The sequence below is a fragment of the Lampetra fluviatilis genome, chromosome 29 (genome assembly GCF_964198595.1).
Source record: "Lampetra fluviatilis chromosome 29, kcLamFluv1.1, whole genome shotgun sequence".
Lineage (NCBI taxonomy): Eukaryota > Metazoa > Chordata > Hyperoartia > Petromyzontiformes > Petromyzontidae > Lampetra > Lampetra fluviatilis.
This window is the reverse complement of record NC_136303.1, coordinates 12,767,503-12,911,681: the sequence shown is the minus strand read 5'-3', so window position 1 is coordinate 12,911,681 and position 144,179 is coordinate 12,767,503. Positions and strand designations below refer to the sequence as shown.

Here is a 144,179-nt window from a genome sequence, read left to right as displayed (position 1 = left end):
TAGAAAGCCTCGCTTGCAGTCATGGGACAGACCCAGGTGTTATAAGTTGACTGACTGGGATGACGAGCAGATTCACCACCATTCGTGCTGCCTACTTTAACAACTTACTTCGTTTTAGCTGCCCGTGCTCTCTGCTCATTGCAAGCATCCCCACTCCATCCTTTGTTGTCGTTGGAGGGTGCCTGCCTCCCACTGCCCGGTCGCTTCCTTCAAGAGCCTCCTCCACAGATGCCGATATTGACATCGTTGGTACCAGTCATCAGCAAATCCAATCAGCTCCACAGCGTTCTGTACCGCATCGGTCATGCATGCGGGCAACAACCCAGCCAGCGAAGCCTCGCCTGACAGAGGAGCTCACTGATGGGACAGTATCCAGATCTTTAAAGGATCGGTGAGCTCATAAACCAGTCTGGTTAAATGCAGGATGGGTCATAGGCAGGCCAGTCAGAATGTTTCAAATTGGCACAGACGTTCGTTTAAAGGGCTCGACATTTCACAAGCAAAGAAATGGACACAACTCTGGCTAAGAAGACCTGGAGCTTCGCGTGGAGCAACAGGCCAGGTAGTTTTCACACGGCGTTGCGCAGCTGATGAAAAGATAATACCACTTGACTGATAAGGCGTGAGATCTCCACTGCCAAACCCCAGAGCTGGTCATAAGCACACTGCCCATGTATGGAAACTTCTCCACTCTCTCCGCAAATGCTCCATCACTCATGGGGAGTTGAGGGGGTGGAGTGTTTTATGGAATAAAATTCCCAGGCAAATGCTTTGGTTTTGTAAGGCTGATAGTAAGCCCCCATATCTGAATAGCACCATTCCAGGTTCAGCAGTAGTCTCCATCTTCTGAACAGCAATTACCAGATCATCAGCATACATAACATTACCTACTATAATCACCTAGAAATGTCTGTCCGTCCCGCGCGTGACATCATTCCAAATAAGGCCCACCCCCCGCGTGACGTCACTCCACATGAGGCCCACCCCCCTCATTAATATTCATGAGTGGGTGGATTTTTACACGAACGCAGAGGAAGGTCGAGCTGAATTAAATCATTTATCATGCAAAGTCGCTTCAAATATAACGTTTCTTTACAGAAAGTGAAGGTAAAAAATAAATCTGCGCAGCACAGTGCTACATCCATGCGTGCAAAAGAGCCCCCCCCTTCATTAATCTGCTCGCGTGGAAATTTACACTAACACACAAGAAGGTCGTGCACTCCACATGCCGCACCCCTCCCCAATAACCATTAGCGGGTGACGTCACTCCACATGGGGCAAACACCCCCCCCCCCCCCCCCGATTAATAATCATGAGCTGGACAATTTTTCTATTGAATATTTCAGATTTACTGCAATATACACCCGTCCTTGGATGGGCAAATAAGCTAGTGGTTGAATAGGGAGCCATCTCTTGACCACACCCAGACATTGATCAGCCTCACATTGTATTGGTACCAGATGGAGATTTCTCCAGTACAGTCATGGAAAGCGTCTTGAATTACGTAGGAGCCAGAGGACATCCATGTCGCATCCCAAAGTGAACGGGAAATGGCTCTGACTAACGGCCACGCAGCTTTACCCAGGCCTGCCCATCATGTAGGTCCTGAATGATTGTGTAGTGACATCGCTGGATGTCACTATATTTCGATTTAAAGCTTTCGTGACTGCAGGGATTCATCTTCTTGGTTCTTTCGGTAAAGTCACGTAGAAGGGAAATAATAAAATAATAGAAATAAAACATAATAAAATCATTCTCACGACGTTTCGGCCACAACGCAAGCAGCCGTCCTCAGGTGAAGAACAGGTCTGTCGGGAAGACAGCGTCTGAATGAAACACCCCAGGCTTGGAGCGTATATTTAAGCTGGGTTGGAGGGGGAAGAGCGCCTTGACAAAATAATTTGCATATGAAGGGGAATTTAGCATATTTATGGGAAATGCAGATATGGGATTAGTACTACTTGTGAAATGCGTAAGAGGTGAGCGGGGGGTTTCAAAGTCATATTATGCCCGTGCATTATGCAGGATTAGCAGCATCAAAGAGAGGGGATAGGGGTAGCATTAATAAAGGGAAAGAATGTTAATAGTTTGTAGCTGCAGTAACTAAACCACCACGTAAAAAACTAAAGTATAAACTACATAGTATCATCAGTATACTAAATATACTCTCCAATAAGCTGAGCTACTTACAGTACAGACGCTGAGGCGGACTGGACTGCTCTCAAGACCGTGGTGCATTCTACAGCCCTTGAATCCCTTGGTGTTCCATTACGTACACATCAAGATTGGTTTGATGAGAACGATGCAGAAATCCGAGCACTCCTTGACGAAAAACACCGCCTGCATAAAGCATATCTGAATGACAGCAGCTCAAGTTTAAAGAAAACTGCCTTCCTCAACATTCGCAGGATTGTCCAGCAGAGACTCAGAGTCATGCAAGACGCCTGGCTGTGCGCAAAAGCTGAGGAGATTCAATCCTACGCTGACAGTAACAACACCAAGTGCCTCTATTATGCACTCAAGCAGGTCTATGGTCCGCAACACTCATGAACTTCACCTCTCCTGAATTCAGATGGAACAACACTCCTCACGGAGAAGGACAAAATACTTGCAAGGTGGGTCGAACACTACAGCGTGGTCCTCAACCGGCATGCATAAATGAGGAGGCATAAATGAGGAGGCAATTGCGAGACTGCCTCAAGTTGAAATAAACCAGTCCCTGGCGGTTCTACCATCCATTGAGGAAAACAGCAAAGCCATAACACTCCTCTCATCAGGCAAAGCTCCAGGGTCCAATGCCATTCCAGCAGAAATCTACAAGGCTGGAGGGCCTCGCTTAGTCGAGAAACTGACCGACCTCTTCCAGTCTCTGTGGAAATTAGAAGCCGTTCCCAAGGAGTTCAAGGATACTACTATAATCAATCTATATAAAAGGAAAGGCAATCGGCAGGACTGTGACAACCATAGAGGCATCTCCGTACTATCAGTCGCTGGCAAAATCTTGGCAAGAATCCTTCTGAACCGCCTAATTGTCCACCTAGACCAGGGTCTGCTACATGAGAGTCAGTGTGGTTTCAGAAAAGATCGCGGAACCACTGACATGGTATTTACTGCCCGGCAGTTACAGGAAAAATGCCAAGAACAAAATGTTGATCTATATATGGCTTTCGTTGATCTAACAAAAGCATTCGACACAGTCAGCCGGGAGGGCCTATGGAAAATAATGGCCAAGTATGGGTGTCCAGACAAGTTCATTGGCATCGTGCGCAATCTCCATGATGGCATGATGGCCAGCGTCAGAGACCAGCAAGAACTCTCTGATCCGTTCCCAGTCACATACGGGGTTAAGCAAGGCTGCGTTTTAGCGCCAACGCTCTTCAGCATGGTGTTTTCTGCCATGCTGCAAGACTCATTCCAGAATCACAACACTGGGATTAACTTCATCTACCGTTTTGACGGTGGGCTATTCAATCTGCGGAGGATGCAAGCCAAAACTAGAGTGGAGGAAGTCACTGTTCGAGAACTTTTGTTTGCTGATGACTGTGCTCTGGCTGCTGGCTCAAATAAAGATCTACAGGACAGTATGGACCACCTCTCCTCAGCTTGCAACAACTTCGGCCTAACAATCAGCACAAAGAAGACTGAAGTCCTATACCAACCTGCTCCTGGGAAAACCTACACTGAGCCAACCATCTTTGTGAATGGGCAAAAGCTTTCAGCCGTTGACAAGTTTATTTACCTTGGTAGTACACTGTCTCGCGCTGTGCACATAGATGATGAAGTTAACATCAGGATTATCAAGGCCAGTGCAGCCTTTGGACGTCTACGTGACTCGGTATGGGAAAGGACTGGCATCAAGCAGGAGACAAAACTGAAGGTCTACCGGGCTGTTGTCTTACCAACTCTTCTATATGGGTGCGAAGCCTGGACAGTTTACCAGCGCCATGCCAAGAAATTGAATCATCTCCACTTGAGCTGTCTGAGGAAACTGCTGAGGATCAAGTGGCAAGACAGAATCCCTGACACGGAAGTCCTCAGCAAGGCAAATATCCCCAGCATCTACACCTTGCTTGCGAAGGAACAGCTTAGATGGACTGGCCACGTGACCAGAATGCCCTACGCGAGACTTCCAAAACAAGTCTTCTTTGGCGAGCTGAAGAATGGCAAGCGAGCACAAGGTGGCCCCAAAAAGCGCTACAAGGACACCCTTAAAGCTTCCTAGAAGAGCTTTGGATTCGACCTGAAAAGCTGGGAATCCCTAGCACAGGACCGACCTGCCTGGAGAAGAAAAGTACAGGACGGTGCAGTCCTCTATGAGAGTAGGAGAAGCTCCTGTACTATCTTGAAGAGGCAGCAGCGCAAATCTACCAAGGAAGGACGTGTGGCTGCACCTCAGAGCTCTACATCCTCCCTGACCTGTCCAGTGTGCCACAGAGAATTCCGGGCTCGGATTGGCCTCTTCAGCCATCTGCGCACTCATCAAAACCCAACAAAATGACAAACGTGCAATGGTCATCATCAACTTTGATGGACGAACAAGAATACATTACAATTCTACGTCGCAAAAAATATAATATTCTTCCAGCTAAACTTTTTTCTCTTACATCACACGGGTCTACCCCGTACCATATACTGCCATAGACAAACCCAACATTAAATTATATACTGTATTACTATACACCTTCGACTATACATTATAATATTACACTATGTATTATTCTACCCACCCTACTGTATATCACACTGCTGTATATTCACTATACAATAACGATACTATATATTACCTTATACATTGTATTAAACATTACAATTTTATACTATTTATTATTATACAATCTGCTATACACTATACCATTGACCGTCGCGTGAAAGATACTAAGAGGAAGCAACGAAATATGTCAATGGGAGAGTGGTGGTAGGAGACTTGCAGCGGAGAAAAGAATCCGTTCCCTGCGGAGAATACAAGATATATAGTCAATGCCAGTGAGTTGACTGCGGTCTGAAAGTCACCGTAAACGTGAACACAATCAGTTAAGATCCGAAATGGTTTATTACGTCCTTCCAATGATTGCTGAGTCAAAATCCATCTTCTCGGTTGAAATTGTCTCTGTGTTTGTATGTGTGGATCGCCTCATGAACGAATCTCTCATGGTAGCCAGATGGCTTGCAGAAAACCTCTGTCTTGGAGAAGTCAATGTCATGTGAGCCCACTGAATTGTAACAGTGATCTGCCACGGCTGAAGTGTTTGTCCTACCGTGTTCCAGGTCTGCTTTATGTTCACGGATGCGGTCCGAGACATGTCGTTTGATTTCTCCAATGTAACTGCTACCACAGAGGCAACTTAGTTTGTAGTCGCCAGGGTACTGTATGTCTGGAACCACATCTTTCACAGACGGGACAAGATCACGGATTTTATGTACTGTGTTGAATCGGACCTGGATCTTGTGTTTAATCAGGATTTTGGAGATCTGTTTTTGTGACCCCAGCAAGGTGATGGTTTTGAAAGGCTCCTCAACAGGATCCTTCTTGATGGTTGGAGTGATGGCTTTGCGGATTGTGTAGTCGGAGTAACCATTAGCCTTAAGAGTTTGGCGTACGTGTTTGAGTTCACTGGCAATGTGTTCCTGGTCGAAGATGCATTGGGCTCTATGGTATAGAGTCTTGATGAGGGAATGCTTCTGGGATGGATGGTGGTGGGAATCCGGTTTTAAGTAAGCATCCGTATGGGTGGCTTTCCTGTAGACAGAGTGGCTCATTGAACCACCAGGTCTCCTTTTAATTAGGACATTCACAAAGGGTAGCTTGCCATCTTTTTCGACTTCCATGGTAAATCTGATGGCTGGGTGTATGGAATTGATGTGGTCAAGAAATTGGTCTAGAGCAGGCCGGCCATGTGGCCAGATGACAAAAGTGTCATCTACGTACCTTTTCCATAAGGTCGGGCGTAGAGTGGCAGTCTGGATGGCGTCAGTCTCAAATTTCTCCATGAAAACGTTGGCTACAACCGGAGATAGAGGGGAGCCCATTGGGGTGCCCTCAGTTTGTTTGTAGAAAGTTCCATTCCAGGTGAAGTATGTATTGGTTAGGCAGTGTCTCACCAGGGGGGGTACCCCAGTATTCAGTCATTGATGAACCAAGTCTTCAATGATTGCGATGGTATCAGGTACAGGAACTTTGGTGAATAAGGAAACCACATCAAAACTGACAAGCAGGTCGTCTGGGGACAGGGACATTCCCTTGATTGTCGATACCAGGTCAGTAGAGTTTAGTACCGCAGAGGTGGTTTTTCCAGTGAAAGGCCGCAGGATTTCAGACAAGAAACGAGCCAGTTTGTAGGTGGGGGAGTTGATAGTAGAGACAATGGGACAAAGAGGTGTATCTTCTTTATGTATCTTTGGCAAGCCATATAATCTTGGTGGCCTGGCTGCAGAAGGTTTCAACGAGAACTGTTTGGTTTGATCAATTAATGCGGTTGAATCAAATGATTTTGTTGGTTTTAATGACGAGGCTGTTGGAAGGGTCTTTTTTTATTTTTGTATAGCTGCCATCGTTGAGTAGTTCTTGAATTTTGTTGTTGTATTCTATTTTGTTCATGATGACAGTGGCATTGCCTTTGTCGGCTGAGAGGATGACAATGTCATCCCTCTTTTTTAATTGAGCTAATTCAAAACGCTCATTTTTGCTGATGTTGCTAGCTGACATCTTAGCGTTTTTGAGGGTTGCAGCGATTTCAGATCTTGCTACGTCTGCAGCGATGTGACCCAGGCCCTTGAGAGCCACATCTACTCGGGCAATGATATCATTAACTGGTATGTGTCTAGGTGTGACTGCAAAGTTTAGTCCTTTAGCTAAAACGGATTTCAGACCAACGGATTTCAGACCATCAGAAATAGAACTGTTACTGCGATTAATTACGACTTTGTTATCGTCTAGCTTTTCAGTGTGTGGGTCCGGTCTCTTGTTTGAGAGGCGGTTGAATTTGGAAATTAAGTTTTCCTTACATTTGGTCGACATAGCGGCAGCTGAAGAGGCAGTCATATTGTTTACATGTTCCCAATCCGATGTGGACATTGTTGCAGTCAAAGATAAGTGTGATTTGTAGAGTGTCTTGTCTAACTGATCTAGTTCAGTGCGCGTAAGTCTGATTTTCTCTGAGATAAGAGCTAAGCTAGTTCTAGACAGACTTCGTTTAGCATTAGAAGAAGTTACAGCAGCAGAGGTTAGTATAAATGCGATTGGTATTACCTTAGAGCCGCGGCATCTCTTCAGAAAGGTGAGAGACTCGATTAGCTGAGCCTTCTTATCCCGGAGTTTGTTGAAGGATCTTAAAGTTTTGTGGAATCCCACCCCTTAGTGGCGGTTAAATTTCAATTTAAAGCTTTCGTGACTGCAGGGATTCATCTTCTTGGTTCTTTGTCAAGGCGCTCTTCCCCCTCCAACCCAGCTTAAATATACGCTCCAAGCCTGGGGTGTTTCATTCAGACCTGTTCTTCACCTGAGGACGGCTGCCTGCGTTGTGGCCGAAACGTCGTGAGAATTCATTTATTGTTTCATTTATTTTATTTTATTATTTCCCTTCTACGTGACTTTACCGAAAGAACCAAGAAGATGTATGTCACTATGTTGTGGGTGCAGTACCGGCCCTAGAGGGGCACGGTGTGCATGGAGTGACATCGCTGGATGGCACCATGCTGTAAGTGCAGTGCCGGCCCTAGAGGGCATGGCGTGTTTGTGCCGACCTAAGGGGAAGGTCCGGTAAGGCCATGACATTGGTTGACCCGGGAGGACACGTGACCAGTTTTAATGACAGGGGGGGGCCCAAGAGGGGACTAGGAGGGTCACGTGATTCGAACCCAGGTTCTTCCTGACGGTTCTGGAAGGGGGGCGTGGCCAAGGATGGAGCCGGCCATGCCAGAGAGAATATAAGCCGAGTCCCGAGAGGGATCTTCATTGTCCGTCCCGGGGAAGAAACCCTTCGTCAACGATCTCCATTCTGCGAGTCTTCCAGCACGTGGACCCGGGCAGTCTGTTGTTGGTCCCGGGTCCGAAGTTAATAGTTACTCAGTAACCAGTGTAGTTAGCCAGGGTGGTCACCACCCTAGGTCGTTGTCTTGTTTAAGGGTGAAGTGACCCCGTTGTGTTGGAACTAAATAAATGCGCTGCCTCCAAGTCTAAGAGTGCGACTCAGTTGAACCCACTACAATTGTGAGCAGAAGGTCCGGGACCCGGAAGCACAAAGAATAACCCAGAGCCCTCTATTGATGGCATCATAGGCCTTGACCAGGTCAATAAAACAGAGATTTAGGTCCTGTTGAAAATCCCTACACCTCTGCTGTAGCAGACAGATAGAGAGTAAGGCGTCTGTACAGGCCTGTCCCAGTCTGAAACCAAATTTGGATTCCACAAGCCACTTTACAACGTCCCTGGCAAGGAGATGTTGCTTAATGCTTGCCAGAACCTTTTCTGGCACATTAAGGAACAAAGATGCCCCGTTAGTTATTACAATCAGTGTGGACCCCCTTTTTATATATTCATATGCATGTTTTTTGATTTTCAAGAGCCAAGGATGCAGTAGGAATATCAGAGGGAGAGCGAGGTCGCACATAACAAAACGTGCAATTGATATAGCGAGGCGCTACCCCCTCGTGATTAGGGAACAGACGAGAGCACCTGGGATCTACATCCTGGGCACTACATCCTTATGATTGAGGGAATGGACGAGAACACCTGGGCTTGCCTCCCTTCCATGGCAGGGGCAATGATTGGGGACAAATAATTTCAAAGGAACAACGATCGTGGAGCAACGGTCATGATGTTAAGGTGAAGGTGGTGGATCCCCTTCTTAAACATTGGGAATACCGGGGCACCCTTCCAATACTGCAGAATCTGTCCTGTGGACCAGTCTGTTGCAATTGTGTCATATAGGGCATCCTGCACACAATTGTCACTATTCTACAGAACTTTTCTTGAGAGATCATCTCTGTCCAGCACTCTACCTGATATCAAGCTTTGGATCACCTTTCACATTAACTCAACAGATATCACATTTCGATTTAAAGCTTTAGTGACTGCAGGGATTCATCTTCTTGGTTCTTTCGGTAAAGTCACGTAGAAGGGAAGTAATAAAATAATAAAAATGAAACATAATAAAACAATTCTCACGACGTTTCGGCCACAACGCAAGCAGCCGTCCTCAGGTGAAAACCAGGTCTGTCGAGGCGACAGCGTCTGAATGAAACAGCACACGTGCTTGGAGCATATATATAAGCTGGGTTGGAAGGGGGGAAAAGAGCGCCTTGACAAAAGAATATGCATATCAAGAGGCATTTAGCATATTTATGGGAAATGCAGGTATGTGATTAGTACTACTTATGCCCCTTAGGTCGGCACAAACACGCCATGCCCTCTAGGGCCGGCACTGCACTTACAGCATGGTGCCATCCAGCGATGTCACTCCATGCACACCGTGCCCCTCTAGGGCCGGTACTGCACCCACAACATAGTGACATACATCTTCTTGGTTCTTTTGGTAAAGTCACGTAGAAGGGAAATAATAAAATAAAACATAATAAAATAATTTTCACGACGTTTCGGCCACAACGCAAGCAGCCGTCCTCAGGTGAAGAACAGGTCTGTCGGGAAGACATCGTCTGAATGAAACACCCCAGGCTTGGAGCGTATATTTAATCTGGGTTGGAGGGGGAAGAGCGCCTTGACAAAGAACCAAGAAGATGAATCCCTGCAGTCACGAAAGCTTTAAATCGAAATTTAACCGCCACTAAGGGGTGGGATTCCACACAACTTTAAGATCACTATGGGAACCTCATTTGCCAGTAAAAATATGATAATTGGTTCTTTACCCTTCTATCTGGCAACAAAATTGACACCTTTTTTTACAAGGAGTCATGTTTGCATAGACCGCAATACCTGCAGTCATAATACAAACAAAAGAACATAACTCTGATAATGTGCACTGTCCTTAAAGTTGATTGATCCACACCCGAGACAGCTTTCCTTAGAGCCTAGTCTCATATGGGTTGGACCAGATGACGCCAAAAGGCGCACAACTCAAAGACAATGCACCATCAGAGTATGAGAGCTCGGGGCAAGCATCTACACTATGGGAACCTCATTTGCCAGTAAAAATATGATAATTGGTTCTTTACCCTTCTATCTGGCAACAAAATTGACACCTTTTTTACAAGGAGTCATGTTTGCATAGACCGCAATACCTGCAGTCATAATACAAACAAAAGAACATAACTCTGATAATGTGCACTGTCCTTAAAGTTGATTGATCCACACCCGAGACAGCTTTCCTTAGAGCCTAGTCTCATATGGGTTGGACCAGATGACGCCAAAAGGCGCACAACTCAAAGACAATGCACCATCAGAGTATGAGAGCTCGGGGCAAGCATCTACACTATGGGAACCTCATTTGCCAGTAAAAATATGATAATTGGTTCTTTACCCTTCTATCTGGCAACAAAATTGACACCTTTTTTACAAGGAGTCATGTTTGCATAGACCGCAATACCTGCAGTCATAATACAAACAAAAGAACATAACTCTGATAATGTGCACTGTCCTTAAAGTTGATTGATCCACACCCGAGACAGCTTTCCTTAGAGCCTAGTCTCATATGGGTTGGACCAGATGACGCCAAAAGGCGCACAACTCAAAGACAATGCACCATCAGAGTATGAGAGCTCGGGGCAAGCATCTACACTATGGGAACCTCATTTGCCAGTAAAAATATGATAATTGGTTCTTTACCCTTCTATCTGGCAACAAAATTGACACCTTTTTTACAAGGAGTCATGTTTGCATAGACCGCAATACCTGCAGTCATAATACAAACAAAAGAACATAACTCTGATAATGTGCACTGTCCTTAAAGTTGATTGATCCACACCCGAGACAGCTTTCCTTAGAGCCTAGTCTCATATGGGTTGGACCAGATGACGCCAAAAGGCGCACAACTCAAAGACAATGCACCATCAGAGTATGAGAGCTCGGGGCAAGCATCTACACTATGGGAACCTCATTTGCCAGTAAAAATATGATAATTGGTTCTTTACCCTTCTATCTGGCAACAAAATTGACACCTTTTTTACAAGGAGTCATGTTTGCATAGACCGCAATACCTGCAGTCATAATACAAACAAAAGAACATAACTCTGATAATGTGCACTGTCCTTAAAGTTGATTGATCCACACCCGAGACAGCTTTCCTTAGAGCCTAGTCTCATATGGGTTGGACCAGATGACGCCAAAAGGCGCACAACTCAAAGACAATGCACCATCAGAGTATGAGAGCTCGGGGCAAGCATCTACACTATGGGAACCTCATTTGCCAGTAAAAATATGATAATTGGTTCTTTACCCTTCTATCTGGCAACAAAATTGACACCTTTTTTACAAGGAGTCATGTTTGCATAGACCGCAATACCTGCAGTCATAATACAAACAAAAGAACATAACTCTGATAATGTGCACTGTCCTTAAAGTTGATTGATCCACACCCGAGACAGCTTTCCTTAGAGCCTAGTCTCATATGGGTTGGACCAGATGACGCCAAAAGGCGCACAACTCAAAGACAATGCACCATCAGAGTATGAGAGCTCGGGGCAAGCATCTACACTATGGGAACCTCATTTGCCAGTAAAAATATGATAATTGGTTCTTTACCCTTCTATCTGGCAACAAAATTGACACCTTTTTTACAAGGAGTCATGTTTGCATAGACCGCAATACCTGCAGTCATAATACAAACAAAAGAACATAACTCTGATAATGTGCACTGTCCTTAAAGTTGATTGATCCACACCCGAGACAGCTTTCCTTAGAGCCTAGTCTCATATGGGTTGGACCAGATGACGCCAAAAGGCGCACAACTCAAAGACAATGCACCATCAGAGTATGAGAGCTCGGGGCAAGCATCTACACTATGGGAACCTCATTTGCCAGTAAAAATATGATAATTGGTTCTTTACCCTTCTATCTGGCAACAAAATTGACACCTTTTTTTACAAGGAGTCATGTTTGCATAGACCGCAATACCTGCAGTCATAATACAAACAAAAGAACATAACTCTGATAATGTGCACTGTCCTTAAAGTTGATTGATCCACACCCGAGACAGCTTTCCTTAGAGCCTAGTCTCATATGGGTTGGACCAGATGACGCCAAAAGGCGTACAACTCAAAGACAATGCACCATCAGAGTATGAGAGCTCGGGGCAAGCATCTACACTATGGGAACCTCATTTGCCAGTAAAAATATGATAATTGGTTCTTTACCCTTCTATCTGGCAACAAAATTGACACCTTTTTTACAAGGAGTCATGTTTGCATAGACCGCAATACCTGCAGTCATAATACAAACAAAAGAACATAACTCTGATAATGTGCACTGTCCTTAAAGTTGATTGATCCACACCCGAGACAGCTTTCCTTAGAGCCTAGTCTCATATGGGTTGGACCAGATGACGCCAAAAGGCGCACAACTCAAAGACAATGCACCATCAGAGTATGAGAGCTCGGGGCAAGCATCTACACTATGGGAACCTCATTTGCCAGTAAAAATATGATAATTGGTTCTTTACCCTTCTATCTGGCAACAAAATTGACACCTTTTTTACAAGGAGTCATGTTTGCATAGACCGCAATACCTGCAGTCATAATACAAACAAAAGAACATAACTCTGATAATGTGCACTGTCCTTAAAGTTATGACTGCAGGTATTGCGGTCTATGCAAACATGACTCCTTGTAAAAAAGGTGTCAATTTTGTTGCCAGATAGAAGGGTAAAGAACCAATTATCATATTTTTACTGGCAAATGAGGTTCCCATAGTGTAGATGCTTGCCCCGAGCTCTCATACTCTGATGGTGCATTGTCTTTGAGTTGTGCGCCTTTTGGCGTCATCTGGTCCAACCCATATGAGACTAGGCTCTAAGGAAAGCTGTCTCGGGTGTGGATCAATCAACTTTAAGGACAGTGCACATTATCAGAGTTATGTTCTTTTGTTTGTATTATGACTGCAGGTATTGCGGTCTATGCAAACATGACTCCTTGTAAAAAAGGTGTCAATTTTGTTGCCAGATAGAAGGGTAAAGAACCAATTATCATATTTTTACTGGCAAATGAGGTTCCCATAGTGTAGATGCTTGCCCCGAGCTCTCATACTCTGATGGTGCATTGTCTTTGAGTTGTGCGCCTTTTGGCGTCATCTGGTCCAACCCATATGAGACTAGGTTCTAAGGAAAGCTGTCTCGGGTGTGGATCAATCAACTTTAAGGACAGTGCACATTATCAGAGTTATGTTCTTTTGTTTGTATTATGACTGCAGGTATTGCGGTCTATGCAAACATGACTCCTTGTAAAAAAGGTGTCAATTTTGTTGCCAGATAGAAGGGTAAAGAACCAATTATCATATTTTTACTGGCAAATGAGGTTCCCATAGTGTAGATGCTTGCCCCGAGCTCTCATACTCTGATGGTGCATTGTCTTTGAGTTGTGCGCCTTTTGGCGTCATCTGGTCCAACCCATATGAGACTAGGCTCTAAGGAAAGCTGTCTCGGGTGTGGATCAATCAACTTTAAGGACAGTGCACATTATCAGAGTTATGTTCTTTTGTTTGTATTATGACTGCAGGTATTGCGGTCTATGCAAACATGACTCCTTGTAAAAAAGGTGTCAATTTTGTTGCCAGATAGAAGGGTAAAGAACCAATTATCATATTTTTACTGGCAAATGAGGTTCCCATAGTGTAGATGCTTGCCCCGAGCTCTCATACTCTGATGGTGCATTGTCTTTGAGTTGTGCGCCTTTTGGCGTCATCTGGTCCAACCCATATGAGACTAGGCTCTAAGGAAAGCTGTCTCGGGTGTGGATCAATCAACTTTAAGGACAGTGCACATTATCAGAGTTATGTTCTTTTGTTTGTATTATGACTGCAGGTATTGCGGTCTATGCAAACATGACTCCTTGTAAAAAAGGTGTCAATTTTGTTGCCAGATAGAAGGGTAAAGAACCAATTATCATATTTTTACTGGCAAATGAGGTTCCCATAGTGTAGATGCTTGCCCCGAGCTCTCATACTCTGATGGTGCATTGTCTTTGAGTTGTGCGCCTTTTGGCGTCATCTGGTCCAACCCATATGAGACTAGGCTCTAAGGAAAGCTGTCTCGGGTGTGGATCAATCAACTTTAAGGACAGTGCACATTATCAGAGTTATGTTCTTTTGTTTGTATTATGACTGCAGGTATTGCGGTCTATGCAAACATGACTCCTTGTAAAAAAGGTGTCAATTTTGTTGCCAGATAGAAGGGTAAAGAACCAATTATCATATTTTTACTGGCAAATGAGGTTCCCATAGTGTAGATGCTTGCCCCGAGCTCTCATACTCTGATGGTGCATTGTCTTTGAGTTGTGCGCCTTTTGGCGTCATCTGGTCCAACCCATATGAGACTAGGCTCTAAGGAAAGCTGTCTCGGGTGTGGATCAATCAACTTTAAGGACAGTGCACATTATCAGAGTTATGTTCTTTTGTTTGTATTATGACTGCAGGTATTGCGGTCTATGCAAACATGACTCCTTGTAAAAAAAGGTGTCAATTTTGTTGCCAGATAGAAGGGTAAAGAACCAATTATCATATTTTTACTGGCAAATGAGGTTCCCATAGTGTAGATGCTTGCCCCGAGCTCTCATACTCTGATGGTGCATTGTCTTTGAGTTGTGCGCCTTTTGGCGTCATCTGGTCCAACCCATATGAGACTAGGCTCTAAGGAAAGCTGTCTCGGGTGTGGATCAATCAACTTTAAGGACAGTGCACATTATCAGAGTTATGTTCTTTTGTTTGTATTATGACTGCAGGTATTGCGGTCTATGCAAACATGACTCCTTGTAAAAAAAGGTGTCAATTTTGTTGCCAGATAGAAGGGTAAAGAACCAATTATCATATTTTTACTGGCAAATGAGGTTCCCATAGTGTAGATGCTTGCCCCGAGCTCTCATACTCTGATGGTGCATTGTCTTTGAGTTGTGCGCCTTTTGGCGTCATCTGGTCCAACCCATATGAGACTAGGCTCTAAGGAAAGCTGTCTCGGGTGTGGATCAATCAACTTTAAGGACAGTGCACATTATCAGAGTTATGTTCTTTTGTTTGTATTATGACTGCAGGTATTGCGGTCTATGCAAACATGACTCCTTGTAAAAAAAAAAAGGTGTCAATTTTGTTGCCAGATAGAAGGGTAAAGAACCAATTATCATATTTTTACTGGCAAATGAGGTTCCCATAGTGTAGATGCTTGCCCCGAGCTCTCATACTCTGATGGTGCATTGTCTTTGAGTTGTGCGCCTTTTGGCGTCATCTGGTCCAACCCATATGAGACTAGGCTCTAAGGAAAGCTGTCTCGGGTGTGGATCAATCAACTTTAAGGACAGTGCACATTATCAGAGTTATGTTCTTTTGTTTGTATTATGACTGCAGGTATTGCGGTCTATGCAAACATGACTCCTTGTAAAAAAGGTGTCAATTTTGTTGCCAGATAGAAGGGTAAAGAACCAATTATCATATTTTTACTGGCAAATGAGGTTCCCATAGTGTAGATGCTTGCCCCGAGCTCTCATACTCTGATGGTGCATTGTCTTTGAGTTGTGCGCCTTTTGGCGTCATCTGGTCCAACCCATATGAGACTAGGCTCTAAGGAAAGCTGTCTCGGGTGTGGATCAATCAACTTTAAGGACAGTGCACATTATCAGAGTTATGTTCTTTTGTTTGTATTATGACTGCAGGTATTGCGGTCTATGCAAACATGACTCCTTGTAAAAAAGGTGTCAATTTTGTTGCCAGATAGAAGGGTAAAGAACCAATTATCATATTTTTACTGGCAAATGAGGTTCCCATAGTGTAGATGCTTGCCCCGAGCTCTCATACTCTGATGGTGCATTGTCTTTGAGTTGTGCGCCTTTTGGCGTCATCTGGTCCAACCCATATGAGACTAGGCTCTAAGGAAAGCTGTCTCGGGTGTGGATCAATCAACTTTAAGGACAGTGCACATTATCAGAGTTATGTTCTTTTGTTTGTATTATGACTGCAGGTATTGCGGTCTATGCAAACATGACTCCTTGTAAAAAAGGTGTCAATTTTGTTGCCAGATAGAAGGGTAAAGAACCAATTATCATATTTTTACTGGCAAATGAGGTTCCCATAGTGTAGATGCTTGCCCCGAGCTCTCATACTCTGATGGTGCATTGTCTTTGAGTTGTGCGCCTTTTGGCGTCATCTGGTCCAACCCATATGAGACTAGGCTCTAAGGAAAGCTGTCTCGGGTGTGGATCAATCAACTTTAAGGACAGTGCACATTATCAGAGTTATGTTCTTTTGTTTGTATTATGACTGCAGGTATTGCGGTCTATGCAAACATGACTCCTTGTAAAAAAGGTGTCAATTTTGTTGCCAGATAGAAGGGTAAAGAACCAATTATCAACTTTAAGATCCTTCAACAAACTCCGGGATAAGAAGGCTCAGCTAATCGAGTCTCTCACCTTTCTGAAGAGATGCCGCGGCTCTAAGGTAATACCAATCGCATTTACACTAACCTCTGCTGCTGTAACTTCTTCTAATGCTAGACGAATTCTGTCTAGAACTAGCTTAGGTCTTATCTCAGAGAAAATCAGACTTACGCGCACTGAACTAGATCAGTTAGACAAGACACTCTACAAATCACACTAATCTTTGACTGCAACAATGTCCACATCGGATTGGGAACATGTAGACAATATGACTGCCTCTTCAGCTGCCGCTATGTCGACCAAATGTAAGGACAACTTAATTTCCAAATGCAACCGCCTCTCAAACAAGAGACCGGACCCACACACTGAAAAGCTAGACGTTAACAAAGTCGTAATTAATCGCAGTAACAGTTCTATTTTTGATGGTCTGAAATCCGTTTTAGCTAAAGGACTAAACTTTGCAGTCACACCTAGACACATACCAGTTAATGATATCATTGCCCGAGTACATGTGGCTCTCAAGGGCCTGGGTCACATCGCTGCAGACGTAGCAAGATCTGAAATCGCTGCAACCCTCAAAAACTCTAAGATGTCAGCTAGCAACATCAGCAAAAATGAGCGTTTTGAATTAACTCAATTAAAAAAGAGGGATGACATTGTCATCCTCTCAGCCGACAAAGGCAATGCCACTGTCATCATGGACAAAATAGAATACAACAACAAAATTCAAGAACTACTCAACGATGGCAGCTATACAAAAATAAAAAAAGACCCAACCAACAGCCTCGTCATTAAAACCAACAAAATCATTTCTGATTCAACCGCATTAATTGATCAAAACAAACAGTTCTCGTTGAAACCTTCTGCAGCCAGGCCACCAAGATTATATGGCTTGCCAAAGATACATAAAGAAGATACACCTCTTCGTCCCATTGTCTCTACTATCAACTCCCCCACCTACAAACTGGCTCGTTTCTTGTCTGAAATCCTGCGGCCTTTCACTGGAAAAACCACCTCTGTGGTACTAAACTCTACTGACCTAGCATCGACAATCAAGGGGATTTCTCTGTCCCCAGACGACCTGCTTGTCAGTTTTGATGTGGTTTCCTTATTCACCAAAGTTCCTGTACCTGACACCATCGCAATCATTGAAGACTTGGTTCAGCAAGGACTGAACGCTGGGGTACCCCCCCTGGTGAGACACTGCTTGACCAATACATACTTCACCTGAAATGGAACTTTCTACAAGCAAACTGAGGGCACCCCAATGGGCTCCCCCCTATCTCCGGTTGTAGCCAAAGTGTTCATGGAGAAATTTGAGACTGACGCCATCCAGACTGCCACTCTACGCCCGACCTTATGGAAGAGGTACGTAGATGACACTTTTGTCATCTGGCCACATGGCCGGCCTGCTCTAGACCAATTTCTTGACCACATCAATTCCATACACCCAGCCATCAGATTCACCATGGAAGTCGAAAAAGATGGCAAGCTACCCTTTTTGGATGTCCTAATTAAAAGGAGACCTGATGGTTCAATGAGCCACTCTGTCTACAGGAAAGCCACCCATACGGATGCTTACCTAAAACCGGATTCGCACCACCATCAAATCCCAGAAAAATTCCCTCATCAAGACTCTATACCATAGAGCCCAATGCATATCTGACCAGGAACACATTGCCAGTGAACTCAAACACGTACGCCAAGTTCTTAAGGCGAATGGTTACTCCGACGACACAATCCGCAAAGCCATCACTCCAACCATCAAGAAGCATCCTGTTGAGGAGCCTTTCAAGACCATCACCTTACCCTACATTGCTGGGGTCACAAAAAAGATCTCCAAAATCCTGATAAAACACAAGATCCAGGTCCGATTCAACACAGTACATAAAATCCGTGATCTGGTCCCGTCTGTAAAAGATGTGGTTCCAGACATACAGTACCATGGCGTCTACAAACTAAGTTGCCTCTGTGATAGCAGTTACATTGGAGAAACCAAACGACATGTCTCGGACCGCATCCGTGAACATAAAGCAGACTTGAAACACGGTAGGACAAACACCTCAGCCGTGGCAGATCACTGTTACAATTCAGTGGGCTCACATGACATTGACTTCTCCAAGACAGATGTTCTCTGCAAGCCATCTGGCTACCATGAGAGATTCGTTCATGAGGCGATCCACATATACAAACACATAGACAATTTCAACCGAGAAGATGGATTCTGGCTTAGCAATCATTGGAAGGACGTAATAAACCATTTCGGATCTTAACTGATTGTGTTCACGTTTACGGTGACTTTCAGACTGCGTTCCACTCACTGGCATTGTATTCTCTGCAGGGAATGGATTCTTTGCTCCGCTGCAAGTTTCCCCACACTACTCACCCATTGACATATTTCGTTGCTTCCTCTTTCACACGACGGTCAATGGTACAGTGTATAATAACAAATAGTATAACATTTATATGCTTAAGAAAATGTACAAAGTAATATATAGTATCGTAATTGTATAGTCAATATACAGCAGTGTGATATACATTAGGGTGGGTAGAATAATACATAGTGCAATATTACAATGTATAAGGTGGTTTATAGCAATACAGTATATAATTTAATGTTGGGTTTGTCTATGGCAGTATATAGTACGGTGTAGACTCGTGTTATGTAAGAGAATAAAGTTTAGATCAAAGCATATTATATATTTTTTACGACGTAGAATTGTAATGTATTACTTACTGTTAGTAACTCAGCTTATTGTAGAGTATATTTAGTATACTGATGATACTATGTAGTTTATACTTTAGTTGTTTACGTGGTGGTTTTAGTTACTGCAGCTACATACTATTAACACTCCTTCCCTTTATTAATGCTACCCCTATCCCCTTCATTTGATGCTGCTAATCCTGCATAATGCACGGGCATAAGTAGTACTATTCACATACCTGCATTTCCCATATCCCCTCTCTTTGATGTTGCTAATCCTGCATAATGCACGGCCATAAGTAGTACTAATCACATACCTGCATTTCCCATATCTCTTCCCTTTGATGCTGCTAATCCTGCATAATGCATCAATATGCTAAATGCCTCTTGATATGCATATTCTTTTGTCAAGGCGCTCTTTCCCCCCCTTCCAACCCAGCTTATATATATGCTCCAAGCACGTGTTCTGTTTCATTCAGACGCTGTCACCTCGACAGACCTGGTTTTCACCTGAGGACGGCTGCTTGCGTTGTGGCCGAAACGTCGTGAGAATTGTTTTATTATGTTTTATTTTAATTTGTTATTACTTCCCTTCTACGTGACTTTACCGAAAGAACCAAAAAGAAGATATCACATTGGCCAGCCACTACTTTCTCCAAAATTTTAGGCACCACAGCCCCAACAGGGTCAACCAGATATTGCCCCATGATGTTATCAGAGCTGAGGGGGTTTTCCCTCCCCAAGATCAAACAGAAATGCTTAGCAAACCTGTTCCTGGTGGTCAGAGATCGGATCACCATTCTTTCCCTTAAGGATGGTAATAGGTGTGGCAATAAAAGTAACTTTTTGATGGAATTATAAAATGACTTGTGATCGGATGTCATTGAGGCAGTTTCCGTCTCCTCAGCAACCCACAACCACCACTCATCCTTGCAGCACTACACGGCTCTCTGAACCTTCGAACGAATGCTGCGATAAACCTCTACATTCTCGGACATGGCATGTTGTAGACTGTGGGAATGAACCTGTCACGTTCTTTCGACTAGCCAGAATTCCTCCTCCATTAGCCAGGGTCTCCAGAGAGGTCTGGACCCAAAGCAACCATTGCAGCCGCATGATCCACATTGCTGAACCTCACCCATTTTCCTTCGGAATAAGTAGGAGTGGGGGGAGGACGATGCCAACCCCAGCTGTAAGCAATGATACAATTCTTGATTGCAACTTTCATCAGCTAGCAGAGACCAGACCACTGTGGGTTTGAATGGAGTTCTAGATGGACACCCACCATGACAAAGGAAGGATGGCAGACGCATCTCGCAGATGACAAATCGATAGTCAGTGGGGAGATCAACTCCACGGTAGGCTCTGCTGTCAAAGACATGGGCCTACATTTGCTGTTTCATCACTTTATCAGGCATATGTTCTCGCATACATCGATGATATTGTGTGGATGTGCCGATGCCGGAAGAACGTGTTGGCATGCAGGCTACATGACCCAGTCAACGCAGCCTTGCCTGCAGGAGGAGCTCACCGATGGGACTTTGTTCAGATCTTTCAAGAATTTGTGAGCTCCTCACACAATCCAGCTTGGTTAAACCCAGGAACGATCGTAGGCAGGCCAGCCTAAATGTTTCTAACTGGCGCGGATGTTCCATTAGGGGTGTCTACGTTTCGCAAGTGTAGAGAAGAGAGGGAATGACTGTGGCCGAGAAAACCTGAAGCTCCGTGCAGAGCAACAGACCAGGTAGCTTCCACACAGCGTTACGCAACCGATGAAAAGATCATTCTGGTCGACTGATTCGGAGTGAGACCTCTGCTGTCAAACCGGAGCCGGTCATAAGCACACTGCCCAGATATGGGAAACTCTCCACTCTCTCCACAACAGCCTCATCCCCAATTGGGAGCTGTGGGAGTGGAGTGTCCGATGGTACAAAATACCCAGGTAGGTGCTTAGTTTTGGTGGGGCTGATGGTAAGGCCCCACCTCTTAGTGGCAAGCTCCAGGTTCAGCAGCACCTCCAACTCCTCCTCTGAGTGAGCAGCAATTGCCAGATCATCGGCATACGTAACATGGTTGAGCAATAAGGAGATATCCCTTGACCGTACCCGGGCATCGATCAGCCTCCCGTTGTATCTGTACCAGGTGAAAATTCCTCTGGTACAGCTATTGTAGGCTTCACGAACTACGTGGTCGAAATAGATGTTAAATAATGTGGGTGCCAGAGGACATCCCTGTCGCATCCCAAGATGTACAGGGATTGGCTCCGACTCCTGGCCACGTAGTTTGACCCAGGCCCGCTCACCATCATGAAGGTCCTTAATGATCGTGAGCAGAGGGTCAGGGACTCCGAAAGCATGAAGTACAACCCAGAGCCCAGGCCTACTGATGGTATCATAGGCCTTGACCAGGTCAATAATCCAGAGATGTAGATCTTGTTGGAAATCCCTACACCTCTGCTGTAGCAGACGGACAGAAAATATGGCATCTGTGCAGGACTGCCCTTTCCTGGAACCACATTGGGGCTCTGAAAGCCTCTCCTCAGCGTGCCTAGCAAGGCAATTGTGATATAATCCTTAAAGAGGGGGACCACCAGGGCATCCTTCCAATCCTGCGAAACCCGTCCAGTGGTCCAGACTGTTGTTATGATGTCCTGTAGGGCAGTCTATACACAAACGCCACTCTCCCTCAGCATTTCGCTTGGGAGATAATCTCTGCCCGGTGCCTTTCCTGGTCTCAGACTCCGGATCGCCTTCAGTACTTCCTCAACAGATGGCACCTCAGCCAGCCACTCACAGGGGGTGACTTCTTCTTCCAATATTTGAGGCACTGCAGCCTCAGCAGGGTCATCCCCACTTTGTCCCACTGTTTTCCAGGCTGAGAGATTTCCCCTCCCCCAGGACCTCACAGAAATGCTCAGCAAATCTGCAAACCAGTTCTTGTTGGGTCGGAGATTGGATCACCGTTCTTTCCCCTAATGATGGTAATAGGTATGGCGCTGCAGGTTACTTTTTTGACGGAGTTACAGAGTGATTTGTGATCGCAGGCCATTGAGGCAGACTCCATCTCCTCAACAACCCGCGACCACCACCCATCCTTGCAGAACCTCATGGCTCTCCCAACGTCCGAGCGAAGGCTGCGGTAAGCCTCCTCATTCTCCGATGTGGGATGCTGTAGCCGATGAGAGTGGGCCTGTCGCTTTTTCTCAGCCAGCCTGCACACCTACTCTGTCAGCCAGGGTCTCTGAGGAGGTCTGGACCATGTACCCTCAGCAGCCATTGCAGCTGCATGAGCCACAGTCCTAAATCTCGCCCATTTCCCCTCGACATCAGGAGGAGTGGGGGACGATGCCAACCCCAGTCGCAAGCGATGATGAAATTCTCGCTTGCAACTTTCATCAGCTAGCTGAGACCATACCACTATGGGTTTGAATGGGGTCCTGGGTGTACACCCACCACCGGAGTGGAAGAATGGCAGGCGCATCTTACAGATGACAAGTCGATGGTCAGTGGGCAGATCAGGTCCACGGTAGATCCTGGTTTCAAAGACATGGGCCCGCATCCGCTGTTCTGTCACTATGTAGTCCAGCAGATGTTGTTGCTTAGACCCGGCATACATCCATGATGTTGTGTGGATGCGCCGATGCCGGAACAGCGTGTTGGTAATTACAAGCCCATGGGCTGCACAATAATATAGCAGCCTCCTGCCGTTGTTATTGAGCTGATCCGGCCCATGCCTCTCAATCCGTCCAGACCAGGTGCCAGCATCATGACCAACTTTGGGCATTGAAGTCACCCAACAAGATAACTCTATCCTGAGGGGCCACTTTAGCTAGCACCTGTGACAGGAGGTCATAGAAGGCATCTGACTCATCGGCCTTGCCTGCATCCCTCCACGGATGTTTGTCTTCAGTGGGGGCATAAGTAACCACGACCACCACTCCTCGCCTCTCGTTGATGGGAAAGCGAGCCCAAAGTAGCCTGGGGCTTACAGAAGAAGAGCTACTCCCTGTTGTTTGGCAGTTTCCTGCCCCGAGTAGAGGACTATCCACCCCTCATGGTGGCAGGAGCCCGAGCTGGTCCACCAGACCTCCTGAATACTACAGAGATCCAGGTGGTACCGGTCCAGCTCCCGACAGAGGAGTGGCAGCCTCTCCTCCGCAGTGAGCATTCGAACATTCCACGTGGCCACCCATAGTGGTATTTTGTTGTTTCTGGAGGAACCCCGAGGGTAAGGATTCAGTCTCCTGGCTCCGCCAAATGGGGTTTGGTCAGAAAACGTCATAGACGCCTGTCCCCCCAGGGTCTCCGGTACAAGCTTATTAATTAAAATTTTCAGTCGTGGTTTTGTGGTCATTAATTGAAGGTGGAGGGGTTACCAGCCCCTCACACCCATCCAGAACCCCAATTTGGCCGCTGTGGTGGTTGCAAACGCCATGAGAGGAATGGCCAGTCTAAAAAGGCCCTCCTCCCACGGCACTGCTCACCACAGCGCTGCCGTCCGGTACCAATGAGGAAGTAGGGGGTTGTTTTTGCCACACACACCTCACTCCACGTACACCACACACCACACGTACACCAAACACGCCCCTATGAATCTTCATAAGAGACCAAATAGCTGCCCCCCTCATCCTTCACCCCCTCGTAGAGAATTCTGCTGAACACGACTCACGTTATTTCGGACAGACATCGGTGGGATCTCTGCGGGCTCTCTGCGGGAGCTTTGTGGGATCTCTGCGGGATATGTGCGGGATCTGTGTGGGATCTCTGTGGGATCTGAGTGGCATCTGTCCGGGCTTCCTGCGGGATCTGTGTGGGTACCCTCCGGGATCTATGTGGGATCTGTGTGGGATCTGTGCGGGATCTCTGCGGGATCTATGTGGGATCTGTGTAAGATATCTGCGGGCTCTCTGTGGGAGCTCTGTGGGATCTCTACGGGATCTGTGCGGGATCTCTGCGGGATCTCTGCGGGATCTATGTGGGATCTGTGTGGCATCTGACCGACTGACAATTGGTCCTCTAGGGCCTGTGGTGCCAATTCCAACATCCATATTTGTTTTTACCTCTCCTCATTCAGCAACTCGTTTAACGTTCGTAATGCAATTTGCACATGAATGGGGGAAAAAGCATAGCAAGATGGATTGCATTTAGAGTTTTTGAAGTCTGGTTTTTGCCACCCTTAGGTGACCCAGGATGTGTACTGTGACTCATTATAGTGTGTGTACAGGTATTGTTTTTTCAGATATTGAGAATGAAGAATTTTTTTTATCATGTGTGGGTATTGAGCCTTTGTATGCGGGGTGTCAGACATGGTATTGTCACATTGTGCCAACTGTGCCAACTTTTGGCACAATGTGATAATACCATGTCTGACACATAACCCCGCACACACAGGCTCACTACCCGCACAAAAAAAAGTTGGCACAGTAGGGGGCACAGGTAGTGTATCAACCAGTCATCTCAGTCAGTCGACCCATGGCAGCTGCGTCTGTCCCGTGACCTCCTGTCAGCGGACGATGGACACTTCACGTGGCCTTAACGTTCACATAGCCTGGCACAAGCGCCGTGGTGACGTCAGCGCCACTTAGTAGCGAATGGCGGTTGTCATTATCACATTCCACCCTTCCTATTGCATCTAAGAATTGCCAATGATATAGTCTAGGTGAAATACAAATTGACTTTATAACATTAAAGACCATTACGTAAGGTTTCACGTACACAGTACATCGCTCAAATTATTTTAAGAGGCCCTTGTAATTAGATATCACGATTCATTTGACAATCAGCTTTCACATCATGATGACGTTTGGTGACCAAATGTTCCCAATATCAATCATTTTAATCTTAATTTTGGGGCCACTTTAGCTAGCACCTGTGACAGGAGGTCATAGAAGGCATCTGACTCATCGGCCTTGCCTGCATCCCTCCACGGATGTTTGTCTTCAGTGGGGGCATAAGTAACCACGACCACCACTCCTCGCCTCTCGTTGATGGGAAGGCGAGCCCAAAGTAGCCTGGGGCTTACAGAAGAAGAGCTACTCCCTGTTGTTTGGCAGTTTCCTGCCCCGAGTAGAGGACTATCCACCCCTCATGGTGGCAGGAGCCCGAGCTGGTCCACCAGACCTCCTGAATACTACAGAGATCCAGGCGGTACCGGTCCAGCTCCCGACAGAGGAGTGGCAGCCTCTCCTCCGCAGTGAGCATTCGAACATTCCACGTGGCCACCCATAGTGGTATTTTGTTGTTTCTGGAGGAACCCCGAGGGTAAGGGTTCAGTCTCCTGGCTCCGCCAAATGGGGTTTGGTCAGAAAACGTCATAGACGCCTGTCCCCCCAGGGTCTCCGGTACAAGCTTATTAATTAAAATTTTCAGTCGTGGTTTTGTGGTCATTAATTGAAGGTGGAGGGGTTACCAGCCCCTCACACCCATCCAGAACCCCAATTTGGCCGCTGTGGTGGTTGCAAACGCCATGAGAGGAATGGCCAGTCTAAAAAGGCCCTCCTCCCACGGCACTGCTCACCACAGCGCTGCCGTCCGGTACCAATGAGGAAGTAGGGGGTTGTTTTTGCCACACACACCTCACTCCACGTACACCACACACCACACGTACACCAAACACGCCCCTATGAATCTTCATAAGAGACCAAATAGCTGCCCCCCTCATCCTTCACCCCCTCGTAGAGAATTCTGCTGAACACGACTCACGTTATTTCGGACAGACATCGGTGGGATCTCTGCGGGCTCTCTGCGGGAGCTTTGTGGGATCTCTGCGGGATATGTGCGGGATCTGTGTGGGATCTCTGTGGGATCTGAGTGGCATCTGTCCGGGCTTCCTGCGGGATCTGTGTGGGTACCCTCCGGGATCTATGTGGGATCTGTGTGGGATCTGTGCGGGATCTCTGCGGGTTTCTATGTGGGATCTGTGTAAGATATCTGCGGGCTCTCTGTGAGAGCTCTGTGGGATCTCTACGGGATCTGTGCGGGATCTCTGCGGGATCTATGTGGGATCTGTGTGGCATCTGTCCGGGGGCTCTACGGGATCTGTGTGAGATCTATGTGGGATCTCCGTGGGATCTGTGCAGGCTCTCTGTTGGATTTCTGTGGGATCTGTGTGGGATCCCTGCATGAACTCTGTGGGATCTCTGTGGGATATGTGCGGGTTCTCTGTCAGATGTCTGTGGGATCTGTTCAGGCTCTTGGTGGGATCTGTGTGGGATCTCTGCGGGAACTCTGTGGGATCTGTGTGGGATCTATCTGGAGTCTCTGCGGGATCTGTGTAGGATCTACGTGGGATCTCTGTGGGATCTGTGTGCCATCTGTCCGGGGGCTCTACGAGATCTGTGTCGGGTATGTGGGATCTGTGTGGAATCTCTGCGGGATCTCTGTGGGATCTGTGCGATCTCTGTGGGATTTCTGTGGGATATGTGTGGGATCCCTGCGGGAACTTTGTGGGGTCTGTATGGGATCTGTCCGGGGTCTCTGCGGGTTCTGTGTGAGATCTCTGTGGGATCTGTATGGGATCATGTGGGATCTCTGTGGGATCTGTGTGGGATCATGTGGGATCTCTGTGGGATCTATGCAGGCTCTCTGGAATTTGTGCGGGCTCTCTGCTCGGCACCTCCACTGCTGATGCGACTCTCCTCGCTTCCTCTGCCGGGGACCCGAGTCGGTGTCGCGGACACGACGCGTGACAACCACGGGGGCCAAGCCATTGCTAGGGTGCGGGGATAACTCGCGGTCGTCGCGCCAGCAGCAGATCGAGCGTGTCCCTTAAATTAGCCCGGTCTTAATTAGCCCGCGCCGTTAATTGGGGCATGGGGTGCCCAATGTGCGACCGTGTCCACAGCGCAGCGCGGACTCGTTGCCCCCGGCTCCCGAGACTCAGTCCTCCTCCCCCTTCTGACATCATCCGCCCCCCAGCCCCCCGCCTCATACTCCTCCTCCCCCGCTCCTCCTCTCGCCTCGACTCTTCTGCCGCGCGAGGAAGAGGCACAGTGCCCCCCCTCCCACACCGTACGGTCGTGTCTCTTGCGCTAACTCCCCTCTCGCTATCGCCCCGCGCTCTCTAACACAAACACCGCGCGTCTTCCTCTCTCCACGCCTCGTCTCGGCTGCACGGCGATGCAAGACTGAGCCGCCCTCCCTGCTCTCTCCAAAGGTACTCACGCGGACAGCGATTTAAGGCGATCACCCCCCACCACTACCTCCCCCCCCCGTGCCATTGTTATTTACGCGTCTCTTGTCCACCCGCTTCACCTGATGTCGCCGCGAATGATGGCGTCCTCTGTTTGCGGTGATGATGAGGAGGTGGGAGAGGAGGAGGAGGTGGGAGAGGTGAACACGGGAACATCTCGCTGTGAATGAGAGGAGGGATGGTTGCGGTGCGAGGAGGAGGATCTTGCCATTGTCGGATTCATCTTCACCACCGCCACTGTCGCCGCCTCGATTGCGACTCGAGATAGTGCGCTGCATGAACGCGGATCGAGCGTGAATCACCAGCGCTTGCATCACCAGCGCTAGAATCACGAGCACTAGAATCAATCACCAGCACTAGAATCAATCACCAGCACTAGAATCAATCACCAGCACTAGAATCAATCACCAGCGCTAGAATCAATCACCAGCGCTAGAATCAATCACCAGCACTATAATCAATCACGAGCACTATAATCAATCACCAGCACTAGAATCAATCACCAGCACTAGAATTAATCACCAGCGCTAGAATCAATCACCAGCACTAGAATCACGAGCACTAGAATCAATCACCAGCGTTAGAATCAATCACCAGCGCTAGAATCAATCACCAGCGCTAGAATCAATCACCAGCGCTAGAATCAATCACCAGCACTAGAATCAATCACCAGCACTAGAATCAATCACCAGCGCTAGAATCAATCACCAGCGCTGGAATCAATCACCAGCACTAGAATCAATCACCAGCACTAGAATCACCAGCACTAGAATCAATCACCAGCACTAGAATCAATCACCAGCACTAGAATCAATCACCAGCACTAGAATCAATCACCAGCACTAGAATCAATCACCAGCACTAAAATCAATCACCAGCGCTAGAATCAATCACCAGCACTAGAATCAATCACCAGCACTAGAATCAATCACCAGCGCACGCATCACCAGCGCTAGCATCGCCAGCGCTCCCATCACCAGCGCTAGCATCAATCACCAGCGCTATAAACACAAGCTCTACCGCGCCGCACTACCCAGCGAGGCCTCCGATCCGCGCGATGATGGAGGATGTGGGGTGTGATTGTTTATTTGTTTGTTTATCCGGAGCTGGGAAATCCGCTCCACAATGACGCCCCGTGACAGACTGGGGTGAGGAGCAGGTGGAGGTGGGGGCTCAGAGCCGACCTGTTACCGATGCAGCAGTACTCATCACGATGCAGTACTCATCATGATGATGGGGGGTGGGCTCTGAGATGGTTTCGAATGCAGTCCCGCGCGGTATCCCCCGTGTGGGCTTTTGCAAAGACATTTTTCATTCAATGGAAATTGGGTGCAGTTCACTTTTGGCGCTCACCAATCACGGCGTAAAACAACAACAGCAGCAGCAACATCCAGAGAGTCGTTGAAGGCCACTGCGGGGAGCACACGGCTGGGCTGGAATCGCGCGGAGGTTGTTCTCACGGATAATTCGCCCCGAGGTCACCAGAGGAGTCGGAACTCGGAGATGGCTCGCGGCTCTTCGCTGCCGACAACAGCAGCAGTAGCAGCAGCGCACCTTCTCAAACATTACACAGCAATCATCTCTTGTTGTGGGGATGATTCTGCTGCTGCTTCGGCAGTGGTGCACAAGCACACACACACACAACAACAAAGACGAAGATCCCCCGTGTAGCCTGTTGGGGAAAGTGCTGTTAGCGAGCAGCACTTATGAAGGCACGGTAGACAGGGGGGGGTGACCAGAACCACGCCCGGCCGCCTTTGTCTTTCCAGTGACGATGTTTACACACCACACCAGGTACTCATTTGAGGCTGAGTCGACCTAGGGGAGGCACGCAACAACACAGTGGTGATACACAAGCACACAACAACAGGTACATCGGCTTAGACTGCTGAGGTGAAGGCATCAATACACATGGCGATCTGTATATATTAAGTATATAGAATATACACGTGGTATATTACAAAACAAATGAAAATATTATCAGAGCATGTTTGTTGATATGTTTTGCCACAAGGACATGTGGTTAATGCAGTCTTTGGTGCCTTGTAAAATGAATGTATTTGGTATTTGGTGTTTGAACATCTTAAAAGCTGTTTAATTGTCAGACTAACGCCTATTATTTTTTACATGGCGATCTGTGTATACAATGTATGCCTATCTGTATATACAATGTATATTCAGTGTGCATGACGATCTGTATACACAATGTAGATGCAGTGTGCATGACGATCTGTATATACAATGTAGATGCAGTGTGCATGACGATCTGTATACACAATGTATATGCTGTGTGCATGACGATCTGTATATACAATGTATATGCTGTGTGCATGACGATCTGTATATAAAATGTATATGCTGTGTGCATGACAATCTGTATACACAATGTAGATGATGTGTGCATGACGATCTGTATACACAATGTATATGCAGTGTGCATGACGATCTGTATATACAATGTAGATGCAGTGTGCATGACGATCTGTATATACAATGTAGTTGCAGTGTGCATGACGATCTGTATACACAATGTATATGCAGTGTGCATGACGATCTGTATATACAATATAGATGCAGTGTGCATGACGATCTGTATATACAATGTAGATGCAGTGTGCATGACGATCTGTATATACAATGTATATGCAGTGTGCATGACGATCTGTATACACAATGTATATGCAGTGTGCATGACGATCTGTATATACAATGTAGATGCAGTGTGCATGACGATCTGTATACACAATGTAGATGCAGTGTGCATGACGATCTGTATATACAATGTAGATGCGGTGTGCATGACGATCTGTATATACAATGTAGATGCAGTGTGCATGACGATCTGTATATACAATGTATATGCAGTGTGCATGACGATCTGTATATACAATGGTTCGATTGAGGCATACACTCAACTTGGAGGCAACACTATTTATTAACACTTAACCAACTCAACACGATACATAAGGTGGTGACCACCATCCCTAGTTAACTAACACTCGGGGGAAATACTACATAACGTGACCAGGGCAGAAGCCCAGAGACTCGAGGACCGCTGATGGCGTCTTCATCCCAGGGTTGAACAGCCCAGCTCTCACTTCACGCCCCGCTTATAACTGCTGTGGCGTGGCTGGCCCCGCCCTCGGCCATGCCCCCCTTCCCGATCCTTTGGGAAGGTACGGGCCCCTTCCCACGTGACCACCAAGCTCCCCCCTGGGGCCCCTAGCCCCCCTTTGTCCGGTCACGTGTCCTGTTGGATTCACGCAGAGTCTCACGGCCTGACGCGACCTCCGTGACACCCCGCATACAGTACCCGTACCGAGCCAACGTCATATGTCACTATGCTCGTTAGTGTCCTGACACAGTAGGGACGTCATATGTCACTACATCTACAATGTATATGCAGTGTGCATGACGATCTGTATACACAATGTATATGCAGTGTGCATGACGATCTGTATACACAATTTATATGCAGTGTGCATGACGATCTGTATATACAAACGTAGTGTAATAGGCTGCCTGGTGGACAGCAGCGGCAACTGTGGTGGACAGACAGTACACACGCCGGTGGGGGTGTGCACGGTGTGTTGGCAGAGAGGAGGAACTAGGGCAAGGGTCACGGAGGACCCCATCTGGAGACCCCTGGAACCTGCTAGCGGGTTCGAGAAGGGAGGCGAAGTCAGGGCGGAGCCAGGCCGCGTTGGTAGCATAAAAGGAGCCGAGAGCGGGAGCTTGAGGCTGCCGGTTCTGGGAGTGGACTCGTCTCGTTGTCGCTGTTGTCTTGTCGCCATCATCGCTAACGTCTCTGCTAGATATTGCGCTACGAAGGATAGTAGTTGGCTATCTCAGTCAGCGCTGTCCGTGTTAGACGGCTAGTGTTGTGTACAGACTAGGCTAAGCTACTGTGGAGAGTGTGTGGACGAGACCATGGAAGTTGTTAATAAAGAAGGTTCCTGCTATAAACTTTGTCCTTAAATCGTTAACACTACAACTCGTGTCAGAAGTGCTTGGAAAATTTGACGGGCATTAGGGTATAAGTCGCAATGTCGAAGTTATCCAGGAAGAGGAACCCACCCATAGTCTCATCAGAGGACAAGGACGGCGAGACGGTTATCCCTCCGACAGCCCCGGGACCTGGGACCCTGGTTACAAACCCCTTGGGCGCGGGAGTGGCGGCTGCGGATCAACGGGAGAGGGGCGCCGATCCTCCGGAGATGCGAGCCGAGAATGGGTGGCACGAGGAGGTTGGCTGCCTCAACCTGCTCATCGTGACCATCGGCCAGCTGGTCGCGCAGCTCTCCACATCCGCGCCTGATGTCCAAGGGACGGCGAGTGGGCCGCGGCACTCGCCGGAGCTGCCGTATTCAGCGGCAGTTCCCGCAGCGGAGACCACACGGTTGCCGGCTGCCATTTCGCCCGCGGAGGGCACAGCATGGTAGGCGGGTGCCATTTGGCATGGGCCGCAGGGCTCGCTGGAGCTGCCACCGACAGCAGCGGTTCCCGCGGTGGAAACAACGCGGTTGCCGACCGCCATTTCGCCCGCAGAGGGCATTGCGTTGTCGGCGGGTGCCGCTGGGAGTGGGCCGCGGGGCACGTCGGAGCTGCTGCCTGCAGCGGCGATTCCCACGGCGGAGACCACGCGGTTGCCGGGCGCCATTTTGCCCGCAGAGGGCATGGTATGGTCGGCAGGCACCATTTGGAGTGGGACAAAGCTAAGGCGTCGATGCAAGGAGCCGCGTTCTGACCACAACGGCTGTCTCCCATTCGGGAGTTCATGGCGGCGGAAGGCGATTGGACGGCGTTTCATCATAGCTTCAAAGCAGCTTTGTTGTCCGTCGGGTGGACGGAACAGGAGGCCCTGCGAGCCCTACCGACGGCCCTCAACAACTATGCGTTGGCGGCATTCCAGGCAATCCCGGAAGGTGATCGGTCAGCTTTACAGCGGGCATACGCCCAAATTGCGGCAGTCTTCGACCCGCCGTACACCGCCTGCAGTAGATTTTTGCAGCAGAAGCGGGGGGAGGCCGAGACGCCTCTTGCTTTTCATAACGCTCTGCTGGCGTTGGGGCAGGAGGCGTATCCTCACATGGACTGGACGGCAGTGGAGAGGCTGCTTTCATTGGCGCAGGAGTTGGGGGTCGTCCTAACGATCACGGGGGACGACGAATTGATGTCCTTGAAGATGGCCTGGTGGATTCAGGCCCACGAAAGCATGCAGCAATGGCCCAAGGTGGCGGCTTGAACAGGGGACGCCGAGGCACAGGGGCCAACATGCCGGGAGGTGGAGATGGTGGCTGCGGTGTACAATTATGGGCCGCATGGGAGGGGCTACCTCAGAAGGCCGACGGGATGGAGTTGGCGAGAGGGGAAGCCCCTTCCGCCCTGGAGACCCACAGCCACCTGCTTCAGGTGTGGTCGGCCGGGCCACATCACAAGAAAGTGCCGGGGTATCAACGCGACGTTGGTAGCGCCACCGACGCCCTCCACCCTGCCAGCTTCTGCTCCCCAAGCCCCACAGGATCCGAGCCTCTGACGCCGGAATATATTCCGAGGTTGCCGGGTGTGAGGGATTGGAAGCTGGAGCCCAGTCAAGTGCTGCTAATTAATCCAGGGAGGGGCCGCGCCCTTTAGGCCATTTTATTTTTGTGTTCCTCGGAGCCCGCCCAGAAGTGCAAGATCCTGCCCAAGGCGGGGTACTGGCGTCAAGGATCCGGTTCACGTGAGCAAAGTTCCGCACCACTCGCCGAGTGTCACGGCGGTTGTGTTGTCGGTTCGCGGGGGGGCGTCGCAGTTGTGCTGTTCCTGACGGGGGTTTTTTGCCTGTGCTGCACGCCGAGTGTAAGGGTTGTTGTGTTGTTAATTCATGGAGGCTGCCGCCGTTGTGCTGTGTGTTGCGTGCACGCTGACTTGCTCTGGTGGAGCAGGTGTTGGATTGTTGATCCGCGGGGAGTATCGCGACTTTGGTTTTGGTTGGTTGTTGCTTTTTTTGGTGTTTTGATGTTCCTCGGTTGTAGGAGTTGCTCTGCCTGTCCGCCCAGTTGTGTTGTTGTGTATCAGCCGGGACGGCTGTTTTTTTTAAACAAGGGGGGGGGGGTGTGTGATATAGTGTAATAGCGCCGGCTGGTGGGCAGCAGCGACAACTGTGGTGGACAAACAGTACACACGCCGGTGGGGGTGTGCACAGTGTGTTGGCAGAGAGGAAGAACTCGGGCAAGGGCCACCGAGGACCCCATCTGGAGGCCCCTGGAACCTGCTAGCTGGTTTGAGAAGGGAGGTGCGGCCAGGGCGGAGCCAGGCCACGCTGGTAGCATAAAAGGAGCTGAGAGCGGGAGCTCGAGGCTGACGGTTCTGGGAGTGGACTTGTCTCGTCGTTGGTGTCATCTCGTTACCGTCGTCGCTCACGTCTCCACTAGATATTGCGCTATGAAGGATAGTAGTTGGCTATGTCATGTCAACGCCATCAGTGTTAGATGGCTAGTGTTGTGTACAGGCTAGGCTAAGCTACTGTGGAGAGTGTGTAGACAAGACCGTGGAAGTTGTTAATAAAGAAGGTGCCTCCTATAAACTGTCTCTGAATAGTTGACACTACACAATTTTAAACAGCGTGCATGACGATCTGTATACACAATGTATATGCATTGTGTATGACGATCTGTGTACACAATGTAGATTCAGTGTGCATGACGATCTGTATACACAATGTATATGCAGTGTGCATGACGATCTGTATACACAATGTATATGCAATGTGCATGACGATCTGTATATACAACCTACAGTGAGGGAAAAAAAGTATTTGATCTCCTGCTGATTTTGTACGTTTGCCCACTGACAAAGAAATTATCAGTCTATAATTTTAATGGTAGGTTTATTTGAACAGTGAGAGACAGAATAACAGCAAAAACATCCAGAAAAACGCATGTCAAAAATTTTATAAATTGATTTGCATTTTAATGAGGGAAATAAGTATTTGACCCCTCTGTAAAACATGACTTAGTACTTTGTGGCAAAACCCTTGTTGGCAATCACAGAGGTCAGACGTTACTTGTAGTTGGCCACCAGGTTTGCACACATCTCAGGAGGGATTTTGTCCCACTCCTCTTTGCAGATCTTCTCTAAGTCATTAAGGTTTTGAGGCTGACGTTTGGCAACTCGAACCTTCAGCTCCCTCCACAGATTTTCTATGGGATTAAGGTCTGGAGACTGGCTAAGCCACTCCAGGACCTTAATGTGCTTCTTCTTGAGCCACTCCTTTGTTGCCTTGGCCGTGTGTTTTGGGTCATTGTCATGCTGGAATACACATCCACGACCCATTTTCAATGCCCTGGCTGAGGGAAGGAGGTTCTCACCCAAGATTTGATGGTACATGGCCCCGTCCATCGTCCCTTTGATGCGTTGAAGTTGTCCTGTCCCCTTAGCATAAAAACACCCCCAAAGCATAATGTTTCCACCTCCATGTTTGACGGTGGGGATGGTGTTCTTGGGGTCAAAGGCAGCATTCCTCCTCCTCCAAACACGGCGAGTTGAGTTGATGCCAAAGAGCTCCATTTTGGTCTCATCTGACCACAACACTTTCACCCAGTTGTCCTCTGAATCATTCAGATATTCATTGGCAAACTTCATACGGGCATGTATATGTGCTTTCATGAGCAGGGGGGCCATGCAGATGCTGCAGGATTTCAGTCCTTCACGGCATAGTGTGTTACCAACTGTTTTCTTGGTGACTATGGTCCCAGCTGCCTTGAGATCATTGACAAGATCCTCCCGTGTAGTTCTGGGCTAATTCCTCACCGTTCTCATGATCATTGCAACTCCACGAGGTGAGATCTTGTATGGAGCCCCTGGCCGTGGGAGATTGACAGTTCTTTTGTGTTTCTTCCATTTGCGAATAATCGCACCAACTGTTGTCACCTTCTCACTAAGCTGCTTGGCAATGGTCTTGTAGCCCATTCCAGCCTTGTGTAAGTCTACAATCTTGTCCCTGACATCCTTGGAGAGCTCTTTGGTCTTGGCCATGGTGGAGAGTTTGGAATCTGATTGATTGATTGCATCTGTGAACAGTTATCTTTTATACAGATAACAAGCTGAGATTAGGAGCACTCCCTTTAAGAGTGTGCTCCTAATCTCAGCTCGTTACCTGTATAAAAGACACCTGGGAGCCAGAAATCTTTCTGATTGAGAGGGGGTCAAATACTTATTTCCCTCATTAAAATGCAAATCAATTTATAACATGTTTGACATGCGTTTTTCTGGATTTTGTTGTTGTTATTCTGTCTCTCATTGTTCAAATAAACCTACCATTAAAATTATAGACTGATCATTTCTTTGTCAGTGGGCAAATGTACAAAATCAGCAGGGGATCAAATACTTTTTTCCCTCACTGTATATGCAATATCCATGACGAATGCATCAGCCGGTGATACACATCTGAGTCGGCACCGTCCGTTTCAGATTCACTGCTGACATCGTCATTTTAGCCACCGATTCGCTCGAGCAATGGGGGATCGCGTGAGACCGACTCGGGCTGCGAGACGCATGCTGTTGACATCTCTCGGGCACTTTGTTGAGGACAACGACCCGCGACCGAAACGACGAATTCGGGGCAAGCGAGAGCCCCCATGTGCCCAGAGGAGAAAGTTTTCAATCTGCGTCTGTACTATGAGTGTATGTTGAACTTCTTTCGAAACTGTACGCAGCCAACCGTGCTAATCGGAAGGACGACAAACAGCAGCATAAGAGCTGCCATTACTTATGGGATCGGAGACATGCGGGGACACATTGCCCTGCACCGCCACAAGCTGAAGGGCACGAAAATAATGAACCCCGGAGAGACGCGCGCTGGGAGTGACCGCCAGGGAGACAAAGGCACTCGGACCCTAGGGCTCGTGCATCAGTTCTCGTCTGTGTCCTGTCGCCTCTACACAATCCATCTGGTTGCACAGCCCTTCTGGTTACACAGCCCATCTGGTTACACAATCCATCTGGTTACACAATCCATCTACTTACACAATCCATCTGGTTACACAGCCCATTTGGTTACACAATCCATCTGGCTACACAGCCCATCTGGTTACACAATCCGTCCACGACTACCTACACCAGTGACGATTATCTGAACTTGTCCTTGGCCGCCCCTAGGCTGACTCAGCCTCAAATGACTACCTGGTGCGATGTGTAAATATTGCCACGAGGGAGACAAAGGCGGCCGGGCGTGGGTGCTGGCTGCCCTCATGTGCTGTGCCGGCTTTCACTAGTGCTCACTCGCTAACAGCACTTGCCCCAAAAGTCTGTTCAGGCTATGTGGGGATCTTTGTCTCTGCATGGACCTACATATCTGCTTTATTGACCTGGTCAAGGCCTTGTTTTCTTTGGGTGTAAGTGTGTGTGTGTGTTTAAGAGAGTGTGGACGTGTTTATGGCGGAGTAAGGGTTGTGAAAACGTCCAAACCACTCTCTTCATGTTCTCCAGGCGCCAGTAAACTCTCGTATCCACAGCGGCCATTCTACTGCTCCCCTACATGGGGTTAATGATGGTCTCCCCACAGACCATGGATCCATCTTCAATCCTTGTTCTCCTGGACCTGGCACACCAGACCCCCCCACCCATCTCCGTGTCCCCACCCTGGCCTCTGCTCTCCACTCCGACACTCCCGGGCTGCGGTGTCCTGCAAGGCTCCACCCTCGCCCGCTTACTCTTCTCGATGTCTCCCGTTTCCCTAGAGAAGCTCATCACTCCGTCTTTTGCAACATCTCCCAAATTCTACTATCTCCCTACCCTAGCTGTCACTCAGACCCTTATCCCTGGTTTCATCCCGACTTGACTCCTGCGACTCTCTTCATTAGGGCCTCTCCACATCCCTCACCTCCCCTCATCCCTCACCTCCCCTCATCCCTCACCTCCCCACATCCTTCACCTCCCCTCATCCCTCACCTCCCCTCATCCCTCACCTCCCCTCATCCCTCACCTCCCCACATCTCTCACCTCCCCTCATCCCTCACCTCCCCTCATCCCTCACCTCCCCACATCTCTCACCTCCCCTCATCCCTCACCTCCCCTCATCCATCACCTCCCCACATCCCTCACCTCCCCTCATTCCTCACCTCCCCACATTCCTCACCTCCCCACATCCCTCACCTCCCCTCATTCCTCACCTCCCCTCATCACTCACCTCCCCTCATCCCTCACCTCCCCACATCCCTCACCTCCCCCCATCCCTCACCTCCCCACATCCCTCACCTCCCCTCATCCCTCACCTCCCCACATCCCTCACATCCCTCACCTCCCCACATCCCTCACATCCCTCACCTCCCCACATCCCTCACCTCCCCTCATCCCTCACCTCCCCTCATCCCTCACCTCCCCACATCCCTCACCTCCCCACATCCCTCACCTCTCCACACTTCAGATTATTCAAAATGTCATTGCCATAATTGTCACCCGTACCCCCAAACATGGCCATATAACCAGAATGCTCCAATTCCAAGATTAGTTCCCAAACCAATCTCAAATCGACGTTTAGATCACACTCACCGTCTTCAAGATCCTCCATGAATGAGTCTCTCCCTACCTCTTGCATTCTCTCATTACACGCTATTCCCCTCCACGCACTCTCCTTCCTCTCCTCTCCCTTCTCATCGCACCCTACTCTTCTCCGAGACTTTCCGCTCCACTAACCATGGCTTTCACCGTTTCTCCGGTGGGCGGTCGCTCATTCTCCACGGCCCCTCTGGCCCAGCTTGAGAGCATTTATTTCCTGCTGCACTTTCTCCCCTTCGCAGATGAAGCAGGAGGCAGCAACGTTTTGGAATGGTGCCGCATGAGAAAGGAACAAACACATCGCATGCTTTCAGATGCACTTCTGGATATGCTTCTGCGGCCGTCTGTAACGCTCTTCCTTCCGATATTAGGAAGCCACTGGAGCTTATGTACAATTAAATCTAAATTTAAAACTCATTTATTTACATCTGCTTGTTGTGTTTTGTTTGTTATCCTTCCCCCACACATACGATTAGCACAGTTGGCTCCGTATGGTGCGAAAGATGTTCAACATAAATACACATGCACACATAACACAAACATACGTTCCTCCCTTGTTCCAGGAACTCCACCACCTGGCGCATCGCCGCCCACACCATGCGAGACGACTCGCGAGCGTTCATGGAGGGCGACGTAGAACACAGCGGCGTCTCGGTGCGGCCTGCGACCAAGGTGCCCAAGCAGTGCCGCGGGGGCCCCAAGGTGCACACGGACCGGACGCGGCTGCTTGCCGACGCCGGCAAGAAGCGGCGCCAGCGGTATGTCTCCAAGGACGGCAAGTGCAACGTGCACCACGGCAACATGCGCGAGACATACCGCTACTTCACCGACCTCTTCACCACGCTCGTCGACCTCAAGTGGCGCTTCAACCTCCTGGTCTTCACCCTGGCATACACGATCACATGGCTTTTCTTCGGATTCATTTGGTGGCTGATTGCGTACATCCGCGGGGACCTGGATCACATCGGCGACAATTCGTGGACGCCCTGCGTGGACAATCTGAATGGCTTCGTGTCTGCCTTTTTATTCTCCATCGAGACGGAGACAACCATCGGCTATGGCCACCGGGTGATCACCGACCGCTGTCCCGAGGGGATCATCCTGCTGCTGGTGCAGGCCATCCTGGGCTCCATTGTCAATGCCTTCATGGTGGGCTGCATGTTCGTCAAAATATCGCAGCCCAAGAAGCGCGCCGAGACACTGATGTTCTCCAACAATGCGGTCATCTCCCTGAGGGACGGGAAGCTCTGCCTCATGTTCCGCGTGGGCGACTTGAGGAATTCGCACATCGTGGAGGCGTCCATTCGAGCCAAGCTGATGAAGTCCAAGCAGACCAAGGAGGGGGAGTTCATCCCCCTCAACCAGACGGACATCAACGTGGGCTTCGACACGGGGGATGACCGCCTCTTCCTCGTCTCGCCGCTCATCATCTGCCATGAAATTAACGAGCAGAGCCCCTTCTGGGAGATGTCGCGTGACCAGCTGAAGAAGGAAGAGTTTGAGATCGTCGTGATCCTGGAGGGCATGGTGGAGGCCACCGGTGAGTGTCCCCACCGCCACCCCCCCCCACCCCCCCCTTTTCGGTGCGCGACGATCACGGAGAGGCCGACAGGATCGGGGGCATCCTGTCACTGGGACTGGGGGCAGCTATCGGGGGTCCAGCGCCCCCCCTCCCCCATTCCCCCCCTTTCTGTTCGAGGTCTCTCTGTGGTGTGGAAGCGGCACGCGTCTTAACAGTAACCACAAGTACTATGCGGGGTGCCGTCTCGAGCCAGTCGAGTAGTCCGAGGTCGCTGGCACACCGTGTGCTGCGGCAGATTCCTTCTTTTGTGTTTCCTGTCTGTCTCACTCTTGCGATGTCTCTCTCGTGCTGCCTCTGTCGTGCTGTCTTTCTTGTGATGTCTCTTGCGATGTCTGTCTTGTGCTGTCTTTTTTGTTGTCTCTCTCTCGTGCTATCTCTCTTGTGCTGTCTCTCTCGTGGTGTCTCTCTCGTGATGTCTCTCTCGTGCTGTCTCTCTCGTGCTGTCTTTCTTGTACTCTCTCTCGTGCTGTCTCTCTCGTGCTGTCTCTCTTGTACTCTCTCTCTCGTGCTGTCTCTCTCGTGCTGTCTCTCTCGTGCTGTCTCTCTTGTGCTGTCTCTCTCGTGCTGTCTCTCTCTCGTGCTGTCTCTCTCGTGCTGTCTCTCTCGTGCTGTCTCTCTTGTACTCTCTCTCTCGTGCTGTCTCTCTCGTGCTGTCTCTCTCGTGCTGTCTCTCTTGTGCTGTCTCTCTCGTGCTGTCTCTCTCTCGTGCTGTCTCTCTCGTGCTGTCTCTCTCGTGCTGTCTCTCTTGTACTCTCTATCTCGTGCTGTCTCTCTCGTGCTGTCTCTCTTGTGCTGTCTCTCTCGTGCTGTCTCTCTCGTGCTGTCTCTCTTGTACTCTCTCTATCTCGTGCTGTCTCTCTTGTGCTGTCTCTCTTGTGCTGTCTCTCTCGTGCTGTCTCTCTCGTGCTGTCTCTCTTGTACTCTCTCTCGTGCTGTCTCTCTCGTGCTGTCTCTCTCGTGCTGTCTCTCTTGTGCTGTCTCTCTTGTACTCTCTCTCGTGCTGTCTTTCTCGTGCTGTCTCTCTCGTGCTGTCTCTCTTGTACTCTCTCTCGTGCTGTCTCTCTCGTGCTGTCTCTCTCGTGCTGTTTCTCGTGCTGTCTCTCTCGTGCTGTCTCTCTCGTGCTGTCTCTCTCGTGCTGTCTCTCTCGTGCTGTCTCTCTCGTGCTGTCTCTCTTGTACTCTCTCTCTCGTGCTGTCTCTCTCGTGCTGTCTCTCTCGTGCTGTCTCTCTCGTGCTGTCTCACTCGTGCTGCCTCTCTCGTGTGTTTCAGCTGTTCTACACGCAGTGCACATCAGTATTGTGTTTATACTGCCAGGTAAACATTCACACTGTCATGTTGCGTTAATGCCTCACTTGTACCGCCTGTCCTAAGTGTACAGCTGAGACTGTCTGTCCTGTTTTCTTCTCCACATCCATGTCCTATATTCCCCATTCATGATAAGAGTCGAGTCCAACGCGTGGGCTGGCTGCGAGCCCAGATATAGAGACCCTCAACCCCTCTGGTGCCGCCCTCCCCTCACTACCATGAGCAATTAACCAATCTTCACCTCATCTCTGCCCCCTATGAGTGCGTTCGCCTCACCCATCACGTAGCTGACGAGCATTGTAACCTCGTTGGGGGTACTTTCCTCTCAACCCTGATCGGCTTCTTCATCGTCTGGCTTGCTGCTGTGGGAGCAACTCCATGAGCGGTCTCTTCACTTGCACTTTGAGGGCCCAAGTGTTATTATTTGTGTGAAATGGTGCCGTCTAAAAATCGCCTAAAACTGTTACCGAAACTGTTCCCGGTTCCCCGAGACACTAAGAATGCCACTCCTCCATGACTACGATCACCCTCTATGACAGAGGTCGCCACTATTCAGGAGTACGCAGTGGCGCAGTAACTACATTATCAGCTCAGGGGGGTGCGGCAATCGGTAGAGGTGGGGCCCCCATGTTTGATTTGTCTCGTACAGTCGCCAAACTTTACCGCTCTAATTGAATTAAAATAAAACTTGGAACGTATATGAAATTTTTTCATGAAATAATTAATTAAACCGCGTCTTAAATACGTGTTGTTGTTCTTTTCCACTGTTGTTGAAAACAAATCTCATGGTGGTTGTCAAGGGGGGCCCAACTCATAGCTTTGGCCACACGGGGGGGAGGGGGGGGGGGCAAGGCACTCCATGCCTGCCCCACGCTCGTTACGCTACTTGGAGTCCCGGGTCCCAGCCTGTCCTTGCCATATGTCCACCAATGCCCCGCGACGTCCCAGCAGTCAGCTGCTGCTCGAGTGAGCACTGAGGCAGTGGCGCTTGTCTCTCGTTTACATCCTCGCAGAGCCAGTGGTGGAAATTCTGCATCTTACATCGGGGGAGAGTCTGCCCATAGGCCAGCGTTCTTCACTCATTTTCAAAGGGGGGGGGGGGGGGCACACTTTCGTCCATAAAAAAAATCATCAGTGCGAGGGCCGCCACACATTTGAACCAATTGAGAGCAGCACGATGATAATGTCACCATCTGTGTATTGTCGGGGGTTGCACGTCCGGGGCCGCACTAAAGGCCACCAGAGGCCCGCTGACGTTGCAATGAAGAACACTGCCGTAGCACGACCAATGTTGACTTCTCTACAAAGCGTTTTTCATTTTATCAACCCTGCGGTGGGGGGGTGTGGCTGAGTCGACCCTTACCACAACCGAGATTTGAAACCGCCCTGCTCCCCGCTCCAGGCATGACGTGTCAGGCTCGCAGCTCCTACCTGGAGGCCGAGGTTCTGTGGGGCCACCGCTTCCTGCCCGTGCTCACGCTGGAGGAGGGCTTCTATCAGGTGGACTACGATACCTTCCACGACACCTACGAGTGCAGCACCCCAGCGTGTAGCGCACGCGACTTCGCCGAGACGGCGAGCCGCAGCGAGGCAGAGCGGCGGGCGCCGTCCATCTCCAGCCGCCAGCTCGCGCAGGGCCCCGACGGCGAGGCCCATGAGAGCGGCGCGCCTGGGGGGAGCGAGCAGAGCGAGCAGAACGGGGACGTGGCCAAGATGGGCAGCGAGCTGAGCATGTGAGGTGCCGGGTGTCGCGGTGGCAGCGGTGGCGTTGAGGGGGTTTGCGCGTTTGTTGAAGGTGGCGGCCGTAAGAGGGGGGCGGCGGGTGGGGAGAGAGGGACATGAGCGTTTGAGTGACGAGCCCGAGCCGTTTTGCCACGTCACATTCCGATCTGGGGACAGTGTTTCGCAGATGTTTGAGCTACGATCGATGTTACCGGTGTACCCCGTACGGAGGAAATTTACATGACTTGTCTCGACCACCCTTGCCTTAACTGAAGAATCTCTCTCTCGTAGTGTCCGCCTTCGGGGAAATCGACTTCTACGCACTCCGTCTAAACACATTTAAAGGGTGTTTGCTCATTATATTTATAAAGAAACACGACACGTTCCTCTCGGTATTTAAATTAACTTAGAACTCGGCCCGTTTACTGCATCGCCATGGTAACTGCATTGCCACGGTAACTGCATCGTACTGCAGCGAACCCCGCTCGGTGGGCGGCTGCCGTCTTACGCGATGAGCCACGGGGCCCTAGCGTGGCTCCACGGAATGGCTCAGCGCAAGTGCAGCGCGGCCACATGGCGAGACAACCACGCGGCCTCACGAAGGTTCGACCACCACACCCAGCCGTGCTGGGTCAGCAGTAGAGGCTCCACGGTGACGCGATGACTCGGTCTCTACGTGGCAGAGACACGGTTTGACAAAATAGTTGAGTGGCAGAGCACTTGTAGTACGAGAGGGCATTTCCATTAAGCAGGGGAGCCGCTGCTCTCTAAAACGACCGGCCGACACTGGCCCAGGGCCCATGCTAGTAGCCGTGATTCAGTATTCTGCATGAAGCCCTTTTGCCGTTTATTTCAGCCATGGTGGTAGGAGGGTAGCAGGGAGCGTTATCCAGCCGAGACGCCGCTTCCTTTCTCAAGAGTTCGTGGCATTTTCAACAAATGTCCGGCTCCAAGTCCCAACACAAGCACTGCGATGGCCTGGAGATTTTCCGGCCAGCCAACTGACTTTATTACTACTCTGCTTATTACTACTACCCAGTAAAGCCTCCATGAGTCTCAAGGTTCTCTCTCAGGAGGATCCTGCTAAATTTTCTCAGGACAGAGCAACCTTGCCATGTGTTTCCCAAGTAAGTTTATTTGTGAGTATTTTCTCTTTTGAAATCCACCCGCAGTACTAACCAGGGAGGCCTGCTGGAGTCAAACCGCAGGGCTCCTCAACAAGCGGCGCCACGAACGCACGACCGATGGGCCGCCGCCACAAGTTGCACACCGCACTCGAGGGCTGAGGCTCGAGGTGACTCAAGAGCCTGGGTGTCTCTGTTCAATGTACAAATGCATACAATGGCGTCACGGTGGCGAGATGTTAACTACCCCCCCCCCGCCTAGTATACAGAAGGTCGTGGGTTCAATCTCAACCCTGATGCCTGTATATTGGGAGTTTGCATGTTCTCCCCATGGTCATGTAGATTTTATTTGGGTCTTTCGGTTTTTCCCTCCACATTTAGAAACATGCAAGAAGAATATGTAGTTGCAAAAAATATCCACATGATAAGCCACTTACCATGAGCTATCATTTGTGGCCAGGTCTCTTCTGAAAAAGCTATATCGTTCAGTGGGCCTTACCTGGTAAAATAAAAATAGTTTAGTTTAGTATGTTGAACTTCTTTCGCACCGTACGTAGCCAGCAGTGCTAATCGGAGATGCGCGGGAAGGACAACAAACTAAACACAAAAAGTAGTTATAAAGAAACGAGTTTTAAATCTTGATTATTTAAAAGTGCATAGCTCCAGTGGCTTCCGCAGAAGTGCATATCAAAGCCAGCGATGCAGTGACCATCTTTGTTCGATGGCATACCAAAAAACAACTGCTGTGAGGATGAACGGAGTTCGCCCAGGCTCCCACCCTCTGGCTCATAGCGATCAATCCAAGTTTCACTGGCACTGTCGATGAACGACTAAATGCATTCATTGCCTTCCTAAAGGAATTCCATGAATGAGGAACCACAAACACAAATAATTTTGGGACCCAATGGGAACGCTTCATAAAGTCAAATGGTCATGGGTTAACGAAAAAGCCGTTACTTTATCTGTCCCTATAACCACTGATGCTCTTGATTTCTGCTCATCTGCCATTCAAATTGACCATCAATACGAGCGATGTTGATGTGCCAGCTGACTTACAATGTCTGGCGTCATCACAAACTCGCTCACATCCAGCAGTTTATCAATGGTTCCAGAATTCATGCATTTGTTACCACATTGCATATCCATTCTGTGACAAATTGAACACTGCTTTTATGCCTTCAGAGGACACAAAAACAACAAGAGATCAGCCTCTCCCAATGTGCAGGTGTTCAAGGGCACTGTCGTTAGTGCTGACCAATGAACCAGATCGGAATCAATTCTGGATTTTAAAAAATCTGGGTTTATAAGGAGAATGTCGGATCTTTTTCAGATGTTACGATCATTTATGAAACACTGTTCATGTACATGCGGGCTAACAACAGTGGCATGAGATCACGAGGTGCTAATAAGCAATGCCATATTAGCACCTCCTATTAGCACCTCTGATGAGCACAGTTGGCGACGTACAGTGTGAAAGAAGTTCAATATGTCGGTAACGTCACGTCACCATTCTTTTCCGAAATCCAAAGCAAATGTGTTTTTGGGATGGTATGGAATGTTGCAACTCGTCGTGACTTCCGGACTCTTAGGATTGATAAGAAATCGGGAGCATGTCCCTCTCCCTGATCGGGAGCGCATCTTTGCTTCTCAGATGCGCTTCCAATCACCCCTCTACCACCATTCATGCCATCCCCGCTGAGTTCATCATTCAGAATGAATAGTTTTAGGACATTTGTTGCCCTAGAATTTGTTTGACACATGTTCTGGTAACTTCACAATCGCCCAAACTTAGACATAAATTCATGTTGTTCAGAAACGATATTCATTACCAAACGCAAATATCTTTGTGAACACTTCAACCCGAACGCGATTGCACATTATGCACAATATCTCGAGAGTAATAGTTCAGTTTTCTCCCAAAAAAATTGTACAGCCAATACAAAATGTAAGACGGCCGCACGGCACCTGTGGAGGGCGGGAAGTGTTGGTCGCGATGACATGCGCCAGTGGCATCCCCATGGCCCGTGAACGCGTCGCGAACACCTGGAAATCGTTCAACACAATCATAATAATTCCATTAATAGAGCGGCTTTTCATCAAGGATCTCAAAGCGCCGTCCAGGACACAGCAGCAGCAGACATGCAGCATCAAAACAATTATATTATAATCCATTTACTAAATCAACTAAAACTTTAATAAGCGGAAGCGTATAAATAGGTTTTAAGATGCATTTTTAAAATGTCCACAGACTGAGAGATCCTGATATCTTGTGGAAGAGCGTTCCATAGCCTGAGGGCTACACGGGAAAATGTCGGTCACCCTTAGACCAAAGCCTCGACCCTGGGAATGCAGAGAAGATCTACATCCCCAGTTCTTAGGGACGTTGAGGGGACATGGGTGCAGCATATCAGTGATGTAGGCTGGAGCAAGATGATGGTTCACTGCTTTGTAAGTGAACAATAGGATTTTAAACTGTATTTTATGTCAAACTGGAAGCCAGTGCAGGGAGATCAACACAGGCGTAATATGATGTGAAGGTATTCTGGTTAACATGCTAGCAGCCGCATTATGAACATGCGGCAATAGTCCCCTCCTTGTCTACGAACTTGAGATAGTACGGGGGGTGGGGGCGGGGGCGGGGGGGTCAGCGTTCTAACACGGCCTGAATAGAAGGGGACAATCGCCACTGCATGGCCACCTACGAGCAGTTGGCTCTGGGAGATGGCGTTGCCCTTTTTTTAAACGTTGCCCGCGTGGGGCATCCGTCACAGGACCCCAGCCACCGAACGTTTTTTTGGGTGTCAGAAATCGCGGCCCTGCAATGGATGGGGCCGTGCGATCCTCCTACTGTACATCGTTAGGTCAATATTTGAACCATGGTGGGACTCCGGGGTCCCGAATAAACAGAAGTCAAAATCGTAAAAAAAAATTGGCGACTCCGTCCCACCGCGCACATAAACGCCACGACCCAGCAGAAATCAATCCTCTCGTTCTTCACCAAGCACCCGTCGTTTCCAAAATTGCCGTAGTCATTAACAAAACTTTTAAACTTTGATTAACGCATCGTGTAAAGCTCGTCGAGATGAATAGATTGCCGTGTTGCTCGCCTTCAACAGACATAAAATGACGTCGCAACGCAGTTTATGCGAGAGCCGGGGGCTTATGGGATCCCGGGGTCCCGCCATAAGATGAATTTGTATCCGTTGAATCAAATGGACGCCGGTTCAAAGAAGCTTTCACACAACTCTTGGTAATCTCCAGTGAATGCTTCATAGCTGTGGAACATCTGATACAACGATTGTTGCTTTTAACATTAACCAGAAATTGATCTTTGTGGAAACTGAAACAGACTATATGCCAATATTTTAAATGCAGTTTGCCCACATGGACACACGAAGAGCTCACGACCGGATAAGCTGCGTATAACTTATGAAGTCACCAAAACTCTACAATTGCATTCCATGCTTGTGGAAAAAACACTTTATATTGGAGTAAAATACTTGTAATTTGCATGGATTATAACTGTAATATAAATTTGATACATGTGTCACAATTACCCTGTGTTAGGGAACTTTGTTGAGGTTTTATACTCGCGAGTGAACACTGTAGGGATCTATATGAACACTGTAGGGATCTATATGCGTGCAATAATACATCAGGTCACCAACCACACACCCATGTCACCAGGTCACGACACGGGAAATGTAGAGTCGCACTTTAACCATCGGTAATGTTGTTAAACTTCGTTGGTTTTTACCACGTTTGAATTTGCAATCGGTGTTTATCGTGTTTTCCGCCACTCGTCCTGAACGTTTTATCACACACTTGGAGGCTAGAATCTGCCCTGCAGGCGGGCCGAATGGCCCCCGGTGCAACAGAGCCGCTGGGCATGAGTGCGTGAAGCCATATACAGTGGTTGCTGTGTTCCTGTGTTCTACCAGAACCAGACTTTCCTGAGTGTGTAAACATATTCTGCTCTCCTGTTTAACTTTCGCCAAACACACTCCATGGCATCCATCAAGCACGTGTGTCGACACATGCAAAATGTTAATTTTTACAACAAAGATGAAAAAAAAATACATAACTTGTCTTTGAAAATTCTTGGTTAAAAAATTACGCTAACATTTTGAAACGGGAAGTAGACAACAAATGTGAATTGACACCAGACCTGGATCCAAAAAGTACGATGTTGGATTCCCAAGCCACGTGTGAAGAACGGCAGCCTCACTTGGTCAGGATCGATTTTTTAAATATCACAAGCGACTGCATGTTTATGGGAACGGGATGTGCACGGGATTTACCCTTGTTAGAAATCACCAGCAATCAAATGCTTCGAGAGATTTACCCGCCAAAGTTCGTAGAGGGACTAGTTTCACCCATGGCAGCTCGCTCACCAGGGTCTCTGGTGCTGGCGCTGCGCCCTGAACAGGCGAGGCCAAAGGCCCCGATGGTGGCGCCAGCGACTGAAAGAGGTCACCTAGGAACGAATCCACGGATGAGCGCGTCGTCCGATACAACACACTCAGCTGGCATTGCTAATGATCCACAATAAAGGGTGAAACTGGTGTTGTTCGGTGGTGAGGATTGTTTTATTGGCACGTGATGACAAGGTCATTGTGGCTGTAAGATTTTTTTATTACGAAGCCAATGTTGACATGTGGAGATGGGTTTTGAAATAATTTTGCATAGTTTATTTGAAGCATACTATTATCATAACGTTGTTTGATGAACACCCTTCTTTACCCCCACACATCCACCTGCAAGTGTTGGTATGTACATTATTTACATTAAAGATTATGTTAAACTGCAAGGAGTATTGATGCATGTGAATAAATGTTATACAATATGTCCGATGGTCACAAGTATTGGTTCTCGCACCTCCACGCATCTTCCCATACTGCCCAACATCACCTTCGTTAATTTTTTTTATTAGTTTGAACCTATCTAAGTGACTTTACCGAAAGACCCAAAGAAAATCGCCTTCGCATTTTAGTATAAATTAAACTATATATTTTTTTTATTTTACCTAGGTAAGGCCCACTGAGCTATGTAGCTCTTTTTCAGAAACGACATGGCCACACATGATAGCTCAACGAAGTGGCTTATGTAGAAATGTACAGCAGCCAAATACTCTAAAGTCATGTTGACTAAATGTGGAGGGAAAAACCGCAGGACCTGGAGAAAAATCAACGCGACCACGGCGGGGAGAGACAGACATGCACACTGCAAATATACAACAGGCATCAGGGTCGGGATCAAACCCACGGCCTGTATACCTGGCGAGGCAGTGAACATCTTGCCACCGTGGCGAGAAGGGAGGGTATAACGTTAGCCAGCACAGTGCTTGTGTTGTTCGCGTGTACACAACAGAGAAATGTGGATCATGGGACACTGCTACCTGGCCCAGCCAAAGCATCCTTTCCTGCCATAGACACTCATGATGGGACGGTATCCACATCTGTGTGCAGAACTTTCAAGGATATTTGCATTCCCCATACAATCAGTCTGAATTTTCCTGGAAAGGGGTTAACGTTTAAAAAGCATAGGAATAAGTGGTATGGTGGAAGCCGAGAAGACCCGGAGCTTCGTGTGGAGTTACAGGCTAGGCAGCTTCCATGCAACTTTACGCAGCCGATGAAAATATGCTGCTCGAGCGATTCAGAGTGAAATCTCTGCTGCCAAATGGGAGATGGCCACGAGCACATTGCCAATCCACTCCACCCAGGCAAGTGCTTGCATCAAGTGGGGCTCGTGGTAAGGTCCCACCCACCTCATTGGGTGGCAGAGTGGTGGTGCAGTGGTTACCATTTGTTCTGCCCCACAGCAAGAAGGATATGGGTTCAATTCCCAACTCGAGCGCCTTTCTGTGTGTAGTTTGTATGTTCTCCCCCTTGTTTGCATGGGTTTCCTCTGGATTCTCCAGTTTTTCTCCAATAGCTAAACAAAGCATACAATGTATGACCTGAAAATTACTCAATTAGGATCACACACAGCAGCAATACCCCCCCCCCCCCCACTGCTAAAACCTGGAAGGACCCTCAAGAATCCTGAAGACTCGCTTGAGGTCTCCCAGCGTAAATAATTAAACACATTCCTGCGGAGGGAGCTGGTAGGAACGTTGGGTTGCTAGTTCAATGGCCAGGGTCAACGGCGGCATGGTGTATTCCGCAAATATGCCCGACTGTGAGGGCGGGCACAAGCTGGCGTGAGTAGGTTAAACGTTGAGTTTTAAAAGGGCACCACGGGGTGACCAGCCCCTCCCCACCCTCCCCACCCAGCCCCACCCTCCCCACCCAACCCCTCCCCACCCTCCCATCCCCATCCAGCCCCTCGCTACACGACGGACACAATAATCCCCTGTGGGCTGGTGTAACCAGGAGGTTCCTACCAGTATAAAAAAAAACTATCGGAACATCCGCCACAAACAGCCGACACCACAGCAGCAGGAGGCACCGCGACAGCGCGACGTTCCCATAGCCACGTCGTTCCCCGGTCCCTCTGGGGGTCGAAGTGGCTATGAAGTAACTCGCCGGGGGTGGAAAAATCAATTTGCACCACGGGCCCCGCGTGAGAGAGCCGCGGGGACTTCTTTCACAGCACGGGCACCGCGCGCTCGCTGCCGTCGCCGGTTGCAGCCTTCACTGGGAGGTAATAATATTAGGAGGGTTCAAGAATGGGCACGTTTAAACCCTGCTAATATTATTCAGCGACAACGCCTATATATAGCGCAGCGCTGGACCAAACAACGCGAGCCGTGTGTGTGGATCCCATGGGGGTGGAGGAGATGCAGGATCCGCCGACACGTCCTTCCCACGGCACGGCCCCACTCAACAAGAGCCTCCTCAACGCTAAATCTCAGTATTCACAAAAGCGAACGTTCAAGTAACGTAGCCACTGCACGCATCTTCAAAAATCTGCTTACATTTAATTACAGTATTCTCTTACCCGTATTCTTGTACAGGGAAATTGAGGTTTCAGGTCCATATAGGCCGCTGTACGTGAGCTGTATCGTTCAGTTTCGTTCCGACAAACGGGGCACTACTTTTTCTTTTGCTCAATATGTTCAACGTTAATAAAAGGTATCCAAGCTAAAAGTTCTCCACGCATTATTCTGCAGTTAATGAGAAAAGTGTAATTTATTGGCGCACTATATTGACTGCGTATTGAGACATATAAAACTGTTGAGCTAGATTTTCAACCAATCAGCATCGAAAATGTAAGTAGGTCAGAGCCAAAATCAAGCCAATATCACTACGCACATGTTAACATGGAGGAGGACGTAAGCAGCGCAGCTTCATCAGATAGCGGCGATCAAGCTCGATTAACACTCGTAAAGTGTATTCTTCATGTCGGAAAAGATGGTGGGAAAGGTCCGCAGCCCTTTACTGAAGTCCGATGGAAAAAAAATCAAGCAATGCGAAGGTGAGTTCCACACAGCCATGTCCTTTATGGCAGTGATAGGCAAACATTTCAAAGAAGCAGGACTGCAGGATATGCTGATTGAATCAAATGTGGTAGCTGTTGGTTCAATAAATGGAGTCATTAGTGAACATCACTACAACCGTAGCATTCGTGCACACAAACTCCTATTTGAGGCAATGCATATCTTGCGGTTGAGGTCATTTCTTCAGTCCCTTCTTGAGCAACAACACACTCGTTACATATCAGCCATGGAAGATCTAGTACGCGAGTACAAGTCTGAGGCAGGATTTTCATCTAACTCCGTGTCTGACATATTATCAGATATGCTGTCCTGCTATGATAGATATGTACATGAGATGAACTCTGTTAATGCCACCTTTGGACTTTGGAGCTCATACATTGAAATGGTTCAACTGTTACTGAGTTTCATTAGAGCAACCAGAGACTGACTGGAGCCTTCACTTAGCAACAGTGAGACGTATGCTGGCATGGTATTTTGCATATGACCGCCAAAATTATGCAAGGTACCTATCAGCATATTGGGTCGAGATGATCAATCTTCCAAAGACTCATCCACACTGCTATGAAGTTACTGCAAAAGGAAACTGGACAGTACAGCGTAAGGATGCTAACAGGTTCTCATCCATAGCTTGTTACCAAGCAATAGAACAAACCTGCAACCGTGATTCAAAGACCAAAGGCGGCATAACTGGGATAACATTGAACAGAGGTGCCGTCCAGCAATGGATACTGTCTCATCCTGAACGTTCTGCAATCACAAGGCAGTGTGAAATGATGGCTGGAATGCAACATGAAGAGAGGGGTCATAAAGAGTTGGATGCAACAAGAATTGCAAAAGACAATGCTGCTGTTATATCTTTGGTTTCAGCGGTTGAGTCTATGATCAATCCTTTCCTGCCTCGTGAAGATCTTGTATGTATTAGCTCTGGTGTTGTTGCTACAAAGACTGTCAGAGATGACATACAAAGTGCTTGTGATAAAGGTGAAACAGCTCTGAAAATTTCCATCCAAGATCGAGTCCAGTCATCAAAAACAGACTTCTTCTCTCCAATAAAGTCCTTGAAGCTCACTACGTTTGGGGATCAAATGAAGAAATCATCCAAGACAAAAGATGGAAATCAAGTCATTCTAAAAAATGACAGGAGACTCTTTGCACGACTGTTAGTGATAAGTCAATCCCGGTCTGTAAACTTGAAAGAGATTCTGACATATTCACTTGGCAATATCTCATCCCCGCTAGCAAGCACTGATGGTTCATTACCCAAAACAAATAAGGCTGCTCTTCTAGCTTATTTAGAATCAAAGAACAAGGACTGTCATGTGAACAAGACTGTTGGTGATAATGGTGCCCTACTGATAGATGGCATGGCATTGATCAGGAGTCTCAAGAATATACCAGACACATTCGGTGAGCTTGCTGATGATCTTCAATTTATGATTAAGATGGGTAGAAAGTTCATTTGTCCAAGGGTCGATTTTGTCATTGATCGCTACACGGCAGTGAGCATCAAAAATGATGAACGATCAAGACGTGCTGTTGCTGGACAACAATTACTGAAAATATACAGCATCAAGCAGAAGACTCCAAGTCAGTGGACCAAGTTTCTAGCCAGTGGTAAAAATAAAGAAGCCTTGACAGACTTTCTCTTTGAGACATGGAGAACTGTGCCTTTACAAGCAGCTGGAAAAGACATAGCTATCTTTGTGGCACACAGAAATGTATGTCATCAACTCACTCTTAAAGATGGCATTATGTCTGTCAAAGAGGTAGAATCTTTGACTTGTGACCATGAAGAAGCTGACACGAGGCTCCTACTTCATGCAAAACATGCATGGAGTGAACTTTATAATAAGATAATCATCCAGAGTCCTGACACTGATGTTGCTATCATTTCACTTTCAATAATGGCTAAGCTTCCCTCAGCAAAGATGTACTTTCTGACAGGAACAAAAGACAGGCAAAGAATGTTAGATCTCCAGGCTATTGGTTCTGCTTTGGGTTTTTCACTAACAGAGGCACTGATAGGACTACACACATTCACTGGCTGTGACTAAACTAGTTCATTTTATGGGAAAGGAAAAGAGAAACCACTAAATATAGTGTCTGGAAATGCAGAGTATATCAGTGCATTTGTTGCTCTTGGGAGGCAATTTGAAATGGACAGCACCACATTTGTGACCATAGAACGTTTTGTGTGTGAGCTGTATGGAGAAAAGGTATCAGATGTTAATTTGGCCAGATACAATAGGTTCTGTGTCTTCCGAACAGGCATTACCTCCAACAAAAGATGCACTTACAGAGCACTTCAAGCCTGCTAACTACCAAGCTGCAATCCACAGGAGAGCATTGGATCCTTTTATAAATGCTCCCAGTCCAGACGGCTTTGGATGGATTGTCAAGGATGGTGATCTCATCATATCATGGATGACTAAAGATCCAGCTCCTCAACAGATTTTGGGGTCACTCCACTGTGGGTGTAAGTCTGGTACTTGTACAGGTGGAAGGTGCTCATGCCACAAGGCTGGCCTGGCCTGCACTGACCTATGTAAATGTGTTCATTGTGACAATGTGAGATTAACTGAGGATATTGTTTCATGTGAATCTGATAGTGAGGACAGTGATCTTGATATTTAGTGATGTGTATATGATAATACAATTAATATAGGACATATATATTTAATATAAATCAATCAAAATTAAATCTTGTTTACAATAATCATTCCTGTGAATATGCACATGTAGTGCAGTTACTGCTCGTGTATGCGAATTGACAATTCGCCATTAAATGTGTTATTTTGAAAAGTGTTTTTTTATATATTATATTTTAGCTTAATTCTATTTGTTATTAAGATTTTACCTCAAATATTACCTTTGAATTGGAACAACATAATGAAAAGGAATTGGGATGTTAATGCTACAGTAGAAGTTTTCTTGATAATCTTATCATGTTTACTGTGCATAGATAGCAACTTCAGGTATATCACACATTTCAAGCTGGTTTATTTTGTACTTCAAGTGGTAATTCTGCATTTTTGGGTTTATATGATAAACAGGTTTGAAAGTGCAAAATTCCCTATGGTTTCCCTTTTTTCAAAATGGGCACCTTTAGCATCATTTTTCTCAAAAACTGCAAGGTTGTGTGCGGAGAACTTTTTCCTAAGGAATCTATATATTTCTGATGTTAAATATAAAAAAATAGGTAGTGCCCCACTTGGTGGAACGAAACCCTATTTCTAGGCCTCTTTTAGGCTACCGACAGTGGCCTAATACGGCGTACAGCCGTTTCAGTAGGGCAAAATAAATTGTCTGTTTGTGTATATCCGTTGTGATGGGATATTGTAGGAGGAACGTTGAGATTTATAAGGGCAAGGGGTGACCAATAAGGTCTGAATTGGTGTGTAATAAGGTAGGCACTGATTAGGGGTTGACAGCTATGTAAGAGTGAGCCTAATCAGCGGTTCACAATCTATACTCTTAGGTTTTTTCGGTAAAGTCACGTAGGTAAAAAATCTCTTTCACAATCTCTTTAAACTCACGCTGCACTCTCAGTCAACTCTCGTGTTCATGGACCTTGCGTCAAGAGTATAGTTTTCTAAATTCAAGCTACAGTACTGAGCTCTAAGAGTGCTATAAAACGTGAATTTAAAAGAGTTATTTTTTGTAATTGCTTTTTAACGACTACTCTAATTAGTTGTTCAATGGCAGGTAAACAAAGAATACGGTATCCTGTGAAAACCACGGCAGTATCTTTAACGTCCCAGAGTTGGAATGATCCACCGCTTTCGACGGGGAACTGGTCAACGAAACGTGCCACCAAAACGTCGACCTCTTTGACTTCCTCATACGGAGGGAGAGGGCGAGGGTGGAGCCTTAAGGGACACTGCAGCCCTGGAGTGTCGGAGCGGAGAGCAGAGGCCCGCCCCGGAGTGGGGACACGGAGATGGAGCCGAGTGAGAGGGGGAGAGCGAAACGAGGAGAGGAACACGGAGACGCACGCTCAGGGTTGGGGGTTGAGCGGCGTTGGGGCATCCGACGGTGTCTGGGCGGGTGGGCATGCATGTTGAGCTTCTTTCGCACCGTACTTAGCCAACCGTGCTAATCGTAGGTGCACGGGCATCGAAGCCCGTGCTATGCGAGACACCCTGATCACCACACCGTGCGTGCACACACACAGTTAATATCGATTCGCGTTCACACACCCAACACAAATGGAATAATCACCGTTCACCACGAAGTGGCAGTTACGTCACCAGGGTGCTTGTGCCAGGATAGGTGCACTTTGAGGTTATGTGAAGTGTCGAAGCCCCGCTGGCAAGTCACAGAACAGACCCAGCAGGTGCCATGGGTTGACTGACTGAGATGACTGCCAGATGCACCAACTGTGCTACCCATTGTGCCAACTCTCTTTGCTTTAGCCGCCCAGCGCTCCGCTTGTTGTGAGCGTCGCTCCTCCGCCCTCCGTTGTTGCTGGAGGGCGACTGCCTCCAATTGCCCAGTAGCGTCCTTCACGAGCCTCGTCCACAGAGGCCGATCTTGACACCGCTGGTACCAGTCTTCAGCAAGTCCACTGAACTCCACATCCTCCCGTACAGCATCAGTCCATCTCTTCTCCGGCCCGTATCGTGCCCATTTATCCCCCTCTATCTGGCCAAACAGAAGTTGCTTGGACATGCGGTGGCTGGGTATGCAGGCTACATGACACAGCCAACGCAGCCTTGTCTGCTGGAGCTGTGCCCAGCTCTTTCAAGGATCTGGGAACTCCTCACACATTATGAGACCTCCTTTGCCGGTAGCAAAATATAGTAATAGGTTTTTACCCTTTTATCTGGCAACAAAACTGACACCTTTATACAAGGGGTCATGTTTGCAATAACCGCAACACTTGCAGTCAAAATACAAACAAAAAGAGACAACTCTGATAATGATATGGACTGTCCTTGAAATTGATTGGTCCACACCCGAGACGGCTTTTCTTAGAGCCTAGTCTCACATGGTGTTGGACCAGAAGACGCCAAAAGGCACACAACTCAAAAACAGCATCAGAGTATTGAGAGCTCGGGGTAAGCATTTACATTGAGACCTCCTTTGCCAGTAGCAAGATATAGTAATAGGTTTTAACTCTTTTATCTGGCAACAAAACTGACACCTTTTCAAGGGGTCATGTTTGCAATAACCACAACACTTGCAGTCAAAATGCAAACAGCGTTCGAAGAAGACGCGCATATCACCGGCATGTGTGTGGTATGCGTGCTCCAGCCGGGGCCGTGCCTTGAGCAGGCCCCTGAACACTGGAAGCAAAGAGCAGCCGTCGGTGTCACCTTCCAGCATCTTTTTCCTCGTTCTGTACACCGCCATCTTCGCCTGAGCACAGGCGAAGTTGGCGAGGTCATGGCGCTTGTTAGCCAGGTAAGGCACCCCATATATGAAGCTGCTGTTGTAGAAGGGCACCTCCAGTTTCCTGAAGATGTTGTTGGGGCCGCTGGTCTTCGAGGTCCCTCCTTGCTTCGTGCCGATGGCTGTGGCTCCACCGTTTGTCGACCCCTCGCTACTCTGCGACCAGCTGCTGCCGTCGCTCGGCTCATCGCCCGACGGCTCCCCTCCCTGGTCCGCCCCTCCGTGAGCTCGTGTGAGAGGCATAGCTCGCCGCCCGCTCTCGTTCACCTGTAAACGCTGCGTTGTCTCTCCACCAATCACGCCCTCTAAACGGGGGTCAGGGGTCGGAGGGCGAATGACGCCGCCCTCACACTGCACGAGTCCCTGCGGCGATAGACGGAGCGGGTACCTGTGGACGCACCGACCCCTCCCCCCACGCTACGAGCGCACACACCTGCACACACGCGACACCCACTCTTGCGCCGCTCTGCGCAGCACTCCCACGTGGCGAGCCGCTGTATACACAGCACCACACGCGTTCACACTTCTCAGCGAGATCACACGAGGCCACGATCAGCTATTAATGATTTATTGTCTGCTACCTGGGACTTGTTGTTGAGTCAGTCTGAATCGACGAGGCTGGCCCACGCTGATACCTTTATGCCTATTCCCGATTTATCTGCTTATGATCCTAATTCACCTTCTTACTCACAGTTAGGTGCCCATGGCGGTCCGTTGATCCCGTACTCGCAGCGTACCTCGATGCATCTGTTGTATCCTAAGCCTTCTTCCAAACTTGATATTTTTATATATTATCTTTTTACTTGATATATAATGAATGAAACACCCCAAAGCGCAGCAAACTGCAAAACACCAGGTGTTGTTAAGTAATGAACTGGAGGAGGGCTAGGATGACAGAATTTGCAACCTTGCCTCAAGGAAAGATAAATCCAGGGTGAGTGGTCAAACGAAGTGGGTCAGCTCAAGGTTGGGTACACAGGGGAGGGAGCTGATTAACAACCCTTCCCGGCTGAACGTGAGGGGGCCTTTGACCTGAAATTAAGAATAACACTCCCAGAGCAGAAGGTTGGATGGCCACAGTGAGACGAATAAGAGCGTTGTATATCAAGGATGCAGACTCAGCTGAATAACAAGGCTGCGGAGGTCACCAGAAGTTCGCGTTCGCCTAGTTAAGACGAAAAGCTCAATTATTCTGTATTGCTATTAAAGTAACGTTAAAGTCAGAATTTAACAACAGGGTAGGCTAAAGTTATTGATATTCACACCCACTCCAATTAAACCAGGCCACAAGTTACGCCTACTGAACCATCACCATCATTAAGTCAATATGAAATGTTATTTCCATACTTTAATATACAACTCGACCCAAAGCATATGACAATCAGAACCTTCCTAAGTCAAAATTGAATCGCACCCAGACAGGAGCGAATAGTCGATATAAGGTTGAAGAGGGAAGGAAATTAAGAGCACGGCGAACTGCAAACGTAAGCAAAAAAGCCGGGAACACACCAACCCAGCGACCCACCAGCCCAGCAACAGCGAGTCGGGCTTCGACAGGCCATAAAAGTAGAAATAATAACTCCCGGGGTCAGGGGACATCAGAAGAAGCAAGCAGACAAAAACCAGAACTGACTCCAAGGTTCAACCGCCCTCACCTACAAGGAGTGACGGAAATTAATGAGGCCTTGAGTTAACGGCGTCAGCTGGACAGCAACAACAACGGCGAGCAGAGACAGAGTGAGGCAAAGACTGCGAGGCTATGAAATGCAACTTCATGTCAGTAAAGCCGACCAACAAGTTAAGTTAAAGACATCACAATACATAATATCGTACATAACATCAATGTTAACGCTATTCACCGTAAACTATATTCCGCTTATATAACCATGCAGACACCAAGGAATACGAATTCCTAGGATCAAGAAACTTACCCCTTAACCTAAGATATCGGGAATAAATTAATAATGATAAGCCTATGCATGAAAAGACAAAAGTAAAACTTATGAAAAGCCAGGATAGCGGGATAAATCACCACCAGGTCGAAATAAAATACATAATAAAAGAGCGATGTTAAACCCAGGGTCGGAGAGAAAGGGAGATCCCGGCCGTCTTTGTATCCCCGCAGCGCGGGATGGGAGTGTGTATGTGCTCGGGGAGGCACCTCCACTTGGGTCAAGCACCACGATGGGAAACGACACACCTTAGGTTACATACAGAATCATAACTGGGAAATGGTAAGGGACAAATGTTAATTTAAAACTTTTTAACCATGTCTTTGTGTGCTGTGAGGGTCGGAGGGAGTGTGCCCCTCCCTCCAGGTCGTGCAACACGGACAGAGGCGCCTGTGAGACGATTTGTAACGTCTGTGTTTTGGTTCATGAAGAAGGCCAGACAAGAGATAATATTGCACCCAGACAGAGACGACTTCGAGGCAATTTATAACATCTGATTGTTTGCTCATGGATTTTATGGAGGGAGTATGACAACGGAATATACCGTGGGTGATGCACACAAGGACACGGACGTACGGACACACACATGGACACACCTACCTACGGACAGATCCTGACACAGCAAAAATCGAAAGAAACCCCGCCTTGTGGGCAGGACCCAAAGGGATTTTTCGGCATAAAAGAAAGGACCCTGAGCATTGGAAACCAGTTCGACCAGGAGTGTCAACTCATCAGCCGAGTTCGACCAGTGGGTCGGCTCAGGAGTTCGACCAGCGGGTCGACTCAGGAGCGAGCTGCGACCAGTGGGTCGGCTCGACTCATCTTCAGCTCGACCGAGCGGGTCGACTCAGGAGCGAGCTGCGACCAACGGGTCGGCTCGACTCTTCAGCGTCTGGGACTCAGCCGAGTTCAGCCGGCTCTCGTGGCTCGACTCAAGCGGCTCCCCATCTCCTCTGCAGGCGGGCAAGACCCGCTTGACAGCTCAACTCGGCCTGCGTGGGCCAACCTCTGCCGAGTCGGAGGTCTCTGCAGCTGAAGGTCGCGGTTTGGCGACGAGGCGACGACCCAGCACTGCGCGCTGCGAGCGAGCTGTGGGCGCCACCTACCGACCGGGTTCCGAACTACGACAGCGTATCAACAGGCATCCAACCAATTCACCACGGTGACAGAGGAGCGACTAATACGTATGACGCGCACCGCCCCCTCACCACACGACCACCAGGCGTCTGTTTGACATAAAGAACCGACTCCGAACATTGACTATTCAAGACCACTCTTACCACTCGAACACACTCGAACCCATAAGCCATCCGTGGCTGTGAAGAAAACACTCGAGACCGAGTAATGGCCATCCGTCGTTTATAAGAGTATTCGTAATTTTTATCTTTAATATTTAGTGGGCTGTACTCTTAATCGCATAAATTCCCAACAGATCCATCAATACGAATTGATTCTTGGCACCTCCTTCCGCCGAGCCACGCTCACGTGGGGAGTGGTGGCCCACCAGATCCTTATCAGGTGATCTGGTCCCCAATTAGTAAATTTGATATAAGATAACGATCTTCGGAAAAGGAGCACCGTCGCAGGCCCTTACTCCGAGCCATTCTGTTGTCAGATAACCTGCCGATGTATCTGTTGAGATTGGTGCCTTTAAGAATAATAACTGTTTTGATTGTGTTTTTTTTATCGCCGTATAATCTTTCAAGTATCTTTCAGTCATAATCACCGCACGTACTCGCATCCTCTACAGAATATTCAACTGTCCCGTGACCCAAGGTGCTAACAACGTGATAAGGGTTGCGTATGATCAATAAGGAGGGCGGTACTGCGTGAACAATATTGAGTAATCATTCATTAACGTTAAGGTTTTTCTTAGCATAGTATTTGCATGTTTTAACGACTCTCTCTCTCACTAACAACCATCGCGTTATGCGGGATCCATGTGCCGTTGTCAAAGTGAAATCAGACAATCATTGATGATACTGTATTGATGCCGTGTTGACGTTCCGGGATTGAGAGTTCGCATACTATATCATAGTTGAGGTTGAATTAGTAATAAATTGATTAATACAGAAGTGGTTGTGTGATTCCTTCCTGAAATCTATGCATAAGATCTGCTTCTGCGTTGAGATCTGAACTTGGTGACCTTAATAAACACACTAATACATACTCAGTAAATGTTAAAGCGATAACGGGGTGAACCGGGGACCTAAAGATAAGCGAGAATGAGACGAACCTAGACAACGATGCCGAGTTAATCTAAGTTAATCTTGCATACTTACACCACACCTGCATAACTGCATACGATTAATTGCCTTATTCCGATCGATAACCCACCCTCGTCACCGAGGCGGGGTCTGGTTATCATAACGACTTGCATTATCATAATTACACCCACTCGCATAATTACTACGATTACCTCTCGAATTGGCATAATTAAATGTGCATAATTACATAAATTAATATATTTCCGGATAATTACACATTTGGCCAAATTTTATTTGATTATTATTATTTTCACTGAATATTCATAACCCACATATACAACATAATAATTTCACCCACGCACGCATACAACACATCAAAATTTTCATACCCAACATATACAACACATCGCACGGACGTCCGGGTCGCTGGGCTGGAGAGCGTCTCGTGGCCTGATGCTGGAGCAAGAGAGAGAGATCTCCCGTTTTTGCCCCCTTTTTATCGTCCCTACATCAAAGGGATCCTGCTCCGCCTGTGGTGGTGGCCCCCTCCCAGTTTTTCTTTAACAATGGGCGCGCGCCCGTTAGGGCGCGTGCGGCGGTTCCGGGCGCCTTTGCTATGCTAATCAGATGCGCTGCGTGTTGCGGCGTTTATTCTAGTTATGCTCCTCCATAACAATGGTTATGCGCGGCGCTTATTCTAATTATGCTTCTCCATCACAATGCTTATGCCCCTCTGCCTGCCCCGTCGATACTTGCGTGTGTGGGGTGTGTGGGGTGCGTTTCACCCGCGGTGGCCGAGTGGCCCCTCGCTGCGACCTTGCAATCTTAATGCCGGTCGCAGCGCCGTGAAGTAGCATCGGGGGAGGTCGTCCAATTCCCTGGTCACTGGAAACCGTGAAAGTTATCCCGATAAGGGTTTCTCGGATTAAAACCGGTCGGCCAGGTGACTTCCCCTTGGAGCTCTATGGGGGGGGGGAAATGCGTGCGGGTGTGTTCATGTGAGGTGAGGTGAGGGGAACGCGGGGTTGGCTCCGTCGCTTGGTGGTGGCGAGGTTGTAGCTAGGGCGCCTGTTGAACGGCTTCGTGGCGGCGGCATCACAATGTCCCCCAAAAGGCAAAACATTGGTTTGAGGTGCTGACAGCGTAAGTACTGGTGGGGCAGATCCTCCCTGGCACTGCAGTAAATGCAAGTCTGTTACCCCCAGCGAGATTCGGCTGAGCCACACGGCCGATGGCAACGTGCAGTGTGCCAATCTCCACTGGAGGTCCCCGCAGCGTTTGGCTACGGGAGACTTGTACATTTGTTTCCACTGGGGGGCGACCGCAATGAGGGGAGAGAAATGGTCTCTCCATTTTGTGTCCGGTAGGTCGGCAAGGTCCCGGGAATGCAACGCTTTGACACAGCACGTGTAGAGCGCTTTGTTCGGGGCGCTCTTCAGGGGCACGTTCCTGCAGCCTCGGAGCTTCAGTAGCTTGGCGGAGTCGCTGTGGCCAGGGGGCTGCACTTAGGAGACGCACAACTCCGGGAAGGAGGAGGGGGGGGCGCCACCATCCCCCATCGCCTTCAGCTTCAGGCGCAGCTCCTTCATGGCACGGAGCACGTCCCGCAGCAGCTTCTCCCCGGCGAGTCCCGCGTTGCTGGCGATCTCAGCTGCGGTCTTCCACTTGTGCTGGTGCCCCTGCACGAGGTCTAAGACTATCCGCAGCCCTGTTGATGTGAGGCGTAGAGCCAGGGTCCTCTCTCCTCTGATCCCCTGGAAGAGGCCATTGCAGAACAAGGGCTCGATCAGGAACTGCGCGAGGTCGTAGGGCGCGCGCGTTCTGCTCCACTCGAAGCTCCGCCACGCATTCAAGAGGCTCTGGTGATAACCTGGCAGCCTCGTGTAGTCGACCAGGCTCAGGTCCATCAGGAAGAGCTCCTTCCAGGGTAGCTCCTTCCGGTCGTACACCAGCCGCCTGACGGCCATGAGCCTGAAACTCATGACCCTGGCGGCGACGTCCACCAGACCCTGGCCGCCCTCGCCCACCGGCAGGCAGAGAACGCCCAGCCTGAGCCAGAGCTTTCCATGCCAGACGAAGTGCGCAAGTGAGCGGTTGACTCTGGTGTCAAGCAGGAGGCTGGAGGAACTTGGTCTTGTGCCACAGCACGGACGCTGCCAGGGTGTTAGTGACGAGCACTCGGCCCCTGAAGGACATCTGCGGAACGAGGCGTGTCCATGTTAGTAATTTAGCCTCGATTGTGTCCGGCCAGCTCGGTCCAGTTGTTCAGAGCGACGTATGGTTTCCCCAGGTAAACCCTCAGGTACTTGACTCCGTCGTCCTGCCAACTGACTCCTCCTATAGAGGGCTCCACGTTTCGCAAGCATATAGAAGGGAGGGCACAACTGCGACCGAGAAGGCCCGGAGCATTGTATGGAGCAACAGGCCAGTGAGCTTCCACACAGCCTTACGCAGCTGATGAAAAGATAATACTGCTTGACGAATTCGGAGGTCTGGGCTGCAAAACAGGAAAAAGTCAAAAACACACTGCCCAAGTTCGGAAACTTCTCCACTCTCTCCACAACTGCCTCCTCACTCGTGGGGAGGGGAGCATTTGACGGCATAACCCGTAAAAACAAAGTTTTTCACTATAAATCCTTTATATGCGTGGCGGCTAGAGTCCTCTCGTCCTCTGGCTTTAGATGGCTGCCACCTATGGGTCAGATGATTGCTTGCCACCATTAAGAAATTGGTAATTAAATATAATTTTTTTTCCCTTAAGTATCGTACCCCCGCGTGTGTCAAAGGGAGTTCATGTTTAACAATGTTACATTCCCTGATGTTTTTAAATAGAAACATTTAAATTTAAAGCTTTTACATAAATAATAAAAACATTTCAATTACAAATTAACTCACAGCGGCCTAAAGCCTACAGCTAGGCCTAAAGCCTAGAACTAGGCCTCAAACTCTCCCTTCGTATCGTACCCCCGCGTGTGTGAAAGGGAGTTAATGTTTAACAATGTTACATTCCCTGATGTTTTTAAATAGAAACATTTAAATTTAAAGCTTTTACATTAATAATAATTAAAACATTTTAATTAAAAATTAACTCACAGCGGCCTAAAGCCGACAGCTAGGCCTAAAGCCTAGAACTAGGCCTCAAACTCTCCCTTCGTATTGTCCGATTAGGTGTAGCAACATCGCCCCTTACTGCAAACACTTGACAGGACCCTACAAAAACCTTTAGACTCAGTGAGGCTTTCCTGGCTAAACAAGTGTAATAATACATTGTTTATATTCTTTGGTTATTCGTTCCTACCAGCCCACCCCGCAGGGACCTGTTAGCGTAGAAGTCTGATGTCGGAGCAGTCGCTTAGGGTTCATACCCTAGGTGTGGTGGGCTGGGGGTGCTTGGTGGACATGTGAAAGTTGTATAGCTCATCGGATAAATCCTAAGCAATTAAATATTCGGAGTCTGGCTGCACGGCCATGGCAGGCTCTGCCTGGGGAACGCTTAGCAGGCCCAATTCCCAAGAATCGGGAGGTGCATTGCTCAGAGGTCCGAGGAGCTGAGCCTCTCCTGTGTCGATTTTCCCCACAAGACGTAGATGAGTGGGAGAGTCATATCCAATCAACAATTGAACAAGACCAATGCAAAAACGACCCCGGTCTCCATAACGGCAGACCCGTGCGTGGCTAAGGGCCATCCCACAGGGCATTAGAGAAAAGAGGTTATAAAACAATACAAATATAGACCTTATGAAGCAATTTCAATTTTCAAAACGGCAGCGTTATCAACAGAATTAACGTGAAGTATGCATGGGAACTTTAAGATCAAAGGTGGCTGCTGGTTCACTCACTGTACATTCGGAATATTCGCTCAGACCAGATCGTGACTTGTAGATAGGTTATTTCATGTAACTGTCCACTCCTATCGCCACGCATTTTTAAGTAAGAATGCATTGCAAAAGTGAAGACGTTCCGACTGTGCAATGGGAGACTCAACGCTATTTATCTCCTGGCTTATGGCAGTGGCATAAAATCCACCACTGCATTACAAATGTAATAGCTGCAAATTTGCTTTCAGGGAAATGTGTTCACAGAATATATGTAACACGTTTGATAAAGCACCTCCTGTATCGTACAACTGAATGCAGTAAAATACATCAGCCCGATGCTGAAACAAAGCAGAGAAATATCCATCGATGGATTACAGCCTGTCAAACAGCCAACCATTATTCTGCAGTTCCAGATGGCTCAAGACGCCACCACCTTGTGGTCGGTGTTGGATCACCATACCCTGACTCCAATGCTGTGGGGGTGATTCTTAAGACTACTCCTGGGACTGTGCTTTAGTTTCCCTCCTCCCCCCGACATGTAAATGTCACAAGTGATAGCAGTGTATTAAACATGGAAAAAAATGATTTAACTCTGCATTTGGAGAAATGAATTTAATACTTATAGACATTAATGCATTTTATAATACAGCAGTCTCCAGCACAGAAACCGTTATTCCATAATTTGCCATTTACAGTCATTTAGATAAAAGCACTTAAAGCAACAAATAGTCAGATAGCTTTTTTCACATGCGTGAAGTTATATTTACAGTGCACCACTCCAGTGTTTAGCACTGCTGCTACATCTTACACAATTAACCCTTCCAACATCCACGGCTCTATAACTTCATCAGTTGTAACTGCTCGTAAGCAGCCAACTGTATCACCCAAAGGCCAGAACAATTCTGAAATTGGAGCATCTGAATGTACTTAGAATGAAAAATGGGCAACATTTATTTTGGTTTTTTGTCCCAAAGGTATTTACCGAAGCTAATGAGGCGTTTGACCAAGTACAGAGTGCTGCTACCAATGTGTCATCCTCCGCTACTTAAATCACCGAGTGATCGCTAAAAATCTAAATCCTAAACAATGTGAGCACAAACAAGACAGCTACATGTCTGGTGGAAGGGTTGTAGGGTGGACTGGATTATTTTGTTCCCTAAACATACGGTGTTTTTAGAATTGCATACTAAAGTAAAACGTAGTTGGTTGTTAAACAATTAAAATTGTATAACTGCACTGTATAAAACTGTCACTACTTCCAACTCCGCTATATAAAATTGAAGGGAACAAACTGGTAGTGTGCATGATTTGTAAAGTTCAAGCTTTTGTTACTGTGGGGAAAAAACGAAAAAGGAATTTTGGACCAAATCATACAGAAAGCCAATAAAGCAAACATCGCAAACCTCCTCTGAACCTTCTTTTTCTATTAAAAAGGTTTAAAACAAAGCCATTACTCAAAACTATGCAATTTTATGCTTAAATTGCCAGTTTGGGGATGGGGTGTATTTCAAGCGCCAGATGAAAAAAAGCACCATACAAAAATTCAACAGAAACGCAACCACCAGTAACGGATTAACAAAATCTATACAGAGAAATGAAGCATCAGGCCTGCAGGGTACTTGACTGTAAAAGCAGAAAAAGTAATCAACTATGCAAGTGTGCATATGAGAAATACATTTTTTTTACAATGTGGTTCTAATAGTTCTCTACCTGCCCCCCACCCACCCTCCCACCTAAAACATGACAGCAAAATTCCCTTCACTGGTTGAAGAACTATGCGTGTCGAAATGAAGGAATACTTAGGAGAAACATGGTGCTGGATATTGATGTTGTCTTGTTACCAATGAAACAATCTGTTTGAACGTCGAAGCTCCACAGTTCTCTCCATTAAGTTTTTTTTTACTTTTTAAAATAGCTTTAAAAATACCGCTGTCAACAAAATTAATAAGTTATTAAACACATTCGATTTAGAAAAACTAAGCTGAACGGGATACCAAAAGTCATTTCAAAATACATAAATTGAGGATGAAGGAAAACATGATTGTAGGAAATATGAATCTGTGGATTGGCAGGCTTGCATGCTTCAACTGTATATTCTAGTGTAGTAAAAGGGGAAAATGATTCCCCATCTCCTCGGTATCAGTTGTAAAATGACATTGCAAGAGAATGAAGAAACGTACTGTATATACTGTTCATGGCATTGGTTAGTTCACTATAAAACTGTCCATGATGTCCATCACAGCACAAAAAGGATGTTCTGCTTTGGGTACCACAATTTTGTCAAGGTATACTTTTTTTCTGTAAAGTAGCAAACTCAAGTGACGAGCAATGCTTTACAATAGGAAAGCTGATACAATCAAACAGGTGTGCGCATGTTCACACAAGTGTCGACTGCCAACAATGAAGGAAGGATTTCTACCACATGCAGGAGCAGAACTGAAGGGTCTTTGCACATTTGATTTGTTTAGCCACTCGGACCACCGTATGCTGCATAAGTGTGCCCTCGATCAACATGCCCCTTCAGTGTTCCCTCTGGCCTCCGGCTGGGAGTATGGGGAAGAGAAGCCGTGTTTTCAGGAAGGTGCTAAAACCCGGTCCATACCAACAAACCAGTTCATTATTATGTCCCTGAGACCAAAACTCAAGGTGCTTTTTATTTCATAAGCATTAATTCCCACACGCTGACTTTGGGAATTGCAGCAGAGCCTCTCTTCGTATTCCCATACACCATTCCAAAGCATTCTTCATAATGGTCATCAGGAGCTTGCCACAGGACTTTGCTGAACACACACGCCCATCATGGGGGAGTCTTCCCTGTCAGGGGCTGAGCGCGAGCCCAACGGCCCATCTGCTCCATAGTGAGTTGGCCGTGAGCTGAGCGGTCCATCTGCCCCGTAGTGAGCCGGCCTTGAGCCCAGAGGTCCATCGGACGTGTAGTGAGCAGAGCGGCCCTCTCCTGTGTAGAGTCCTGGTCCTGCAGCAGGGTAGGGGTATCCCAAGGCAGTGGCTGCACTGCTGCTGCTAGTCCCTGTGAGGAAGCCCCCAGCCACTCCTGTGAGTACTGTTCGTGTTCGGAGGCCTGAGGTAAGAGGCAGGCCGAGCGAACCAGCCTGGGTGCAGTCTAACGGGTCCGGTCCCAGCAGAACATTCGGAGAAGGATCAGACACCTGCTGCCTGAAGGCCCGGTGCCTGGCATTGCTCTGCGATGCTTGGTGAGCGATTGGCTGTCCTGTAGGTTGGAAATTTGAATGTCCTGGCTGAGTGTTGGACTGTATTACTAACTGGCTGTGCGAGTAGGATGGCTGTGGATTGGAGTGAGGATTGTTCAGATGAGCCGGTGGATTGTTCGTATGCAATGCGGAGTTGTTTGCATGAGTAAAATGCCCTGTTTGGCGAGACGTATGGCCGTGGGAGTGGTGGTGCTGGGAACGGTGGTGGCCATGAGAATGAGCGGCCTGCTGAGACACGAGGTGATTGTAGTTTGTTGTGCCGCTTTCCGGAGACAACATTGTCTGTGTGGATGAATCCCCTGTGGTCCACGCCATGTGGGACTGGTGATACGCCTGCAAATAGACCCATACGGAACATTCAGTTAAACGATTCTGCATAACCGTTACATCATAACTTACATTGTAATAAACGAAATAAAAAAACCTCTCAACCATGAAAGGTTTTTTTGGGTTAGATCGCGTAAATATGCGTCGTTAACACCCGCCACCACCCGACACCGCCAACTATTAAGGGTTGTCACGTAAACAGAACATGCCAATTCGTCACTAGTACAGCACACCGGTGTGTTGGAGAACCAAGCCAAAACATTTCCAACCTGAGTACGACGTTCCGCCAGTAATTACAACTAGCTTCATCAGGCGACAGCCAGATTGTAAATGTTGTAGCTTGGCTCCCCAACACACCGGTGTGCTGTACTAGTGACGAATTGGCATGTTCTGTTTACGTGACAACCCTTACTAATTGGCTGTGTCGGGTGGTGGCGGGATTTAACGACACATTTATATATATTAAGCGATTTAACCCAAATAAACCTCTATTATGGATATTGGTCGCGAAAGCCTACATGTTTAAAACCTCTCAATTCAATTTTTTCAGGACCAAAGTCATTATGAAGACAGTTTATAGGAAGTCATTTGTCAAGTATATTATACAATGCATGGTTCAAAGTCAAATCAGCCATGATCTATTCATTGCTGGATGAAGACCTCCCCCACACCATCCCCATTTCACGATCTTGCAATGCAACAATATAGTTCCTGTACATAAGCAACTTTCATCACTCCAGCTCGGACAGACATCCTCTTGGGTGTATTCCCTCCTTTGGATGCATCTTTGGTAGTCTCATCCAAGCCCACGAATTTTTCCGAAGTCAATGTTGTCTCTAACTTGTGATCCATATGTACCACTTTCTGCCTCTCGGTGCAATTCGAAGCGTGCACCTCTACATGCTTCTTTGTGCATTTTTTATATTTTGCTCCATTTTCGGTGCCAATGTTCATGCGGCTAATCCATGTCACAGCAGAAAATATTAAATGATTAAAAACGTTCTTCTTTAGCTACCACCAACCCTCGGTTGTATTGTTTTATGGAAAATGGAGCATTGATGCAAGTGTAGTGACGTAGCGCTGACTGTTGAATAGCAGCAGCAACTGCAGGTGGGCACTGAGTGCACACGCCGCTGAGCATATACGCAGGTGTGCCGGCAGGGCGGAGGAACTGGAGCAAGGGTCATGAGAGACCTCGTGTGGAAGCCCCTGGAACCCTCGACGGTTCGAGAAGGGAGGCGTGGCTAGGGTGGAGCCAAGCTGCGCCGAGGGGAATATAAGCAGTGGAGATCGAGAGCTGGGCTGCCGGTTCTGGGATTGGACCCATCTCATCGTCGCAACGTGGAAAGGGTCGTGTCTGGGACGGGGCGCGCGGCAGCGGGGTCGTGTGAGAGAGAGAGAGGGGGCCCGAGTAGTGGCGTGAAGGCGGCAACAACAATGAATAAAAAGGGCAGAGCAGTGCCTCCTACGACCACTTCGTCTCCGGCTGATTGTGTGCGCCGCACACCACCCGCACGCACAGACGACACTACACAAGTACCTGGGAGTTGTGGGCGTCATATTCCGTCGTGGGGGCCACGTTGTTGTAATGCCTGCTTCCGTTGTGTCGGTGCTGCGCTGGGTCTGATCGAGCCCGGTCACTGTGAGAGGAGCCACTTGACCCACCTGGATAAGAAGTAACAGTTTTATTCATTAAAGCCAGAGAATCTCTGCATGACTTTTAACTGCACAACAATAAATTAATTTACATCATGGGACCTCCTTTGCCAGTACTAAAATATGAGAATAGGTTTTCCACATTTTTCTGGCAACAAAACAGGTGTTAAGATGTTAAAACACCAAACTGAAACCTTTTTACGTGTGCCCATCGGATTCCTCCAGTATAAATATACTGATATCGATTCCTTGCACGCTCAGTGTCAACACACCCTCTCCCCAGCGCCTCTCACATTCTCCCACACCGCTTACATCTGTCTTTCTTGTACATTTCTTTTCCCTCATGTCAAAAAGTCCGACACATTTGTTGTTATTGCTGTACAGTTGTTCTGTCCAGCAATATCTCGTCCAAATACAAGTACACCAAAGAGGCAGTGAAAATGATTATGTAATTGCCATGTCTGTGGTCTGCAACTCGAAATGTGTTGGTCACTCTGAGCCCAAGAATAAACCGTTTGGAGCCCCGAACCACAAGATGCTCCGGTTGCTGACACAGCACCAAATGGCTGCAGTGTTTTGTATTACAGCAAAAATAATCAGGGCTAGGACTGATTTCACGTTGGAAAAGTTAAGCTGTTTAGAATGACATTCATGATTTGTAAGCATAAAAGCTGTGCAGTCTCACATGTGCTTTCCAAAAGTGGAGTGCAACTTTTTCACAATGTACGAGATGTTGTCTTGTGCTGCGGCTGATGCACCACCTTGCCTTCTTGAAATTAATACAAGACTCCTACTAAGAGGAAATTTTTCACATCAACAGTGAGTAACCTGAGGAGTATGACCACAAATAACATTTGATCTGGGAAAGGTATTATTTTAAGACGTAGGCTTTCGTGACCAATTTTATTCATAATAAAAGTTTTTTGGGTTAGATCGCGTAAATATAAATGTGTCGTTAAACCCGTCGCCACCCAACACAGCCAATTAGGAAGGTTTGTCAAGCAAACAAAGCAATTCTTGCTATCGCCTAATGAAGTTGGTTGTAAATCACTTGCAAAACTTCGTACTCAAATTGTAAATGTTGTGGTTTACTCTCCAACACCGGTGTGCTGAAGTAGTAACTAATTGGCATGTTTTGTTTACGTGACAAACCTTTCTAATTGGCTGTGTCAGGTGGTGACGAGTTCAACATCACAATTATATTTACGCGATCTAACAAAAAAAACTTTATTATAAATATTTATTTACTTGTGTTACACGAAGACTTACCAGAACTCGATGAAGAGTTTGAAGTTCCAGTCCCAGTGCCCTGGCTCTGATCAATGGCAGGGCTTGTGGACACACTGTTACTTGTGTTTGTTCCTTCATCAGTGGTTTTTTTAAAGAAGTTGTGTTGCAGGGCATAAAAAGGAGTTATTCGTGTTTTGGGATCGTAGTCCAACATGCGCAGGATCAGATCTTTAAACTTCAGGTAATCAGCAACTGTGTGCCCAGCCTCTCCCATCCTCCGGCCTCCAGGACCACCGCTCTCCACGCCAATGATGTCGTGTAATTTGCGAGACCCAGCTGTCTTGTACTCCTGTGGACACACAAAGAGCAGGATACCCACAAACGAGTCACACTATAACCCGAGATTACAGCGCACGCAGTTTAGACAAGCGTACGATCCCTGTGTATAGTGAAATTTTAACTGGCAAAAATAAACACAATCCCATATCTCTCACAGTGCGCACTTCCCAATGCCTTTCATGAAGGCTTGCCAGATGTGTGAGACGAAGTTGGAATACCTTTTTATACATACATTTTCCCCCTTACGATACTTAGCAACGTACAATTATATATTACCTTAGGGCTTCATCCTAGGATCACTATTGTTTCATGTGAATGTCTTCCCACTCAGCATCCTCAACTTCCAGCATGATTTAGGCTTCCACATGCACGTTAACGATACCCAGATATTTCTTTATAGTCCCACTTTAACAACACAACTTGTGTTTAATTGACCTAAAAATATTATCGGCTCCATGCGCTTGTTAAAAAGTTTAATAAAGATGGAATAAACCTGTATGGATAAATTTTACTGCAGCTTGGAAGTAATAAACGTGGTGCAGTTTGACCCAACACTCTCAATGAGTATTGTGGTGTCCTGTTGTAACTATGTAACATTTCCAGACTGATGTCCTGTTATATTTTAAAAGGTCAGCACTTGATCTATGCTTTCTTTCATTTGTGACTGACTATTACAATGCAATCAATGCTTCCTGATCTGCCAAGCCATTGAGACTTCCAGAGGCTGAGCATTAAGACTAATCTAAGCAATGTGAGAAAATGCATTTGTATTCCATGGAAACTTTGGATATTGGGATCTAAAACAAGTCCATTGAATAAAAATTAATTTAATCTTCATGTGTACCAAACAGCAATATACCACAATAACTCAAGGCAGGCTTCAGGTTCATATCCTTATATCAGGAACGTTACAGCATTTTGTGCGTATTGTTTATGTACTCCCAACTGATCATTATTAGGGTGCATATTTGTCACTTACTAGCGATGCGACAACACTTATGGAAAGGAATGATTAAAATCCCCTTTGAGTACCAATATTTTAAAATCTACGATTTGTTTCATAATTGGCTTCGCATAGGTATAACGTCAATTACCGTGATAACCCTTCACCACCTGCCACCCAGTGCACGAGTCTATTTGGTTTTGCGAGCAAATCGTTTACATTGAAAGGCAAGTAAAATGTTGAAAACGACGGAAAACTTTGGCTGCGAGATTCCGACCAGCACCATGAGGTGTCGGCAAGAGCTTAAGTGTCGCATGAGGACCACGCCCAGCTACTCAAGGAGACGTCATGAGAACAGCCATGCGGGTTAACCGAATCTAATTAATTATTGGAGGTAAATGCCGATTTTATTGGTTGCAATTTGCAGGGTTTAAATAATGTAACAAGGTGAATCTTTTCAATCCTGGGTGAAAATAGGCAATCCTTCCTTAATTATAAAGTTCATGGTGTTGGTTCCAAATTGATATTTGGTATTGTAAAGTTAATCTCTTCTTACCTATGAAATTATTTTTTTGTCTGTCTGTGTTTCTGTCTGTGCGGGTACCTTGTGACGCTTTTAACTGACAAACTGTGGGGTTTACATTTCAAAAAAGTGCAAATACCACGCAATATGCCCCGGGATGAAAAATTTCTATTCGTTTTTCCCATCAGTCAAGTTTAAAGTAGTTAAACGAACAATGTATTCTTGTTATACACCGAGGGTGGCGCCAAAGCACGCATCTGCGCACCGCGAGAACGCCGACTCCTGGTGGTTGCCCCTAACAATGCATACTCGATCGGTGGGGGCGGGGGAGTTCAAAATGCAAAAACAACGCCGAGGTAAATTCTTCAGTGTCATGTCCTCTTCTCCCCCCCACCCCAATGTCTGCACTCCGCGGGACTAGATCTTACCACGGCACTCTGTGAAGTTAGTAAATACTGCTATAAAGTCGATAGATACCTTTATAGAGTCGGTAGATACTACTACAGTCAGTAGATACTACTGTAGAGTAGGTAGATACTACTGTAGTTAATCATTACTACCATTGAGTTGATATACTACTATAGAGTTAGTATATACTACTAGTCAGTATATATTGCTGTGGAGTTAGTAGAAACTGCTATCGAGTCGGTAAATACTACTATGGAGTTAGTAGATACTACTATAGTCAGTATATACTACTGTAGAGTTAGTAGATAGTGCTATTATTGAGTCGGTAGATACGACTACAGTCCGTAGATACGACTGTAGAGTCACTAGATACTACTATAGAGTCAGTAGTTTGACTATAGGGTCTGTACATATGACTGTAGAGTCGATAGATACGACTATAGAGTCAGTAGATACTGCTGTGGGGTTGTAGATACAAATGCAGAGTCGGTAAATGCTACTGTAGAGTCAGTAGATACTGCTATAGTCAGCAGCTACTGCTATACAGTCAGCAGATACTACTATAGTTAGTAATTACTACTGCGGTCAGTAGATACTACTGCGGTCAGTAGATACTACTGCGGTCAGTAGATACTACTACTACAGTCAGCTGATACTATCGTCAGTAGACACTACTATAGTCAGCAGATACAACTGTAGAGCCAGATAATATTATAGTCATTAGATACTATTCACTCTATTGCATGTAGGGTGTGTAGTTATATAAATTACTTGAGGGTACGGCATAAGATATGATTTAGTCTCATTGTATAAAGGTATAAAAAAGTTAGTTTCTTATAATATTTGAGTAAGGTCATTTGAAAATAGTGTTAGTTGTTTACATTATTGTAACTAAATCATGGATTAACGAGATTTAAAGCAAGTATTTTATGTTAAGGTTCTAGTTAAGCAATAATTTATAAGATTACTTAAATTAGCACAGTGGGGATTAGCACTTGAGGATTTAGTGATGAAGGTTGATTGAAGATATTGTTGTTAGATTCTTGTTATTAAATGATGCATTGATTGAACCAGAGCAAATGTAGAGTGCTCAGTCTATCTATAGGCACGAAGTTGATTTAGTTTTTGATAATTTTTTGTTCCCTTATTATAAACTAGCAGGAAGTACCTGGCGTTGCCCGGGGGAAAAATATATTTCAAAACTTGTCTTCTCGTAAAAACATAACATATACAAATACAAAGCTATTGTGAAAGCCCGGGATTCCATTTGTCTGTCCATTTGTCCATCAACAAGATTATAAGAGGCTTGCAGAAGTCCTGAATCAAAAAGTAATAGAAAGTGGGGGGTAAATAGTTTATCTAAACGGTTTACGAAAATTGTCAACCCCCCCACCGAAATAAATATTTTAACCCCCCCATAGGCATATATACCTACACACCCTACATACAATAGATAGAGTAGTATCTAGTGACTCTGTAGTAGTATATGGCTCTACAGTAGTATCTACTGACTGTATAGTAGTATCTATTGACTGTAGTAGCATCTACTGACCCTAGTAGTATTTACTGACTCTATAGTGGTATCCGACTATGGTAGTATCTGCTGACTCTCGCAGTATCTACTGACTCTATAGTAGTAACTACTGACTCTATAGTAGTATCTAATGACTATAGTAGTATCTCAATTGATAGTAGTATCTATTTACTCTACAGTAGTATCCACTGATTATAGAAGTAACTACTAACTCGATAGTAGTATCTGGTGACTCTATAGTAGGATCTGCAGACTCTATAGCAGTATCTGGTGACTATAGCAGTATCTACCGACTGCAGCAGTATCTACTGACTGTAGTATTATCTACTGACTCTATAGTAGTATCTACCGACTTTATAGTAGTACTCTATGGTTCTTTCGGTAAAGTCACATAGGTAGAAAAATAATAGATCACGACGTTTCGATTGCAACACAAGCAATCGTCATCAGGTGGGACAACCACAGCAAGAAAAAACTGAAGTAGGCTCGTCTACTTGACTTTACCGAAAGAACCAAAGAGTATGAATTCCTGCAGTCACGAAAGCTTCAAATCAAGATTTATAGTAGTAACTACTAACTCTACAGTAGTATCTACTGACTGCAGTAATATTTACTGACCGTAGTAGTATCTACTGACAGTAATAGTGTCTACTAACTATACAGTAGTATTTACTGACCGTAGTAGTATCTACTGACTGTAATAGTGTAGTGGGTACAAACTGGAGGCAACACGTTTATTACGCAACAAACAGTAACAGCCCTGACACGAGGGGGTAACGGCCCCTTCCACCCGATACACTAAGGAGGTACGTCCTCCGGGCTAGCGTGCCCTACACATCGGGAGAGTGTCTTAGATAAGGGTCCTCCGGCTAGCGGGACCAAGGCAGGCTACTCTGACCCGACCCAGCCAAGGTCCTCGGATCCTATCCACCGGGCTGCTTGGACCCGACCCAGCCAAGGACCTCGGATCCGGCTCCGGCTCCTAGGTTTTCAGGGTGGCCTTCAATCTTCAAGTGGATGACAACTGCCAGTCTCGTTCAGGGGTCCGGCTTCTATGCCCAGTCCAGGCTCACTCTGCCCCAAGCCACTCCTCCCTTCTGGAACCTTCCAGAGGGACCTGGAGTGTGATGTCATCCCCCAGCCCCCTCTTGGGGGTCTGGGGTCTGCACCTCCGGTTACGATGCTCCCTGGGGGTTACCTCGACCCAACGGCCCGACTTCATCTAAACTATCGGGCTCAGCCTCTCTTCCGCCCCCTGTTGACACGGGGCCATTACTACAGGCTACAAGTAGTGGCGATCGCACACAGCGCTCAACAATGCCGCTAGAATAGTGTCTCCTGACCTGACTCTGAAGCAGTATATCCTGACTATAGTGGTATCTATTGACTGAAGTATTATATTCCAACTCTGCAGTAGCATCTGCCGACTCTGCAGTAGCATCTGCCGACTTGATCAGTATATACTGACTATAGTAGTATCTACTGACTGTAGTAGTATCTACCGACTATATAATAGTATATATCGCCTCTATAGCAGTATCTACTAACTATAGTAGTGTAGTGTAATAACATGGGCTGATGACAGGAAGGGATGATGACAGCAGGGGGCAGTACACATGTCAGCAGGAGGAGATCAAAAGGGAAGCCCAGGACAGGGGTCCATCTGGAAGCCGAGAACCCACTAGTAGGTTCTAGAAGGGGGGCGTGGCTAGGGAGAGGCGAGGCTACGCCAGGAGGATAAGAGGGGGCCCGGGACGGGGGTTCGGGGCTGTTTTTGGGAGTGGACCCCCCCCCTCGCAGTGTAGCTGTTGGTCACCTTCGTCGCTGCTCATAGTATATATGGACTCGATAGCAGTATCTACTAACTTCACAGAGTGCCGTAGTGAGGCCTAGTCCTGCAGAGTGTCGCCGACCTCAGCTAGATTGCCCAGGCAGCCAAGGTGGCACCTTGGCCGGCTGGGCTGCTAGCCCCCCCACCATCCCCCCACCCGCTCTACAGTAGTATCTATGGACTATAGTAGTATCTACCGACTCTATAGCAGTAACTGCACACATTGGGGTGGGGGGGGGGGGAGAAGACGACATTACACTGAAAAATTTACCTCAGCCCTGTTTTTTGCATTTTTAACACGATTTGAAAATGTTCCCCGTCCCCACCGAGTCAGTGTTCTCACGCATGCGCAGATGTGTGCTTTGGCGCCGCCCTCAGCGTATAAAAGGAATACATTGTTAATTTAACTACTTTAAACTTGACGGATGGTAAAAATGAATAGCACTTTTTCATCCCGGGGCTTATTGCGTGGTATCTGGGTACTTTTTTGAGGTACCCGTGCAGACAGACAGACAGACAAAAAAATTACTTGTATAGATAAGATATATATTTTAACACACTCCACTGCATATAATTAAGGATAACCTGTTTTCACAAATTTTATAAATGTACCTTGTTACACGATTTTAAACTTGACAACCAATCCATCAGTAAGTAATTGTAATGTAACAATCCGGTTCACCAGCATGCCTGTCCCAATGACTTCAGGACACCTGCTTTAGGAAAAGGAGGATTTATACAAGATCCGAGCTCTTATCCGACACTCTAAGATGCATGTCGAAATTTCCAGTAAAAACATTTTTCAGAATTGAAAAAAAAAATCTTTCTTTTCAATGTAAGCAGTTTTTGGGAAAAAAAATCAATTGGTACATTTTGCCACGTAACTTCAATTTGTTTGACTCGTCTGGCAGTGGAGGGTTATAGCACAAATTTACCTCTATGATCTGAACCCAAAGAATCCAATTATAAATCATAATACTCCATATGAAATTACACAATGGTATAGAAATATGTATTTCACCCATTGTACAAAAGAGAATAATCAGCAACAGAATGGCAATAATTATCTGACCCTTTTGCTGTCTTTAGTTTTCTTGACAGTCCAGGACCCATCCGAGAGCCTTTCAAAATACTTCCGGGCTTTGGGTGCCTGTTCCAACATGTGTGTAGGTGGCAGGCCCAGAACCTCCACAATCTTATTCATCTGGTCAACCTATAAAAGCAACAACATAATATTCAGGGCACATGCTTTCATGCTGAAGTCACTTAAAATTATCCAAAACAATGAACTTGATCTTGAAGTCATCCAACCTTCACAACTACATTCCACACAATAAAATAAAATAACTATTCTGAGTGGAGATAACACTAAGGGATATTTTGCCATCCTGAATAACCAAAGTTATCTGATTTAACAAAACTTTAATTGAGTAGTTATTTTCTTGGTTTTTTGCTGTACACAGCATGATGCTGGAGCATAGCTGTGATAATCCAAGGCCGATATAATCGTCATTAAGGATGTGATCATTACACTTAAAATGATTCCGGCAATGTTAAAAGCATCCTCTAAATAGCTTTCACTACCCGCAGTGAAAAATATTTAGAAAAACCTTCACGGAACCTGTGGTGGTAGTGAAATGTAATTCTGCACATGGATTTTAGCTGCATAAGATATCAAATACTGTGTAAATAAGCACAAAAGGCCACCCTTTACTAAAAAATATAAACAATGCAAAAAATAAAAATTTCACACTGAATTATACACTAAATATCGAAGACTGCTGATGCTGTTGTGCAAACAATATTGCTTACATTTATATCACATAATTGATCAACAATGCTAACGTGTCATTTTGTACTTGTTTTGTAGATTCCAAACATCATATAGCACAGCAATTAAGCGATGTGGATGTTGCTGACATTACCTCATTGGAGCCACTGAAGAGCGGCTCCCCCGTGTGCATCTCCACCAGAATGCAGCCCAGTGACCACATGTCAATGGCGAGATCATAGGGGATTCCCAGCAGGACTTCAGGAGAGCGGTAAAACCGACTTTGAATATACTGGTAAATCTGAAAACACACGACGAACCCCCTTTTAAATGCTGAACGCTCTTAAAAACACAATAATTTAGTTGTCCGATTTCTCACATGAATAATGGAGAAAAAAAAACCCACAGCAAAACTCCTTTCATCTGTGGTTTCTTTACAACTCCAAATATCCATGGGATTAAGTGCTAGGGGTCAGCAAGATTTTTTTTTTTACCAAAATAGTTTGCGAGCCGCATCCCACAGAGCCACTTGTACACAAACACAGCAGCAGGTATGCAGCAGACGATAAAACACATTCTCACTTAAATAAACTAAATAGGTAACGGAATAAACTGCGTCTATTTCGTTTATTTCCCCCTTATTCTTTAAACACAGTAGGACTGTACATTGTTGTCACCAAGACATTCCATGATTACCTATTTCATCACTAATTTTTACATTAAATTATGTTTAAGATTTATGTAAAAAAACGCTGCCCGAACAGGGGCAGCCAAAGAGCCACAAGGGGGAAGCCAAAGAGCCGCTTGTGGCTCCGGAGCCGCAGGTTGCCGACTCAGGGAGGTTAGGTCAAATCGACAATCATACACAGATGGGAACTTTTATTTCTTGCCATTCCGTAGATGAGGGAGGATACAGCCATTAAATTCATCATATAATCTGCGAGTACGTAGATAAAATGCACGATGGTGACTAAGATGATGAACACATGAAGATAACCATAGCTTCACCGTCGTTTCCGCTACCACTGCTTGAAGAAGATAACAGTGGCCAATGTTTATTTTATAGTTCTGAAAGGATACTTTAGTTTAATGGCATGACCAATCGCGGAGTTGGAATACAAGTGGGAAAAATAAATGCGAAAATATAACTCTTCCTCAAGTGTAGCAACTTATCACTTTCATCGCATGTGGTTGTGCGAATCTGAACCATGAGCTCAGCTATGCTGGCGAAGGTTGGACAAGAATTCGATTTAGAAATAATGCATATTTTAGTTATATTAACACAACGAGAAATGATATGTATTGTGTTACACGAATGCCGCTACAAGTGGATTGTATATTAATAAAGTGTAAGGTAGTGTAGCAGGAAATATAATTTTGATCAAATTATTTTATTTTAATAGGCTTAGTTTATTGAAATAGTTAAAATCAAACTAAATAAAGCAGCATAATAATACAAAGTTACTTGGTTATCTTTATATATAACTTAATGGTTTAAAGAAATTATTTATATAACTGCATATTTTCATCATCACCATCCATGGGCACCTTGCCCATAGGTGTCCACTGCACATTTCGTCATGTTTCCTCTGTCTTCCGCCAATAAACTGCACATTTTATATTTTTTATATCCAAGTAGAGCTACGTACCCTTTGTCCAAGCTGACACGAAGAGCCAAAGTCGACAATCTTGATGGCACTGCGTTTGGGGTTGCACAGGAGGATGTTCTCTGGCTTCAGGTCACAGTGAATGATGCTCAGTTCAGGTGTGGCCAGGAAGAGTAGCGCTGTGCACATCTGCTGTGCGAACTTGCGCGTCAGGTTGAGTGACACTCCACGGAAGTTGGTGTTTCGCAGCAGGTCATAAAGATTATATGACAAGAGCTCAAACACCAGACACAGGTGGTTCCGGAACATGAAGTGGCGTTTCAGGTGCACTGGTCAAAGAATGAAAATGTTATACAATGTTATGAAAATTTTATCAGGGTTACTTAAAAACCGCAATGTAAATAATCGTACAGATTATACTCATAAAAGGATCCTGAAATGGGCAAAATTGTGAAAAATATTGATGCTTATAGCAGGATGTGTGCTGTGTACAGGGATAAATACATACATGACCACACAATGTCAAGAACTGGGACAGGAAATTAATCCTTTTACAGCCACGTTTTTGAATGTTATGTCATCCTGCAGATGCTTAATTTATAAAAATGAAATATGTAAACTAGGCCAATTCAATTTTTGGTAACATTCCAGAATTAATACACTCGGACAATGGACATGATCTAACAGAGGTTAACGGTTCATTTCCAGTGGCCGTCATTGATTTTTACTGCGGCTATGATAACCATGAAAATACATGGTGGCTGCTTCCCAATGGACACATGAAGAGTAGGCCAATGTGTGCTGGCATCATGGTCCAAATTTTACAAATTCGGCAATTTATAAAGTATCTAATTGAGATTATACATAGCAACCATTCCCTAGACAGGCAGACTAATGCCCCAGCTGACTCTTGCAAATGAGACTAGCCCAGTCTCTTGAATTATCACCTGGTTAAACAAAATAAACGTGTAAACTAAACTTGACCATGGTGCTTACGTGCTATTTTCCCCCCTAAACTTGCCACTAGCAGGCAGCATGCATATGCTGGCCTCAAAACAAAACCTCCATTTGGTCACGTGAAATATCGAGAACGGCCAGCAAGAGGGCATCGCCGCCAGTTCCCAAGAATAGACATGAGCGGCTCATAAAGGTCAAAAAGGCATTGGCTGGTAAACCCAGGAACAACCAAGGAAATGTTCTTGGAATGGAAATACATGCGGTCCCCACTGTTACGACGTTACAACGCGTTCCTGGAAACCCCGTCGTAAATCGGATCGTTGGAAATCGGGACCCTATTTTCCAATAGACAGTAGAAACAGTAGAAACATCACTTGTCGATGTGCTTTTCCTTTAAATCGACCATATTTAAGAGGGTTAAGTAGGTCAAAATCCTGAAAAACGCTTGAGAATAACAAAAGCTCCACGTCAAGTCACATTGGAAACCAGACTGACGGACTTTCAAATGTGTTCGGAGTCATGTTGGAAGATGCGTCATAACTCAAGTTTCTGCGTCGAAAATCGATCCAAGGTGGCATTATATGTCGTAAATGTGGATCATCGCAAATCTAACGGTCGTAAATCGAAGACTGCCTGTACACTGAAATGTGGTGACACTAACATATCCTCGACTTGAAGATGCAGTGGTGGTTGTGACGAGTCAAACTGGACGGCAACCATGATGGTACATTTTTTTTGTTTGGCATCACAAAGAGTACTATCTATTGTGTTGGAAATTATGTCAAGTGACAATCATATAGATAGTGTCAGGCATACATATCTAGTGTTCTCTCTCTTTAGTGCTGCCTAACGGCGTGTGCGACTTCACGATGATATTGGTCCCGGTCTAGCACGGCGTGTAGAGTTTGTGCTGTTGTTAATTGTAGCCATGTTTTGATGTTACTGAGCCATGTCGTTTTTGGCCGTCCTGGTCGTTTTTTCCCTTCGATTTTTCCTTCCAGGATTAGCTTTAATAGCTGGTATTTGTGGTCGTTTCGGGCAATGTGGCCTAGGTAGTAACACTTCCTGCTAATGATGGTCTTCAGCAGTGTTAACATGACTTTAATAAATAATGTTAATACGTCCCTAAATCAAGCAATAATTTTCAATATTACACCGAGTGAAGACTTATACCATACATAAAATACAATTAACATGTTTTTTAATTATGCTGCAGTCAGGATGAGTTTGGTATTTAAAAGTTAAAAATAAATTCATATTTCCAAAGATAAGATCTTTTTCAGCTATTTAGATATTTTACATTGTTGTATAAAATCCATACAAAGTGAAATCACTCGACGTCACACTTTGGAATGATGGAAAGAAAACATTTGGATTGTCCAAAATTTCATACCTTGGCCCAATTTTTCGAATTAATCCGAAATTGGGAGCACATCCTTATGCTGTATAATGATCAATACCAAACTACTACAAGATATCTCAATTGAGATGCACGCTCACCTATGTAGTACTTCATGTCCGTGTCGTGCTTGTTCATCAGTTCCAGCAGTCGCACCTCGATCTGCGCTTGGTTCAAAAAGGCCTTCTTGTTTTTAATGATCTTGATTGCTACCCATTCCTGTTCCTGGTGATCATACGCTTTTACAACCTACAAAAAAACAAAAAGCATCAGTTAATATATTAAATGTATGATATCGTACACTGTTATAAATATATTCAAGGCACACAAAAAATCCTATCCTGCTAAAGAAAGGAATGAATATTCATTCTGAGGTAAAGGCATAGCTTTAATAATGAGATCTGCGATGTAGCAAAGTGGAAAAGTTTATTTGATGTTTCTTCTTGGTTCTTTCGGTAAAGTCACGTAGAAGGGAAGTAATAAAATAATAAAAATAAAACATAATAAAATAAACTTATATTATTTTATTATGTTTTGTTTTTATTATTTTAATTATTTTATTACTTCCCTTCTACGTGACTTTACCGAAAGAACCAAGAAGATGAATCCCTGCAGTCACGAAAGCTTTAAATCGAAATTTATTTGATGTTTCTTTGCAATCAATGGTGACCAGCTGAATGCTGGACTGAAACTCTTTGAGCACTCTGATCTCAGTCAACCAGCCATCTCGTATATTTAGATTTTTTTTTTAATGTGAATTAAATATTCCAAAACACCAAATGTGGATAAAGAAGCATTACCATTTATTGTACTGACAGCCCATCTATTGTATATGTATAGTCATATAATTGTGTATAGTTATATAATTACATGTGTATGAATAAATAAAACCGTAATACATTTTTCCTGCTTAATACATTAATAATCAAACGTATCATTTTACCAGAAAAATGTATGGCTGTTAATGTATTAACATGTGGAAATGGTAACACAATTAATTGAATTCTTATCCATGTAGAAAACAAGATATATAAATTAACTACAAAAGATGGATAGAGGGTTCTTCCTTCATCATCTAACCTATATAATTCATTTTTTGTCCGTCTGTCTGTCTGTCCGTCCGTCTGCGTACGCTCCCTTGCGGGGGATGTAGCTCACGGACCGTGGGGTTCGCCGAGATTAAATTTTGCAGGTGGGCACGCCCCCGGCCCCGCGGTAAACTTAGGCATTTCCGATTTTTCGTCTCTAAACTTTAAATCGGACCGATTACCGATTTAGTGCGATTTCTATTTATTTACCTATTTAACGCTTTATTTATTTATTTACTATTGCCGACCGGCGCGGACCACGTCGGTTGCCCCTGGCAACGGGTAGAGACGCCTTCGCTGCGGGGTGGACGCCATTTTTAATTCACGTTAAAAATATGCGCAAGCATTAACACGTGACTCTGAGGTAAATTCATCAAAGTTTCACGTCCTCTTCACTCCCCCCCCACCCCAATGTGTGCAATTACTATTATAGGGTCGGTAGATAATAAAATTATAGCGATTAGACAGTATTATTGTAGCGCGGGGGGGGGGGGGGTAACGGCCCCACTACCCAGCCTCAGCCGGATGGGCAATCTAGGCGAGGCCGGAGGCTCTGCACGGTACTAGGCCTCGACACGCAACTCTGTCAGGCGACGACTTTGTGGTATAAACTTGATATACCCAGCGTTGCCCGGGGGAAAAATACATTTAAAATCTTCTGAAAACTTTAAAACATAACATCCCAATGAAAATACAACTGTGTAATTAAAACTCTAAACCCGACCGTGCCAAGAATCGATTCTATGAATCGCGAAAAGGAATCGAAGGTTGTAGATTCATTTAGAATCGCCTTATTTCCGTTTAATATAAGTTGGTTATAGAGTTGATATAAACTGCTACGAATGGGAAATATCCGGTGTTGACCGGGGCTAAAATATAATTAAAAACTCCTGAAAACTTTAAAACATAACATAACAATGAAAATAAAACTCTGTAATTAAAAATGGAAACCTCCTATGCGCCAGGAATCGATTCTTTGAATCGCGCAAATGAATCATCAAAGGTTGTAGATTCCTTTAGGATCGCCCTTAACGAGTGGTGAGGGAGAGTGGTGAGGGTGAGTGGGGAGGGTGAGTGGGGAGGGTGAGTGGCGGTTGTTAGTGGTGATTAGTGAGGGGTGAGTGGTGAGGGTGAGCGTGAGTGGTGAGGGTGAGGTTGAGTGGTGAGCAGTGAGGGTGAGTGGTGATTGGTGAGGGTGTGATTGGTGAGGATGAGTGGTGAGGGTGAGTAGTGAGGGTGAGTGGTTGTTGTGAGGGTGAGTGGTAAGAGTGAGTGGTGAGGGTGAGTGACGTTTGTGAGAGGTGATTAGTGAGTGGTGAGGGTGAGTGGTGAGGGTTAGTGGTGAGCATGAGTGGTGAGGGTGAGTGTTGAGCGTGAGTGGTGAGGGTGAGTGGTGATTGTTGAGGGTGTGATTGGTGAGGATGAGTGGTGAGTAGTGAGGGCGAGGGTGAGTGGTGAGGGTGAGTGGTGAGTGTGAGTGGCAGTTGTGAGTGGTGATTAGTGAGGGGTGAGTGGTGAGGGTGAGCGTGAGTGGTTAGGGTGAGTGGTGAGCAGTGAGGGTGAGTGGTGATTGGTGAGGGTGTGATTGGTGAGGATGAGTGGTGAGTGGTCAGGGTGAGTGGTGAGGGTGAGTGGTGAGCGGTGAGGGTGAGTGTTGAGGGTGAGTGGTGAGTGGTTAGGGTGAGTAGTGAGGGTGAGTGGTGAGCGTGAGTGGTGAGCGTGAGTGGTGAGTGGTGAGCGTGACTGGTGAGGGAGAGTGGTGAGGGAGAGTGGTGAGGGAGAGTGGTGAGGGAGAGTGGTGAGGGAGAGTGGTGAGGGAGAGTGGTGAGGGAGAGTGGTAAGTGGTGAGGGTGAGTGGTGATTGGTGAGGGTGAGTGGTGAGGGAGAGTGGTGAGGGAGTGGTGAGGGAGAGTGGTGAGGGAGAGTGGTGAGGGTGAGTAGTGAGGGTGAGTGGTAAGTGGTGAGGGTGAGTGGTGAGGGTGAGCGTGAGTGGTGAGGGTGAGGTTGAGTGGTGAGCAGTGAGGGGTGATTGGTGAGGGTGTGATTGGTGAGGATGAGTGGTGAGGGTGAGTAGTGAGGGTGAGTGGTTGTTGTGAGGGTGAGTGGTTGTTGTGAGGGTGAGTGGTGAGGGTGAGTGGTAAGAGTGAGTGGTGAGGGTGAGTGACGGTTGTGAGAGGTGATTAGTGAGTGGTGAGGGTGAGTGGTGAGGGTTAGTGGTGATTAGTGAGGGGTGAGTGGTGAGGGTGAGTGGTGAGGGTGAGTGGTGAGTGTGAGTGGTGAGGGTGAGTGGCGGTTGTGAGTGGTGATTAGTGAGGGGCGAGTGGTGAGGGTGAGCGTGAGTGGTGAGGGTGAGTGGTGAGGGTGAGCGGTGAGGGTGAGCAGTGAGGGTGAGTGGTGATTGGTGAGGATGTGATTGGTGAGGATGAGTGGTGAGTGGTCAGGGTGAGTGGTGAGCGGTGAGGGTGAGCGGTGAGGGTGAGTGGTGAGCGGTGAGGGTGAGTGTTGAGTAGTGAGGGTGAGTGGTGAGCGTGACTGGTGAGGGTGAGTGGTGAGGGAAAGTGGTGAGGGTGAATGGTGAGGGTGAGTGGTGAGGGTGAATGGTGAGGGTGAGTGGTGAGGGTGAGTGGTGAGTGGTGAGGGTGAGTGGGGAGGGTGAGTGGTGATTAGTGAGAGGTGAGTGGTGAGGGTGAGCGTGAGTGGTGAGGGTGAGGTTGAGTGGTGAGCGGTGAGGGTGAGCAGTGAGGGTGAGTGGTGATTGGTGAGGGTACGATTGGTGAGGATGAGTAGTGAGGGTGAGTGGTTGTTGTGAGGGTGAGTGGTGAGGGTGAGTGGTGAGGGTGAGTGGTGAGGGTGAGTGACGGTTGTGAGAGGTGATTAGTGAGTGGTGAGGATGAGTGGTGAGGGTTAGTGGTGAGCATGAGTGGTGAGGGTGAGTGTTGAGCGTGAGTGGTGAGGGTGAGTGGTGATTGTTGAGGGTGTGATTGGTGAGGATGAGGGGTGAGTGGTGAGGGTGAGTGGCGGTTGTGAGTGGTGATTAGTGAGGGGTGTGTGGTGAGGGTGAGCGTGAGTGGTGAATGGTGAGGGTGAGTGGTGAGGGTGAGCAGTGAGGGTGAGCAGTGAGGGTGAGTGGTGATTGGTGAGGATGAGTGGTGAGGGTGAGTAGTGAGGGTGAGTGGTTGTTGTGAGGGTGAGTGGTGAGAGTGAGTGGTGAGGGTGAGGGTGAGTGGTGATTGTTGAGGGTGTGATTGGTGAGGATGAGTGGTGAGTAGTGAGGGTGAGTGGTGACGGTGAGTGGTGAGTGTTGAGGGTGAGTGGTGGTTATGAGTGGTGATTAGCAGAGGTGTGGACTCGAGTCATGTGACTTGGACTCGAGTCAGACTCGAGTCATGAATTTGATGACTTGCGACTCGACTTGGACTTGCATAACAATGACTTTGTCCCACCTCTGGTGATTAGTGAGGGGTGAGTGGTGAGGGTGAGCGTGAGTGGTGAGGGTGAGCAGTGCGGGTGAGTGGTGATTGGTGAGGGTGTGATTGGTGAGGATGAGTGGTGAGTGGTCAGGGTGAGTGGTGAGGGTGAGTGGTTGTTGTGAGGGTGAGTGGCGAGGATGAGTGGTGAGGGTGAGTGGCGGTTGTGAGTGGTGATGGGTGAGTGGTGAGCGGTGAGGGGTGAGTGGTGAGCGTGAGTGCTGAGTGGTGAGGGTGAGTGGTGAGAGTGGTTAGTTTTGAGGGTGAGTGGTGAGGTTGAGTGGTGAGGGTTAGTGGAGAGTGGTGAGTGGTAATTGGTCAGTGGTGATTGGTGAGGATGAATGGTGAGTAGTGAGGGTGAAGTTGAGTGGTGAGGGTGAGTGGTGATTGTGACGGTGAGTGGTGAGGGTGAGTGGTGAGGCTGAATGGTGAGGGTGAATGGTGAGTGGTGAGGGAGAGTGGTGAGTGAGAGTGGTGAGGGTTAGTGGTGAGGGTTAGTGGTGAGAGTGAGTGGTGAGGGTGAGTGGTGATTGGTGAGGGTGAGTGGTGAGGGTGAGTGGTGAGGGAGATTGGTGAGGGGTGAGTTGTGAGGGTGAATGGTGAATAGTGAGTGGGAGTGGTGAGTGGTGAGGATGAGTGGTAAGGGTGAGTTGTGAGTGGTGAATGGTGAGGGTGAATGATGAGTACAGTCAATATGCACTGCTGTTATCATACCAGGTACCACCACCACAATATGTACTCCTCTCATCATAGCAGATACCACCACAGCAGTATGCACTGCTGTATTCATAGCAGGTACCAACACAGCAGTATGCACTGCTGTAGTGATAGCAGGTACGACCTCAGTCGATATACACTGCTGTAGTGATAGTAGATACTGCTATCGAGTTGGTAGATACCGCTATAGTAAATACTAAAACAGTCAGTATATATCACTACAGTCAGTCAATACTGCTACAGTCAGTATATACTGCTACGGTGAGTAGATACTAGAGTCAGTAGATACTATTATAGAGTGAGTAGATACTGCTATAGATTTTGTAGTTACTACTATAGTCAGTGGATACAACTATAGAGTCAGCAGATACTATACAGTTAGTCGTTACGAGTATATAGTCGGTAGATACTACTGTAGGCCCAGTAAATACTACTATGGTCAGTAGTTATTACAGTCACTAAATACTACTACACAGTCAGTAGCTACTACTGGCTCAGTAGATACTACGGTACAGTCAGTAGATACTACTACAGAGTCAATAGATACCACTTCCTCTGTTGTATGTCAGGTGTTGTTAGTATATATACCTACGAGGGGTAAAGATATTTTTTGAGGGGGGGGGGGAGACCACAATTTTCGGAAACATTTTGACATCAACTATTTACCCCACACTTTCTACAACTTTTTGGACTTGTGAAAGCCTCTTATATATTTGTTGGTGGAGAAATGTACAAACAGCCCACCGGGCTTTGACAATGCCTTAGTATCTGTGTATATATATGTAAGGTTTTTAAGAAATATATTTTTCACCCGGGCAAAGCCGGGTACTTCCGCTAGTTCTGTATAAAGTTTTGCTGGCTGGATGGCACATGGGCATATGCTCACGAGTGACATCACCCACATCCCCTCACCATGGAGCCGGGTTCGTGCGTTATGACATCATGTCTCCCCTCCCACCCAAACCGTGCTAATTTAGAAATAAAATGTGATTGAAATGTAATATTACTCTCCATATAAAATAGCATGTTTAGAAAACACAGCAATTCACAGTCCTTTGTCCATGCAATGCTGGATTATGTCTTCCCCTTGCCATATTGGTCATGGGAGTTATTTAACCATACTTCACTATGCTGCTCAGTGTGGGTTGATGAACGGAGAGCGCAGGAATGGTTCAGATATCACACCGCCACTAATGTTAGCTGTTGTACAAAATCACACCCAGGTAATTGGTTTCAGAGAATAGTCCACTAACCACTATGCCACCATTCCCAAGGGCTATAAATGACGTTTTAAAAGAGTAACTAACTCTACACACTACACTTATAAATGTATAGATTTTTACAAGCGGTTAATTTTAAACATGTTAAAACAAAGTAAAGTACAGCCAGTAAAAGAGCTCTGCAAATGTAACATTATTGTACGGCATCAACATTCCAAACCACATCATATGCACTACCTGTCCAAATGAGCCTTTGCCAATGAGAGAATCTATCTCATAGCGGTCCATCCACTTCTCCCCATTCTTCACGATGTAATCGTAGTTGTCATCATCGTAGCCATCGTTGTACACCTTGCGCTCTTTCTTATGGCTCGAGTCTTCCCCTTGCTGCTGCTGGGCTCGCCGTTTTTTCTTTGCATAGTATACCTGCCGAATAGGTGTGGGGAAGAATGTATAAAGTTAACTGTTGAAAGCTGCATATATGTGGTTACTTCTTTTGCACCGTACGTAGCCAACCGTGCTAAATAAGGTGTGAAATACTTACCAAAGCTAATACTTGCCAAAGCCCACACAAACTATTCAGGATGAAGAGCAACACATTTGTCTTACAAACTATTGTTATTGTGTTTACAATGAAGATGCTCGTAAGCCCCAACAATACATCATGGGACCTCCTTTGCCAGTACCAAAAGATGATAAGTTTTGCCTTTTCTTCTGGCAACAAAACAGGTGTTAAGATGTTAAAACACCAAACCGAAACCTTTTACAAGGAATCATGTCTGCATTAACCACAATGCTTGTGGTCATAATGCAAACGAAAAACACTGATAATATATGCATTGCCCTTGAAACTGATTGGTCCACACCAGAGACAGCTCTCTTTTGAGCCTCATCTCAAACAGTGTTAGACCAGAGGACGCCAAAAGGCGTACAGCCCAAAGACAATCACTATCAGAGTAATGAGAGCTCAAGGACAATGCATATATTATCAAAGTACGTTTTTGTTTGCATTCTGACCACAAGCATTGTGGTTAATGCAGACATGATTCCTTGTAAAAGGTTTCAGTTTGGTGTTTAACATCTTAACACCTGTTTTGTTGCCAGAAAAAATGGTGAAAATCTATTATCAGCCCCAACAATGTCTATATGGAACATAATATATTATGCAGTCATTTTAAAACTCCCGAGATTATAATAGCAATTATGGATAATACACATTTTGGGATTTTCTTTTAAAATGAATTTAGAACAGCCCAAGATTAATTCGATTTTTTTAAATAATGCGCACCTCTACTTTCCCTCCCCCCCAAGCTGAAATTAAACATCAACCCCAAGATGCCACAAGCCACTTGGCTCCAGCACAAGAACTTCTCACTCCGTCTCTATGGTGGGCTTTCTCTCAGGCGCTGCTCCTTTGTCTTGGCCATGATCCCCTCTTAGTGATGCGTCCTGCACAAGTCCACTTACATTGGTTTTTAAAAGTCAATGTCTAAAAAAATTATCTTAACTTTTGGGACTGCTCAAGTGAGGAAGGAGGCTGAAGAAGGAAGACATCAATTTCTATCCTACTACAGCCCCGTACAAGACTTATAATAGCATAAACAAACAATCCTTACCTCATTAATGTGTTTGTATGTCTTTATAAGGTCGACGGACAGTTTTCTCAGAGGTGCTGTGGTTGGGTCACGGAACTTAAGAGGGATTCTTCGCTGCAGGATTGTCATGTCTGGAAGCAGCTGCAGGAAAAAAAGTAGGAAACGGGTATCAGTATGTACACTCCTGCCATGTCAAAACTTAAATTCTATTAAATTTTGATTTAAAACTTTCGTGACTGCAGGAATTCATATTCTTTGGTTCTGTCGGTAAAGTCACGTAGATAGAAAATAAAAAAATAAATAAAAGCAAAAAACCCACGACGTTTCGATTGCAACACAAGCGGTCTTCATCAGGTGGAGAGAAAAGAGGGGGCAAGCCTCCAAATGCAACTGCTTATAAGGGCTTCCAAAGTTGTGAGTGGGCAGAGGACTAGAGTTGCGAGGCAGAAGCAAGGAAAGCTGTGTGGCGTAAACAGCATGGGCGGGGCAGACAATGCTAATGTAGACAATGGGGGGAGGGAGGGGGTAGAGATAGGGTGAGAGAGAGGGGGGTTGGTAAGAGATAGGGGGAGTGAGGGGGAGTGAGGAAGAGTAAAGCGCGAGCTTTATAAGCAGTTGCATTTGGAGGCTTGCCCCCTCTTTTCTCTCCGCCTGATGAAGACCGCTTGTGTTGCAATCAAAACGTCGTGGGTTTTTTGCTTTTATTTCTAATTATTTTTTCTATCTACGTGACTTTACCGAAATAAATCAAAGAATATAAATTCTAATAATTCACGAGGAAATGTTTTTTTTATAATTTACTCTCTGATGATTAAGTAGCATGAATAATATAACAAATAACACCTAGGCATTGAAATGTGAGGAAAGGGAAACGTCACACTTTGAATGTGTGCTAAGAATTGAGGCATGCATGTACTCAAAAAGGTACTAAAACGAACACTTAATTGATATGCACAGCTTCCAATGAAAATACTAGCCTACATGCACAGGTTCACAGTTCAACACGTAGGTTGTTCCAGCAGGGGGAAACACACGCATGCTCTTTTTTTAACCAAGTCAGATGAAGTATCTCCTCTATGCTCAAACCAGTGTGGAGTCGTACTCTATTTGTTGAGCTTGGTACATAATAGTGATGGGAGGCTAACACAGTGGAAAATGTATTTTCAACAAACAAATAGCAGTTCAACATTCAGGCCGTCGTGAGAAGAGTCTCTCAAACAGTGGATGCTCAATTTTAAATGAGCAAATCCACCGTTTCAGTTGGCACCAGTCCCATCCTCACACGTTTCATTCTCACAAAATGTCCAATTGCTCAAAAGATACCTGCTACATACTAAATGATGATGTAAATGCAACTACCATTCACAGATAATATTATGCTTGTTTACCCAAGAAGGGTCCTTCCAAGTTTTTCAAAGAGGTGTCTATGTTGCTAATTTGAGTATTTTTAAGGTAACTTTTCAGCATTGGGATGTTTGGCCAATACAGGTTACATCGTAGGTTTGTTTTAGCTATAACAGGAAGCTGGACAACACATAGAAAACCCATGAAGAACGGGCGAGAACATACAAACTCCATACAGAAAGGCGCCCGAGTCAGGAATCGAACCCAGGAATTTCTTGCTGTGCTACCCTGCCATCATCTGTGTTAACTGGAAAAACTAATATAGCAAGCATGCTGACAAGAGCGAGTACCTGCGCTTGAGCCATGGGCTGATCGCTGAACTGCTGTTGAGGAGAAAACGACATGCTGTCAGCAGCGAGCGGGAAGGTGGTGGACAGATGCAAGGACGAGTGTTTGCATGCTGCTTCCTCTATACCTGAAACACACAAAAACAAAAACACATGGCCTTCAACAAAAAGTACACATTAAAGTCAAAGACAACCCAGGTCAAAGAGTGAGGAAAAAAATGCAATTTGCTTGAGCGTTTCTTTGTTCAAGCTTTCGCCATGCACAGTTGTGCACATCTTCAGGAGTCAATTACAATATGCAAGTCTCTGCTTAACGTGCGATCGCTCAATGCGTTTTATCTTCAATGCGATTCTTCCATTAGCGAATACTTTACGCACTGTGGAACGAACACCATTACAACGCGATTTCTGAGTGGCCGATGACAAACTACTTTCTTGAGCTGCAGGGCTGAGCGGTGCGATACAGTATGGAGAATGATACAGGAACGCGGCAGTATACACCCAGTTATTTATCCTGCCATCTTTCTGTAAGCATACATCGTATCTTGCAAAACTTTATCGTTACATTATTTATGGGGAAATTGTTTGTTTTCGCTGAAACGCAACACTTTTCAGGAACGCATCTACCACGTTAAACGCAGCTGCACATGGTGAAAACTTGGGAGGATAAATATTCAAACACGTAGCCTCAGCTGGAAAATCACAATTCAGTTAGTGAGAATCTGTTTTCCCCTTTTTTCTGGCAACAGTTTGGTGTTAAAACACCAACTTTTTACAAGGAATCATGTCTGCATTAACCACAATACTTGTGGTCAGAATGCAAACAAAAAACTTACTCTGATAATATATGCATTGTCTTTGAAACTGATTGGTCCACACCACACCAGAGAGCTTTCTTTTGAACCTAGTCTCAAAACAGTGTTAGACCAGAGGACGCCAAAAGGCGTACAGCACAAAGACAAGCATTATCAGAGTAATGAGGGCTCGGGGTGAGCATCTAGATCATGAGACCTCCTTTGCCAGTACCAAAATATGAGACTAGGTTTTCCCGTTATTAGGTGTTCATATTTAAACATGCTTAATTTTACCAAACACGTTTTTGCCAATGTCATTAGTTAATCAAACCGTTCACTATGAATCGCAGAAAATTGTCTAAAAACACGTTATTAATCAAATGTCACAAAAAGCATAGTATACTTCAAAAATGTATAATTAACTTATTTTTAGAAGATCAAATACATTAACTCAATATCTGCTATTTTTTCAACAACAAACACATACAGTGAGGGATAAAAGTATTTGATCCCCTGCTGATTTTGTACGTTTGCCCACTGACAAAGAAATGATCAGTCTATAATTTTAATGATAGGTTTATTTGAACAGTGAGAGACAGAATAACAAAATCTAAAAAAACGCATGTCAAAAATGTTATACATTGATTTGCATTTTAATGAGGGAAATAAGTATTTGACCCTCTGAAAAACATGACTTAGTACTTGGTGGCAAAACCCTTGTTGGCAATCACAGAGGTCAGACGTTTCTTGTATTGGCCACCAGGTTTGCACACATCTCAGGAGGGATTTTGTCCCACTCCTCTTTGCAGATCTTCAAGTCATTAAGGTTTCGAGGCTGACGTTTGGCAACTCGAACTTTCAGCTCCCTCCACAGATTTACTATGGGATTAAGGTCTGGAGACTGGCTAGGCCACTCCAGGACCTTAATGTGCTTCTTCTTGAGCCACTCCTTTGTTGCCTTGGCCGTGTGTTGGGTCATTGTCATGCTGGAATACCCATCAACGACCCATTTTCAATGCCCTGGCTGAGGGAAGGAGGTTCTCACCCAAGATTTGACGGTACATGGCCCCGTCCATCATCCCTTTGATGGGGTGAATTTGTCCTGTCCCCTTAGCAGAAAAACACCCCCAAAGTATAATGTTTCCGCCTCCATGTTTGACGGTGGGGATGGTGTTCTTGGGGTCATAGGCAGCATTCCTCCTCCTCCAAACACGGTGAGTTGAGTTGATGCCAAAGAGCTCCATTTTGGTCTCATCTGACCACAACACTTTCACCCAGTTGTCCTCTGAATCATTCAGATGTTCATTGGCAAACTTTAGATGGGCATGTATGTGCTTTCTTGAGCAGGGGGACCTTGCGGGCACTGCAGGATTTCAGTCCTTCATGGCGTAGTATGTTACCAACTATTTTCTTGGTGACTATGGTCCCAGCTGCCTTGAGATCATTGACAAGAACCTCACGTGTAGTTTTGGGCTGATTCCTCACCGTTCTCATGATCATTGCAACTCCACGAGGTGAGATCTTGCATGGAGCCCCAGGCCGAGGGAGATTGACAGTTCTTGTGTTTCTTCCATTTGCGAATAATCGCACAAACTGTTATCACCTTCTCACCAAGCTGCTTGGCGATGGTCTTGTAGCCCATTCCAGCCTTGTGTAGGTCTACAATCTTGTCCCTGACATCCTTGGATAGCTCTTTGGTCTTGGCCATGGTGGAAAGTTTGGAATCTGTTTGATTGATTGCTTCTGTGAACAGGTGTCTTTTATACAGGTAACAAGCTGAGATTTGGAGCACTCCCTTTAAGAGTGTGCTCCTAATCTCAGCTCGTTACCTGTATAAAAGACACCTGGGAGCCAAAAATCTTTCTGATTGAGAGGGGGTCAAATACTTATTTCCCTCATTAAAATGCAAATCAATTTATAACATTTTTGACATGCGTTTTTCTGTATTTTGTTGTTATTCTGTCTCTCACTGTTCAAATAAACCTACCATTCAAATTATAGACCGATCATTTCTTTGTCAGTGGGCAAACGTACAAAATCAGCAGGGGATCAAATACTGTTTTCCCTAACTGTACATGCTTACACACTCTTTATTAATTTAAATTTCAACAAGACAATGCACACACACAACCATGTGAACAGTGCCTGGCTGCACGAGTCCAAGCCAAGCCAACTACCAAAAAAGTCAAGTCACACACAAACCCATTCTACAAAATTGAATCAAAACTTAAAATATGCACAAAATAAACATTATCTTCATTCAACTGTGTAGCCTTCATGTCCACTCAGCAAAAGCTGACAGTGACAGCACATCTATACAGATATGATCGACTCAGTAAAAATGCTATTAGACTTGGTACCTAAGACAGACAAGGAAGGTGGCATACAGGCCTATCAAATCTACAGCCACGGGACAAATACAGTCCAACGCACTCAATCTGGCCCACACTGTCACTCAAACTTACCATCACAATGGCTCACTGCAGCTTTGAAATTTAATTTCATCATCATCAGTCAGCCATGATCAATCCACTCCTGGAAGAAGCTCTCCCCACATCGTCACCATCCCTCATGATCTTGCAGTGCCATAATCCAACTCGCTCCTTCCTGCACATGAGCTGATCTCATTACTTCAGCTCCTCATGGGCATGTTCCCCTCTTTTGGCTGTAATTCCATAACCAGTCTCATCGATCAGCAATCATCCCTTCAAGCAGTATGTCCTGCCCAAGCAGGATAGACAAACACGCTGTGAATTTATCTATATATTACTTCATATGTTTGGCAGTCTGGCAGGCTGTCACAATGAGTGAGGCCTCATTCAGACCGTAACAACCCAAGGAGATCTTACGGATTGAAATTGACACATGTAGCACCTACGACCATTGATCTAGGTACAAAAAAGTGACCATTCGCTAATCACAGTAGACAGCATGACAAAGTCTGGATACAATATGAACACGAACAGAGAATGTTTAAATTTCAGTTCAATACTGATCAAATATCACAATGAATAGTTCATCATGGCCAGCATCTCTGATGCCACACTATCACCCTGCTGGAATCAGATGCATTCCTCCATTTGGCTTTAGGTCTTCCCATAGTGCACAACCCAAGGGTCCCAATCCAGTGGCTGTTAACAATCTTGCCCTTCTCCATCATGTGCAGGTCTTCAAAACATTGCACCATCATCAGTCATTTTTATTTTAAATTCAGTTGATCCAAATTCGAGGACAAAAACTATTTATTAAATGTGACTTCACCTTCATAAGATGTTCAACTTTTGTGAAATTCATTAAAAGTCCTAGAATTTATAACAAGTAAACACATTGCTGTCAGGAAGCATCCTTTCTGGTCATTGCACAGGCATAAAAACGAACCTTTGCCCAGGGTGCCTTGTTTAGAAATATCGTTGTTTTTGCTCTTACAGGTTTTTTTGGACTACCAATTCCAAAATAATCATTATGGCTGAAGCCTGACAAAACTGGTAATTTCCCTAGAAATTAGGCCAGAGAGGTAGCGGTAAACGAACCTAAAATATGAACTGCCAAGAAGATTTGATTTGCAACACCCTTAAGACAAGTGTGATTTTAACTACTGTCAAAGTTAAGAAAACAAATATGTAGCCCACTCATTAAGTAATTATATACTTAAAAAGACTGGAAAATCCATAAAAAGGAGCATGATTTTTCAAATATTTTCCCACATCCACTTTCATTCTATTCATACATTATGCAGCACTAAGTCTGATCATAAAAACGTTTTACTCGGTATACTCAAGACAACTTGTTGCTACTATGCAACATAAGTCCTCCTACGTATGCTTCTCTTTTGCATGACTCCTATTATCCAACAGCCCAAATCAACAGGAGCTATTATCTGCTGGGAGATTCTTATGATCAACGTTGAGTAATTTGCATTACCCAGAAGTGCTCACAGCTAAGAGATATCACGTGAAAAACTCTGCCTGTTATATACAGGCAACAGAGTCATTACCGCTGTATAACATTGATAAACACATTCCTGCGGAGGGAGCTGGTAGGAACGTTGGGTTGCTCGGTCAATGGCCAGGGTTCAACGGCGGCGTGGTGTATTCCGCAAATATGGCCGACTGAGGGCGGGCACAAGCCGGCGTGAGTAGGTTCAACGTTGAGTTTTATAAGGGCACCACGGGGTGACCAGCCCCTCCCCACCCAGCCCCACCCCTCTCCCAGGCCCACCCTCCTCACCCAGCCCCACCCTCCCCTCCCAACCCCTCCGTCCCCTCCCATTTTTGGATGCACGACGGACAGACACAATAATCCCCTGTGGGCTGGTGGAACCAGGAGGTTCCTACCAATATAATTAATATCATTAACTGATCATAATAATAATTCAATTTATAACGCACACAAATTTGCGGACGTGACGGCCGCAACTCAGAGGCACGGAGCCAAGCTCAGATTCGCTCGAAAGCATGGTTATAGAGATGAGTTTTGAAGTCTCTCTTGAAGGAGGCGATTAAGGTGATGCTGCGAATGTGTAGAGGGATTGCATTCCAGACTGTTGGGGCTGCCACCGAGAAGCTGCGCATATACATGACCATCCTGGATCTTGGTATCAAGAGGAGGTTGTGAGTCGCGCTGCGCAGGTATCCGCCGTGTGCTGAGCTGCAAGTTTTCAATAATTATTATTATGTGTTCCCCATAGAGCAGTGTTTGACAAATGTGCCGAATATTTTAATGCTGATGGTGATGATGGTGGTAGTACAAACGATGACAGTAGTGGTAATGATGGTGAAGTTGAAGGGGATGGTAATAAATATATTTGTGTGACTCTTTGGTTCTTTCGGTAGTCACGTAGATATAAAATAAATTAAATCACGACGTTTCGGGTGCAACACAAGTGCCCGTCATCAGGTGGAAACAACCCCAGCACTAAACAAATTGCTGAAATGTGAATTATGATTCGTCAATGCTGCAAACACTGGACACTATATTATACAATTAGTCAAATACAGACCTTAATGCAAAAAAATGTAGACACCCCTAGAGCATCCATACAGGCAGCATAGCAACGTGCAATTATCTGAGCTTGACACTACGGGCTACTTACTGCCATAGGCACCGGATAGGGGCATAAACACAACGTCGTATCCGGATGTGATATCAAACAATGATAATAGAATCTGCAATTCATAAGTGCCATTTTTGTGCACTTTCATAATGGACATCAATTTAAATAATTATGCTACCACATTTCACAACGTAACCTATTTGTATACTAAATAGTATATACAGAAAAGTACGAAGCAAACTCTAGGTGTACATTTTCAATGTTGGATATACAACACTTTATCTATATATATAAAAGGAAAATTTGTGAATGTGTATCTGTTCGAAATGTTTAGCATACTTCCCAACATGCAACAAACCTGAAATGTGGCATGTGGGTAGCTTCCAGACTATACACAATGCAAAAATTATAAAAATAGACTTTTGTATTTTGATGGGGGGGGGGGGGCCGCAATAATGGATATATTTTGCACAGCAAGTGAGCGGTGACGTCACATCTGTGATGTCAACCGCAGGCGGTAGCGTCATGCAGTGTGCCTGCTGAAGTCACGCATCCCCCCCGCCACCCTCCGCATAGGCCGAGTATTAATCCAAGACAAGAATCCAAGTCCCGGGGGTAGTAAAGCTAGTTATATATAAAATGAAGTTTCCTAGCAAAGGCTAGTATTGATATACTTCTTGTTTTTAATCAACAGACACTAAACTGAGCAATATTGTGTTACGATTTGTATTCTACCTTGGATTCTGGAAATGTGACATACCTAATTCTCCAGGGATGTACATACAATGTGTGACATGCAATTCGTCATTCCCTGGCTGCACTTCCCTGGGGCTCTGATCACCTGGACTATCCCGAATGTGCCACCTTCCCCAGGCTCTGCTCTCATCTGATTTTCCTGCCTCTCCTTGTCTCCATCTCTGGGGCCGAAATATCTCGTTACTCCTTTCAAACCTGGTCCCTCACAATAGTCCTTGCTCTCCACCATCTCACTGTCAAGTGCACTCATCTCATTACTGGTTTCACTTGTATCCAATGAAAGTATATACCACCAGTGCTTTGGAAAGGAAGCATCACCGATGCTGTTCATCGTTGTTGATACATCGACAGTACAGGCTTCCCACACATCACTCGTGACATGCATTCCTGAAAAACAGCACGCAAGTCGAATCGCCCTGTATGAAGCCCATTTTCCCATAGAAATACACGTTATAAGGGGGGGTTGTGCGCGTTCCTGGAGAAAAATTCCGTATCATTTAATTGTATTATTTTAGCAATGGATTTACTAAATACGTATAAATGTAAAACTTCATGACAAAATGAAGATTAAAAAGATTACTACTTAGAAATATTACTTCAGGAGGACTAACTTCAGAGCTTCTTGAACCCTTCCAAAGGATGCTTTTACGCAGATCTAAGATTTATATGCCCAACCCGTGACATTGGGTGCTGCCATGACATGGTGACGCCAGGATTGAAGTTGGTTAACTTGCGAAATATTTTGTTATTTAAAAAAAAAGTACTTTTGTTTGTTGGGCATGAAACGCATAGTTTAAGTATGAAGTATGCTCCTAAGTGATGAATCGCGTAACTACCTATTCGTGCTATTGGAGCGGGGGGCGTTAAGTGAGGAACGTTTGTAATTAAATTTCACGGTTATATCCATAAAATCATACCATTGAGTAGCCTACACTAGAAAGTGCATGTCAACCTGGTTTGATTTAAATCCCAAATGCGTTGCAAATATGGTGTTTGTTGTGCAACCAAACCAATGTTTTTGTCTCAGTATGGGTGCATGCTAAAGTAAAAAATTAGAACATAACACCATGGTATTGAATTGTAAGGGTCCTAAATCCATATACACATGGTTTCTGTAACATTTGCAATATGCATTTTTCTATGGAAGCATTTTATTTTTGACAGACACGCAGGTGAACGACTTCATTAAAACTGTTCAGAAAAGTGGACTTGGGCAGGAAACGTCATGGTTAGAAGGAATGATGGTCGATGGTCAACAAAGTGATAGGAGTCACAACAAAGACAAAGAACGCATCTGAGATTATATCCACCACAGATGGGAGCTATTATAAGAGTTGCTGTGAAGGTGTTCAATGGATTTTTACACCACAGGAGCTTGAGAGATGGCACAGGCTTGGTTAGCCTTCATCCAGCAGTGGACTGTTGATAACGTTAGCGTTGGAGCTGGATAAGGAGATGACATCACACGGCACAGGACACTGCGTAATGCCACATGTCATGACGATATCAGATGCGCTCGCATGGCGTGACATAATCGCCATCCGAAAAATGAAAATCTGCATTTCTCATGAGTTTTATTCAAACTTTCGATAAATTTGCCTATTGATTAAGTCCCAAATAATGGTAAAACGTTGTAAAGTGTTATAATAACTTCATTTTTTTGTATAGTCTTTGATGATTGGGCTGAGGCCATCAACTTATTCGTTACAGCTGTAATGAGAGCAAGTACAGTAATCTCTCGCTAACCACGGTTTCGGGTATCCACGCATATTACATATACCGTTTTGCCAACCACGGTATAGTTTCGCGTAATCACAGTTTAGTTTTCCGCTACCCGTGATTTCAAATCTCCAGCCGAGTTCAAGCATCCGCCACCAGGGGCACTTCAGGCGCGTGTATCCACGTTGGCCCGCGTACAGTCCTTGTCCGAGCCGTTCAGTGTTGCGCAACAGTCGGCAAAGCGTAGTGCTGTAATTTATACCTCGTGAAAGTGGACTGTAATCACTGTACAATGCCACTCATTTTTGCTCTGAACCATGGCCCCTAAGTGTCGAGCTGGTGGCGAGGGTCAAGGAGAGGTTTGTCTTTAGAGAAACAAGTTCTGAGGGGGACAGCCCCTCAACCCTATAACCCCCCCTCCTCTAACATCATCATCACTAATATTGATAGTGAAGTCCAGATAACGATGACACTATTAATATGAAATGTATTTGTGCTGATGCATTACTGGACATATTTCTCATGTTTATGGAATGCATAGGATAAGTAGTTAGGCTTCGATGAGATTGTTAATAGCGGCCGTGGAAATTAACCCCCTATTTTCCATAAGCCTTTATGTCTAGCCGACCACGGTTTTGCCAAACACGGGGGTTTTCAGGAACCTAACCCCCGCGGTTGGCGAGGGATTGCTGTACTATATACAAATCGTGTGTGAAATGCTTTGTTAGACCTGATAAAAGTGATTTAAAGTGGCTCTAAAAATATACATAGACTGAATACTTAAATGGATGTGCGGAAGGGGCATGAGAAGCTGACATTATTGGGGGTGATTTAAACTGACAAAAAGATGACGAGTTGGTGAAAGCGATTGTCAATGTGCTCGCCCTCCGTACAAGAGCCTTGCCTCGCCACAGAAATGATAAATTGGCAGCATTGGCTCAACGCCACCCAACGAGATCCCACCCCACTCGGTGCTCATGTGTACAGACACACACCTCTATTCTCACCCAGAATGGATTCCCCCACAGGTGTACCAGCTAAGCTTCGTTGTGCATGGGGATAGACACATGTAGGTGACATCATTGACATGCTATGTAACAAAGAGACCACTCCCAGTAGCCATGTAATAATGTATCAATTCATCAATTAAAACGGATCAACATTTGCATCAAACTGTGCGTGTAGATCGATTATTTTCAATTTCTGGAAATTACATGAAAATTAAATGCTGTTACAAAGCGGCTAATGGTACAATTAAAACAATACAAATTACATTTAAAAAAACAAGACACAAAATCGATGAGAATGTAAAAATGAGACCCAAAAATGTATTCTTGAAGTTGCCCACAGGATCAAATCGTAGCAAGTCATGAAATCAATACAAGTTTAATCCCCAGTCAGGGCAGCATGGAAGGTTTGTTTGGCAAGTGGTTATTACCATAAACCCTACCAAAAATGAGCGGTACCAGACTAACGCAAGTTCCAATATATGACCCTACTCCTAACTTTGACCCTTAACGGAAGTTACGTAATGAGAAAAAAACCACTTCAGTATTTTTTTGCTCTGGTAACGTGACTGTGGTGACGTACTAACAACGGGTCACGAGGCACCTTGAGTGTGTCACTACAGTGTCGTCGTTGCAGCGTTACGGCAGTACGCAGCGGTCCCATTCAAGTCTCTTTTCTCATGAACAAAGCCTCAAAGTAAAGCAGCCCAGGGTAGCCAGGTACATGTCTACACAGGCTACGAGCTGCTTACATTTTAGGTTTCAGTTTCCGTCAAACTACGAATTGCAGGACCTACGCATTTTATCTTAATCTTGTCAGAACATCACACCCTAAAAAGTACTCCCCCCTCTTACGTATTCTACTTGAATTCAATGTTGCTGTGTGTCCAAGTCACAAGCTTGTTTTAAAACGTGCCATGTGTATATATAGACAATCAATGGATAACAATATCTATGTCCTTCAATAAAGATCCTACTGCGAGCAGGATAGTGTACTATACACATTTGTTAGACGTTTCCATGGAGAATGAGAAATGTTATGCATGTGACAAATTTCATCCAATCAGACGACCAACCAGGTAGTGCACAGTACTGAAAAGACAACGCATAAGACACAAATCACTGACAGTGGGATATTAAGCAATTCCATTGCTGACAATCAACCTAATACAAACTTGTGCGAATACAAATAGGCACTTTTTATTCTAATACGATTACCTTCCTCCCATCTCTGAACAGAAACACGGAAATAAAAATTAGCCAAATAAAGCAAAATGAAGCATCTCCCAATCCATGACAGCTCAACTAAAACATGAAATTGTGTAGCCAACCCATTCAGTTACCCATTGTAACATTTTCACTAGGAACAAAGGATCGGTTCCATTTCTACCATTAATGCACTTTAAAATGTATTAACTTTTTACCATATTTACATCAGTGAAAATGCTGAAATGCTGCAGAAAATCCACGAGTGGCGAATTACATGTTAATGTTACAACTTGTATATCATTGGACACTAGAATGCTTCAATGTTCATCATTAGCGGCTGACAACACATTAACAGCAATGCAAGCAAAGCATTGGGGGTGCGTGTTAGCAGTGCTGTAACGTGATGTTTGTTTTATAGCAGAGAGTGCGAGCGAGAGGGTTGCTGCCGTGAGCACCTACTATGGCCATGGCTGGGTTTGTTGGGGCGCGCAGGGCAGACGTAGCCCAAGGGGGGCTGCTGCTCCTGGTCCACCCACTCTGTCGTCGTCAGGGCCGCGAGCATCGTGTGCGAAGCCGAAGATGTCAAGGAGCACAACGTGATCACCATGGAAACTAAATCCACAAGTCCAAGGTCGGAATAAGTATTCCTTAGGATGATCTCGTGGTGGATGAGCTTTGCCGATCGAAAATTGTATTCTGGTTCCCTTTTAAAGGTGGTTAAGCGTTCATTCCCACGGTATTCACAGTCGAATATGAATTAACTACAAAAACAGAGAGTGGAGAAAGCGACAAATTGTCCACCTATGCTTTCGGCCCAAAATAGTTATCTTCTTCATTGATAAATACGTTTGTTCTTGACAGAATTAGAGTTCTATGATTCTACTGTGCTTCATTGTGTTGGCATCATTAAGGTCCAACAAAGTTCATGAGCGTCACGTTCGCCGCGGCTTGTAAATCCAACAGCTGGAGTCAAACGTTTCCTTATTCCTTTCCGTGAACTTTATGTCCAAGATGTATTTTGCTTAGTTATAGCAATATAGAACAAAGTAGCACATATAAAAGATGTTGGATAAAACTACAGTTGTCAAAGGCCAATACTGATGTGCTGCGCTGTAAGAACGGTCAGATTTCTAGGTTGTTTTGGCATAAATATATAAATTAACCATTAACTACAATCCTGTAAAATACGTGATTAAGTTTTACAAATAAAGTACCGCACTTGTCTTCAAGTACAGAGCAACCAAATACGTTTGGCAATGGCATTAGTCGCTGAAGCACTGCGAATACTATTCGACAGCGTCTACAAGGTGAGAAACCCTTACGATCGATCAAAGTCCCGTCTTCCGCCACAGCTTCTGCCGAGATCCACTCCTCAAAGCTTGCGATGCCGATTCATTAAAATATCCCAAAGACAAGTTTGCAGGTAGATCTTCCTATCGTAATAATCATCAGACTCCGGGACATCGAAGCCTACGAGATAGCAACAGTCGCTGCTACTCCAAAGCTCGGCGGCGCTGCGATTGGAGGCGCCAGAAGCCCTTCCCGTGCGGCGGCGGCGGCCGCGCCGCTGATTGGCGGGCGGGGCGCGAGCGGCGCGCAGAGTTCCACGATGCCGCCGCTGCGGCACAGGGGGGGGGGGCAGCGCGCCTGGCAATGCGTGGCAATACAAACCTTCTAAATAGAAAAATAATACTACTAAAGTGAATGGAAATAAAACGACCACAATTTTGTTTAGCTTCCTCAAAATACGACAACTCGTATACATGAATAAGAAAACCCAAGCGACGCAGGCAGCCGACTCGATTGGCTCAGCCCAACAGGGACAGGGGGTGCTACTATTATGGGCTTACGGCTACCCTTAAACAAATGCAAATCCAACACTGAGAGCATGACAATATTACTCCACAATCGTAAACGAATACACAAGGAACGCTCGGCAATTCGCAAATTATGTTATTTGCTGCACCCAGACAAATATAAAAATGGTAACCCCCCCATCTATGTCGGCGCGTTGGTATGTTCAAGACATGGCCACGTTGTGCCAGGTCTGTCCATTTATAGCTTGGAGGCTACGTCCCAAACCTGTTCCACTTGTCTATTTAAAGCGCAGACACATGCTCTCCGAGCAATGTGGAAAGTGTCCTTTCCAGGACAGAATACAGCTCACATTTTCTGTATATATCCCAATATCCATGTATTTGATATACATATTACTAAACTGAAAAAACTGCTAAAGGGTGTTAAATGTAAATAGGTTTGCACTAACATCAAAAAATCAAAATTGTCTCACATTCGGCAATTGACAAGACATGGTAAGCTAACCTTAAACCAATACTTGTATATACTGCTTGACAGTCTTTATTTTCTAGTACAGTATATTTATTCTGTATCTTGCATGAAATGTAATTAAATGTGCAAGTAGATTTGACTTTTTATATTTTGTAGACCGTACTGTATACACGTGTACGGCTGTTTTAAATTTATTTAACACGATATTTCCTCAAGTTTTCACTGTTAACTAATTAAACAAATGCAAATGTAAGGCGTGAATTCGTTATCTTACGGAATATTATTCTACGCTAGAAAAAAAGCTGCATATTGTATGTAAATCTTTAAAATCACCCATTACTAAATAAATACACCATTTTAAAGTAAGATCTCTTATTCAATGTTTGAAACTACACGGACATAAAAAAAAGTGCCTTTATGCGTTATACATCACTGCGTATAACACGCGTTAAGACATGCTGTACTGTTACTACATCATTTTAAAAATAAAACGCTGGCATTTCCAGTCTTTGCGTGGAGGCGAGCACCAACGATTATACTGCAGTCGCTATGACTCATCCCCTGCATGAACCTAGCAACAAGCCTCATTTGCATAGCCAATCACAGCGAAAACAAGCAATGATGCGTCTACAAGATGGCCAATCAAAGCTGCCTATGCAAATACCCCCTTGTTGCTATGTGCCCTGGGTGCATTCTCGACGCCGATTGGCCCTTTGAGCGAAAGGGGCTCGCCAATGAATAGGCATTAAACGAAAGGGCTGGGCGACGGCGCGTCTCGACATCGGCCAATGGAGCCGCGCGCGCGGTCATGTGACGACTTTGGATACGGAAGCAGGTAGCAACAGCAGAGTCACGGGATGCCTGCAGCAAACACGTACGGCATGTACTGTATTCATTTCTGCGCGTTTCACAGCCAAACCAGTCTGAACCGGATAGCAGCCACCAAAACGCAGGGGCGGGTGGGGCGGGCGAGCGGGCGGGGCGGGCGGGGCGGGCGAGCGGGCGGGGCGGGCGGGCGGGGCGGGCGGGCGGGGCGGGCGGGCGGGGCGGGCGGGCGAGCCGGGGGAACGGGGACAGAATTGGCCCCATTACCAAATGTGTCTGGAAACCGCGGATTTGACAGAGTGAGAAATGGCTAAAATATTAAAACGGCTCGCTCCGAATGATTGTTTTTGTAATATTATGACAAAATAACAAATGGGGGAGAAATACAAAAACGGACACGAGAATAAGCATAACGGGCCCCGAACGTTGGTGTAACGTCGTATATTCACTCACATTTTGCCAGTCTGCATGGATGCATAACTCCACTATTACGAGTCGGGATTAAATACGGTAGTAACTGTAAGTGGCGTTTAAATGAGAGCTTTGCTAGGTAATGTCAGCGATCCCGTGCTAAGTGGTGTCAATCATGAGTATGACTCCAATGACCAAACAATACTGAGTGAAAACAGATTTTGTAAGCCGCTACCGTCAAACATTTAACGCAATTTAAAGACCAAATTACTGGCTGTATTTGTTCTAAGTACATTTTGTGCCACAAATTATTGATTAGCAAATCATTCATCCTATTTCCAAAACATCTATAAGAAGTATCAATACAAATCTTGCTAGTGTAGAAAATATACATTTTAATAATCACATAATCATGCGTGTAACATAGCCTGCAAAATATATCTGACAAATGCACATTCTAATGTCCAACCTTTTCATGGAAAAGCTGTCACTCCCTGCGCAAATAAAGATTGCAGTACCGGTACTTTCTCTGCAATGTTTCGTGCCTTCAGCCCAAGACAATTCCTCTCCAGGCCACTAGATGGAGCACTACCATTCTTCCACCACTGGCTGACCTCAATAACTGTGTGGAGGACATCAAGTGTCAACTCTGACAAGTAGTTGCTTTAGCATCTTACGCGCAAGATGCCCTTGAGCCCTCCGAGTAGATACCTTAAAGGCTCATCTTACACTTCGAATTAGTGCAACAACGTGAAAGTCGTTGTGATTTACTGCTTAAATAGGTATTGTATGTTGAACTTCTTTCGCACCGAACGTAGCCAAACGTGCTAATCGGAGGCTGCGATTAGCACGGTTGGCAACGCATTGTCCTTCCTTTCTCATCTTCTGTTTATAGCCTTAAAGCTCGTGGTGGAAATTCCACATTCCTATAGCAGGGGTGATACCCTACACCATTTGTCTTGTCCACAATTTAATATACATTTTGTTAACCCTGGAGGGAAAATGCACCGTCTTAACCCCCAATTAGGATATTTACTCAATGTCTTCTTATTGAGCCGCTTACTTGCTCTACTGCTGTGACACCTGGCAGGTTAATCACAGTATAACACATTCCATGAATAACGGATTAAAGTCCAACAAGAAGTAACATGCTGGAGGAAACCAACCAGGCTATTACGTGCACCACAACGTTAGTGAAGGTAGGGGAACTACAATACATTTACTTTATCACAGTCTGCAGGAACCTCATGGGTAAGTTGACAATGGCACTGTGGGCTGGTGGAGAAATTTAAGGGTCAAAGTAAGATAAAAAACCCATGTAGAGAATAACCAGCCTACAACCTATTTGGTGAAACTGTGAAAAAACACTTGTAAATTTTTTGAATTCCGGAGAAATGTATCACCAAGCAGTTTCCAAGACATAGGGATGGGGAAGATGTCAGATGGTTTTCCTCAAAACCTGCAGCAAAAACAAGCAGACTCAAACCCCAATCGCTTTGTGGCAATAATGTTTTTAATTTGATTTTTAGAATCCCTAACTGAAATAATAAACAGTGAATTGTATTCCCACACGTGATTGAGTTCGTCAGAAGATACCCTGCACTAAAATGTTTCCTCAATAACACCTAATAAACAACCACAAACGACCAGTATCAACTACAGCTCTCATGAGAAAGATACTTTTACGGATTTCATGCGTGACTACCGATGGGAATTTATATTCACCCACGAAACACGACAAAGATCCCCCGTATAGCCTTAACAGACTGTTGGGGCAAGTGCCGTTCGCGAGCACCTATGAAGGCTGGCACAGCACACGAGGGGGTGGGTGGTGAACACCACGCCCAGCCGCCTTTGTCTCCCTAGTGGCGATATTTACACAACCGCACCAGGTATTCATTTTAGGCCGAGTCGACCTAGCGGAGGACCAGGACCGGTTCCGATAATCGTCACTGGTGTTGGCCATGAGCGGGAATCGAACTCGGGTTCATAGCACAGCGTGCTAACCGCTACACTACTACCGTGTGTGAAAGTCCACACACACACAAAAATTAAATATTAAGCTTTTGGTAATCACAGCACCAACATGGTCTACATTTAAAAATGTATGTTACATAACGGCACAGTAATTATCGGTAACATTTGTAAACCTACAACCCTTTATTAATGTACTGCTGAATTAAGGACTCCCCACACTGTGTAAGTTGCAATGGCTGCTTGACCATACGACACCATACTGGCCAGTGCGGTTCAGATATCACTCAATGCCAATGTTTACACTACCCAAAAGCACATGGACCCACCTAATCTGGGAGGTAAACCAGATCGACCAGGAAAGCACACCTCCAATCTACACTGTCATCAACCAAAGGAGGCTGTGCACAGGAAGTACATCACAGTCGTGTGTGATGTCACTGGGGGCAAAACATTTTTGTCCTTCCAGTGGCTGCCCAAACAACCCACCCTCCCTTGCCCGACGCCTGTGCTAGCGTACCACGCCTCACTATTCTGCAAAAAGATGCAGCCCTCCGAGACAGCCACCCAGACAGCCGTGGGCGTGGTGGGATGGCCAAGTAGGTAGACGCCCCACCCCGGTGATCCCCATGACCCTTCTGGACAATGAGGGGTCATGCAAACACAGCTACAGAGTCTGCACACCTTTTACGAGTGTATTTTTGTGCCGAGAGATTACATTATGGGTGCATTGTAAATGTAAGCTGCTGTTGGTATGCAGGAGGCAATCAAATTTCCCACAGAAACCCCAGTCATATGAGGCTATAACAATTGAAACTCACAGATTGACTCAATCTAACTTAACTTTTTTTTATGCTACTTTAGCTATTGAGAACTGAAGCAATGAAACGAAGGTACAACAAAAAAATAATGTGTTGTAATCTGAATTGAATATGATGGACGCTTGTGTTGCGCCCGAAACGTGATTTATTTGATTTTATACCTACGTGACTTTACCGAAAGAACCAAAGAGTATGGATTCCTGCAGTCACGAAAGCTTCAAATCAAGAATGAACTGATTTTTTTGCGGAAGATTTCATTTATTTTTATAAAAAAAATATATACCACTCAGCTACTTGCTCGTCGTAATGGCAATGTGCCACTTTATGAGTTTCAGAATATAGAGGGATAAAACTCCACGTGACCACGGGGAAAACATGCAAACTCCAAATATACAGACGTCAGGGTCGGGATCGAACCCACAACCTCATGTATACCAGGCGAGGGAGATAACAAGCACCTTGTAACTGGAGCAGCACAGACTCCAGGTACAGACATTGACAGCTCCCCTGGGGTTTCAGCATGGACAGCTCAAGTTTACCAATGTGTTTGGAGGAACGTGATTTTTCTGATTTTAAATCGGACAATCTTCTGCAAGTGAGTATTATTTAATACCATGTAACCGAAGTCACCAGGACAGTAAAATTATGCAATAAGTATAACCAGGTTCAAAACGGTCCCTGAGGAAAGTGGCAGAAAATACCCCTTTTTATTTTTATGTAACATACAGTAATTGGTTATATAATTCAGGTGTACTGCAGGACGCCACTAGAGAGCGTGATGGTGTAGTTTTAGCATTTAAATCTAAGCCTTTTATTATTATAGATACAAGATTTTGTCAGACGGCCCAGGATGAAAAGAACGCCTACCTTTAAGCAGCAACGAGCGTGTTAAAAATATGTAAGTTTTAGCTTTGTCTTCAGTGTGTGCGCAAGATATGACAGTATAGATATAAAAACGTCCATGTTGGGTAACTGAGTGGGTCACAGCACATACATGTCAACCCATACGGTTTACCCGTATTCTTGTACAGGGAAATTGAGTTCAGGTCCATGCGGCATACAGTAGTTTCAATACAGGCAAAAATATATATATATATTTTGTCTATTTGTTTGTGTTTCTCCCTTGTGATGGGACTTTGGAGGATGAACGTTGAGATTTTTAAGGGCACGGGGTGACAAAGTCTGAATTGGTCTGGAATAGGGTAGGCACTGATAAGGGGTTGACAGGTATGATATGATAGCATGATCGACAGAACTGGCAGTGATTGAACCAGGTTCTCATGTGTAATGATCCTGATGGTCACAGCCAGGTAAGCAATGTGAAATTTTACCATCACGTTGATTGCCATACAATGAACACCCTTTGCTGCCCGAGTGTGACTTTAACAGTAATTATGTTCAATAATCCTACTGGGCAGTTTTTTTTTATACTGTTACCTGAGAGAGGAGGTACAGAAATTAAATTTCTTGACAATTGCCAGTTGGACCATCGGAACACAACTGAAAGCTTACGAAATGTATATATTTTTCACTTAGGTCACACATTGTTATTTTATATTTACATATATCGCTGACAAAAAGCATTACATTTTAGTTTTGTTGAATATATTGAAATATTGAAGATGATTGTTTGAAATAAATCCCTACCATTCTAAACTACAAGCAATTACTCACCTTTTACCAAACCCGTTCAGAAAATACACGTTTAAAACATACCATTTTGCAGATTGGCAAAAATATGAATGATATTAATTAATTGTTCTGTTAAAACAGTTGGCAAACAAATATATCTACGTGTCTGATACCAAGTGCTACATAATACAAATGCAACCCACTTGTACACCTGTAATTTTGCGATGCAAATTCCCACTACACAACATTCTTATATTCTTTGGTTGTGAACTGTGAATTAAAAAAACACCTCTGATTAAGTGTTGCAATAGAAAATTTTAAGAACTTACCATTTCCCAGGAGTTTGAAAGTTACAAACACCTGGAAAGGCAGAACATTTCTGTTAGAATCCAAACAAATCAGTTGTTTTACTTACCCATAGCAACATGCACATAAAGTTAAGAATAAAACAAGAACTCACGTGGACAGATTAATAAATATAATTAACATTTTATTTAAAATCTAAATTTCGAAATGGGACTGCACCAAATATCCAATAAAAATAAGCATATGCTGGACTTTTGTACCCAATATTCGGTTCTGGCCAAATAGTTACCAGGTGTCTCCAAGTATAAAGCAGGATGAATGGTCAAGCCATAACTCATAATTGTACATGAGAAGGAAGCCACCTACCTCTAGCATATCCCTGAATAATCAGCTTTACTGTATTTTACTTTTAAAAGTACCTTACTAACTATGGAAGGCTTGTTGCACTTTACACGTGCACAAGAATATGCTCTATACCTTGGGATCAAAGAGCAACCCCTAACCTGCGTGCAATGGAACATCCATAATGACAGCAAGCACTTGACATGTAAAGATCCATCGACTTCCATTCACCTGTGCATTCATAAATCGATTATTTTATATTCATACAAGTGGTTTACAAACCCTATGGTCCGTTGGAGTCTACATGTATTACAAAGGCGTTTAAAAAAAATCACGAATTGAATTAGGACCCTGTGAGTGGTAAACGATGTCTCGTTGGAGGGTCTCGACATCTTTTGCTGCAACAACTCACACATGCAATCACAAAAGCACACAACTATACAAGCTAAAAAACCGCCATTCGCCACTAGGTGGCGGTAACGTCACCGCGGCGCCTGTGCCAGGCTATGTGCACTTTAAGGCCACATGAAGTGTCGAACACCCGCTGGCAGGTCATTAAGCACACGCAGGTGCCATGGGTTGACTGAAATGACTGGCAGATGCACCACACTCGCACACATACAATATCACAAATACAATTATTTAATGTATATGTTGTTGGTACTTAATTAAGGCTTGCATTAGCGTGGTAACGTTATCAGGGACTGTATGATGGCACATATTAGACAGTATAAAGATCCTTTCCTTGAGATTAGTTCTGTTTAAGAGCAATATTTTGATTTTGAATACATACCCACTATTCATACGAGGGCTTCATTGCAATAAGTACAACTACTAAAGACTACAAACTGGGTCACATGACTTGAATGGACCATTAGCATACATAGATGATGCAGTCAATTAGGCAGCATAGGCTTAAATCCGATTCCAGTGACTGGTGTTAAACTGTAAACTAATGTTTTCCTTAAATTAATAATTTTTTTGACTTTGACAAATTCAGCAAGGATTTTAGGCCAGCATTTCTGCGAGATTGAGGTTTGGCGATTGAGACCATGTTACACAAAGTTCAATGATTCAGTAGGTTAGATGACGGTATATTCTGTTTAATGTCAACTTTAAATGTTCATGGCTTGTTTGAGTTTGTTGTCCATTATACTGGAGTATCTCTTCTACATCCAGTCATGAAATCTGTCTGCTGAATAGGCTACTTTGGGACTACGTTGGCGGCAGCAAAGGGCAGGACCACGACTACGTTCCCCACCTTTAACCTTTCACAGCTGGCTAGCTTGGTGAAGTATGGTCTTATATTTCCCATGACCTGCAGGCTATGGATAGGCCATCACAGTGCAGTCGATTAACAAGAAGGGTGTAAATGATACATGCATGGGGGAATGCATCCTTTGTATTTTACCCTAAAATTTGCAGATGAAACTGATGACGGATAAGAAAACTTTCTATTGCAGGTTTAGATATTTCTGAGAAAATGACATGGCTATGAACTATGACAAGTAAAAGTGGCCGATGATGCTCGGTCTCGAGGGGCCTCTCTGGCAAGACAAGGGACACCAATGATTTCCTTTGTGTCTGCGCCCATGAGACACTCGCAGCTTTAACTACTTATCTCAAATCAATGAAAACGTTGATCTGTAATGGGTAAAACTGCTCGAAGGATTTTTTTAATAATTAAAATGAACAATATAATTTCCACATTGTAGTCATACATATAAACCCAGGTTATTTCCAGGAGCACTGCATATTAATGTCTGTGGTAAGTGGACCGCTACTATTTTAAATGATTGTCCCAATGTTCTACTCACTCAGCAACAGTGATTCTGGCAGGTTGTGTGATAACTTCCTGTAAAATGACTGCCACTTAAGCAAAATTAAGACTAAATATTACTTTTATTATGTAACAAAAATATGATTAATTTCGTTACCAGATACAGTTGCTACTCTGACCTCACCTAAATTTCCTGCTCTGTTGTTTTATAAAGTCTCACTGCTCATGGAAATACGTGGGCCTACACAGACCCAGCCGACAAATGGACACTTTTTATGATTGACAAATGGAGACTGCATCAATCTGCCACGCAATCAAGTAAAATATCGTTAATACTGATATGGCGTATGCGATGATTTAGGCTCACCACTGAGCACAAATGACACATACATAACGAATGAGTCCAAAAGTTGCTTCACCTTACCCAAGTGTGGACCAGTGGCCAAATAGACAAAAATACTTCACGTTATATTATTACATTATATTTCGTTAAGTGACAAGTTAAGGATATATTTTATACAACCATAAACTGGAAATGGTCTAAATTTAGTCTTCATGGAAATAGCATGGTTTGGTTAAGCGGATATACTGGGGTGCACCAACCCTGAATAAGTGGTTCCTGCACTGTGCTATGAACCAGGCTATCCAACGAGTCTGGCCTGGGTCAATTGACTTAACGGGGTACCGAGGGTTAAACATCAGAAATGGGGAGTTCAAAGGCGCCGGGCAATTACCCCCAGATATTCAAGTGAATGTTAAAAATGTAGCACTCACTGGACTTATATTGATTTCTGTAGAATCACTGGTGGGCAGTGCAGATCAATCACCATCGTCCCAAATGCTGTTGGGAGACACACAGAATGCAGTCACAACCTGTACATGCACGCTCCGTATTTGAACGTTTTACTTGATAATGAAAGATGTCTTACACCCTGTGCTGTAGTATTTAGCGTCGCAATACATTTTCTTGAATCGACTAATTGCACAGTATCGCCAAACACACACAGTGGCATTCCCATTGGCCATTACAATACCGACTCGCTTCCTCTCTTCATTAGCGCTTACACACACCGCGGTGCTGATGAGGTCAACGCATACCTCGCATTATGCGCTGGAGGTTTTAATAATCGCAGCACCACAAGGGCGGCAGAAGCCGCGCGACTCACTGAGCCGTGCCGCCCCGCCCCCCGCCCAGAGCCGCGCGGGGCGGACACACGAGGCGAACACGTGGACTCACCCAACATCAACACAACCACGGACTCCCTCCACACACGCACTCAGTGAGACAGAGCCACACTTGCAGCTGCACTCAACACCACACTCAGTTGAGCAACACACGCAGTTCCACACAAGGTACATAAATACACGCCGCCGGTAACACAGCACTGCACTAAAATGCACAGCAGCACCACACTCAGCAATACATTCTCAGTAATGTGCACAGCACCGACACTCAGCAACACATACGGCACAGTACAGTACTCAGAAACACGGCATCTCCGTAACACAACACCGCACTCAATCAGCAACGAGGCGGCGCTTGGACAGTAACATACACTTGGTAAGACTTCCTCAGAAACAAACGCGGCACAAGACAGGAACACACTGAACAACATACACACCGCCAGACCTTCCGCTAACGCCGACGATGAGCAGACAACACAGAAGAGGCGTCTCCCCGCAGAGCCACGGACAGCTTTGCACCCAACGCCTTCTCGAATGCAACACATTAACGCCGCAATGTCTCTGGATACCGCCTCCCGAGCGAGGAGTCCAAAATGGTGGAGGAGGATCACTCCCCTGCAGCACCACAGCCACGAGTTAGCGCTAAGGAAGCAATCGCGCTGCAGTCGCGGAATACAGCGGAGCCCCGTGGTGGCCCCACGGCGCCGCTCGTCGCGCCGCGTCTCACTCGGATACTCGCCAGGAAGGAGAAGCAGTGACCCGCGATCGGGGAAGAGCACTTGTAGGGGTCAGGACGCAGCGCCGAGTCGCGAGCGACTCGTGCAGCTCAACCGGGGACGGGGAGAGAAGGGGATGGAGTCACGGACCCGGAGATGGAGCCGGGCACCCAGGAGTCGCACACGCCGCGGCTCCGTTCTCAGAGCCCGTAACCCCGAGGACCACGTACACTCGGGTCGGCGTTGGGCCCCGACGGCGCCGCGACGCCCAACGCGGACAGAGGCCGGGGTTCGCGTAGAGTTCACGGCATTAACATGCGGTCCGACCCTCCCTCCTCCATCATCATCATCCGCCCCCCGCGCTCCAGCCCCACGCCCACAGCGCGACCAAACTTGAGCACGACAAGCTCCACGCAGCACCGTGGAGCCGCGGCGAGCCGGCGACGCGTCTCGTCGCGCCGGGACTCGGTCTCACCTCGTCCTCGTTCGCGTCCCCCACGATCCTCTCCCCGCGCCCCCGGGGCCGCGCACACAAAATGGCGCGGAGCCGAGCCCGGCGCTAAACCGCGCTCCGTGCCGCGCCTCCTGCCGAGTCCATGCGCCCGGCGGCGCGATGCCACCGTACACGGCGCCCACGTAGAGGCTCTCCCTTGGCGCCGCGACCGCGGCGGCGGAGCCCGTGGCGCGGAGATCCCCGAGGAAAGCGACGGCCAGGGCGGGAAACAGCGCCACAAAATGGCGGACGGGGAGCGAACACGGGACCGGGACGAGAGGCGTCGCCACGGCAACCGTCACTCACGCGGGACCCGGATGTTCCCGCCCCCCACGAGGACCCGGATATTCACGCCCGCTCGCACAGAACCCGGATGTTTTCGCCCCGCCCCTGATTTAAAAAAGAAAAAAAATCCTGGCGGTTGCCGCCCCCTCCTCCGTCAAAAGGCCCGGATGGAGGTGGTCGCGGTTTGCACGCTGAGCTATTACGAACTTCGTGAGCCGATTTAGATTCCCGCTCACGGCCAACAGCAGTGATGATTATTATCTGAACCGTTCCCGGACCTCCTGTCGGGTCGAATCAGCCTCAAATGAGTACCTGGTGCGGTGCGTAAAAACAATCGCCACTAGGGAAACAAAGGCGGCCGGGCGTGGTACTGGCCACCCCACCCCCTCGTGTGCCGTGGCGGCCTTCAGAGGTGCCTGCGCTAACAGCACTTGCCCCGAAAGTCTATTAAGGCTATACTGGGGGGGACCTTTGTCTTGGTGGCGATGCACCCCCCGCCCCAGCCAAGTGTTCATCAGGGCCCCGGATGCTCGCGCACCTCCGGTGCCGCGCTCGCGCTGCGGCCGTCGACGTCACCGCGTCCGCCCCGCCCGTGCTCGCCTCCATGGGAAACCCCGCGGCGCCGCGTGACGTGGAGCGGTGGGCCACCCCTGTCAGCTCGTCGTGTGGATGAAACTGCTGGGCTTTTACCAAAGCATGTCAAGGTTTATATTTAATTAGACGATTGAAAACTACCGCATTTTTTATTCAGAAACACCCCCACCAGGAGATCCAAACCGACAAAGGAACAACAAATAGGACTGCTAAAGTATTGTTAACAAGTTGACGCGCGTCGTCAATTGAGCAAGGTTATTTGAACGAGCTCGGAGGACGATGTTGCGCTGCAGCCGATCTGTTGCTGTAAAATTGCGAGTCGCGTGGAACGGCATTCGCAAAAAAACACTAATATAAGCGTTAAGAAAGACGATGGGAGGGAATGAGCGCAAGTGAGATGACCTGCTAACATGCTGACCCCCGACTCCGACTGGACATCTCTGAAAAAGAGCTTTATCACTCATCGGATTTCACCACGATTATTCTGATTCTGACCACAGTGCTGGTTGAGTTCATAGTCGTTGAATGGAATGGGTGAATGGGTTAAGCAGGTTGAGTGAGTTGTGACCTACATTGCGGCGGTTCAAGTGTACAGTGGTATGCGTGTTGAGCTTCGTTCGCACCGTACGTAGCGAACCGCCTTCCACATGGAAGGATTAATCAACGAGTGAAGCTCACGGGAAGATCATCCACGGTCGTAGAAGAGTAATAGGGCGGCGTAATGCCGACTTCATTATTGAAGAACAATGGACATGGAAGAGAACTACTGGGCGCCACGGTGGCTAGGAGATGTTAACTACCTCGCCTGGTGCACAGGAGGTCGTGGGTTCCATCCCGACCCTGACGCCTGATGCTACGGTGTATTTGGAGTTTGCGGTGTCTCTTTCACTCTCCCTATGGTCACGTCGATTTTTCTCCGGGTCGTCCGGTTTTTTCCCTCCACATTTAGAAACATGCGTTTGGCTATGTGTGGCCAGGTCGCTTCTGAAAAATAGCTACATAGATCAGTGGGCCTTAACCGGTAAAATAAAAAAAGGTTAGTATTGTTAATGTTATTCAGTACTTTCATATAGGTACTGTACTGTCGTTTGAAAATCAACCAAATACATTTTTGCTCACGCCTTAGTCTTCAACTTGAGAATTCAAGTTAATTTATTAGGTATAGCCCTGTGAGCCATTCGGCTCTTGAATCGGGTGCAACCGCAACAAACAAAAAACATGAAGAAGAAAACATCTGAAAGTGACTATGTGCAAACAGAAAATCCAGGAATAAACAGCAAAAAATATTCCAGAAATAGCACCGTACACCAACGCTGTGTGCACAAATCCCAGTGGGATGCAAGTCAAACAACAACAACCACAAGACAACTTAGATTAAGGCCATCAGTCTAACTCCGTACTACAACAAACAAACATGGCCAAACCAAAAAACTTTCGAAATCACCAAAATAAAGCCATAAAGGCAATGTAACAGTGATCATAAGAACTTTGACCGAATTTTCACAATAAAGGACAAACAACATGTACCACCAAACCCTGCAGCCATAGCTGGCTGCATGAGTCACTCCACAACAGCAGAATTGTATCACACTATATAACACAATTTTTGTTCCTGGGTAGTAAGTGTTATTTCTTAATTGCTTATGCCTAAAAAGTATAGAAAATGGCTATTATTCCCCACAAACTTTGCTTTTGTGACCAGGACAGTGCTATTTTGAAATTTCCATATTTTCAATGAGAAAACGCGCGAATTTGTGTCTTTTCGTTTACATAAAATCAGAAAAAAACATAAATCAAAATTAGCATATATTTATACTGAAGTAATACAAAAATGACTAAAAATGTTTTTTTAAGTGAGTAGTTTTTCGAGATTTACGATTATACTGTAAATCACTTTCACGAATCAGCCCCCAAATGTAGTCTCCCATCATCTTCTTGGTTCTTTCGGTAAAGTCACGTAGAATGGAAAGCTTTAAATCGAAATTTAGTCTCCCATCATTAAGTTGTTATAATGTCCTTGGTCGCGGTGCTCATCTTGCTCCTCCGAGTACGCTTCCATGTTCTCCTTCAATGTATCAAGATGAGCATCAAGGATATGGACTTTGAGGGACATCCTACAGCCCATTGTGCCGTAGTTCTTCACCAGTCGCAACCAGCTCCACATAGTTTTCGACCTTGTGATTGCCCAGGAAGCCACGAAACACTGCAACAAAGCTGTTCCAAGCCTATTTCTCCTTACTAGTGAACTTGGGGAATTCATTTCACTCCAGGATCTTCTTTATCTGTGGTCTGACGAAGATACCGGCTTTGACCTTTGCCTCAGACAGCTTAGGGAAGAAGTCTTGAAGGTACTTGAAGGCTGCCGACTCCTTTATCTACAGCTCTGACAAATTGTTTCATAAGGCACAATTCATGTGCTGGTGGCATCAGCACCTTCCGGGGGTCCACCAGTGGCTCTCACTTGACATTGTTCCTCCCCACAGAGAACTCGGTCCGCTGTGGCCAGTCCCGCCTGTGGTAGTGCGCCTTAGTGTCCCTGCTGTCCCAAAGGCAAAGATAGGGAAACATGGTAAAACCGCCTTGGAGACCCATCAGGAATCTCACCATTTTGAAGTCCTCCCAGCCGTACTCATCATACTTCAAGACGTCCAGCAAGGTCTTGATGCTGTTGTAATCCTCTTTGAGGTGTACCGAGGGAGCCAAGGGAAGAGATGGATACTTGTTACCATTATGGAGCAGCATGGCTTTGAGGCTCCTGGATGAGCTGTCAATGAAGAGGCGTCACCTATTCTGGTTACAGGCGATTCTGATTGCCTCAAACAGACTGGTCACATTGTGGCAAAAGCAGAGCCCATCTTGATGGGTGAAGAAGACGCTTCCTCTGATCTGCGACTTGCACACTTTCATCCAACAAGTTCCACTGCTTGAGCCTAGACGTCAAAAGCTCAGCATTGGACTTGGTGAGACCAAGATCTCTGATCAAGTCTTTGAGGTATTTTTGGTTGGGGTAGTATGGGTTTCTCTCCTCAGCTCCACCTCTGAAATTGTCATCTGGATGTCTTCCTCGCTCTCTGACTTGCTGCTCTCTTCTAAAGACGGTTGCTCTCTCTCCGGAGGAGTGAGTACAGGGAGCTCATGGCAGTGTGGCACCGGGGCGATGGATGAAGGTCTGGATACGTGATAGCAGGTGCATTCTTGCCAGTCCGATGTTTGGAAGGGTCCACCATGCAGAAGTAGCAGTTGCTTGAGTGGTCAGTGGGTTCCCACCAAATTCTTGGGATAGCGAACTTAATGGCTCTCTTTTCCCCTCTGTACCATCCTACAAAAATACATTTATTTCACTCATGACTAATGTGTAGGAGATTCTTGCAACATTTTTCATATATGATATATTTTTTCAATAACATTTAAAATTTGTAAAACATTTTTAAGTTGTAAAAACTTTTGCAATTTTAAATGTTTTAATACATTTCATAACATAAAATTCCGAGCAACAATTGTACATCTTACCTTCCAGAGTTTTTTGCATTGCTTTCAGGTGAAATGAGGTGCCCAGAGTTTGTCTTGATCCCTGACAGGCATGCCGAAATATTCCTTGTAGGCCTCACACATCTTAGCAGATGCTTCCACAGAGTACTTTTTCGCTCTTCTCTTGATAAATTGGCCGCAGACAAAGCAAAAGGCGTCTTCCGGATTCTAGCAGCCTCTTGATGCCATCTCAGAAAAATACAGATATGTATCCACTTAGGCAGCTGGAACCAAACTGAACTGGTGGGCTTAAGGCCCCTGTATTTATACTTCTTCTTGTTCGTCCATCAAAGTTGATGACCATGGCACGTTTGTCATTTTGTTGGGTTTTGATGAGTGCGCAGATGGCTGAAGAGGCCAATCCGAGCCCGGAATTCTCTGTGGCACACTGGACAGGTCAGGGAGGATGTAGAGCTCTGAGGTGCAGCCACACGTCCTTTCTTGGTAGATTTGCGCTGCTGCCTCTTCAAGATAGCACAGGAGCTTCTCCTACTCTCACAGAGGACTGCACCGTCCTGTACTTTTCTTCTCCAGGCAGGTCGGTCCTGTGCTAGGGATTCCCAGCTTTTCAGGTCGAATCCAAAGCTCTTCAAGGAAGCTTTAAGGGTGTCCTTGTAGCGCTTTTTGGGGCCACCTTGTGCTCGCTTGCCATTCTTCAGCTCGCCAAAGAAGACTTGTTTTGGAAGTCTCGCGTAGGGCATTCTGGTCACGTGGCCAGTCCATCTAAGCTGTTCCTTCGCAAGCAAGGTGTAGATGCTGGGGATATTTGCCTTGCTGAGGACTTCCGTGTCAGGGATTCTGTCTTGCCACTTGATCCTCAGCAGTTTCCTCAGACAGCTCAAGTGGAGATGATTCAATTTCTTGGCATGGCGCTGGTAAACTGTCCAGGCTTCGCACCCATACAGAAGAGTTGGTAAGACAACAGCCCGGTAGACCTTCAGTTTTGTCTCCTGCTTGATGCCACTCCTTTCCCATACCGAGTCACGTAGACGTCCAAAGGCTGCACTGGCCTTGATAATCCTGATGTTAACTTCATCTATGTGCACAGCGCGAGACAGTATACTACCAAGGTAAATAAACTTGTCAACGGCTGAAAGCTTTTGCCTATTCACAAAGATGGTTCGCTCAGTGTAGGGTTTCCCAGGAGCAGGTTGGTATAGGACTTCAGTCTTCTTTGTGCTGATTGTTAGGCCGAAGTTGTTGCAAGCTGAGGAGAGGTGGTCCATACTGTCCTGTAGATCTTTATTTGAGCCAGCAGCCAAAGCACAGTCATCAGCAAACAAAAGTTCTCGAACAGTGACTTCCTCCACTCTAGTTTTGGCTTGCATCCTCCGCAGATTGAATAGCCCACCGTCAAAACGGTAGATGAAGTTAATCCCAGTGTTGTGATTCTGGAATGAGTCTTGCAGCATGGCAGAAAACACCATGCTGAAGAGCGTTGGCGCTTAAACGCAGCCTTGCTTCACCCCGTTTATATATATTACTGGAAAGTTCTAGAATGTTCTAGAAGTTATTCCAAATTTTTTCTTAAAACTTTCGTGACTAGGAATTCATATTCTTTGGTTCAAAGTAATATATATAAACTAAATTTTACGTCTGTCTGTGTGTGTACACACGCTTGCGAGGGATTTGGCTCTCAAACGGTGGTGTTAACGTGTAAAATAATTTCCAGGTACCATGCCGTAAGCCCCGCGGTTGGCAAGCGCTATTCCTTTTTCACGTCCGTCACCTTTAAATTAGTTTCGTGCGATTTGTATTTATTTAATAATTTTATACGGCGCGCTCGGCCATACCAACTCACGCACTTTCGGTGGGGGGGACAGACCATGCCAAGTCACACGCGTTCGGTGGGGGTGAGGGAGAAATTGACTTTTGCCTTAAGGGCCGTTCATAAATGACGTCACGCGATTTTGGACGATTTTTGACCACCTCCCTCGTCACACAGCGACACAAAATTCAGACCCCCCCTCAAAAGCTCTGCCCTCACCCCCCCAAAACCATAAAACATGCTTCAAATCGCTTTAAACTATTGTCATTGTAGTGCGTATTTAATGTGGCGCTGCATTCTGATGTTGTAGGAGAAAACATTTATTTAAAAAAGTCTTTAATTAAGTAGAATGTGTTGTCTATGTTTATTTAAAGTTGTGCATTTTGATGTGACGTCACATTTCTTAACCCCCCCTCGTCACACATCGTCACAAATGTCTGACTCCCCCTCCAGGTGTGTGACGTCATTAGGGATGGCCCCTTAAAAATGCTATACAAATACACAACGCTGAGGCTAATTCTTCAGTGTGATATTCTCTTCTCCCCACCTCCCCACCCTAATGCGTGCAGTTACTGCTATTAAGTCCGTAGCTATTATTTGTATAGCGCTTAGATAGTATTGTAGCGCGGCCGGGGGGATGGTGGGGATGGGTAGCGGCCCAGCCCCCAGCCTGCCGGCTGGGCAATCTAGGCAAGACCGGGGGCTTTGCACGGGACTAGGCCTCACCACGCCACTGTCAGGTTCGTGGTTTGTGATATACAGTCCATATATACCGCTATAGAGTCAGCATGTACTACTGTTGTGATAGCAGGTACCACCACTGTCAGTATGCACTGCTGTAATCATAGCAGGTTACACCACAGTATGCACTGCTGTTGTGAAAGCATGTACCACCATAGTATGCACTGCTTTTATCATAGCAGGCACCACCACAGTCAGTATGCACTGCTGTAATCATAGCAGGTACCACCACAATATGTACTGCTGTAATCATAGCAGGTACCACCACATTCAGTATCCACTGCTGCAGTTAAACCATGTGCCACCAAAGAATGCATGTTTGTTATCATAGCAGGTACCACCACAGTCAGTATGCACATTTGTGATAGCAGGCACCACCACAGTATGCACTGCTGTAGTGAAAGCACGTACCATCACAGTCAGTATGCACTGCTGTAATCATAGCAGGTTACACCACAGTATGCACTGCTGTAATCATAGCAGGTTACACCACAGTATGCACTGCTGTTGTGAAAGCATGTACCACCACAGTATGCACTGCTTTTATCATAGCAGGCACCACCACAGTCAGTATGCACTGCTGTATTCAAAGCCGGTATCACCACAGTATGCACTGCTGTTATTATAGCAGGTACCACCACAGTCAGTATGCACTGCTGTCGTGAAAGCACGTACCACCACAGTCAGTATGCACTGCTGTACTGATAGCAGGGCCCACCACAGTATGCACTGCTGTAATAATAGCAAGTACCACCAAAGTCCGTATGCACTGCTGTCGTGAAAGCAGGTACCACCACAGTCGGTATGCACTGCTGTCGTGAAAGCACGTACAACCAGTCGGTATGCACTGCTGTGGTGATACCAGGTACCACCACAGTCAGTATGCACTGCTGTAGTGATACCAGGAACCACCAGTCGGTTTGCACTGCTGTAGTTAAAGCAGGTACCACCACAGTCAGTGTGCACTGCTGTAGTGAAAGCAGGTACCACCACAGTCGGTATGCACTTCTGTCGTGATAACAGTGCATACCGTCGATGTGTGTGCGCGCATAAGTCGATGTGTGTGTGTTAGTCAATGTGTGTGCGTGGTGTGCGTGTGTAGACAACTACTTTTTTTTATTAAGTTACTTATTTTCACAATAATAATGCGTGTGTCTAAGTCCATGTGTGCGTGTGGGTCGATGTGCGTGTCTGCGGCGATGTGTGTCTGTAAGTCGATGTGTCTGTGTGTGTGAGTCAATGTGTGTGTGTGTGAGTCGATGTGTCTGTGTGTGTGAGTCGATATGTGTGTGTGTGTCAGTCGATGTGCGTGTATGCTGGTCGCTGTGTGTGCATGGCTCCATGTGAGTCAGTGTAAGTCCTTTCTTTGCATGTGTGTATGTCCATGTGTGCGTGTCAGTTCATGTGTGTGCTTTATTGACCTGGTCAAGGCCTATGCTACTGTAAAGGAGAGCCGACTTCAAGGTTGCAGGGGGTTCGTCTTTTATTCAATTCCTTCAGTCCACATTTGTCCCCAGCCGTCTCAATCTCGTTCCCGCCAAGATCTCCTCTCTTCCCGCCCATTCTCTCTCTTATATCTCCTCGCTTGCTCCTGCCCCTGTCATCCCTTACAATACCATCAGTAGGTCTGGGCTCTGGGTTGTTCTTCATGCTTTCAGAGTCCCTGACCCTTTGCTCACGATCATTAACGACCTTCATGATGGTGAGCGGCCCCTGGTCAAACTACGTGGCCGGAAGTCAGAGCCATTCCCTGCACACCTTGGGGTGTGACAGGGATGCCCTCTGCCTCCCACATTATTTAACATCTATTTTGACCACGTAGTTCGTGAGGCCTTCAATGGGTGTACCTGAGGATTTTCCATCTGCTACAGATACAATGGGAGGCTGATCGATGCCCGGGTGCGGTCAAGGGATAGCTCCCTATTGCTCAACCATGTTATGTATGCCGATGATCTGCTGATTGCTGCTCACTCAGAGGAGGAGTTGGAGGCGCTGCTGCTCAACCTAGAGCTTGCCACTAAGAGGTGGGGCCTTACCATCAGCCCCACCAAAACTAAGCACCTGCCTGGGGATTTTGTACCATGGGACAATCCACCCCCACAACTCACAATTGGTGATGGGCCAGTTGTGGAGAGAGTGGAGAGTTTCCCATACCTGCGCAGTGTGCTCATGATCGGCTCCGGTTTAACAGCAGAGGTTTCACTCCGAATCAGTCGAGCGGCATTATCTTTTCATCGGTTGCGTAACGCTGTGTGGAAGCTACCTGGTCCCTTGCTCCGCACAAAGCTCCAGGTCTTCTCGGCCACGGTCATTCCCTTAATTCTCTACGCTTGCGAAACGTGGATCCCCCTAATGGAACATCTTCGCCGGTTAGAAACATTTAGGCTGGCCTGCCTACCATCCATCCTGGGTTTAACCAGGCTGGATTGTGTGAGGAGCTCACAAAGCCTTGAAAGATCTGGACAAAGTGCCATCAGTGAGCTCCTACTGCAGGCAAGGCTGCGTTGGCTGGGCCATGTAGCCCGCATGCCCAGCCACTGCATGCCTAAACAGCTTTTGTTCGGCGGGATCGAGGGGGCTAAATGGGTGTGGCATGGGCTAGACAAGAGATGGAGTAATGTGGTACAGGAGGATGTGGAGCTGAGTGGACTTGTCGATGACTGGTGCCAGTGGTGTCAAGATCGGCCTCTGCGGAGGAGGCTCGTGAAGGATGCTCCTGGGCAGTTGGAGGCAGTCACCCTCCAACAACAACGGAGGGTGGAGGAGCGACGCTCACAACAACAAGCAGAGCGCCGGGTGGCTAAATCACAGCAAATTGGCACAGTAGGGGGCACAGGTGGTGCATCAGCCAGTCATCTCAGTCGACCAGTGACACCTGGGTCTGCCCTGTGACCTGCCAGCGGGCGTTCGACACTTCACGTGGCCTCAAGGTGCACATAGCCTGGCACAAGCCAAGGTGACGTCAACGCCACTTAGTGGCGAATGGCGGTTGTTGTGTGTGTACGTATGTAATAAAGGTCGTGGAAGCGACTTCTGGAATCCGGTCTTTATTTGTCTTTCATTACAACACTCCTTCACGCTGCTGACAGACAGCATGAGGGATAGAGAGAGAGAGAGACGTGTGCTGCCACGTGGCAGCCTCGACCCCCACTCTCGCGTGGCCTCTTCCTCCGTTCGTTCCAGTTCTGACCACGTGTTGTTCGTCTCCACCCCTATTTAATACCCGGGTCACGTGGTACCTTTCCACCAATCCTGGTTAGCCTCTATGGAATCTTCCAGACTCCATCGTAGGCTCCCGGGACCACGCCCCTGACTCGTCTCCCCATTGGCTGTGGCTAAAGCCAGCAGAACCAATCCTCTACTTACAGCTGTCACCTTTCCATTACGTCAGGGCCACGCCCCTAGGCTTCCCCCCATTGGCTATGGACCAGGACCGACAGAGCCAATCATCATGACGAGTTGTGATCCGTCAGCGACCCGGATATATTCTCACATTACACGTACATGTGTGTGTGTGTTTGTCAGTCCATGTGTGTGTGTGGCTCTGTGAGTGTGTGAGTCTATGTGTGTCAGTCGATGTGTGTACAGAAATGTGTGTATGTGTGAGAGTCCGTGTGTGTGTGCGTCGATATGTGTGTGTGCGTCGATATGTGTGTGTGCGTCGATATGTGTGTGTACGTCAATATGTGTGTGTAAGTCCATGTGTGTGTGAGTCCATGTATATGTGTGTGAGTCGATGTGCATGTAAGTTGATGTGTGTGCATGGGTCCAGGTGTTTGTGTAAGTCCATGTGTGTGTGTCTTAGTCGATATGTGTAATAAAGGACTCCTTCACAAGATGTCGCTCTCCGTTGGTCCTTTATTGGGTTCTTTCCTCGCACCCGCTGGTCCCCGTGCACGCTCCGTGTGGCTCTCTCTCTCCGTCGCCGTGCGCCCCGCGCACGCTCCGTGTGGCTCTCGCCACGCCGTCTCCTCCGGCCCCTCCGCGTGCTCTCTCCTCACCCGCCCGGGCCACACCGCCCTTCGGGTACCCCGCACACGCTGCTGGCTCTCTCTTTCCATCGCCCGCGCACGCTGGAACCCAGTGCGCCTATCGGCCCCGACCACGTGGCAATGGCGCCACTTCTCCCTCCACCGCCAGCGTGGCTCCCTTCGTGGTTCACTTTCTTCTCCTCCCCTCCTCCTCCGGCTCTCTCCTTATATCCCCTCTCTCACGTGACCCAAACTCCACCTTCTCTTACTGCCCCTGTCTCCGCCCCCACTCCCCCCGACGACCAGGCTCCGCCTCTCCAATACACCAGCCCGTGTGAGTGGTGCGGAGGCAGTGCCCACCCTGTCCTTGCTCGCATTACACTACCCACCCCCCTGATGAAAAAGCCAGCCGTCCTCGGCTGCAACAGAACAACAATAATGCGAGCAACACATGACACACCGGCAGAAGAAGACAACGGAGAGAAGAACAATAACAATTCACGAAAGGGAAGGGATTTAGAATGCGTGCGAGTCGCCGGGCCGTCCTGCACGGGGGTGCCCCCCCGTGCGGACCGTGGCCTTGACGGGGTTTTAGAAGCGGCGGGACTGGAACCGCCCGCCGCTGTTGGAGGCCCGTCACTCCCAGCGTCCCGTTCCCCAAAGAGGCCCGTCATCGAGCCCTCCTGCAACTGCCCCCGAGGTGGGGTTGTAGGTGCAGCGGGGTCAAGTGTCCCTGTCGCCGTGGTAGGCCCACCCGGAGCAGGAATCACCATGTCCGGCAGGATCACGTCCGGTCCGTCTACAGGAGGCACGACAGGCGCGCTTGCAGGTTGAACAGGCAAAGTCAGTGGCGCGTCGGTCGCGACAGACACCGGCAAGGCAACATTAGGAGATGACGCATCCGTCCGCGGGGCCATATAGGGTTTCAATCGGGACGTATGCACGTACCAACGCCGCGCTCCGAACCGAACACGCGCGGACTGCGGACTAGGAACCTCAATAAGCACCACCAGCCCCTGCCACGGCCTATGCAACTTAGGGGAGGACCCCACCGGTACCTGCGGGCAGTGCAGCCAGGCCATGTCCCCCACCCGCCAGGGGGACTCACCATGCGAGTGCCGTGCACAACGTTCGTTCCGGGCCTGGGTCTTGGCAGTAGCCAATCGGGCCCCCTCCCACGCCTCAGCCAGGCAACGAACGGTGTCCCGAATATAATCAGGGAGAGGCTTAACAGGACCCTTCACCCCCATGCCCAGCTGCACGTCCACCGGCAGCACGTTCTCGCGGCCGTACATCAAAAAGAAAGGCGAGTACCCCGTCGACGCATGTGGCGTCATCCGGTACGCGGAGAGCACCCCAGGGATATGCAAATCCCAATCAGCCTGCTTTTCGCTAACCGTATGACAGAGCATCGCTGATAGGGTCCGATTAAGACGTTCAACCATCCCATCCGTCTGCGGATGGTAGGCAGACGTCCGTACCTTGGCCCCAGTGCAGCGCACACCTCAGCCAATAATTTAGAAGAAAAATTTCGCCCTTGGTCCGTAAGCAACCTTTCCGGTGCCCCGTGATAGACGCCGCTGACTGATCGGCTAAGGGCCAGGCCATCGGCCAGCGGGAAAGATATTCCACTCCAACCAATAAAAATTTGTTACCCCGAGCGGATGGCGGAAAGGGCCCCAAAATATCCAACGCCACTAATTCATTAATCCGTGACACCTGTATGGACTGCACTGGCGGAACATATGGGTGTTTAGGCGGTTTCCGTCGGGCACAGTCAGAGCACGCCAGAATGTGCCCGACGATATCAGTCGTCATGCCGTGCCAAAAATAATCCCGCTGTAACGTCAACAAGGTTTTCTGCACTCCGAGATGTAATAACTTCTCAGAATGCACAATCCAAATCAATTCATATCGCAGCGACACAGGCACAACAAGCCACCAGCGATCGTGCAAGCCTTCCCTCCACATCAGCAAGCCATCCCGGAGAGCAGCTCCCGGCATCCCATCGGATAGTGGCCCACCCCTTACCTTCGCAGCCCGACCCCGCAAGGCCCCCAGCGAGTCATCAAGCAATTGTTCGCGAACCCATACCGAACGTGGCAAATTCAAAACCCCATCAGCCGGCTCTGGACACGCGGGAGCCTCAGGCACCTCCACAGCGGACATAACCGTCCGAGGTGGCAGCGGAACCCGCGTGCACCTATTTGTGCCCGAAGTGCAAGCGCACGGGGACCCCTGTGGCAATCTAGAAAGTGCGTCCGCGTTCGTGTGATGCGATCCCTTCCGGTACTGAATTTCAAATGAAAACTCCTGCAGGGTTTCCAACCATCGTGCCAATTGGCTAGACGGTTGATCAACCCTCAGGGCATATTGCAGAGCAGCATGATCCGTGCGCACAATAAACGTACGGCCGTATAGATACGGCCGGTATTGGCGAAGAAAATGTACTATGGCCAAGAGTTCCCGACGAGTAACACAGTAGTGGGTCTCTGCCAGAGACAGCACGCGGCTTCCATAAGCCACTACGCGTTCGACGCCGTCCCTAGATTGGGACAGGACGGCCCCAATCCCCGTGTCACTCGCGTCGGTATCCAGGATAAATGGCCGAGTAAAATCCGGATAGTCCAGCGTCGGTGCCGATGCCAAACGATCGCGTAGGCTCTGAAATGCCGCCTCCTCCGCCGGTCCCCAACTGAACCTCCGGCCCATTGCCGTAAGGAGGTGTAAAGGCCTCGCGATCGTGGCAAAGTCAGGCACGAACCTGCGGTAATAAGAAGCGAACCCGACGAACCGACGCACGTCCCCCACTGAGGCCGGAGTCGGCCAGTTCCGGACGCACGCCGTCTTCTCCGGGTCAGTGGCCACCCCGTACGAGCTGACTATGTGGCCCAAATAGCGCACGGATCGCTGCAACAGGTGACACTTTTTAGGCTTAAACTTCAATTTAGCGGAACGCATACTCGCAAACACCGCGTCCAATCTCCGCAGATGTTCCTCAAACGTGCGGCTGAAGACAATAACATCAATTCTAGATTTGAAGCTTTCGTGACTGCAAGGATTCATATTCTTAGGTTTTTTCGGTAAAGTCACGTAGGTAAAACATTAAAATTAATGAAAGTAAAATAAAATAAAAATCACGACGTTTCAGAGGCAACACAAGTCTCCGTCATCAGGTGGGACCGTCACAGCCAGATTTGCTGCATCATGTGAGGCAATGATTCAAGATGTAATCCCTTAAAAGCAAGTTGAGGGGGGAGGAGAGGGGGGGGGGGGAGCTCATCAGAATGTGGTAGCCAATGAATGGAACGTATCGGGAGGGAGGGGGGCAGGGCTCAAAGACGGCACGACGTGCCACGTAGAACGCATCGGGAGGGGGAGGGGGGGGCGGGGCCAAAAGAATGCACGACGTGGTACACGAGAGTCGGCGGCGTGGACGTGGTTGTGCGCAAGCAACTACTGCTGCACACGCCAACGCATTGGACAGAGAGGGGGAGGGGAGGCCAAAAGAGAGTGTGGTGCAAGTGTACGTGGACATGTGTGTGTACAAGCACCTGTTGATACACATGATAGAAAAGAACGAAAATGCCCATGTTTATACCAGTGCTGGCTGAACAATGAAGAGAGTACTGTTAAACACTGGGGATGTTAACACTCGGTAAAGTAAAGTAAAATAGTGCCTGTCAGATAAGATGGTCCAAAAATGTGTAATTAAGTCTTTTTTTTTGCGTGGTTGATAACATATTTCCAATGGTTACTAAGTTTGTACCCATCATCACGGTTGAAATTATGTCTGTGTTTGTATATTTGTACACGAAGCCATACAAATATACAAACACAGACATAATTTCAACCGTGATGATGGGTACAAACTTAGTAATCATTGGAAAGATGTTATCAACCACGCAAAAAAAAAGACTTAATTACACATTTTTGGACCATCTTATCTGACAGGCACTATTTTACTTTACTTTACCGAGTGTTAACATCCCCAGTGTTTAACAGTACTCTCTTCATTGTTCAGCCAGCACTGGTATAAACATGGGCATTTTCGTTCTTTTCTATCATGTGTGAAGTATTGGAAAATGACGGCAGGAAACTCCTTGACGGGAACACACTTCTTTTATTAAATCTTGACTTGTAACGATACAACGCGTGGCCTCTCTTCTTCACAATGCGGTCACCATACAACGGTACAACTCGTGACCTCTTCTCTCCGCCCTACGCTTCTCTTGACTCTCTTAGATTCTGTGCTGCTGGCTCTCTGTGCCTCGTGTAGACTCCGCGCCTCGGCTACACTCTTCTCTCGTCTCGTGTAGACTCTGCGCCTCTGCTACACTCTCCACTCGCCTCGTGTAGACTTTGCATCTCTCTCTGGCTACACCGTATGCATACTCGGCTCGTGTAGACCTTTCTCTCTCTCTGGCTACACCGTATGCATACTCGGCTCGTGTAGACCTTTCTCTCTCTCTGGCTACACACTATACATCGCTCAGCTCGTGTAGACCTTTCTCTCTCTCTGGCTACACACTATACATTACTCAGCTCGTGTAGACCGTTCTCTCTCTCTGGCTACACACTATACATTACTCAGCTCGTGTAGACCGTTCTCTCTCTCTGGCTACACACTATACATTACTCAGCTCGTGTAGACCGTTCTCTCTCTCCGGCTACACACCTATACCTTACTCTCCTCTACTCTCCATTACTCTCCTTTACTCTCCTCTCCGGGCTCTATCTCTGCACCTTCGTCTTCATTCTTAGATGGTTCCACTTCTGCCCTCTACTCCTCTGTGCATCATCTTATATATCTCTTCCTCCCGGGAGACGGAGCGGATGCGGACCTCAACGTCGGCACCGCTCCTCAGTTACCCAATCACCACGCGCTATCTCTACGATCCGTTTCCGCCCAGCGCGTGTTTCCACTCCTCGACCAATCACACCGCGCTGCCACCCGATCACTCCCTCTCAGCGCGTCACCGGCACACAGCCAATCAGCAGCACTACCCCCACCCGCGCACTGACGCCTGCTCCTCCCCGTCAGCGCGCGTCACCACACACACACGTACATACGCGCTGGCACATGACGTACACACCCAGCGCGTATCACCACTACATCACCCCCTCCCACATAGCTCGCAGCCGGCCCGGCTGCTAACAACAACCAACCGCTACGATAAGATGACAACCAACCAAAAAAAACCCCGTAACCCCCCAGTGTGCCCCGTAACATAACAACAAGAACAACAACAACAAGAACAACTATGTACAAATTGACAATGAACACGAAAAGTCAACAACAACACAATACAAGCAAATTCCAGAAAACGAACGCGCCCCGCGCCCCTGCGACTACACGCAGTGACGAGGCGCACCAACAGCCCCGACTCCTCACGAGGCGGGTCGCGCAAAGTAGCACGACTTGGCGTGAGTCCGTCTGGTTGGTCCGTTGTATGGGGCGGGACACTGACGACCGTCCGACGGTTCCGGCTGCTCCAGACGGCGCGGAACGGGCCTGAAAGGGCCGGCCCCGCCGCGGAGATCCGGCCGCCGGTGGTCGGCAGCTGTCAGATCCGAGACACCTGGGAGCAGATCAGGCGAAAATACGCGTGGATCAGGCAGAGACATTTCCCCCTGTGGGTCGCCGGTCACGTCACACGCTCGGCCATGACGACACAAGGGGAGGCCATATGGAGGCGAGAACGGTTTCAGTCGGGAGGGGTGAACGTACCAACGGCGCTTTCCCCACTTTATCTGAACGCACTGGGGTCGTGCAACGCGCACGACCTCCACGGGTCCCCTCCACGGTCTCAACAATTTAGGCGACGTAGCCAAGGGTGCCTGAGGGCAATGCAGCCAGGCCCTGTCACCTGGTTTCCAATCGTGCCCGGACACCTTCCGTGCCCGCAACCGTTCATTAGCAATTTGGCGAGCCCGCGAATTAAGCCGTGCGGCCTCCCTCGCCTCTGTCAGCTTGTGAATATTAAACTTAATATGTTCTGCCAATTTAGAATTAGTTCGTGGAGCGGACAGGCCAAGTTGCGTTTCCATTGGCGGGTCAGCTTCCCGACCGTACATCAAATAGAATGGGGAAAACCCCGTAGCTGCATGGGGGGCCATTCTATACGCGGCAAGGACTCCCGGGACCTGCAGGTCCCAATCTACATGTGCCTCGCACACCTGCTGGCACAGCATGGAAGTCAAAGTTTTGTGGAGTCTCTCCACCATCCCGTCTGTCTGCGGGTGGTACGGGGAGGTACGCACCTTCTTGGTACCCAACAGATCGCACACCTCTTGCAACAATTTACTCGAAAATTTTTTACCTTGGTCGGTCAGCAGGCGTTCGGGAGCCCCCTTGTCCAGGACATAGCCCTGGACGAAGGCGTCCGTCACAGCCGCTGCCGACTGGTTAGCGAGAGGCCACGCCATAGGCCATCGGGTAAAGTATTCGACCCCCACTAACAAATATTTATTCCCTCTCGGCGTGACTGGGAAGGGCCCCAAAATATCGAGTGCAACGAGCTCGTTAGTACGCGAGACCTGAATAGATTGCAGCGGTGGATTAGCTGCCACGGGCGGTGGTTTACGCCTGGCGCACTCAACGCACCCCTTCAGAATATTTACCACATCACTTCCCATTCCCGGCCAGTAATAATCACGCTGAAGCAGGGCAAGCGTCTTGTTAACTCCCAAGTGCAAGAGGCGTTCGTGTGCCGCCAAGACAACCCTCCCCCTTACAGCGGAAGGCACCACGAGTGCGTTCCGCCGGGACAAACTGTCCCATCTCAATAACATGCCCTGCTCAAGTACATAGGAGCCGGTACGCTCCTGGTCCCCCTCGGGACCCCCAACCTTGCGGCGCAATGCTAGCAGCGAGCTGTCCGCCATCTGGAGACGGCCCCATTCGCTGAGCGACAACGAGAGCAGCGAGTCCCGACCCTGAGAGGCAGTGGAATCATCCACGATCGGTGCGCCCGCTGTCGCAGCCAGTGCCCCCATCTCCCCCGCAAGCGTCGGTTTACAGCGCGCCGATCCCGACAAACACGCGCATTCATCACAAGGCAACAACCGCGACAAGCAATCGGCATTTGTGTGTCGCAACCCCTTATGGTACGTAGTCGTAAACTGATAGTCCTGGAGGACTTCCAACCAACGCGACAACTGGCCCGAGGGTTGGGCGACCCTCACTGAATACTGTAGCGCCGCGTGGTCCGTTCGGACCGTAAAGTGACGACCATAGAGATATGGCCTAAACTGCTGCACAAAAAAGACAATGGCAAGCAGCTCGCGACGGGTGACGCAGTAGCGCTGCTCCGCCGGAGACAACACCCTACTACCGTAGGCGACAACTCTTTCGACACCCCCAACGACTTGGGATAGCACCCCCCCAATGCCCGTGTTGCTAGCATCCGTGTCCAGCAAAAAGGGACTCGCAAAATCGGGATAACACAAGGGTGGGGCACCCACCAAGGCGTCCCGGAGGGAGCGAAACGCGGCCTCCTCCTCCGGTCCCCATTTGAACTTCACTCCCTTCGCCGTTAGAGCATGCAAGGGTTTTGCAATAGTGGCGAAGTGCTCAACGAACCGCCGATAATAAGAAGCAAACCCGATGAAACTACGCACGTCGGAAACGGACGTAGGTGTCGGCCACGAACCGACACAATCCGTCTTCGCGGGATCGGTGGAGATCCCCGAAGAATCGACAATGTGACCCAAGTATCTAACCGACTTCCGAAGGAGGTGACATTTGGCCGGTTTAAATTTCAGCTTAGCCGATCGCATTCGCAAGAACACCCCTCTCAATCGCTGGAGGTGTTCTTCAAACGTTTTACTGAAAACAATGACATCGTCCATATAAATCAAGCATGTATCCCACTGCAAGCCCGACAAAACCAACTCCATAAGTCGCTGAAACGTCGCTGGAGAGGAGTGAAGTCCCATGGGTAACCGGTTAAACTGGAACAGCCCCCCTGGAGTCCGAAATGCTGTCTTAGGTTTCGACTCTTCGTCGAGCGGCAACTGCCAAAACCCCGATAACAAATCAAGAGTCGAAAAATATCGCGCACTAGACAATGCATCGAGGGACTCATCCATCCTGGGGAGCGGATACGCGTCAGCCACAGAGATCTTATTCAGGCGACGGAAATCAACGCAGAATCGCAGGGACCCGTCCTGCTTCTTAACCAGCACAATAGGCGCTCCCCACGGGCTAGAGGAGGGCGAAATAATATCGGCTTCTAGCATTTCGTTAACAGCCGACTGAACATGTTCCTTCTCCACGGGACTCAGTCGGAAGGGATTTAGCTTGACCGGCGCCGCATCGCCCGTTTCAATGTGGTGGTGCAACAAATCCGTGCACCCAATGTCATACTCATGTTTACTGAACACATCAGAGAATTCTATGAGCAACTCGCGCAGCGCACCCAACTGCGCCGCCGACAAATCGTCCGAGGCGGCGCATAGCGAATGGACCCACTCAAGGTCTTCCCTTGGCTCAACGTTCCGCGCGGGGCTCGAGCCCACCTGCGCAACCAACCCATCATCCACAGGGACCCGCGCCGCGTGAGCCAGCACGGTGCCCTGTGGAATGACAGCTGGCCGCGACCCCGCGTTCAAAACCATCACAAACGGATCCCTGTCAGCCCGCACCAAAGTGTGAGCCACCGATAAATCAAGACCCCCGACAGCCTTGTTAGAAGGACCCAAAAGCATACTTTGTTCCGAAGCCTCCCTCACCCATGGTTTCCGCAACCGGAGGGGAATCAACATCTGTGAACCCGGGGGCACATGCACGGTCTGTGTCGCCACCGCTTGTATCGTAGCGCACGCCGTCCGAATGTCAGTAGGGCTCGTCAAAAATGCAATCCGGCGACCCGATGGCAGTTCAATGCATCGTTGATCGATAAGAATTTTAATGGGCATTTTAGCCAAAAAATCAGTGCCCAAAAGACACGGAACCGCCAAAGAAGACGAAACGAAAACGGGTCCCGACAATTTGATATTTCCAATGCAAATGGATGCCCTAATCTGACCGATAATGCCCAACGATCCCCCATTAGCGGCGTAAAATGGCACATCCACTGGAAGCAGCGGACGACATTGGACTGGGAGAATATCATAAATGAGGTCCGATATAATAGTTGCCGATGCCCCCGTGTCCACTAACACCCTAATCTCGACCCCATCAATAGATCCCGTAACAACGGACGAACCCGCCGAAGCAGCCACAATTCTATGCCCCAATTCCGCCCATTCAATGTCTCCCTGGTCCCGGCCGAACCCCCCTCGCCGAACCGAATCCCCGAACCTTAACCGGCCCTCCTCCGCCGCAACGCGGCGTCCCATGTGTGCCGAATAAACAGGCCGAGCGTGTGAGGTGCCGCGACTTGCCGGGGATTGTAGAGATGACTTGGGATCTCGGTCGTCGTCCAGCCGAGCACCCATGGCGCGCTGACGCGGAGCGCGGCACCCGGACGCCACGTGGCCCCGGAGGCCGCAGTTATAGCACGTGACGAGGGTCGGAGTAGATCTTGGTTGCTCCGACTTTCGGCCCGATCGCAGAGGCGACCGAGCCCCCGGCCTCCAGTCCCCTGGTCGTCCCGTGGCGAACGCCTCCTCTCGTGGGCTGACAACTTGGGGTTCGGTGACCACCGAACCCAGAGCTGCGACGACAGCAGCGTTGCAACCAACTCCTTGTTTCCGTTGTAGGGCCTCGTGCGCTTGAATACTCGTGGCGACTCTCAAAGAAGAAATATCAATCTCGTCAGCTGTGTTGATAGGGACCCCCAGGTCCTGCGCCAACTTAAGCAGCTGCTCCAAAACCATCGCGTCTTGGCCCTCCTCGTCCATCCGAGGGAACGCAGCATCAGCAAGAGCCAGCAACGCCGTGCGATAGGCCAGCGCGGTCTCCGTGGCCGCTTTCCGTCTTGCGTAGAAATGATGGCGGCACGCCGAGGGAGGTCCGACCCTGGCCAACAAACCCAGCGCATCCTTCAGCGTGGAGCGGTCCGACTTCCGTGCAGACCTGAAGGCCGCGAGCGCGTCGTCGTCCAGCAGGGCAGGCAACGCCCGCAGCGCCGTAGCATCGGACCACGCTGACATCTCTTGATGCGCCAAAAACCTTCGCTGAAATTTGCCCCAGTCTCCGCCTTCCGCCTTGAAGGCTGACAACGTGGGCAGACGCTGCTGAAAAATGAAGTCATACGCCTCGTGGTTCCTCTCCGCCTCTCCGTCGGTGTGTAAGATGGCGGCTCCAGCGGCAGACGTAAAATGGCGGACCCCCTCGCGCGCTGATGACGTCGATGCGCGCGCTTGGGAACCCACCACCACGTGGCGCTCGCCGTTCCCGCCAAAAGTAGGCCCAGGCGCAATGGCGGGAATCCCCCATTCGTTTTGGCGGGAATCTGCGGGGCGACCTTGTAAAATGTCCCCCACCGTCCCCGCTCCTCCCGACGAGCTGATCTCCGCCAAGATGGACGCGGCGGCGAGCAGCAGCTCCGCCAGTCGGGAGTGCGCCTCACGAAGCACGGCCTCGGTCCCCGGTCGCTCGGCCGGCGCCGTCGACGGATCCTGTAGCGTGGGCAAGTCTTCCTCCTCGCCCCCCGCCACCAGCGGCCCCGAGTCGTCCAGGTTTTCCTCGCGGTCAATCCCTTGGGTCCTACGGGTCTTCCTTGTCTCCATGCTTGGAAGCCCGTTTCACTTCTGACGCCAGATGAAGTATTGGAAAATGACGGCAGGAAACTCCTTGACGGGAACACACTTCTTTTATTAAATCTTGACTTGTAACGATACAACGCGTGGCCTCTCTTCTTCACAATGCGGTCACCATACAACGGTACAACTCGTGACCTCTTCTCTCCGCCCTACGCTTCTCTTGACTCTCTTAGATTCTGTGCTGCTGGCTCTCTGTGCCTCGTGTAGACTCCGCGCCTCGGCTACACTCTTCTCTCGTCTCGTGTAGACTCTGCGCCTCTGCTACACTCTCCACTCGCCTCGTGTAGACTTTGCATCTCTCTCTGGCTACACCGTATGCATACTCGGCTCGTGTAGACCTTTCTCTCTCTCTGGCTACACCGTATGCATACTCAGCTCGTGTAGACCTTTCTCTCTCTCTGGCTACACACTATACATCGCTCAGCTCGTGTCGACCTTTCTCTCTCTCTGGCTACACACTATACATTACTCAGCTCGTGTAGACCGTTCTCTCTCTCTGGCTACACACTATACATTACTCAGCTCGTGTAGACCGTTCTCTCTCTCTGGCTACACACTATACATTACTCAGCTCGTGTAGACCGTTCTCTCTCTCCGGCTACACACCTATACCTTACTCTCCTCTACTCTCCATTACTCTCCTTTACTCTCCTCTCCGGGCTCTATCTCTGCACCTTCGTCTTCATTCTTAGATGGTTCCACTTCTGCCCTCTACTCCTCTGTGCATCATCTTATATATCTCTTCCTCCCGGGAGACGGAGCGGATGCGGACCTCAACGTCGGCACCGCTCCTCAGTTACCCAATCACCACGCGCTATCTCTACGATCCGTTTCCGCCCAGCGCGTGTTTCCACTCCTCGACCAATCACACCGCGCTGCCACCCGATCACTCCCTCTCAGCGCGTCACCGGCACACAGCCAATCAGCAGCACTACCCCCACCCGCGCACTGACGCCTGCTCCTCCCCGTCAGCGCGCGTCACCACACACACGTACATACGCGCTGGCACATGACGTACACACCCAGCGCGTATCACCACTACATGTGTATCAACAGGTGCTTGTACACACACATGTCCACGTACACTTGCACCACACTCTCTTTTGGCCTCCCCTCCCCCTCTCTGTCCAATGCGTTGGCGTGTGCAGCAGTAGTTGCTTGCGCACAACCACGTCCACGCCGCCGACTCTCGTGTACCACGTCGTGCATTCTTTTGGCCCTGCCCTCCCTCCCCCTCCCGATGCGTTCTACGTGGCACGTCGTGCCGTCTTTGAGCCCCGCCCCCCTCCCTCCCGATACGTTCCATTCATTGGCTACCACATTCTGATGAGCTCCCCCCCCCTCTCCTCCCCCCTCAACTTGCTTTTAAGGGATTACATCTTGAATCATTGCCTCACTTGATGCAGCAAATCTGGCTGTGACGGTCCCACCTGATGACGGAGACTTGTGTTGCCTCCGAAACGTCGTGATTTTTATTTTATTTTACTTTCATTAATTTTAATGTTTTACCTACGTGACTTTACCGAAAAAACCTAAGAATAAGACGATAACATCGTCCAAATATATCAGACACGTGTCCCACTGCAGACCGGTCAACACGAGTTCCATCAATCGCTGGAACGTCGCCGGGGCGACGTTCAAGCCCATGGGGAGACAATTAAATTGAAACAAGCCCTGCGGCGTACGGAAAGCCGTCTTTTCCCTCGAGGACTCGTCCAGGGGAAGTTGCCAAAATCCCGATGAAATATCGAGAGTAGAAAAATGTTTTGCCCCAGACAAGGCATCGAGGGAGTCATCCATACGCGGCAGGGGGTACGCGTCTGCAACCGACACTTTATTCAACCTGCGAAAATCGACACAAAACCGCAATTTCCCATCCTTCTTCTTCACAAGGACCACTGGAGCACCCCACGGACTGTTGGACGGGGAAATAATGTCGGCGGCCAGCATATCCTCCACCGCGCCCCGTATATGATCCCGCTCCGACGGACTCAACCGATGCAGGTTCATCCGAATCGGAGAGGCATCCCCCGTATCAATATGGTGGGAGAGCAGAGAAGTGCGTCCCAAAATCGAAATCGTCCGAACTAAAAACGTCGGAATACTTTCCCAACAGCGTGTGAAGCGTGGACCGTTGGTCGCCAGTTAAGGACACATTCTCCCGGCACAATTTTGCAATCCAGCGATCGTCCTGTGCCGTGGAGGTCGAGACCCCCCCTTCGAGGCCCCGGGGGCCCTCATCGCCATGGGCCGTGAAAGCAGTCGTAGCATGAGCTAAAACCGTTCCGGCAGGCACACTAACATTATCTGCGGTCCCATTCAACACTTGTAAAAACGGGGGTTGACCCGGCCGAACAATCGTCTGCGCCCCGACCAGCGTCAAACCCCCCGTTATAGCATTGGACGGCGACAACAACACACCTTCCGCCCCCTCGATTCCCGGCACCGGTTTCCGATAACGCAGCGGAATAAGCATTTGCGACCCAGGTGGAACATCAACCGATACGTCGGAGAGCGCCTGCACCTGGCGGTCAGGAACGGACTGGTCCCAGGGTGATGGCAAGAAGGCAATTTGGCGGCCCCCCGGTAATTGTATACAATTCTGATCCACCCTAATCTGAATGGGCATTTTCGCCAGGAAATCCGTTCCAAACAAGCAGGGCACAGCGAGGGACCTAGAAATCAACACCGTCCCAGAAACCGAAACACCCCCAACCGCTATGCTGGCGTCCACCTGACCCACAATGCCCATACTTCCCCCATTCGCCGCTATGCACGAGTCGTAAACCGGTCGCACCCGCTCTGGAGGAATGGACAGGAGGTGAAATATAACGTCCGAGATAATGGTCGCGGACGCACCCGAGTCCACCAAAATAAGCACGTCCACCCCTTGGATGGAACCCGGCACAGTGGACGACCCGGTAGCGGCCGCAACCACCTTCCGTTCCAATTTACGCCACTGCGTCAGCGAGCGACGCGGCCCTTCCAGCGCTCCCCCGTTAGTAACATTATTCGGACCCCGTGGCGAAAGTGATGCATGAGGTGACAGGCCTTGTCGGGTGTCTGATGCGTACCGACTTGCCTGTCGTGGTTGTTCTTGACGCGTCGCCTCCTTGGCAGGGGCCTCCTGCTGGAGCGGCGGGCGAGGGCGAGCCCAACATTCCCTGGCGAAGTGCCCCCGACGGCCGCAGCGGAAGCACAACAGGTCGGGCCGTCGTCCGACGCCCCCCCTGTCCTGGCGATCTTGCAACGGTGGCCCCGGCCCCAACTCTGCACCCCCGAAAGTAGGCGGCTAGGTCGCTGCTGCCGTCAACTCCGCAGGCCCCCTCTTGTAACGCACGTACACGGCCTTGGACGGGTCCCATCCCGTGGCACCGCCCTCGATCTTGGGGCTCCCCGTCCAGGCTGTCACTTGCTTCCACCGGCGCAGGTTGAATTGTGCGTCCAGGCACTTAGCCGCTATCCGGGAGGTCAGTTGTTCATGGCCGCACACAGGCATGGGGATGCCCAAATCCCTGGACAGCTCCAACATTTTTCCTAAAATCAAAGGCTTTAGCAAGTCAGGCTCCGTGTCCGGGTATGCGGCCATAGCCAATTCCAAGACGGCACCCCGGTAAGCCACGGGAGATTCCTCCGGAGCCCGTTGCCGTTGAATAAACCTGCGATGGGCGTCGTCCGGGGGCTCATAAGCTTCCGCCATCTCTTCAAATATAGCCTTCAGCGTAGTCTTTCTCGCGGCTTTAATGGAGCGGAAAAGCCTGACCGATTCGTCATCTAGAAGCGTCGGCAGGACTTCCAGAGCCTCCGCATCCGTCCATTTTGCAGAGCGGACTGCCACCTCAAAGCGGCAGGCGAACGCACTCCAGTTGCCGCCAATGGAGAATTCCTTGAGCGTCGTCAGCCGATGGCTGCGGGTCCCCGAGTCGCCGTAATCCGCCGACGGTGTTTGACGCGGTGGCGACACAATAGCGTCTTCCCGCATAGACAAGATGGTGGCTTCCCACGGAGACAAGATGGCGGCTTCCCGCGGTGACAAGATGGCGGCTTCCCGCGCTTCGTCCCCGTCCCCGCCCAAGATGGCGGTGTCTTGCCGCGTGGCGGAGAGGGCGGGAAGCGTTGCGCGGGCCCCAATGGCGGACGGCTCCCCGCTCGGGCGATCCGGCCTCGCCGCCGTCGTCACCAGGGCGCACAGTTGTGTCAGCGTGGCCCGCAGCAACTCAAGTTGAGCCGTCACGTGCCGCCAACCTTCCTCGGCGCCCGTCGAAGCAGACGGCCCCGCCGCACCGACGATTTCTTGCACCCCGGCGTGTCGCCCGTCCGCACTTCGCCCCCTCCTTCCATCGTCGGGAACGCCGCCTCAATTGGAAGCTCGTCTTCGTTGTCCGAGGATGGTGCAGGTACGTTCTTCTTTTTAAGATGCTTAGACATCTTGGTTCACTTCTGACACCAGTGTAATAAAGGACTCCTTCACAAGATGTCGCTTTCCTCGCACCCGCTGGTCCCCGCTCCGACCCTCGCCATGCGCCCCGCGCACGCTCCGTGTGGCTCTCTCTCTCCATCGCCGTGCGCTCCGCGCACGCTCCGTGTGGCTCTCGCCACGCCGTCTCCTCTGGCCCCTCCGCGTGCTCTCTCCTCACCCGCCCGGGCCACACCGCCCTTCGGGTACCCAGCAGACGCTGCTGGCTCTCTCTTTCCGTCGCCCGCGCACGCTGGACCCCAGTGCGCCTATCGGCCCCGACCACGTGGCAATGGCGCCACTTCTCCCTCCACCGCCAGCGTGGCTCCCTCCGTGGTTCACTCTCTTCTCCTCCCCTCCTCCTCCGGCTCTCTCCTTATTTCCCCTCTCTCACGTGACCCAAACTCCACCTTCTCTTACTGCCCGTCTCCGCCCCCACTCCCCCCGACGACCAGGCTCCGCCTCTCCAATACACCCGCCCGTGTGAGCGGTGCGGAGGCAGCGCCCACCCTGTCCTTGCTCGCATTACATATGTGTGTCTTTGTAAGTCCATGTGTGTGTGTAGGTCAATGTGTGTGTGAGTCTATGTATGTGTGTGAGGCGATATGTGTGCAGGTCTATGTGTGTGTGAGTCGATGTGTGTGTGTAACTCCATGTGTGTGTGTCTAAAGTAGGTGTCTGTGTAAGTCGACGTGTTTCTATGTGTGTGGGTCGATGTCTGTGTGTAAGTCGATGTGCGTGTCTGTCTTTTTCGCCTGGGCAACGCCGGGTACTTACCGCTAGTAATAAAAAATAAAGTGAATACATTTTTTCAAATAATAAAAACAAAAACATTAATGTAGACTGTAGCCTGGTTCTTAATCAGAGTGAGTGTATTGTTACTGAAAGAACCAAGAATAAGTCTACATTATAGACTGCCAGTACGCTCACGCAGGTTAAGAACCAGGCGACAGTCTCCATTATAGACTGCCAGTATGCTCACCGAGGTTAAGAACCAGGCTAGTCTACATTATAGACTACCAGTACACTCACCCAGCTTAATAACCATTACTACAGTCTACACTATAGACTGCCAGTACATTTGTAGTGGGTTCAAGGAGAGTGGAGACGGCTTGTAGAGGCAACACGTTTATTTACGATAACAGAAAGTCCCTAATACAAAGGGGTAGCGGCCCCTTTAACCACTACCTATCACTGGGACCACAGGCTCTCTCTCCTCCGGCTAAGGGTAACCTATGGGAGGCTACACTGACCCGATCCAGCCAAGGTACGGGCTTCGACCACTGGCCCTCTCGGTCCCGGCCCTTACAAGGACGTCGGGCTCCGGGGGTTCCCAGGGTCTCACCACTGGCCCTCTCAGTCCCGGCCCTTAGAAGGGCAGCGGGTCTGGGTGTTCCCAGGATCCTAGGCTGACTGGTCTTCAGGCTTCGGTCTGGCCCGTGACTCGTCCAGAGGTCCGGCTTTTATACACCTCCCCAGGTGTGTCTGCCCCTGGCCACGCCTCCCTTCCAGAGAGTTCCAGGGGGGGGGGCTCGGGGGATCCGAGAACACCCCGCAGCCCCCCCCTGCTTTGGGGCTGGGGAATGTAGCAACCCTGTCTGCTACTGCAGGTAAGTACATGTAGCCCATTTACAGCGCTACACATTGACCAAACTTAATAATCAGGCTAGTCTACATTATATTGCCAGTACACTCACTCCAATTAAGAACCTGGCTACAATCTACATTAATGTTTTTATTAACTTAATTTTTCTATTACTTTTCTATCTACGTGACTTTACCGAAAGAACCAAAGAATAAGTTACTCCATGTTTACTCAGCACTGAATATATCTGGAATATTCTGGAAAATAGGTACATTTCTAAATATCACTGTCCTGGTCACAAAAGCAAAGTTTGTGGGGAATAATAGCCATTTTCTGTACTTTTGAGGCATGAGCAATTAGGAAATAACACTACCCAGGAACAACAAAAAAAATGTTACAAAATGTGATCAGTGTCAAAAACTTTTGCTAAGTCTTTTAAGAAAACTGAACAAATGGTTAAAAAAATAAAACATGAAGAAATATAGTGGCTGTTACATTTCTATAGTATTGGCCTACACGTGACTGACTTGATGAACCCTGCCTCTAACCATGAAATGAGATTATTTTGTACGAATGTCTCGCACTTTTGACAAGATGGAGAATACAAATTGGTTCGTAGTTCCTGAGATTGTTTAAAGATCCAACTGGATTGGTTAAACGAAGACCAATTTTCCATAACCAACTAATGTGAGAAAATTTAAATACTTGGATTGTAATAGATCTCGATGCCAACTTCAAAAGGTTTGATTGGTCCCATGTGGTGAGGTCCAGAGGGATGGAGAATTCGGAGGCCGAGAGCGCATGAGCCAATTGTATTCATATAAGGCACAGCACAGATTATAAGATAGGATATTTCTCTTTCACCGTGTCTATAACACTGTGGAAAGTTCAACAACCACCAGATCTCCATACAAAACATATCTACCACCAGAAAAATGGTGCAAATTACTCAACTGCTCGGGTCAAATCTGGATGTGGCAAACCGAATTTATCTTCCACCTACCTCAACAATTTTGCCTCTCACCGTGTCGGTCAATTTCCCCAGCAGAAAAGATGCAGATATTGACACTTAACACACTTAATGATGCGATGCAGCAGTGCAGACATACAACTGCAGCTGCGAAGTATTCCCTTATACATGTGTCGTAGCTGGAAAAACATTTATAATTATAATTGTCGATGCACTTGCC

General features: G+C 47.4%; 2 protein-coding genes across 22 annotated transcripts; one reads left to right on the top strand and one right to left on the bottom strand.

The window, feature by feature from the left end:
* Positions 1-27,035: 27,035 nt before the first annotated feature.
* LOC144943030 (G protein-activated inward rectifier potassium channel 4-like) lies at positions 27,036-46,304 on the top strand. Of its 3 annotated transcripts, none has more exons than XM_078870194.1 (4): positions 27,036-27,201; positions 27,328-27,379; positions 38,518-39,494; positions 42,245-43,827. In XM_078870194.1, exons 1-4 carry the CDS (start codon positions 27,036-27,038, stop codon positions 42,577-42,579), a joined length of 1,530 nt encoding a protein of 509 aa, XP_078726320.1. In that variant the 3' UTR covers positions 42,580-43,827. The 3 variants fall into 3 exon arrangements, with proteins under 3 accessions (XP_078726320.1, XP_078726318.1, XP_078726319.1); XM_078870192.1 differs by having other exon boundaries at positions 27,189-27,379; positions 42,245-42,575; positions 43,737-46,304; XM_078870193.1 differs by having other exon boundaries at positions 27,189-27,379.
* An 18,796-nt stretch (positions 46,305-65,100) lies between these two features.
* Positions 65,101-115,710, bottom strand: DYRK1A (dual specificity tyrosine phosphorylation regulated kinase 1A). 19 transcript variants are annotated; one of them, XM_078870171.1, is made up of 14 exons: positions 115,331-115,710; positions 113,729-113,795; positions 110,856-110,886; positions 103,034-104,192; positions 92,040-92,164; positions 90,367-90,486; positions 88,988-89,176; positions 82,360-82,507; positions 79,945-80,231; positions 78,450-78,596; positions 77,597-77,737; positions 70,986-71,295; positions 69,601-69,725; positions 65,101-68,066 (listed from the first exon to the last, which is right to left on the bottom strand). In XM_078870171.1, the coding sequence occupies exons 4-14, from the start codon at positions 103,179-103,181 to the stop codon at positions 67,260-67,262; spliced, it is 2,547 nt and encodes an 848-aa protein (XP_078726297.1). In that variant the 5' UTR covers positions 103,182-104,192; positions 110,856-110,886; positions 113,729-113,795; positions 115,331-115,710; the 3' UTR covers positions 65,101-67,259. The 19 variants fall into 19 exon arrangements, with proteins under 19 accessions (XP_078726297.1, XP_078726303.1, XP_078726304.1 ...); XM_078870177.1 differs by having other exon boundaries at positions 103,030-103,111; positions 115,331-115,709; XM_078870178.1 differs by lacking the exon at positions 103,034-104,192 and adding an exon at positions 95,296-95,495 and having other exon boundaries at positions 115,331-115,709.
* Between the last annotated feature and the right edge of the window lie 28,469 nt (positions 115,711-144,179).

Bases quoted from the DNA above. Each gene is read 5' to 3' on its own strand.
- LOC144943030 (XM_078870194.1), top strand. From the start codon at position 27,036: ATGGGGTGCCCAATGTGCGACCGTGTCCACAGCGCAGCGCGGACTCGT. The intron at 27,202-27,327 runs GAGGAAGAGGCA...TCCACGCCTCGT, and splicing joins CCTCGACTCTTCTGCCGCGC to CTCGGCTGCACGGCGATGCA. The intron at 39,495-42,244 runs GTGAGTGTCCCC...TCCCCGCTCCAG, and splicing joins GGGCATGGTGGAGGCCACCG to GCATGACGTGTCAGGCTCGC.
- DYRK1A (XM_078870171.1), bottom strand. From the start codon at position 103,181: ATGGTGATCACGTTGTGCTCCTTGACATCTTCGGCTTCGCACACGATG. The intron at 71,296-77,596 runs GTCAGATAATTA...GTGTGTCCACAG, and splicing joins AAACTAAAGACAGCAAAAGG to GAGTACAAGACAGCTGGGTC. The intron at 68,067-69,600 runs GTACTTGTGTAG...GTCTATTTGCAG, and splicing joins ATGACGCCCACAACTCCCAG to GCGTATCACCAGTCCCACAT.